The 134,123-nt window shown below is 41.5% G+C and overlaps 2 protein-coding genes and 1 pseudogene across 4 annotated transcripts; 2 read left to right on the forward strand and 1 right to left on the reverse strand.

Moving 5' to 3' along the window:
- Positions 1-1,015: 1,015 nt before the first annotated feature.
- LOC129514561 (uncharacterized protein C18orf63-like) lies at positions 1,016-40,997 on the reverse strand. Its single transcript, XM_055333242.1, is given in 15 exon segments — positions 1,016-1,042; positions 2,124-2,213; positions 2,391-3,407; positions 11,757-11,828; positions 11,830-11,941; positions 13,348-13,433; positions 13,546-13,642; positions 14,480-14,589; positions 20,965-21,041; positions 22,532-22,573; positions 23,169-23,280; positions 25,640-25,696; positions 28,124-28,202; positions 30,182-30,350; positions 40,938-40,997. Coding segments are annotated over 14 exon segments (2,091 nt in total). The 5' UTR covers positions 40,948-40,997; the 3' UTR covers positions 1,016-1,042; positions 2,124-2,162.
- A 258-nt stretch (positions 40,998-41,255) lies between these two features.
- On the forward strand, positions 41,256-78,501 carry LOC129514534 (cytochrome b5). Of its 3 annotated transcripts, none has more exons than XM_055333175.1 (5): positions 41,256-41,524; positions 69,221-69,349; positions 71,183-71,212; positions 75,227-75,261; positions 76,942-78,501. In XM_055333175.1, the coding sequence occupies exons 1-5, from the start codon at positions 41,396-41,398 to the stop codon at positions 77,021-77,023; spliced, it is 405 nt and encodes a 134-aa protein (XP_055189150.1). In that variant the 5' UTR covers positions 41,256-41,395; the 3' UTR covers positions 77,024-78,501. The 3 variants fall into 3 exon arrangements, with proteins under 3 accessions (XP_055189150.1, XP_055189153.1, XP_055189151.1); XM_055333176.1 differs by lacking the exon at positions 41,256-41,524 and adding an exon at positions 48,419-48,602; XM_055333178.1 differs by lacking the exons at positions 75,227-75,261; positions 76,942-78,501 and adding an exon at positions 74,156-74,179 and having other exon boundaries at positions 41,259-41,524.
- A 51,796-nt stretch (positions 78,502-130,297) lies between these two features.
- Positions 130,298-130,712, forward strand: LOC129514587 (60S ribosomal protein L34-like; annotated as a pseudogene).
- Positions 130,713-134,123: the final 3,411 nt, after the last annotated feature.

Raw genomic sequence — 134,123 nt, forward strand, 5'->3', positions numbered from 1 at the left:
TTACAAGAATTATATCACATTTTGCAAATTAAACATCTAAAATGTTTGAAAGCCAGAATAATACTAATTAGGTGAGAATATTTGTTTCTTTTTATAAGTTCAGTAATTTATTTGCAATATAGACCAAAACGTCATTGTTAGAATTTGCTTCATTGTACATACACAACCCCTACATCTTTGCCAGGAACCCAGAATAGGCTGGCTAGAGACTAGACTACACAGCCAATGGCAGTTTTGTCATTTCAGCAGCACAGTGCTTGGTCCACTGCCTGGCACAGAGCACATACGTATGGCAGAAGAAATAAATCTTCATGCCAGTATTTTGGTTGTATGATTGAAGGCTTTGGCTGGCTACTTTGTGAAATAGGTTTAATGTTTATCGAGGGATTCCTGTCAGGTTGCATGTTAGACTAAAGTAAAATTTAATGAGTTAGTAAAGATACTGTAGACATGCCAAAAATGGAATGTACAGACATACATTTTTTTCTTTAAATTATGTTATTCCTTGCCTGGTAGAGAGCTATACTCAAGTGTTTATAGATGACCAATCTGATACTTAATTTGCTTTAAAATAGTACAGTAAAAAAGTGGATCTGTGAGAAATAGGTGAAATAGAGTGATGTAGTAATTGTTGAAGTTGAGTATTAGTAATTGAATTGTTGATACTTAGAGGTTCTTTACACTATTATCTGTACTTTGTAAAGCTTGAAATCTTCAATAATAAAAATAAGTTCAAATAAATCTCCATAAAAATAGGGCAAAATAAAGGTATTTTCAACTAACAATACTGTATACTCAGATATTTAAAAAAATACCTATTCAAGACAGTTTATACAATATTGTCACCACAGCGAAGAGTTGGATCTAAAATGTGAATCGGTAGGGACAGTTAATATAGTAGACCCACCAGCTACGGAATAAATACTATGCACCCATGACAACAATTTTCAAGTGTTAAAGGAGGTTCCACGGCAGTGTGTGGGGCCTGATTCCATGTTCACAAGAGCGTGCAAATGTCCATCCATGTTCAGAGTGATTATCTCTGCAAAGAAGAATTACAGGTGTTGTTTTTTTTCTCTTGAAACTATTTTGTATTACTCAAATTTTTACAGGGGTATTTATTAACTTCATACTTGGCAGAAGTTATTTTCTATAATGATGTCCTGTAATTTTTCTCATTATGTTATTCTTTCTAGGAGTCTTAAATTCAAAGTGGTAAAGTGCTATACTTCTAAAAAATTATGAAATCTGAAATAGATTTTTAAAAATGAAAATGAAAAAAATTAAGGCATTCTAGCACACACATTTTTCCTCAACCACTTACTGAGTGCATTAAAATTAAGATGTCAAAAACTACATGAAACACAATATGATTGAAAAAACAGGAACAGAATTAAGCACCTTTTAGTTAAGTGAAATCAGGCTGAAATTCTACTACAGAAAGAAACAGCATTTATAAGAGAAAATAAAATGTTTTCTAGTTTGTTCACAGGGAATTCGAATTGAACATATTCCAGTAATTCTAACACAAAAAAAAATATTTGTGGATATTTTCGTAATAGGTTTGTTCTTAGAATAAAACAGATGGCAGAATGGAATAAAATGCAATTTCCAGATGCATGGTTTGTAAATTCAATGCCTTGGACTCAGCACTATCAGCTAAATCTCAAGTTTCACTTTTGCCACACTGCAATAATGTGGAGTAAATTTTAACTTAATGATTAACCTATGAAACATCACTTAAGGTTAATTATCTTGGGTAAAAGTCCCAAAGGTACACGTCCTAGTGCCTATAGAATCTCACAGTTTTAGATGGTCTGCTACTGCTATGCCGTCTTTTTGTCTGCAAAGACCACAGAGCAGTGTGGGAGACAGCCAGTAGTGTGACTCTCTTCACCTCATCCCTCTGTGGGGGCCTTTACTATATGCAACAGATTCTGTGTACAATCCTCATTCAAGGGCTGCACTATTCCCAGTATTTCCTATTTCCTTGCTGATTATAAGGCTTCAGGGAATTTAAAAGGAGCTATTTCTTACCAAGAAGCTGGGGATTCCTAAACATGGCAATTCCAATATGGATAATGTTAACAAAAAAATAAATCAAAATATATCACCTAAGTTACCTGGTGGATATTTCCTTCCTTCATATCCATGTTCTAAGCTTAAGGGATGATGAGAGATTTCTGAGCTTTTGATTTGTCCACATCATGTATCTGTAATCAGATTGAAGAATCACTTTGTTAAAATTAACTGTATATACTTGCAGCTGTGTTATGGTAGTCATTCTGTTTTTGATTATATTTCTAGATGATGTGGGGCAAATCATTTATATCTTTATTTAGGGGTTTTAAAGGCCTACCATATGATAAATACCCCAGATTTTTTTTTACCTTGTTCCTAGAAAAACTGGACCGTCCATAATGGATAGTATTGGAATGAGGTCTCTTTGAAGTTTTTGAAGATTCCTGACACAATTTTCTTTTAGACCTGTGGGATGTTTTGCTTATTATCAATTTGTGGTCATTTACACCAACTTTTATAGTTTCATTTGATTGCCGCTGTAGTACTTGGGCATCTTCTGTTTCTGTATCTGATTCAAAAATGTGTGGTTGTTTTTTTATTTTCACTGACTCATGGCCTTTCCCTAAAATTTGTGTTATATGTTTGCTTGTTAAATGTTCTTTTCCATTCACCTGGAAGTCAACAGCACTGTTCATTACACCTATCCTGTTCTTTGACATCTGAAATACTAAACTATTAGACAGATGTTTACTTTCATTTAAACTCATAGTTGATGATTCTCCATTAGAAGGGGGATGTTTTATATTTTCACAGGATCCAGTGTTTTTTTCTTGTAGAAGTCTAGAAATCTTCTGATTTAAATTTCTAGTATTCATCTGAATGTTATGATTAGATATTTTTTTAATAGCTGGATCTAAATTGAGTTTGTCATTTTGCATCACGCTAGTTTTAAGTGAAAAAAATTTAGATTCTGTAACAAGCTGTTTTCTTTTTAGATTGCCAGGTTCTAAGATATTTTTGTTCATCTGTAATGATCGATTTTTGAAAAATGGTATAAATTTAGGGACAATATTATTCTGGGAGGTGAAATTTGTGCCTTGAACTTGAATCTTTCCTCTGTTGGGCTTTGGTACTTCCATATGTACTTGGAGTGCCTTGTCAGGTAGGGCTTTCTTTCTGTTCTGAACAGCTTCTTGTTGGAGCTGCAGAGTTGAGGGTACCCAAGGCGTCTTCAGATGGCTGCCTGAAAGCTCCACCTTGTGGTCCACAGCTACTGAACACCATCGAAGATGCTCAGCCAGAGCAGGTCTTGTGGAAGGGGCCTGAGTCAGAGAGGACCTGAACATTTGTTTAGTGGTCACATTAAACGTCTTGGCTTTGTTTTCCTGAAAAGACAGAGATTAGAAAATTTTTTAAATGTAAAAAACGTTCTTAACGGAACAGAAATAACATACAAAATTTCAAAGTAAGAACATAAACACTATAATACATAAAACAGGAAAGAAAAACAAAAAACCAATGAGTCTTCTTGAGGAAACATGAATGCTTCTAATGGTTTGCATCCTTTTTAAGATACCAACCTTTCAAGATATTTTAAAATGAAGATATGTTCTATATAAATCAACTATTAAAACTACAATTTAAATTAAAACTATTAATTAAAACTACAATTAGCTACCTACTGTCCTCCAAACAGGTCCATGCTGCTCTCGCTCAGAAAAGTCTTTCCCTCTTCTTTACATTCTTTCCCTTTCAACTTCCTAAGGATGTGCTATCAGTGTTTGTCTCTCTCACACACACAAAAGTAAAGGGTGACATTCTTATCTTTCAGCATCCATGTTCCATCCCCCTATGTATATACTAGATTCTTTGAAGGTAGGAACCATGATATATTTATTCTTATATACTTCATAATTTTTAAAGATTTTATTTATTTATTTTAGAGAGAGTGTATGAGTACATAAGCAGAGGAGGGGCAGAGGGGCAGAAGGAGGGAGAGACTCCCAAGTGACTCCTCACTGCCCAAAGTGGGGCACTATGTCATGATCCTGAGATCATGACGTAAGCTGAAACCAAGAGTTGGATGCTCAACTGATTGAGCCACCCAGGTGCCACTATATTTCACATTCTTAAATCATTCACACAGTACTATGAAATATTTGTTCCAAGAAACTAAATGAATGGAAGAGGTGGTTGCATCTATACCAGGCCTTTAATAAGAATAAGTAGGATATTGACTATAGGGCATTGGCTGGCTGTGTCTCCATCATTTTGTATTCTCACTGCTTAAAAGATTGCGGGTAACTGGTAAGCAATTCAACAAGAATCTACCAGACTGACTTGTCAGACAGCTCGAAGAGAGCCAAGTATTTACAGTCTTTTTTTTTTAATGTGATAATACAGATAAAACATAAAATTACCATTTTAATCATTTTTCAATATACAGTTCAGTGGCATTAAGTACATTCTTCATTGTACTCCTGCTGTATAACCATCACCACTATCATTTCCACAACATTTTCTTCATTTCAAAGAGAAACTCTGTAGTTCTCAACAATTCTGGTTTTCTCTATTTCTCTAGAAACTCTATCCTACTCTCTAGGGTCTATGAACTTTCCCCCTCTAGGTATCCTGTGTAAGTAGAAGAATACAATTATCTGTCTTTTTGTGTATGGCTTATTTCACTCAGCATGTTTTCAAGGCTCATCCATGTTGTAGCAGGGGTCAGAATTTCCTTTCTTTCTATGACTGAATAATATTTCATTGTATAGAAATCCCACATTTTGTTGATCCATTCACCTGTCAATGGGAAGTGTTTATAGTTTTTAAAAATACATATCTATCGAGTCCCAGAACCTGGAAAAAAGTGACATGTGACAATAATCTGAAACATGGGATAGGGAGTTCTTTTCTCATCTTCCGGCATCAAACACAGAGTCACAACTTGAAACAAAATTTTAAAAAATGCTAGGAATAATGTGCAAACCAGATCAAATCGTTTTCCTTTCTCTACTGCTGGTGGCCTAGTTGTTGAGTGGAGTTAAGAGAAGAGTAGTAGAGAGTTTTGGGGGATAAGAGTTGTAAATAAGCAAAGAAAAAGTGAGTGATCCAGTTATTAAGCAGAATAACTATAATTTGGTGGTTCTAAACAATAATTAGGTCTCCTGTCTCATGATTCTGGGAGCTGACTTGGCTTAATTCAGAGTCTCTCACGGATTTGTAGTGAGAGGGACTCTGGGATGGGTGTCACTTCCTCACTCATATGATGCTAGATGCTGGCTGTAAACTGGACTTCAGGCAACCCCATCATGTGGTCTGGGATCCCAGAGCAAGTGTCCTGAGGGAGACAGCTTCCACTTGACCTAGCCTTGGAAGTCATGCAGCATCACCTCTGTCACAGTCCTGCCCAGACACAGGAGGGAACACAGTCTACCCACCCCCAACCTCGTAATAGCATAAATGTTGCCACTGATCATAAGGGCATGTGGATAGACAATCTTGTGACCATCTTGAAAAATGGAGTACACATCAGAAAGCATGCTGTGTCTAGCCAGAACCCACGTCATCTCTTATCACCCTCAAGCCTCCAATGTCACAGTATGGTTGGCCTACTAAAGGGCTGAATCTACACAAAAACCTGATACAGGCTTTAGGAAAGCTTAAAGAGGACATATGGCAGGAGATGAAGGAACCATGGCCCAATGCCTACTCCACACCAACTAACAAGGTGCCACAGCATATCCCTGTGGGTCTGAGTTATCACACAGGCTTAACAAAGATCTTCCAAGTGTAAATACAATCTTGCTCCACCTTTACATTTCCAATCACATGCCACCCTAAGCCAGAACTATGTAGAGAAAGGAATTCAAAAAATGTACTTCTATCATACTTAAGTTGACATAATTCAAAGTCACCATAGAGAACAATATTCCTTCTCCCACACCGGCTATTCTCTGAGGAAGTGGGAAGACTCCAAGAAAAATCTTGGATGAGGATTGAGTTGATGCTGAAAATAGATGAGCAGGGCTCACCTCTTGTCTGTAGATTTCTCAAGTTGGAGGTTTATTCATGTCAGTAGAGCAAGGAGACACCTTTCTTTACTTCCCCATAATTTTCAGAGGGAGGGCACAGAAGACCCAGCCAGGTTTCATGACCCTGAGTAACGGGACAGAGAGGCTGACTAATGAGTAACAGCTGGCTTATAACCCCCCAGAGACTTGCTAGCCTGAATGAAAAAACATGTATCAAAAAGTGGTTTATCTTAATTTGATAGGGCTACTGTAACAAGCACTGTAACTGAGGGGCTTAAGCAACAGAAATGTATTGCCTCAAAGTTCTGGAGGCTAAAAGTCTGAAATCAAGGTGGTGTTAGGGTTGGGGTCATGAAGAAAGTATCTGTTTCAAGCCTCTCCTCTTGGCTTGTAGTTAGATGGTCATTTTCATATTCACATGATGGTCTCCCTGCACATGTATCTGTCCCCAAATTTCTCCTTTATATAACAATATCAGTCATACTGGATTAGAGGCCCACTCTATTCCAGTATAACCTGATCTTAATTATAAATGCAATGATCCTGTTTCAAGCAAGGCCAAATCCTGACATACTGGGAGTGAGGACTTCAATACATGAATATGGGGCAAGGAGGACACAATTCCATCCATAACAGGGCTTGACATGTACTTCTGAAGACAATAAAGAGGTGATGCTGTTGTTCTTCTGAAGACTTTCTGAATAAGGTAGCTAGAAGAAAACCTTATAAATCATCTTCACCAAGATACCACATGAACAGAGACCACCATTAGACCAATCCAGGTCAAGAAACAAATGCCTCCCTCTCCCCTGCATTACTCAGCTGTGAATCTCTGATGGATATTGGTGGACTGGAGAGCAACATTCATTCTACCCTCTCTGTCTAGTGTTACTTTCTAAACCAGTGTCTGGAAAATAAAATGGACATTTTCTCCTTTGCAGTTAGGGTTCAGGATGCATTTTAGAATCAAGGAATCAGAAACACTCATTCATTATTTGGAAGGAAGAAGTAAGTGAAAGCCGCACTTCTGCAGTTCCTGCTAAAAAGTTCAATTATGAATGCCTCTGGTTTTTCAGTTGCAGAGTTAGCAGAAGCCAAGTATCAAGCTCACCATCTCTATAGGTGACCAGAAACAGCTTAGGGTACTCATTCTCCTGGACCATATTAGGCAAATACACCAAATGCCCTCACCCTACATTGCCTTTTCCTGTACATATACGCTATCATGGGGAGAACAATTCATTAATTTGAATGAAATTCCACCTCAAAGAGATGCTTTATTAGAAGATGTTTTATTAGAAGGGACTAGGTCATCTCAATATATTTAGAGAGATTTTTTTTCCATTTCATGAGAAAAGCATTCAAGAATTAAGCCATTTTTGACCCCTGCATTTTATAAACTGTAGTAACTTTTAAATATACCTACTACTTGAAATTCCGGAAGAAAAACTCATTCTAGGTAGACTCATATGAGAACAGAATTACTGGCATTCTGACATAAAACTTACATAGAATGTGTCTAAATATGTTTATGTTCACACAGTTTCATCACCATCTGTTTCAGAAACATATATTCGATGAAAATAACTTCCAAAAGCCTGTTTTGCCCCATAGCCTGTTGATGTATTATTTACTCATTCTTTCAATTTCTAAAATATAGTAGATAGCCCAAAGGGTGAAACTTCCAAGTTTATTTTTTTTTTTTTAAATTTTTATTTATTTATGATAGAGAGAGAGAGAGAGAGGCAGAGACACAGGCAGAGGGAGAAGCAGGCTCCATGCACCGGGAGCCCGATGTGGGATTCGATCCCGGGTCTCCAGGATCGCGCCCTGGGCCAAAGGCAGGCGCTAAACCGCTGCGCCACCCAGGGATCCCCAACTTCCAAGTTTATATTCAAAATTTATAAAAAGACTACAGAAAGAACAGCAAGTGAGATCATAAATAATTCATAGAACTTGAAATACTTAAATGGTCAACAAACCAAAGCTTTATGAAGCCATAAATCAACAAATATCTCATATTTTACTACATTATTACCATTATCCTGCCAGGTGTCACTGACAAATGTGGCTAAGTTGACTTTTAATTTCTAGACCTTCACAAACAACTTACATAACTTGGAGTACATTAACATAAATTGTAGAGGAAAAGCAAGAGCCTTAACTGATACTTAGATATGAATGAATGTCATTTAATGGAGTCCTAGAATTAAGGTAATGATTAAAAGAAACTTGAGGATTGACCAAAATGACTGATCAAATGTGTTTTACCTATTAAAATCTGGTTCTGTGTATTACACCACCTGAATGTTTCTTGATTAAAGTTGAACCAGAATTCAGTTAAGCTTAGATCTAACCACAGATTTGTAGGAAATAGAAGGTTTAGAATATGTTAACTTCAAACGACATAAAGCCACAGTCAGATATAGAATATGGGACATTCTCTAGGGCAAATGGTCCAGTTTTTCTAGCAAATAACTAGCATAAATAAAAAGGGAAGTGGGTTTAGACTGTTATAAAAGAGACCTAAGAGGACAATCAAATTAAAATACATGGACTGGGGCAGCCCCGGTGGCGCAGCAGTTTAGTGCTGCCTTCAGCCCTGGGGTGTGATCCTGGAGACCTGGGATCGAGTCCCATATTGGGTTCCCTGCATGGAGCCTGCTTCTCCCTCTGCCTGTGTCTCTACCTCTCTCTCTGTGTCTCTATAAATAAATAAAATCTTCAAAAAAAATTTTTAAAAAAGATAATTAAAAAAAAAAGAAAATACATGGACTGTGCTTAGATTAAGATTTAAACAAAGTTCCTAAATCTTTAAGATATATAGGGAATTAGAATATGAACTGGTATTAGATATTAGGAATTGTTGCAAATAATGTTTTTAAAGGCTCCTGTCAGAGATGCATACTAAAGTCTTTACAGAAGAAATAACATCATATCTTGGGTTTCTTTTAAAATACTCCAGTATACTCCTCACCTAAAACTATGTCAAAGAAGTGCTACATGATAGGCATATGAGAGTTTGTTATACTAATTTCTTTTATGTACCTTTGAGGATTTCTATCAATTAAAAAAAGAAAAATAGTTTGGTTAAGCATTCCTGCTAATTTTTTTAAAAGTCAGTTGAGTTTTAACAAATAGTCTGATCAATCTATTTTTCACTTTTTAAACTTAATCTTTTTAGACTGCATGAATCTCATAGTTTACACATGGTATAGCAGTAGTAGGAACTAACATTTACTGAGAGTTCACTAAGTACAAGGGACTGTTATTATCTAATCCTAAAACAAAAAACAAAACACCCTGTGAAGTACTGTAAAGAAAGTGGTCACATGCTACTCAGATCCCCTTCACAAAAGGGCTATTGCACCCCCACACACACACACACACTGCTGGGAGTTGGCCCCTGCAAGAACTCCCTAGTTCTAGAAACCTACCTCACCTTAGAACATGCCCGTCGTCCCTGGGTGGCCCAAATCCAATGACAGATGAAGGAATGGGTGTAAAGGCCTGGCTATTTGGACAATGTAAGATCACTGTGATGGGCTGTTTTAGCCTTAGAGCTCCCGGAAGATTGGCCAAAGCTACCTGGTACTCACTTTGCTATTGACTTCTTTTACCCCACCTTCTTCTAGCCTCACCTTCCATAGGTGTTCCAAGTTCAGTCCTCAATAAACATCACCTGCACTAGACTCCAGAGTCAGCTTCCTAGAGAGCTCAATTTGTAACAAATGTTATTATTACCACTACTACCATGACCTGTTTTACAAGGACACTGAGGCACAAGAAAACCAAATAATTTGCTTAAGATTACACACATAGTAAGCTCTAGAGCTAGAGCTTTTAAACACAGATCTAAACTTTTTCCAATTTTGTGACTGAGAATCTTCCCCTGAGTTTCAGTTCTAATTCTGCAATGTATTTAATTCTATGGCTTTGGTTAAATTATTTGGATGCTCTCTGCTTCAGTTTCATTTACAAAAGTGGGAAAACAATTTTTTATTCTTAGAGTCTGTTTTGAGGATTATGATGAAATAATACACATAAAAGAAGCTGGCACACAGATGTAATAAAAATGAATAGGATAAATTCTTATTGTTAGGAGCAATACAAAAACCAGATTTTCCAGTTAAGCATTATTTTACATTTAAGAAGCAAATTTGCACAAGTATATTGTCCAGATTCACTCTTTATAAAACAGTCATGGACTGGAAAAAATAAATATTCAATAAATATGTCCAATAAAAATGAATTATATAATGACATATTTTCTTCTAAATTCCTCAGATTTGGACTCGGCCAATAGCTACTAAAAATGTTATATCTGGCCAAAACTTTAAGATTCATTATCATAAAGATGTCGATTGGAATTTGTCCACTCACATTTTTTTTCTTTTTATTTTAGAGATGTATTTATTCCAGAAAGAGTGAGTGAATGTGTGCATGCAAGGGGGTGGGGGTGGGGAGCAAAGAGAAAGGGAGAGAGAATCTCCATCACACTCCTTGCTGAGTGCCCAGCCTGATGTGTGGCTCAATCTCACAACTCTGGAATCATGGCCTGAGCCAAAATCAAGAGTCAGATGCTTAACCCAGTGAGCCACCCAGGTTCCCCTCACATTCTTTTAGGAAATGGCCTTGCCTATTGGCTACCATTTATACCATTTATACGAAGTGTTCTTAATTCAAGGATACCAAATCCACATGCTGGCTGGTGACAGACAAGGGGGCCTCGCCTGAAAAGATGAATGGGGCCTATCAGATACTGGCCCTGGTGAATTTTATTTGAGGATCATAGAATGACAATTAGCACAGAAGCAGAAGTTGGAAAAACTGCCATGTGCCATAGGAAGTCAATACCATGTGAAACCTGAAATCACTGGAGCAGTGGAAACTATAATAAACAGAGGACACAGTTAAGAAAAAAGATTAAGCAGACACAGAAATATTCATATAATTCACATTACATTTCAAACTGCTCAAATTGTTCAACCTTTTGCTTTTCCCTTGTATGAAAACACACAACTGTCATTTATAAGAAAAGGTCACTGTTGAAAAATTTAAATTCCTATTTGTTTCTCAAAAACTTCCCTTTCAATTTTATTGTCTATTGACAAAGAAATCTTATTCTAGTGAGTGTGAATATAGGCCAGCATATTTTCTTCATCAGTTTTGCTTAATTGCTGCTACTTCTTTTTTTCATAAGATTTCACTTAGCATATCATCTTATAATAAAAATGTTACTGAATGAATTCAATTTCTGTAAATGGAACTATACAAAGGCTTTTTTTTTATCAAGCACACTCAAATGAAGTTGCAGTTCAAAGTAAACTTGAATTTGTATGAGACAAATGTTTCCAAACTATTCTGTAAGATCATTTATTCATTGAAAAATGCTTTTAATGAACACCTATTTTATACCAGGTACTTGGCATAAGAAAATGAACATGATCTCTGCTCTCCAAGAGCTCATGATAAATTAGATCACTAAACAACTATGACTATAATGCCATGTTAAATACAAAAAAGGTAACAAATAGCAGTGACAGATGGTCAAGTACAATAACAAATAGCATTAGGGAAACACTGAACCGACAGAAAAGAATTCTAGTACAATGGGTTAGATAGCCCCTCACAGAAAGCAAAAGATCCAAGACAGGTGCATACTAGGTCTTAGAGTGCTCAGAAGGACATGAAATCTCTTACCTGTACATGAGGTTTCATTAGTTCTTGTGTGTAGTAGCATGCCTTAGTTGTCATCTTTATGGGAAAGCCACATTATCTGAGGCAATTTAGATTTTAAGTCTGAAAGGAAACTTTTCAACACACCTTCCAAATCTACTCTTGGAAAGAACTGAATGGGCTGACTTCTGATGCAGCTGAGAGGGTATCTGAACACTGTTAAAGAATAGAACTTTTTTTGTACTAAAGAGATGCAATTTTTAAAAAAGATTTATTTATTTATTTTACAGAAAAAGAGAGAGCACCTGAACCAGAGGATCAGAGGGAGGAAGAATCTCAAGCAGACTCTGCTGAGTGCAGAGCCTGACACAGGGCTTGATCTCATGACACAGATCACAATCTGAACCGAAACCAGGAGTCGGACACTTAACCGACTACTCTACCCAGAAGCCCCAAGAGATAGCAATGTCTATGGAATTAAAAAAAGTATTACAATATTAACTGTTAAAAAGACACACATAACTAAATCCTATTTCATATATTGCTTATTTCATATTTTCCAAAGCTAAAAGTATGTTTTATCACAGGGTCTTAATTCATTCTATTTTAACACTCAGTATCAATACTGCTCATTGTGTTGTTATTACAGATCTTTCTATATAGACTGGCAGACTAAGATATTATGAAAATGATTTATAAGAAAGATACTATGACCTTTAGAGGTTACAAAAATAAGTGTTTATAGAAAACAATAAAGAGGTTGCATCTCCAAAAGCTGTAAAAATTCAGTACAAAGAAACAACACACAGTGTATTCAAGCTTCAAAAGCAATTCTTTGAGAAGAGCAGTTGCTTCTTTCTGATGAAAAATACTCCTGACGACTTGGAATAATAATGTCTTTGCCTTTAATGAAAGGGAGTATTTGATCCCTGTCAACATCAATTTTATATTAAGTTTTGGGTTAGGAAGTGTAAAATGCAGAAAGAGAACATTATGGCTCTTCTTCCAATTTGAAACTCCAGCAGGTCATAATACAGAGACTGGAATGTGAAATCAATACTGATTACAACTGAAGAGTTTCACCTGAATACTTTTAATTATTATTAAATTATTTAAAATAATGTTAAGACATATATTTTCTTAAAGCATTGGGGAGCATTAAGTGCAAGTCAGATCCTCTAAATTTTGCCTGTAAAATTAAATAATCTTCCAAAGAGAAAAATCTTTGTTAAAGACTAATTTTTTTAATTTTACCCTTTCAATAATATCCAAAATACCACTGGAGGGAGCCCTAGGCTAAGGAGAATCATAGGACTATTTTACTGTCTACTAGAAATCCTGTAAACATTTTTCTATCTAAAGTTCCTTTTGTTGCCTAAATTGTTGCAATAGAACTTAAAATAAAAAATATCATCAAGTTCTTTCTCAAATAAAAATAGAAAAATTCTAAGGAAAACAAAAAATATTCAAGCAGGGGGAGGGAGGAGTAGAAGGGAACACAGTTTCATTCAGACATAGAGAAGGTTGAAAATGATGACAACACTAAAGCCAGGAGTAAGGATGGATCATGAGGCTGGCAGGGGGCTTCTGTTACAAGTAGTGTGTAAAAGGATACGTGAAGATTCTTTCTCCTATCATTTTGAAGTAGATGCTGCAGTAAATTTTAGTATTTCCACAATCTTCTGGAAGTTTATAGCCATACTAAAAATTAGGAACAAAGATAAAGTTCTTTTGAGAGAAAGCTAAACTAAGATTAAATTATATGAAGCAAAATTAAATAGTTCCTACCATAATACACATTTCTATTTCTTACCAAGTCATCCCAGTGCATCCGGAAATCTTCATATGAGTGAAAAGGACAGTCAGGGGGTGTGGTGTGAAGAATACTTATTATTTGTCCCCTTTTCATACTAAGAAAAATAGGAGTTGATACAGTATTATGAGCCAGTGTTTGGATATAATTTAACCATATAATTTAATTTAAAAAAATACTCAAAAAGATTTAGCAGCCTTCTTTACATAATAAACTAATCATTTGCTACTAGTTCCAAGTACACCATTGTATTAAATCAGAACCAGAATTGTCAGAAAAAACTAAATTGAATTAATGCAAACAATGTGCCAGTTATAAACAACAACAACAACAACAAAACGTTTATTAAGTGTTGCCACACAGAAGTATGCCTGGTAACTGTCAGACTTTAGGGGAAAATCTGTTAAGTATTAAATGAATCAGAGTCAAATCTATGTTCCCTATCTACCTCTTCCCTGCTTTGATGATTAAATTATTATGCATATTCTGTTAGTTAATTAAAGTTCTTTTTCTTAAGCAGGTTAAAATTTCATTCCAATAGTCCTATTTATATTAATAACAAGCCATTTTCCCCTAAAGACAGTGCAAACTTAAAACAGCTCCTATCAAATGATAAAGAATCATTAATTATATGTAGCATTTATAAGGTTTTACTGATATTACTATAATAGTTGTAATTTCATAATTAGATATCTGGAAATTTTACTTTTGTAAAAACTATATTTAATGAAAATATAAGGGTATAATAAAATTTTTTTAGTAATTTAATACAGGAAATTGATGACTTCTGTATGACCCTTTTTAAGTTACAAATCACGTTCAAAAATTCAGTTTCAAAAATTCCTTTATACTTTTGTACACACTGATGCTGAAGCAAAATGAGAGAACTACTACATCTTGGACCTACCTCAGATGCTACAAACTGAAATCTCACCTTGGCAAAACGTAGCACCAGTTGTTTAAAATTGAATGTCCTTCAATGACAGCATTGTTGTTAGTATCAAAATCCTTTATAATACTCTGGGAAATACCAAATTCTCTTAGCTTTAAATAGAAATAAGATTTAATGCATAACTCCTCAAAAGAATTTGTCAAACAAGAAGAAACACATACACAGTCAATTACAGAGTAGTTTTAAAGGCTTAGTTTAAGTTGGAGGTACATAATACTTTACATAATGTATTTGATGTTTCAGCTCTCCCTACTTCTCTCTATACAACATATTAAGTATTTCATGCCTTCTCTCATTTTCCAACCCCAAACCTCTATCTTCTACTTATTTCAACTGGCTTTCAATTTTTTAATTATGTTAATTTATAGGAAGTTGAATTCCTTCTAAAGCAAGGTATTTACATTTTACATTTAGTAAAATGTAAATAGTATCTTAATTTTTTTTTTTTTTTTTTAACTAGAGAATGAGTTAGGGAGTTGTCCCTCTAGTTTGTCTTCGGGAATGAGAGTAGAGAGCTGATACTCTCATGTATCCCTTTTCTATCTTCTGGAATGCTTTTCCTCTGGTCCTCAGGTGACCTATCCACAGGGTATTTAAGCTGATAGTTTACCAATCCTTTTCTACTTACAGTTTCCTCACTCTGTGGGGCATTTTAATACAGAGTCAAAGATAAGAAGGACAAGTCAAAGATAAGTCCTAAGAGGACACTGTTAGGATGAGAAAGAATGGTTCATAAATCCTCATCCCCCTTTTAACCTATCATCATACAGCTTTTGGGAAATAACATTCTAACTTCATTCTCTATTGCTTTTCAATAAATTCCAGCTAAGCTGGCCAATTTTTCTTTTTACTGCCTAGACAAATCATTAGCATTTTATTTTATTTTTTTAAAGATTTTATTTATTTATTCATGAGAGACACACACAGAGAGAGGCAGAGATACAGGCAGAGGGAGAAGCAGGCTCCATGCAGGGATCCTGACGTGGGACTCGATCCAGGGTATCCAGGATCAGGCCCTGGGCTGAAGGTGGTGTTAAACTGCTGAGCCACCCGGGCTGCCCAGCATTTTAATAATATACTTGCCTGTACTCTGATATATCTGAGTTCTACCAGTAAGAAAGAGCCTTATAGGCCTAGAGCTAGAACCATCTCCTCTACATTCAGTGACATATCTTTCTCTGAAATCTTACAGCATTTATTAAGACTAATGGAAATGAGGCAGCACAGCAGAAAAACATAAATGCAAAAATATAAAGATAAGAACTGCTGGTTATGTTGTGAGGTAAGAGAACAAAGGCAGTAAGAATGAATAAGGATTCATATTGTCCTGTACACTGGAGGATAAATCTTGCCCTGTGACATAGTGTGCTTAAAAGCTAAATGGTCTAATCTGTGACCTAAGAAAAGGATGCTCAGTGCTGGGATGGCTATGAATGTCAGGAAAGACTGACTGCAGGTGAATAAATATATTATTTGAGAGAAAACAACCAAAGATTGAATTCAGAGAGGGTAGGTTTTATGTCCAAATGTTCAAAAGTTTATGAGTTCTCTTATACACCCACTTACATAGCTTTAGTTTATATCCTTCTGGCTATTTTCAACACTATTCAGAGACTAAAGCAAATTGCTGCAGAGATCTCCATGGTACCAGCCCTTAAAGTCTATATCAGCTTTTCTCAACCTGGATATTTCTGAAGACTGGCTATCCAAGTGTTCACGATATGCCTCCAAGAGACAGTTAACCTCTTACATTTATTTAACAAATACTTAAAATGTGTCCTTTTCTGAATAGACCTGCACTAACAAGGTACTCAGGAAATATCACTTCTTCCTTATGCCAAGCTACAGGAATTTGGATTTTATTTGCTCCAGGCAATGTTGAGATACTAGAGAACAAAAATAAGACAAAACCTAGACTCTCAAAGAGATCACAAAACTTAATAGGAACAGAAACATGTATGAAACTAATTTTTGCAAGAGTCAGAACATGAAAATTGCCGTATCAAAAATTTAGGTAAAGTGAGATTTAGAGAAGCTGATATCAATTATAATTTAGGGAATCAACTACAGAACACTTCTGAAAGAAATTGAGGAAGACACAAAGAGATGGAAAAATATTCCATGCTCATGGATTGGAAGAATTAATATTGTGAAAATGTCAATGCTACCCAGGGCAATTTACACATTTAATGCAATTCCTATCAAAATACCAAAATATCAAAATGGACTTTTCTTCAGAGAGTTGGAACAAATTATCTTAAGATTTGTGTGGAATCAGAAAAGACCCTGAATAGCCAGGGGAATTTTAAAAAAGAAAACCATAGCTGGGGGCATCACGATGCCAGATTTCGGGTTGTACTACAAAGCTGTGGTCATCAAGACAGTGTGGTACTGGCACAAAAATAGATACATAGGTCAATGGAACAGAATAGAGAATACAGAAGTGTACCCTCAACTTTATGGTCAACTAATATTCAACAAAGCAGGAAAGACTATCCACCAGAAAAAAAGACAGTCTCTTCAATAAATGGTGCTGGGAAAATTGGACATCCACATGCAGAAGAATGAAACTAGACCATTATCTTACACCATACACAAAGATAAACTCAAAATGGATGAAAGATCTAAATGTGAGACAAGATTCCATCAAAATCCTAGAGAACACAGGCAACACCCTTTTTGAACTTGGCCACAGTAACTTCTTGCAAGATACATCCATGAAGGCAAGAGAAACAAAAGCCAAAATGAATTATTGGGACATCATCAAGATAAGAAGCTTTTGCACAGCAAAAGAAACAGTCAACAAAACTAAAAGACAACCTACAGAATGGGAGAAGATATTTGCAAATGACCTATCAGATAAAGGGCTAGTTTCCAAAATCTATAAAGAACTTATTAAACTCAACAGCAAAGAAACAAACAATCCAATCATGAAATGGGAAAAAGACATGAACATAAATCTCACAGAGGAAGACATAGACATGGCCAACAAGCACAGGAGAAAATGCTCACTTGCCATCAGCAAAATACAAATCAAAACCACAATGAGATACCACCTCACACCAGTGAGAATGGGGAAAATTAACGCATGAAACAACAAATATTGGAGAGGATGTGGAGAAAGGGGAACCCTCTTGCACTGCTGGTGGGAATGTGAACTGGTGCAGCCACTCTGGAAAACTGGGTGGAGGTTCCTCAAAGAGTTAAAAATAGATCTGCCCTACGACTCAGCAATTGCACTGCTGGGGATTTACCCCAAAGATACAGATGTAGTGAAACGCCGGGACCCCTGCACCCCGATGTTTCTAGCAGCAATGTCCACAATAGCCAAACTGCAGAAGGAGCCTTGGTGTCCATCGAAAGATGAATGGATAAAGAAGATGTGGTCTATGTATACAATGGAATGATAAAGAAGATGTGGTCTATGTATACAATGGAATATTACTCAGCCATCAGAAACGACAAATACCCACCATTTGCTTCGACGTGGATGGAACTGGAGGGTATTATGCTGAGTGAAATAAGTCAATCGGAGAAGTACAAACATTATATAGTCTCATTCATTTGGGGGAATATAAAAAAATACTGAAAGGGAATAAAGGGGAAAGGAGAAAAAATGAGTGGGAAAGATCTGAGAGGGAGACAGAACATGAGAGATTCGGGGATCCCTGGGTGGCGCAGTGGTTTAGCGCCTGCCTTTGGCCCAGGGCACAATCCTGGAGACCCGGGATCGAATCCCACGTCAGGCTCCTGGTGCATGGAGCCTGCTTCTCCCTCTGCCTATGTCTCTGCCTCTCTCTCTCTCTCTCTCTCTCTGTGTGTGTGTGTGTGTGGCTATCATAAATAAATAAAATTAAAAAAAAAAAACCTTAAGAGACTCCTAACTCTGGGAAACGAACAAGGGGTGGTGGAAAGGGCGTTGGGCGGGGGGTGGGGGTGACTGGATGACAGGCACTGAGGGGGGCACTTGATGGGATGAGCACTGGGTGTTATGCTATATGTTGGCAAGTTGAACTCCAATAAAAAATAAATAAAAAAACATAAAATAAATGAACAGAAAAAGTGTGTATTGAGCATATAATGTTGAGCAGAAGAGAGGGGTGCATCTTCCCCATTTCTGATGTTCACTTCCATGCTGAGAAAGTTCTAGTACATATTCCTGATGTCTCTTTGCCCTTCCATTCATTCCTCCCTAGGCAGATCAGGTGACTTATCTGGTTGGAAAAACTGGGACAGTTCCTTTCCCTTCCTCTTGGGAACTGGTCTGTTGGCATGAAGTAGTACACTGCATTGTCATACTGGGAATCGTGCCTGATCTCTTAAGAGAGCCTGGGGGTTTATTACTCCCACAGGTAGGCAGGGAATCTACCTAATTCTAGGGTTCAGATAGGCCACATTCTCTAATAACTTTTTTTCTAACAATGAACAGGATGACCATTTATCTATTAAAATAATAAAATGGGAGACTAAACTTGAACATTCATTAGGCAGACAAAACCAGACAAGCCACATAAATAAAACCTAATCTAGCTCATTCTGTAACACAAATGAAATTTAACTTCAATTATTTCTTGTAAATACGTCTAAAAATCATAAAACTTATATTGTTTTCCAAAATGGAGTAAGATAATCGCTTTTAACTAATCCCCTGTCATTTGGAAAACCCCATTACTATAACCAATCATTATAAAGATAAAATAGCTCCCACGTATTCATTACATAAGCTGTCCTGCAACAACACCCTTCTGAGTTTCATAACACTGTTGGTTTGAAGACTCTTGGTTCAAAGAGTCTTATTCTTTTATGTACAATAAACTCCAAAAATACAATTTTAATTGACCTGATTTTATTTTTAACATACCCTCCAGTTTATGTATATTGGGCCAGTATCCCAGTAAGTTAGTTTCCCTTTCACTCTCAGAAGTATCCATTTGGGATCATAACTTATATTCTCATCCTAGTAATAAAGATGGTATTCTCATCTCTATAGGCCTTATTCTTCGTCAGTCTCTAACTTATTCAAAACTATATATATAAAACACAAGTATCATCTGTAGAAAATTCAAAGGGCAGTAAGACATGATGTTAGTCCTTAAGAAGCTTATTATAAATTTGGCATATAAAAATGAGTATAATTCTAAATGTACAAATAAGTGAGCATGATGTAGAACAGAATGAAAGTTTAAAAGAGGCTAGGAGGTCACACTGGCCCCAAGCCTTGCAAAGGTTCCTCATCAGTACAAGACAGTCATGTCATCCTGCCCATTCCATTTACTGTTATGCAGGTCAGTTTCCCTACTGGCTCACACAATTCTTGAGGGCCAGAAAGTAGATTCTATTTATTTTTAACTTGCCTATTGCCTCAACACAGTAGAAATCAAAAAACTAAAGTTAAGGAGAAGTATGAATGGAGTTAGCATTGGATCTGGCCCTTAAAGGATAGGCAGGATGTATAGCTAATGGGAGGATCACTTTAGGCAAAGGAGGAATGATCTGTTTCAACATGGACACTACTGATACTTTGGGCTGGAAAATCTTGTGTTGGGGTGGAGGTAGGGTTGCTGTCCCATGCACTGCAGGATTTTTTTAGCAGCATCCCTAGCCTAAAACCACTAAATACCAGTAGCAACACACCCATTCCCCTTTGTCATAACCAAATTTTTCTGTAGACATTACCAAATGGCTCATGAGGAACAAAATAATTCATTTTCTTCTCCACCCTCCTCTACTGAGAACCACTGCCACAGAAGAAGGAAAATAATATTTGAGTTACTATTAATGTATAAGTTTCCATGCTGGATGCTATGAGAATTAGTAAAATAAAAGACCTATTCCACTAAGAAGGGAAAAAGTATTAATGTATATATATATTTTTACAAATATAAAAAATGCTACCAGAATGCTAATGAAGGGATATTATACTTAGTATGAGCTGAAACAGTCTTTTTAATATTTGGAGGTGAAAGAAGAGGCAGAAGAGGTGAATGCTGAAGCACAGTAGGGTTGTGGAGAGTCTCTACCGTCATCTAAAAAGATTTCTGAGCAAGAGAATACTACGATTAAAGCTGTGTCAGAGGTGCCTGGGTGGCTCAGTCGGATAAGCATCTGCCTTCGGCTCAGGTCATGATCTCAGGGTCCTGGGATTGAGTCCTGCATCAGGCTCCCTGCTCAGTGGGGAGTCTGCTTCTCCCTCTCCCTCTGCCCCTCACCCCTGCTTGTGTTCTCTCTCTCAAATAAATAAAATCTTCAAAATAATTTAAAAATCTGTATTAAACTAACAGAATATTTTCTTTGAGTAAACAGATTTAGAACAGTATCAATATGTCAAGCATTTAATAATATGGATTTTGGTAATAAAACCCTTCTTATCACTCTTCTTGTTAAAAATTAAAGCCTACTAGCATATTGCTAATAAAGCATACAGTAAGTATAATAAAGTTAATTACAGAAATCAAAATATATGGTACCTCAGGTGGTGGCAATCTGATTGTGTAAGCTTCTATACTTAGACAAACTTGAGTTTCAGTTACATTGATGTCTAATACTGAAAACAAAATATTTAACTGTGATTTTCTGGAATTATTACTTCATTTTATTAAAATTTAGTAACAAAAAATAGCTTTAACTTAAATTTATTCACATTAGAAGCTCAATTAAGAATATGTACTCTTTTCCATTCATGGTAAAATCCAAAAAAAATCACAATATTTGAGAGTCTGCAGATGAGCCAGAGGTTTGGAACAACACAGATATATGGACATGTATGTGTTGGTGGGAGGCATCACAGGGCAAGGCTATAGTAAGAATGAGACATCCCACAGTTGAGAGAAAAATTCAACAAGCAACTTTTAGAAGCCTGATTTCTATTACATATGAAAAATGGAGACTGTTTTCTTATATCAGGAGAGGTGCCATGCCAAGCTCCTAACTCCATAGTCTTTTCATGAAGACCCATCAATATACCCTCAGATATAATACGGATCTCATAAAGCCCCAAGGCTTCTACCTTGCATTCACATAATTAGAATCACTTACATAAGTCAGAAAGTGGTTTATCTTGGGAAAGGGTAATACTTGGAAGAAAGCACGAGGGGATCCCTGGGGTACTGGTAATATTCTGTTTCTTGATTTGAGAAATAGTTATGAGAATATGCTTAGTCTGTGAGCTATAATTCAATGAGCTATACATTTATAATTTGCAAGGTCTGCTATAGAATATTACGTTTGGCAAAACTAAAAGAAAATTTCTAACACAAGAGTGAGGAATTTTGCTCTTCTAAACCTTATCTTTAACATCTGACAGTATAGTGTCTTGACAGTTTGGGTATGAAACTGAATTTCTGTAATGAAACTATTTGTTCAGAGCTAGAGCACAATGACTGCCACTGTTGAACTTAAACATAACATTAGGGCAAAGAGTGCAAACAGGCTTCAGCCTGAAAGTCAACTCAAATCAAATAGTTGTGGAGTAAAGGTGCTAGCTCAGGATTTAAGGCTATGCCCAAATTGCGGTGAAAGCTCTACCGTCTGCTATCTGTGGACTACGTTTATGAACAGGTCTACTTGCAAAAAAGGCCATGCTTATCAATGAAAGAATCAGACCACTCTATAAACTGTGTATTTTAGATCTCTGTCTCTTTAAACAACCTTTTTTTTCTCTCTTTTAAGGAAAAGAAGAATTATGTTCTCATAAAAAATATATCTTTTACTTACAACAGTACTAAAGAATTTTCAATGATATGACTCTGTAAAGTATACAGTGCCTGAAAATTTAACTTCAGAGTGGTAATTGTAATTAAGTAGAGAAATTAAAAATATAGATTTTATTCCAATTAAGAAAAGTAAATTTTTTCTCTAGTAATTAAGAACATATACTGTGACCCAGAGAGGATGTACTGGGTCAAATCGTGATTATAATAATACCTGATTAAATTCTGATAATCATCAATATTGTAACAACCCAACATTCCATAACATTTTAATGACTATAACCATATTAACGTTTTATCTAACGACATATGCATTTTTACTTACCAACAGCACTTTGCTTTCCCATTTGAGAAAGAAATTCTCTTCCTTAAAAAATTCATAGGGTATGCCATATTATTATAACTTATAAACCATGGTTGATAAATAAAACTTTTTTATGTTTACTTATCAAAGCAAAGGAAAATACTTTAAAATGTAGTTTTACGCAAAGGAATATCTAAAGACAATTCAGAAAAAAAATATGACCACTCAAAAAGTATCTTTTCAATTAAAAAGACAGAAATACCCAATTCTTCCTTCTAATATTTATTTCCTGGCATAAAAATACTTATAAAATGGTCAGACCTCAATACAAAATCCAGAATAGCCTTTTGGTTCCAACAATTGTTGGTAATTTGTATTTATTTTATTATAATGCTCCATAGCTTATATTTATTCCTTCTTAAACATCAAGTATTACATAATTTAAAAAAAATTCTTTGAAAGAAACATCAGGAGGCCTCTGGATATTATCCTAAGTAAAAGATGACATGATGTTACGGACTTGCCTGAGAAGGCTTAATTGGGACTATGCTTTAAAAACTATTCCCTAAAAATAATATATCTTGACATTTAAAACAGATGCCTAGAATAGAAGTAATCTAGTTTAGAAACCTCCAATGACTGAAAGAGATGAAGTCACCTTGCACCAAAAGATGGCCAGTTTTATTCCAGGCTGGAGCAAGTCTAGACATGAGTGAATATGAAAGGCAGTTTTGAAGAATTACAGGAATTACTCTTTGTGGAGCCTCTACCTAAACATATTAAAGAATAAAACATAGGAAAATTTACAGCAATTGGTATATTTCTATAAACTCAAAGAAAATGTGTTTAGATCACCATCCAAAAAACTGGGTTATTTTAGATATGAGTTATAGTCATCACTACAGCTAATCCTATCTGATTCTAAAGTTAAAGAAGCATTCAAACGTATTTGCTCTGAAGCCATGAAGACTATCATGTCGCAATAGCCAAATTCTCCCTCCTTATCCTGGACCAATAAGCCTAAATACTTAGAGCTCCTGTGCTAGGTCCCTGCACTATACTTTGAATTCTGCTCTGCACAGAGGAAACCAGCCCAGAGCTGTATTAGAATTTTCATTGTTGTTTACTCTAATTCTACATCAGAAAACAAATACTTTCATGGGCACACATGAGACGAGCAGACTATCTCTACCTGTAGTGAATTTTTAAAAATCAAGACTTTTACTTCTAAGAAGAATACAATCCAGATTTATCCTCCCACCTGAGGTAACTAAAAAACTGAGCAAGTTACAGGAAACAATGGTTTCCATTCAGCAACAAAGAGGAGCAATCCTTAAGAGGAAATCTACAATTACCTCCAGCATGTTGATTAAAGAGCAGTTTCTAGGCTGTGGTGCAGTGAGGAGGAACCCTGGAAGAGCCAGTGGGCTATCTTACATGAGGAGACAGCTGAGAGCTCAGGAGGCCAAGGGAGCTAGTTTTGGGGGCAAAGTATTAGAGGGGACAGAGCTGCACAGAGAGCAAACTCTTATGACCAGCAGAGTCCCGCTTGAGTCATCAGCTGAGCATGGATTAGCACGTGCATGTAAGGAAAATATCCAGGCTAGGGGAAAAAAAAAAACAAGGTTTTCTTCTATACAAACATCCTCACAAATACAGTACAAAAGAAAATGCCACTGCCACTCCTAGTCAGACATGTAGGAAAATGAGAGGACCAAGGAGAATTGTTTCCCAATATTATTCACCCCCCATTTTTGTACCATTTTGGTTCCTGGTGAATTTTCCCAGGATACAAGTAACCAAACTGTTGGCAATGAAGACTAAATCCATTCAATTTGTTTTGTAGATATTTTAATTCAGGATATTATCGATAGGACTTCAAGCAGCAGGATGAAGCCAACCTGCGACACTAACCTCAAACATGAACACAGGGTTTCAGGGCTAAACTGAACAAATCCCAATAACTACCAGGATCTTCCTTAGAAAGCCAAATGGCATTCTCCTTGATTCTGTATTGACTTTCTTCTTGGACTGAAGCATTAACCCAGGTACAGAAGAATCTTATCAGCATATATTTAGTTTTGGCATACAAACAAGGAGAACTGTAGGGCAATTCTGTCATCCATAACCATCCTGACCTGGATGCCATTCAGGCCAAAGATGGTGCCACTGACCACTGCAGCTAAAGTCAGGGCCAAATTTTTATCACGTTTTGATATAACAGGTAGATAGAAAATAAGGATAAAGTAGCTTAACAATACCATCAACCACTGTGACCCAATTAACATTCACAGACTACTTGACACAAAAATAGAATACACATTGTTTATAAGTAGACCAGGGATATTTAACAAGGAAGACCATAAAACAAATTTCAATAAATTAAAAAAAGGTTCAAGTTATACAAAACATGTTCTCTAGCCACAATTATAATAGAAAACAGTAATAGAAGGATCCCTGGAAAATCTGAATATGTGAAAACTACATAACACACTTACACTAACCCATAGTTCAAAGGGGAATTAGAAAGCATTTTGAACTGAGGAAAATCAAAACAAAGCAAATACTTAGGAGGAAATTAATAGTAATGACCAAAATGAAAAGCAATGAGATACGAAATAGTACCTACCAAACCAAAAGCTTATTTTTTGTAATCAATAAACTTGCTAAACCTCTAGCAAGACTGATTAGGGAGAAAAAAACAAAACAGTCACAACATGATGGATATCAGGAATGACAAGTGACATGACTATAAATTCTACAGCAAAGGAAATTAAAAGGAGTATTATAAGCAACTTTATGTCAACCTATTTAACAAGTAAATGAAATGGACACATCCCTTGAAAGAGATAACTTGAATAGTTCTAGTATCTATTAAAGACATTGAAATTGTAGTCAAAAACCTTCCCATAAGGAAAATGTCAGGCCCAGATAATTTAATTAGTGAATTTTATCAAGTATTTATACAAGAAATAAAAATTCTGTACTAACTCCAGAAACTAAAAAGGTGGACTCTTTTACATGCAAAGCATTAACTTATGAGAAAGATATTTTTTGTTTGCTGACAAATGAAGTTGAATACAGTCACTATAAATAGTATTTGGAATCATTATTCTTTTAAAAACTTACTTTAGCTCCACATTTTTCAATATAGGCATTAAGTTTTCCAGCTTTATAAAATGGTATCTGTAACAACAAAATAACAAAAAGCCACAATTATAAAAATTACTTAACACAAATATATTACTAAATAATGCAATACATAAAGAATTTAAACATTATCCAGAAGCAGACTCATCATCAGGTTGTCATCCTAATGGCTTCTATGCTTTGGAGAAGCAAGTGATAATCATTCTCTCTCTAAAATAGAATCTATGGGTATGTTCTCAAAGTGAGGAAAAGCCTTTCTGAGAGTGACATGAACCTAGAAAAGGAAAAGGCTAATAAATTTCATATGATATGTAACAACTTTCTTAGTAAACAGTAACTTCCTAGGCATAAGAAAAATGGACACAAATCCAGAGAATATTCAAAAGGCCAAGGTGCTACAATTAATCAGTGACAGAAACAGAAATCAGAGAAGATATTTTTAACCCAACAGACTGGCAGATATGTAAAGGGAGCTGGTAACTGATGTTTATGAGGATGTGGAAATACAGATTATCTCAATATGCTATTAAAATGCCATCTAGTATATATAAGCTTTTCAGAGAGTGATTTAGCATTACCTAGATTATAGTTTAAAATGTACTGCAATCTCACTTCTAGGAATTTAACCCATAGAAACTATCAAATAAAAGTGATATAATTGCAATGAAGCTTTCTGAAGTGTTATAGTAGTACAACCAGAAACTCAGATGTGCACTAGAAAATATTAACTAATTATATACCCATACAATGAAATATTTCACAGCCTTAACAATGAATAAGATATATGTTTTGGCATAGAACATTCAGAAGAGGCTGTTCAAGGGGAAATTAAAGGCAAGTTTCAAAATAGTATGTAAAAAAATCCCATTTCCTACTTTAAATATTTTCAAAAAAATTTATAGTATGTAATATCTTTGTAAGAAAACAAAACATTTCTAGATGGCTACTTTCCTTTTTTTATTCTTTTTTTTTTTTAATTCTTGCTAAGATTAGGATGCTTGAATTTATAAGAACTGTGAAACAATGACCACCTTGTTCCAAAAGAGGTAGTGGTGTTTACTTGTCCATCAACAGCTTATCTTATTTATTTTTTAAAGATTTTATTTATTTATTCATGACAGACACAGAGAAAGAGAGAGAGGCAGAGACACAGGCAGACGGAGAAGCAGGCTCCATGCAGGGAGCCTGATGTGGGACTCAATCCCGGGTCTCCAGGATCACACCCCCGGGCCGAAGGTGGCGCCAAACCGCTGGGCCATCAGGGCTGCCCAGCTTATCTTATTTAATAGCAGCAATGTCCACAATAGCCAAACTGTGGAAGGAGCCTCAGTGTCCATCGAAAGATGAATGGATAAAGAAGATGTGGTTTATGTATACAATGGAATATTCCTCAGCCATTAGAAATGACAAATACCCATCATGTGCTTCAACGTGGATGGAACCTGGAGGGTATTATGCTGAGTGAAGTAAGTCAATCGGAGAAGGACAAACAGTGTATGTTCTCATTCATTTGGGGAATATGAATAATAGTGAAAGGGAATATAAGGGAAGGGAGAAGAAATGTGTGGGAAATGTCAGAAAGGGAGACAGAACATAAAGGCTCCTAACTCTGAGAAACGAACTAGGGGTGGTGGAAGGGGAGGAGGGCGGGGGGTGGGGGTGAGTGGGTGACGGGCACTGAGGGGGACACTTGACGGGATGAGCACTGGGTGTTAATCTGTATGTTGGCAAATTGAACACCAATAAAAAATAAATTTATTATTTAAAAAAAGATAACAAAAATGAGAAAATAATAGATATATACCCATATAACCTAGAAGAAAAATAAAGGAGCTAAAGATTTTTTTTGATGGCTTGTTAGTATTAATAAACGTTCATTTCACTAGATTCTGAAGAATTAAAATCTCAGAAAAAGATTTTCAGAAAGATTTTTGACAAAAATCTCAGGATAATATAATTTTTATAAAATTTTTTGGCATTTCATTATCATTCCCAGTGACATACAGCACTGGGAAATACGTTTCTCATTCTAATTTTATTATTAGTAATTTTTTTAAAGTTCTAAATTAAAAAAAATTTTCAATCTAAGTTCTTTAAAAACAATCGGAAAAACGTTGGAATGAGAAAATTCTTCCTTTATATTAAGTGGAATTCTAAAGGATAAAATAGAAAAAAATGATTAAGCCCATGCTATCTTAAAAACATGCTGTAATATTTTTTCATGAATAGTCTTATATTAGCATTTGTGACAAAAAACTAAATATTAAATTAAAACCACAAAAAATGAATTTTAAACATCAGGTATATCAAAGTTGAAGTCTATAAATGGTTCAATCAATATACAACACAGGTAATTTGGCTTCATAAACTACCTTAGAGCTATAATTAATATCCGAATTATTGCTTATCAATATTGCTCCCAATAATTAGTAATAATACTTCTTAAAATTTTAAAATACTAACCGCCATCACTACCCAAATTTGGCTTAATATTCCAGGCACAGGTGATACAAGAATATCTTGGTGCATATATAGCAATTGCCTGTGGGAAATGAAACACAGAATTTTATTTTTTTTTATTTTATTTATTTTATTTTATTTTATTTTATTTATTTTTGAAACAGAATTTTAAAGTGGACTTCTCCTTTGATTTTACTTTATCAGAACATTTTGAAAACTGCTTAGTTCTATCTAAAAGTTTACATTTTTTTCTAGGGAAGGAGTGTGTTATTGACTTCTCTCTCTCTCCCCATGCTTAACTTGGTAACTTGAACATTTAGCTTTTCAGCCAAGATTTAAGAATGTTAAAAGGTTTCAGAAATTGATATGAAAACTTGTCCCTGCCTCTGAGTTTCCCAATCTCTTTCATCCATAACTTCTTCAGCTGTAACTCCATTTCTGTCCAAATAGAGATTTGAAGATGTCTAAATATTGTTAGGAATCCAGCTTTTCTACCTTCTATTTCTTCTATTTTCCATTTTTTAAGTAGTGGTCAGGAGGCACTGGAGGCAAGAGTCCAAGGATTCATCTATCAGTGATCAACTACTTCAATGTTAGAACTATTGACTAGATGCTTTTCCTTCAAAAAGGAAATTTTTTCCAAGCCAAAATAAAATGGTGATTTTATTTTAAGCATTCAACAGCCAAATGAACAATAAAATCACAATTCAAAATATCAACAGGTTTGTTTCAAAGGTCAATGAAAAGGTGGATAAAACACATGAAAAACTTCAAAATCAACCATCAAGAAAACAAACTGCAAAAAATATGAGAGTGTGTGGCAGGGAGAAGTTCCCTTAAAAAGTAGGATGGGCCAGTTTGTTTCTGGTCAGAACCCTGGCACAGAGCTAGGCGCAGTAAGTACTTGGTTTTACAAGGGCTGCCTTTATCTGACACAGCTAAGTCTCTTCTCAACCTGTTCCAGCCTCTTTAGCAGTTACTGGGACAGTGAGTCAAGACACGTCACTCTGCGGGGATGACTACCTTCAATTTGAGGGTAAACAACAGAAAATCTCAGGTTTTCCACCTATTTGTTTCCAAAAGAAGTCAGGTAAATGTTCAGTAGGTATCAAACTACACCTTAGCACACAGCGTACAGACGCCTGGATATACTTGAGTGGGAAAATAAACCAGAAGGAAAGTTTTGTAAATAAGAGCAAAATGGGAGGACATTCCAAGAGTGTCTTATTTCTGATTCCTAGCAATCTTATGTTTGTTCCTCTCCAAGAAATCCAGTGACAGATCTAATCTTAATAGGTATTCTAAGAGTCCTTCTTTGAGTGACTCAAACAATTTAAAGGACAAATAACATGGTGGGTCTTCACCAATCATGAAGTTATACTTCAGGCTTCACCCAAGCTGTTTTTCAAAGACTATCCTGGGTCAGTCAGACATTTCAAAATAGTTCTTAGAGAAATACTCTTTAGAAATCTTATGTTGACCTGCAAATTAAACTGCATTTTTCTAAAATGTTTATAGTATCTCTTAAAGTGCCCATAAACAGTTGGTATTCAGTGAATATTCATTAATCTCTAAGTTTTTGAGAGCCTGATTTATCAATATCCATAAAAGATTTATATTAAAAAGGGTAAAAAAAAAAAAAGGGATCCCTGGGTGGCGCAGCGGTTTGGCGCCTGCCTTTGGCCCAGGGCGCGATCCTGGAGACCCGGGATCGAATCCCACGTCGGGCTCCCAGTGCATGGAGCCTGCTTCTGCCTCTCTCTCTCTCTCTCTCTCTCTCTCTCTGTGACTATCATAAATAAATAAAAAATTTAAAAAAAATAAAAATAAATAAATAAAAAGGGTCACAAACATAAAAACTCGTGATATTCAATCTCAAGTATTTTAAGTCCTCCCCTAAATGTAATCCAACATACCTGGCCAGAACAAAACTGAATTTCTTTATTTAAAATCATATACACAGATTAAATGAAAGACTATTTTGTTTTAAAGGAGATACTTCTAAAACAGCTCTTACAGGTCTCAAAAAATTTAGAAAGCCTTACTTATAAAATGTTTTACCTGCACATCTTCATTTGTGTACTCCTAATTTCAGTATCTGCCACCTGATTACTCAGTATTATCTTGACAGCACAGAGTTTGTATAAATCTGGAGGTGTGATGAAGAACAGTGATTGCTGTCTAGGATCATCCATGTTTTCCCGCTGACTGAATGTCTCAGCTCTCAGGCCTTTAAAAATAAGCAGCAATCAAATGGTCATAAACTGTCTTACCAAAAGGGTTTTACTACCAACTCACCACAGAATATTTGATATTGTGTTGGAATAAGATAATAAAAACAAATTAGCAGGCTTTAGCATTTAAATATCACTAACATTTTACCTGTAAGAATTGTTTGGGGGGCTTGGGGGGCTCAGTCAGTTGAGCAACTGACTCTTGATTTTGGCTTAGGTCATGATCTCAAAGTTGTGAGGTCAAGCCCAAGGTGGACTCTGTGCAGTGGGGAGTCTGCTTGAAATGCTCTCTCCTTCTGCTCCCCAACATACACTTGTGCTCGTTTGCTCTCAAAATTTTTATTAAAAAAAAAAAAAACAATTGTTTAACCTGTTAAAGCTTCTTGGTACAAATTTTATCAAGATGTAATATAAATAAAGGACGCCTGGGTGGTGGCTCAGTGGTTGAGTGTCTGCCCTCAGTTTAGGGCATGATCCTGGAGTCCTGGGATTAAGTCTTGAATCAGGCTTTCCGTGGGAATCCTGCTTCTCCCTCTGCCTATGTCTCTGCCTTTGCATCTCTCATGAGTTAAATGAAATCTTAAAAAAAAAAAAAAGATGCAATACAAATAACCTCCAATTCACCTTTTTATATTATAATATTCAGTGGTTTTTATTATGTTCAGATATGCAACCATCATAATACATATGAGAAAATTTCCATCAATCTCAAATTAGAAGCCTGAAGTTCTAGAAGTAAAATAATTTGAATACAATAAAATGAAAATAAGCTATTTATTAAATAACTATTCTAAACTAGATACTAGATATATTTTTATTATCTTTACTTAATAAACTTCCAAAGTTCTTGGCTATCTTGTTTCATTTGGTTTTCAGAAAAAAAAATATTTCCTATGATAATTTTTTGAATATCTAAATGTATAGCAAAGTCTATTGTTTCAGGTTAGCTGATAAAGCACCTCAAGGTTGAATACATTTTTCATCTTTTTATATGAAAAGTATTTACTAAAGTCTCTAATTTTTGTTATTTTCTTTTTCCAAAATTACTTAGCTTGAAAACATGTTTGGAACATATTTTATACTTGATAGTTCACATAATATCTCTGAAGTCTATCCTATGTATTAGAGAAAACTGGAATGTTAAAGTAGCTGAGTTAATTAAAAAAATAAAATAAAAAATAAAGTAGCTGAGTTAAGCTCAGTTTCGGTCCTGTGCACGCATAGAGCAGGGGGAAGGTAACGGAGACTCGAGTACTTCACATTTTTTAAACATCAATATATATTTTTTCCCTTTAAGAAGAAAAGTAATCTTCTATCTGCCCTGGAATCTGAGGTAAGACCAGTCTTACGCGTGATCTCAGAAACCAAGGGTGTTGTGTCATGAGGACTGCAGGCAGTGCCCTTCGGGCTGGTCGCACAGCATCCTCATTCGAGAACCAGTGTTCGAGATGTTCATCTCGAGAGGACCACTCGCTTCTTTTAAAATGGGAAATCCTTAGAAATGTCAACACAAATTCCCACCAGGTGTTGATGACCTCGTTAACAGGACTGACACCATCCAGACAATCTTCCTTCTCCTTTCCTGCTCTAGCTCCCATTTTTAACACGTACTGTTCTGAAAAGTCTATTTTTTTCATAGAGATTTTATTCATTTAAGAAAGCGCTCCGGGGAGAGGGAGCAGGAGCTCCCCACTGAGCAGGGAGCCCGATGCGGGGCTGGACCCCAGAGCCCTGCGATCATGAGCTGGGCCAACGGCAGACATGTCTCCGAGTCACCCAGGCGCCCCTTTAAGTGAAAAGTTAAGTGACAAGTTCCAAAGCAAAGAAACCTACTTCCCAATTTTGCCTAAAATCCTTTCTCTGAATCATTACCCTAAGCGGCATCAAAAGTGAAGGTGCCAGAACACACAGAGCCCATCAGGCCCTGGGCCATAATTCGTTAGTGTCACTTGCAATCCATTTCCCACTGGAATGACTGGTTTTCCCTTGAACGGCTTCCAGCAGCGGCCGGGTGAGCAGCTGCGGGCCTGCAAAGGCTGCGCAGAGAGCTCAGGGCGGCCGGAGCTCGGCCTGTCCTCCCTCGCCTGTCCTCGGCCTGCCTCGGCCTGCCTCGGCCTGCCTCGGGCGCGGTCTGGGTTCAGGACCCCAGAGGGGGGCGGCTGGCAGGGCTCGGGCCCATCTCCCGGGTAGCCAGGGCCGCAGCAGGTGCAGCGACGGAGCGGTGGGCCTCCCCTCCCCGTCCCCTCTGCCCCAGGCCAGGGAGCCTTCCCTCCCCCACTCCCCTGGGGCCTCGTGTTCTCCCCGGCGGTGACGCGGTGACGGTGACGGACGGACCGCGTGGGGAGCAGCCCCCACACGCTGCCTCCAGGAGTCAGCGGGACACATGGCCACCCGGGGCTCCGTCCCGCCCGGCTCCACCAGCACAACCGGCCCACAGAGACCCGCCGCGCTTGGCGGGACGCCGACACGGGCCCCCACGCGGACTGCCCCCTGAGGGGGACGCACAGGCCTTCTCCCTCGCCCAGAGGTCTCCCAGCCTGGCCGCTAAGGCACCTTCGCCTTCCGCTACGACGGCCCGCGCTCCTCAGCCGCCGCCTCCGCGCTCTCCTCACAGCCCTCTGGCGGCTGCTCCCAGCATGCCCCGCGTTCCTTCCCAGCATGCCCACACCCCCGACACGCCCCCGTCGCGCGGCCTCCTGGCGCGACGGCGCTCCTCGCTGTCCTCGAGGCTGCTTCCGCTCGCCGCACGAACCACGTGCTGCCGCCAGCATGCCCCATGTGCGCCACGTGACCCTCTCCCAGCATGCCTGCCGCCCGGCCGCAGCCGCTGTGCTCTGGGCTCCCGGCGTGCCCTGCGCGCCACATGCGCCCTCCTGGCCTGCCCACGCTCCTCAGCCGCCGCCTCTGCGCCGTCCTTGCTGCTCTTGGCACTGCGCCCTGCGGCGTGCGGCACGTGCACGCTCCCGCCATGCCCTGCGCGCCCCGGCTCTTCCCGCCAACGCCGCTGACGGGGCACGTGCCGACGGTAGCTGCAGTTCCCTCACAGAGGCGCTGGGCTTGGGGCCGGCCGGGCCCGCACGCGCCGCCTGGCAGCCTAGAGGGAGCGGACGCGCCGATTTTCCGGGCCCACAGAGACAAGCGCGCCCTTTGCGTCCCTGAAAGGCCCGTGGCAACCGAACCGTCCCGGACTGGAAGGTTCCGCCGTGCTTTGGCACCGCAGCCGGGTGCCAGGGCCTCTGGGCGCCTCTCCCTCCTGGGACAGGTATTTAGGAAGCGCCTGCTGTGTTACTGGAGGTTTTCCGGGGGTTGGTGATGGACCACGAAGCAAACAGTGCGCCCTGTGCTCGCGGACCTTGCGTCTTACATGGTGACTGAGGGACAGAAGACGGGATAAATGAGCAGCACCTGAGGGGGTGGCTGGCGGTGGGTGCACCGAGAACCATAAAGTGGGGCGGAAAGCCAAGGGGTGTTGGGAGAGGTCAGCAGGCCTCGAGAAGACACGAGGGCGCGGGTGGCTACACCGGGTAGGCGGGGAGGCGTCAGGGGCCGAGGCAGGACGGTGGCCGGCGGCTGTCCTGGAGCCCCGAGCGCGGAAGCAGGATGCACAGTGCTAGCCCCACGCCGTGCAGGTGCGGCGGCGGGGGGGCGGGCGGGGGGGGCACCTGGGTCGCCGTGCCGAGGATGGACGGATGGGATGATGAGGGCAGGGCTGCGCGGGGGGGCTTGGGCTGTGACACTTTAGTTACATTAACTTCATTAAATTTAGTTAATTGACCAAATTAACTTTATTAATTAAATGCAACTAGTTAGTTAAATCTAACACGTTTGGGACACGGATGGACAGGGGGTCTCAGACGAGCAAGTGTAATTCCGAGGTGTTTGCGCTGAGGACTTGGGAGGAGGGGAGGCCGTGGGAGGGGTACGTTTGGGCACGCAGGTCTGGAGGGGTGTGGTTTCAGACACGTCCATACTGGACAGTGAAGAGCATCTTGCATGTAATGGACGGTATTTAAAGCCGAGTGAGTGAGTGTAGGAAGAATAGAAGACTGCAGCATAAATTCCCGCAGATAGAAGCAACCTCGTAGTGGAGCGCCAGGATATTTTATTATTTAAATAAAATAATAAATATTTTATTATATTTGTAGTATCTTTATTATTTTTATTATGAAGAGCTGTTTTCAACCTCATTTTACCAGGTTCGAAAAGCTATATTGTGAAAGGATGAGATTTTTTATTGTGTTTAACTTAACGTTGGATCCATTAGAGTGATTACTTTGTATTTGCATGATAAACTTTGGTAAAGGGGAGTACTTTCTGGTGTCTTCCTGACTCGGTTGGAAAGTGCTAAATACTTGTTTGGTCACCTGGGAGATTATGGTGAGTGATTAATTATCACAGGATTGATGAGCAAATTGAGCCTCCTGTGACACACTTTGCAGTATTAAGTGAACAAAATACAATCTTCTGAAACAAGCATACCAACAAATAAGCTTTTTGTCTTATTTCTGTAAAGATTTATTTGTTAGAGTGGGCAGGGCTCCCACCAGCCCAAGTCCCAGAAAAGGGGAAGCCAACTTCTCACTGAATGTGGAGCCCAAGGTGGGGCTAGATTTCTTGACCCGGAGATCATGACCTGAGCCCAAATCAAGAGTTCCTTCCTAACCGACTGAGCCACCCAGGCGCCCTGTCCTAAACTTTTACAGTCTGGTTATATGTCAGCAATCACTGGAATTATGAAAACAAACCTTTTAAGATTTACAGAAAAGCTCTTTATCTTACCTGGTATATACACACATAGGGAAAAAAATTGCATGAAGACAAGGTCAAAAATGTAGATTCAGTTTGAATCTTATAAATGCATATATTCAATAGCTTATCTATTTAAATAGTGGTAGTCTAGCGTTTTGCATTCTGAAAAGCACATCTGTCAGTACTTTGTGTTCTTAATACCTCTGGTATTGAACTTTTGGTTTTTGGCTTCAACAGTTTTAACAAGGCAGAATTAAAGATATTTGAAGTTTTCAATTGTGCTCACATCATCAAATCACCCAAGTACTAAATGTCCAGTTTTATTCCATTAAAGTGAAATGTTGCCTTATGGAACAGCATAGATCTATTAAAATTAAAATGTGAATGAATTCTATGCAGTCAGTTTTGTGGTTTTTTGAAAAGGACCATCCTTGTTTACCCACCGGTCAGATCTAAAAGTAGGAAATTATGGGGATCTCCAACATTTCTCTTCATGCCCTTTCCCAACCACTTACTTCCTCCAACGGTAATCACTGTCTTGGCTGCTAACATAATATTGCTTTTTTGAAAATTTGTATCAATGGAAGCATACAACATGAATTCTTTTGTGTCTAGCTTCTATTGTGTTATGTCCATTAGATCCATATTGTGAGGGTAGTAGTATCTTACTCATTTTCATTACTGGGTAGTGTTCTATTGTGTATATATACTTCACTTTATCTTTTCTGAAGTTAAATGGACAATTAGATTGCTGCCAGTTTGGGATTATTATAAAGAATGCTGCAAAGAACATTCTTGTTCAGAAGAAAGTCCTAGAAAGCTACATACTTGTATGTTCTTTTTTATACAGCTCAATAGTTCCCCAAGAAAAGCTGAATGAATTGTTGAGCTGAAACAGTTTAATATAAAAATGATATTTTTATATGTGCAGAACTTTTTTTATAAGCAAGGATAAATTTATAAGCACGATTCAGGATAATACTGATTAATTTTGGCTGGCAGAAGGTTGGGATATAGGAGGAGCCCACACCCTAAGTCGAGTGAAAGGTTTATTGGTGCTCATTTGTTATCATTCTTCTTCAAAACATGTTTGTGCATCCACTTATATGAAGCATTACATCATTATTTTTAGTTAATAAAAAAAAAATACAAGATGTTATAGGGCCACTCAAAATTTTTACCCAGGGAAAAACTTTACCAATAGGATACATTTTGATGACAAGTTTGTGGGCAGGCTTATTCAATTTACCAGGTACAAGTTACTTCTGTTTGTTTCTCTTTATCTCATTCACAGGCATTCAAGATGGGAAAGAATCCTCTCAAAGATTCCACCCACCGGTTTGACTGTATTTCTTTCATGAAGATTAAGGTTGTTGCATTGTGTTAAATCATGTTTAAACTGTCTGGACACACAAAGATTAGGCCATATTTTGTGGTTAGGAGGTAAAGATTACCTGGGGAAGAGTCAAATCTTTATTAAGGAAGCTAGAACTATGATGATAAGCCCCAGGTGGGGGTTGGGGCTGTGTTCAGCATGCACCTTGACCTGGAATTTGAACAGTTGGATGTTTAAGATTGGATCTGTGGGTAGAGTGTAATCAACTGTTCTCAAACATGCAGAGGGAGCCTGGGACTCAGCATGATGTGTCCCTAAAAAGGGTTCTCACTGGGTTGGTGCCTCACAGTCACTTAAGAAGAATTAAGAAATCTGATGAACTGATTCAGTTGATGTTACTGCTTTATTTATTAAAGATGAATAGAGTCTGTTAGGCTCTAGGATCATTGTATGTGGAGGAAAGTCATTTTTTGCTTCCTTAGCAAAGTTCATTTGAATACTCTGGCCCTGTTGTAAGAAAGCTAAAGAGAACTGTTTCTTCATACTTCGGCCAGAGTGCCAAGGAGGAGAATAGGGTGGTGGTATTGTGGTAGGGAGTGATATCAGTAATCAGTAGGAGAATCAGAAAAGAGGGTATCAAGAGACTAATAATATTCACTACTTTCCAGCATCAACCTTAGAGGTCCTAAGTGATTATTTTTATTCAGGTAGGTAACTATTCTTGACATGGGGTTTCCAGCTTGCAAGAACTCCAATGCCCTCTTCATCATTCACATGTACACTTACATGAATGTGTGGAGCATTTGGATTGGTCCTAGGTGTGCACATTGTTCATTTTAAACTATTTTCATGTTGCTGCTGCATTTAGCCTCTCTTTCTGTTTCCTAAGCTGGGAAAGAAAGAAAACATTTTTATCTTTAGAAGATGTCTTGGGAAAAGTTAGAAAACTTGGCTAGTACTCTTACTAGTGACAGATAAATTAATCCACATTTTTTGGTACAGTTATAGGAAAATTATGATACTTCCACGTATTTACACACCATATTCTAGATCACATCTATACCCTTATTTGTTCAAAAACATTTACTGAGCACACACTGAGTGCTAGGCACTGTGCTGAGAACAGCTGTGACCAACTGTCTCCGCCCTTTAGGAGCTCTTGGCCCAGTGAGGGCAGACATACAGACTGATGACTTAGTTGGCTGTGTGATAGAGGTGATCAGAGAGTCAAGGAATACTGAGTGGGCATTTGTGGGAAGGGAAGAATGTGATCAGCACGTCCCTCCTCCAGTGATGCTAAGTTAAAAACAGTCCTGAGTCCTAAATCAAGGAAAATAAAAGGGAGAAAAGAGTGAGGAGAGAACTCTGGCAGAGAAGGGCACTTGAATAGGGCATGGAAGTGAGGAAAGGATGCTGTGCCTCCAGAGATCTAAAAATAGCTCACTGTTGCCAGGCTGCAGGTTTGAGGTAGGAATGACAAGCTGGAGAGCAGCTGATTTTGAATGATCTCAGATGCTCTGTTGAGATTGGAACTGTAGTTATTGGGAGACATTGGGAAGTCTTAGGTTCATTCTTGTATGGAAGAGGGACCCAAGGACTTGAAGACCAGAACCACCTGTTATGGGGAACAAGTAGGGAGGGAATTGTGAAAGCAGATCTAGCAGAACGGTACTAGGGATAAACGAGGACAGTGCTTGTTAGATACTTAAGAGGAAAAATCTCTGGGACTTGGTGATGGAATCAATTTTGAGGATGACTTGGATGATCTCCAAGCTTCTGACTTGGGAACTACACCAGCAGCTATTTCATAGAACTGTCTGGAATGCTTTACAAAGTTAATTAGGATATCTAGACTTTTCTTTATATATACTATTTTGATCTTGTTCTATTTACTTGTGCTGGAGACAAGAAGATTTTTTTAAAAAATAAATTAAATATTGCAGCCATGTCCTACTACCAAACATTCTCCTTATTTACCTGTTCCTAAAGATGGACATATAAGGAAAGTGTGCATCAGGATGTATTTACAAAAAGATATATAATTAATTTATCATTGTTTGAAGTTAGTGAGGAAAACTGCCCTACCTTAGCGATGAACTTTAAGACTTTGAGCTTTGTGGTCAGAGTGTACCCATTGTTCTCTACTCATTTCTGCTTCTGCAGTCCATTGACCAGAGATTCTCAACTGACGTTTGGTGTTATACATGGATAAAAATAACCTCAAGCCAAACATGCTTTATTTGAAGATGAATAAATATGTAAAACATTTAGAAAATCTTGGAAATTATTGCTAATAGGAAATTATTTAGAGATCAACCAAGTAGGCTATATAGATGATAGATTAAGATTTTTTTGAAGGAAAAAGTTGACCTATGCTAATATAGTATTTAAAAGACCTGGATACAATGCAAATTATCTGTGTAGATATTTGAATTGAGAGTCCCATCTTTGTAGAAGTGCCCATTTGTTTGAGGGAGCCAGTTCTCTGTGGTTATACCCATACTATGGCAAATATAACTATCAATGGGCAGGAAAACGCTGTCCAAATACATCTTGTGCACAAATGATAGAATTAGAAAATGAATAAAAAAATATAATTATGTTTGCTTACTTTTGCCTTATAGTGGAAAAGAAACTGAGCAGTTTTTACAATATATTTTTACCTGAGGAATTTTAGGAGTGTAGTTGGTTTTCTAAATGTTTATAAAAATGTCTTTGCTGGAGGGGAGGTCAGGAGGAGTTTGTAAATATTTGTGTTCTTTAATTTGTAGCCTTGTTTCCAAATTTGCTTAGATTTACTACAGATTGCCTTAGAGCACCTACCAGATAGGATGTTTCCTCATTTCTGTGTTTTAGAACAAGGAGGCCTTGGTGAATAATAATAACTGCACTAACTAAAATCTATTGAATGCTGTCTCTGTTCCAGACCTTGTGCTAAGCATTTTATAAGTAGTGGCCTAGAACAGGTAATTGACTAGTTCATAGTTACGCATCTGATAAGTCATTAAACCAGGGGTGAGATTCAGGTCACTAGTGCCAAAGTTTTGTTTTTAACCACATCTGGAGTTAGAACTGGGACTGAAATCTAGAATGGTATTGATGTGGTTACAGATGTATCATACCCATAACCTCGAGAGACTCATTGCTCAACTGCTAGAAGTCATGAGAAGATTCAGCAGTTGAGAACTGTTTAGGGAAGAAGTATAATCTGGTTTGCTATTTTTAAAATGTATGGGAAAATTATAACACTAAATATAAACATTTGAAAAGAGAATCAAATCAGTATTAAAGTCCTGCCTGGAGCAACTAGAAAAAAGAAAAAATAAATAAATGTAAAGCACACAGAAGGAACTTATACAAAAATTACACAGAAATTAATGAAATTGGAAAAAGAAAAAGAAAATCAAAGAGTTGGAAAGTTGGCTTTTTGAAAAGATCAGTAAAACAGAAACCTCCAGCAAGGCTGACAACAAAAAAATGAGAGAAGTCACAAATTATTAGTATCAGGAATTAAACTGAGGATATCATTATAAACCCTGCAAACATCAAAAGGATAATAAAGGAGTATTATGAATGACATCACACATAGATTTGACAATTCAGATGAAATGGATAAATTCCTCCAAAAGTATATAGCACCGTGACTCAGCTGATGTGAAACCAGTAATTTGATAGTGTCATGGAAATTAAATATCACGGTTTAAAACCTGAAAAAGAAATGTGCAAGCCCATATGGTTTCACTGGAGAAGTCTACCAGTTCTGCTTCTAGAGAATAAAACCAATTCTATACAATCTCTTCCAGAAAAATAGAAAAAAAGGGAATACTTTCCAACTCATTCTATGAAGCCAGCAAATACCATGCATGAAAGAAAACTGCACACAAGTATTCCCCGTAAAAGTCTAACAAAATATAATTTAGCAATAAACAGGTGGGCTGTACTCAGAGATGCAAGGGTGTTTCGGTTTTTGAAAAGCAGTGTATCCAATCATATGTAAGGGCTGTTGGAATGCTTGGGAAAATCTTTCCTCCCCATGGGCACGCATTCCTATGGAGGAGGTCAGGTGGGGGAACGAACCTTTACGGAGGCTCCTGATGTGGGGGAGCTGTGCTGAGTCTCTAGGAGGATGGCCTTCCCTGTACCCTGTTGTGTAGGTCCTTCTGGCATTCACTACCATTGCTGAAAAGGGCCTTAACAGGTGACTGGATAATGTGCTGGGATTTCCCCCTTTTTTCCTCAAACATTTGCAAGTCTTCCTGAGTGCTCGCTGAGCAGTTGCTGTTGGTCTTTAGGCTTTATGTCAACATCACACTGCGGAGACGAGACAGTATTCGCCGGGCAGTGTCCGCAGAGCGTCAGGAGTCCTTAGGCTTCTGCTCTGTACGGAACCAGTACCTTCCCTGGGTCTTTTCCCTGAAGGCACACTGTTTCTCTGAAGCAGGGCTGTCCCGTCACGTTAACAGTTTGATATTAACAGACTCGTGGCACAGTGACTTACGCAGTGACATCCCGGGCTGGCGAGTCTGACCTGACTGCGAAATCACCGCGAAGGAGCCGCCTCGGCCGGCCACCGCGCCGCCCCACGCCTTCTGCGCAGACGCGAGGGAAGCCCCGCCCCTGCCCCGCCCTCTGCCCCCTCCCCCGGCTCACCACGCCCTCCGCGCTCCCGCCCCGCCCCTGAAGGGCACTTCTTGCAGCCAGTCGGCACCCGCGCGCTGGGCGGGGGCGCGCTGAGATTGGCGGAGGCTGTCGGCCGAGGGCGGGCCCCCTGACTGACACGGGTTCTGTCCAGTCACCGGGGGCCGTGAGCCACCGCCCCCTCCGTGGCGCGGGCCGCCCTGCTGTCCGCTCTGGGCTGGGGCGCGGGGAATGTCCCGGGTCGAGCTCGCTGAGACGCGCTCAGCTCCGCCCGGCTCGGCTGCTGTCTGCACCGCCTGAGGCCCGCCGCTTTCCGAAATGGCCGAGCAGTCGGACCAGACCGTCAAGTACTACACCCTGGAAGAGATCCAGAAGCACAACCACAGCAGGAGCACCTGGTTGATCCTGCACCACAAGGTGTACGATCTGACCAAGTTTTTGGAGGAGGTGAGTTGGAGAGACGTGAGCTGTCTGTCGTCCACAGCGCGGTGGGGCTGACGTGCGCGCAGGGTGGGATGTGCTTCCCGGTGCGTGCGCCCCCGGCTCTGCCCCCGAGAGCCTTCCTGGGCTGTGCGCGTAGGTGCGCCTCCAGTCCGGGAGCGCCCCGGCACCCAGCTCTGTGCCCGAGAGCGTTCCTGGGCCCGGCCCCGGGGCGCCCCTGCACCCACACCGGCCGGTGCACGCACCCAGCTGCGCGCGCTGTGCTGCACGCTCGGGAGCGGGGGCTACTAGGCGAGCCTGGGAGCGGCCCGCGACGGGCCAGCACCTCCGGGCGTGCAGGACGGCGGCACCGGGCACCTGGTGGGAAGCACAGCCGCGTCTGGGGCTGCGGAAGGATTTTGAAAGATCCCTTTCGGAATCCGCACAAGGGGGCTCCCTGGAAGCCCGGGATAGGCCCACTTCCGTTACTGCGGGGGAGCCCACCTGAGAGAACCCTGAGTTCGGAGGTCGGGGTGTGGTCCACAGGCCCACGCCCAACTTCGGCGCGCGCCGGTTCGGGAAGGAGCGCGGTGATGGTGAACAGCAGCATCCCGGGAGGCCTTTACAGCGCCGACTCTGGAGGCCAGGAAATCAGCCCCCCGCGGGTGTGAAGCCCTGAGGAGGGCGGGATTTAGGTCCGGAGGCTGCCGGGGGCGCTGGACCCTGCCTCTGGGAGTTGTAAGATCACTTTGCTTCACGTAAAGGAACACGTTCCTTGATACGATTCTTTGCATTAGGATATACTTTTTGCAGCACATCCTAAGGGGCTTTTCTTCGCTACCTCTGGATTTGATTTATCACCGAGTGTGAATGAGAAATCTGAATGTAGCACTTACCCAGCTCCCAGACAAATAAGAATGTTTAGTGATGGGGATTTTTTTACATAGTTGAAGGAGAAATGAAAATAGAGGCCTGTCTTAGCTGAATAAAAATGTACATCAAGGGACTTTTGTAGAGAATTTATCGATTGATTCTTTTTAACTCTTTTATTAAAAGTTGAAGCTGATGTTAAATAAGATATTTTACTCCTAAGTTGTCATTTGGTGGTGTGCCAGAAGATAAAATAGTGTTCTGATTTAGGAATGGTTTATAGTAAGGAGGCACACCTGATCTGTCCCTTCTGAGCCACCGGCATTAGAGAGGGTGGAGTTAGCAACCCTGCCTGGTAATATCAGGGCTAGTTGATGCCAAAGGTCTACTTCCAACCAGTTCCTTCTCCCTCTCTCTCCGTATGTGTAATTCTAGAACTTTAAGACTCAGTGTGTGCTTTCTTTGTCTCTATCTGTAAAAAAGAACAGCATTTATGAAAAAAATGAAAGGATATTTTTGTGAACTATTTTTTTCTTTTTCCTTTCTTTGTGGGTTTTGTTTTGTACATTGTGTTGTACAGGCAGCTTGCCTGGCCTTTTCCCCACCAGATGTCACCACTCACTCCCCAATTGTGACAGCCAGAATGTCTCCAGATACTGCCAAGTGGCCAAAAATCACTCCTAGTAGAGAATCACTGTCCTAAAAATGTATTTTGCATGACTTTTAAGGGTAAATTTCTCAGAAGGAGATAATAAAAGAGAAGATTGCTAAATTTTAAACCGCTTTTCATTCTTATGAGGCAGGAAAGAGGGAATTGCACAGAATTTTTGTGAGTAGAATTGTAAGAGATGTGAACAAGCTGTTGGATAAATTAGCTGACAACCAATTCCTTTATTGTATTGTTTTCAGTATTCTGTATGGAAGTAGCTTCAGGAGAATCTGTTAGATAATAGGTGAAATGAGTTTGTCACTAATGTTTGATAACGTAGTGAGATGACTAAAACTATAGTGAAATAAGTAAAAAGTTTAGAGTAGTTCTGTTTCCTTTTCTAATTGGTACTTGGTGAGATGCTCCCTGTGGTAGCCTCCTGTGATTTGAGTTTGGGGCACAGAAGGCTGTGTATTCAGCCTTCTAGGAGTCATGCCCTTTCTTTTGATCAGTAAGTTCCGTATCTTATGTACTCCATTGGGTATGTCTCCCTCAGTAGACTACAACCCAAGAGGAAGACACATGATTTCTGTTCCCAAAACCTTCCATTGGAAGAAGCAGGAATAGGACAGGAGAGAGTGCGGTGCTTGGGTCTGCTGCATCTAACTCCGTTGGGAGCAGACTCTGGAGGGCAGTGTGAGGCCTCAGCTCTGTAAAGAGCACCTGAAGTCCCCAGTGGCAGGATGGAAAGGACAACCCAGGTGCACAGAGTGGGATCTTGATTAAGGTAGAAGAGCAAGGTGACTGACATTTTGAAGTTGGACCCACTGGCAGGATGCTGGGCATTTCCAGGGTGATACCCCCTCCTAGGATCCCTGCCTATGGCTTCCTGCATCTTAAACACACATCCCATCAGCTTCTGCAGGACACTCTGCCAGGTGTCATTCTTCTGGATCCCTCTTATTTGCATTACTTTGTTTGGCTGATGCTGTTTATCTCATACCTTCTTTAGAGACAGAGAAAGGAGTCCAAGAGATCTGTATCTTCCTTCCTGCCTTGCCCCTTTCTTCCATCATTTTAAAAACTGCAGGATTTCATGAAGCCTTTGTATGTTAACTAAAGAATGTTCTGCTTTCCCTAATTTACCTAAGTTTGAAATATTTTTCTTTTTTCTTTTGGAATGGAGGGCTTCCCTCTTCTAAAGTGAACTTTGAATCATTGTGGGCTCTTCTACTACATTATGGGTTTCTTTCTACTATGAATTTACCCATTCGTATGGACAAAAAGACTGTTCATGGCTGAGTATTTTCTCCTATAAGGATATCATACATTTATATGCATGTTCGTATTGATGTTGAGAAAATATACTGTGATGGAAGAGGGTATTTGTCTACTACCTACACTCTATGCCTCAGATACCTTGTTTGAAGATAAAATGAGAGGATGTTAATAGTGTTTACTTGACAGGATTGTTATAAAAATTAAAATTTTTATAACACATAACACACTACCAGACATATGGACTGTGCATGGGTAAATATAAACTTCTGTTTTCTAATCTGGGGCAGGGTAGGCTGGTGGCTTGTTTTCTGTAGTATCCTATGTAGCTGAGTGTTAATAGGAGATTTTAGGTAAAGGTGTGTAAATCAGGCAAGTGATGTTGAAATGAGAAAGGATTATAAAAATTATATCCTTCCAGTCAAGAGACAGGTGAAGTTTCTAAGTTGTGCAACAAGCTCTATCTCTTGAAATAATGGCCTTAGAAAACAGGTTTGTTGTTCAAGAGGAAGGTAGACACCTGAGAGGGCAGGCTGGCTCATTATTAATGGCAAGCTAAGTACTGCAGGTGTTTAGTTACTATCTAATGTTGACATGCAGCATTATGAGCTTTGTTGCCTGTGAATTTTGGATGAGGTTTTTGTTTTTCAGTCCTGAGTTCTAGTTTTTTAACTTATATTTGTGAAGTTGGGTTTTGTCTTAGGTGATTATTAGCAGGGCTAATGATTATAGAACTTTGAAGAACAGTTATTTGAAAGGAGAACGTAGGCATTTGGGCCTGGGAGAAAAAAACGGTTTTCTTTTCTCTCTCTGTGATTTGGGCAGAAGTGTGTATTCAGTTTTTAAGAGCTGTGGGAGGTGAGAAGAACACATCTTAGATTGGTGAAGTTATATTAACTTGCTTTCAATTCTGGTCAATAGATGTTTAATTTATGAAATTGGTATCTTCCTTAAAAAATGTGGTAGAAGAGGGATCCCTGGGTGGCGCAGCGGTTTGGCGCCTGCCTTTGGCTCAGGGCGCGATCCTGGAGACCCGGGATCAAATCCCACGTTGGGCTCCAGGTGCATGGAGCCTGCTTCTCCCTCTGCCTGTGTCTCTGCCTCTCTCTCTCTCTCTCTGTGACTATCATAAATAAATAAATTTAAAAAAATTAAAAAAAATGTGGTAGAAGAGAATGCTTTTGTGTCAGGTTGCTCCCTCCTTTGCAGGAAGAAAATGAGAACTTGTTTTTTGTAGAACATTTTATGGTCATCCTGGGATTCTGATGCTGTGTATCTGTATTGTGGATATTCTTTAATAGCGTTCTACTTTACAAATGCTCGTAAACGCTACTTTACAAACGCTAGTAGTTTTGACAGAGGGACTTACTTTTTCTTATTTTCCTTGAACATGGCTGCCTGCTTTGCAGAAAACAGTGGTTTTCTGCAGAAAACAGTGGTTCCAATTCTGGGAGACTCAGTTCCCCTGGACTCAGGAAGAGTGTGTGGGTGCTTGAAACTCATGCTCTCAATTCCGAAAGAGGACAGTATATCTTTACCCTGAAATAGGGTGACGTATTTAGGGTTAAAATCCTAAATGCCTTTGAGTTTTTTCAAGGAAGTTTGATAATACTCTGAATCTGATACTTCTAAAGAGATGTGGTTGCAAATATGTCTTTGATTAATATAAAATGGGAATGTTATTATTTCACTTATATAGTTTGGTAAATAAAACTTAGAAAATATGAAATCCATATGAGGAAGATGTAAAGGGGTCCTTGGCAACAAGTGGCAGAGCCACAAGGCTACTTGGGGAATGTGAGGCCGTGGGCAAGGCCTCTTTTATATTCCTGCAATTTTTTCCCTTGGCAACTTCTTGCTACTTTTGAGAAGAGGTTTCAGGAGTGCTTGTGAGCTACTTTGTTTTGAACAGTAAAAACAGAAAACAACACTTGAGATAAACTTTTGCTTTTTGTTTAAGATGGATGGAAATTCCAAAGAAAGCGAGAATAGATTATACAGGGCAGCATGGCTAAATTGAGGAGTAAATAATGCTCGTTTCTACTGAATGCATCTGTCATTCCAAAACCCCTCCAGATCCATAGAACACAAGTAATGGGTACCTATTATTTTTTAAGATCTTATTTATTTATTTGAGAGAGAGCATGCACATGCACATGTGTGCACAAGCTGTGAGAGAAACAGAGGGAGAGGGATAAGCAGATTCTCCTGAGCACAGAGCCCAGTGAGGGGTGGTGGTGGTGGTTTCCATCCCATGACCCTGAGATCCTGACCTGAGTGGAAATCAAAAGTTGAATGCTTTACAGAATGAGCCACCCAGGTGCCCTGCAATGGGTACCTTTTAATATAATGGAGTTTAAGCAACCCAGGTCCCCCACTAGACGTTTGAGGAGAAGTGTTGGAGGGGAGTTAAGAAAACTAGGTCTCATCTTAGACCTATTTTGAGATGACTCAGGGAAATTTTCTAAATCTTTTTCTTCATTCTTAAGTGGGGAATATTCTGTCTCCTGTATCAAGTTTGTGAACATTAGAATTTTGTGAAAACACTTGGAAAAGTGTATACAAATTTTGATTAAGATGAAGCTTTCTTATGTATTAAAATATTGTGTGGAAGGTTTCATATTTATTTAGTAGGAACACATACCAATTACAATGTTAAAAGCAAAAAAGTTTCAAAATGCAAATATTCCCTTGAAATACAGTTTTTGAGGAATATGTGCTGTGCATGATGAGTATTATCTTTTTCTGACACTTTTAATAATATAACTTTGTAGTTTTGGGGGACAAGAATACATGAGAAAAAAGGGAAAAATCAAAACTGACCAGAGTTCCACTGCCTGAAGTGACCACCGTGAATGTCTTGATGCACATTCTCCCCAGATAGCTTTATGCACATGGATTTGTTTTACATAAATGAGAAAATACTCTGCATGCTGTTTTATAATCTGTCCTTATTACCTTATATGTGGAGGGCACCAGTCTGTTTCCGGTAAATCATGGTTATTGAGGCTTAACATCTTCCTTGTTATGTAGATGTGTCATCATAAATGTAACCAAATCCTCTCTCATTGTTCAGTTTGCCACCTGTGATTGACTCCTTAGGTAAATCTTTGTAAGTGTGACTGCTAGGTGAAAAGTTACATGCCTTTCACTCCCAAAGTGTCCAAGGTGATTATACTACTGGTGGCCACAACCAGGGCTTACACGGAGGTGGACTTGACTTTCCCCAGGGTTTTGTTTTAATAACTGAGAAACTTAGTTGATTTCTCTTTTCCTGAATTATTTGGGTGTGTATTTTTCTCAGGGGCAATGTACGGAAACTTTTTTTTTCTCCTGTAGCATATACATTTTCTTAAAAATGCACCTGTACCAAGTAACACCTTGTTTATTGTAAAATTACCAGCGCTAGCCAGTTTGGAGCACTCAGGAAAGTGGCCTGAGATAGCAGAATAATAAGGATGTAAATCTCAGTGGCTCACTACTCTTCTGTGCTGCTTTTCCTTGTTACCCTTCAACTTGGTTTTCTTGGGAATGCCTGTTGGTGTGCATATTTACTAACTGACTGCTGGTGTCTTAGACTAAGTCCTATGTGGGGACCAGGAAACTGAATTGAAGATGTGGAACTCCGTTCACTCTGGGTGAGTAGAATTTGGTCTGAGCAGCCTGTTGGTAAGTGATCTGTGGTTAGTGGGAGCTGACATCTCGTGGATGACAGTGTAAGTCATGTTCTTGCATGCACAGACTTGTTTCTCTACTCAGATTCCTGAGGTCCCCATGTCCAGAAGGACTGCACTGACCCAGCATTGCTGCTGGGAAGGAGCAGGATGCTAAGTGGATGTGAGAGAAGGAGGTGGCATGAACGGCCCAGGCTCAGTCAAGGGTCTTTTGTACTGGCTTTCTAGGGGTGGCAGGCTGTTGCTCTTTGGCAGTGAAAACTAGAGTGTGTTATTTTCCACCTGTTTCTTGCAGTGTGTGCTCTTGCTTATCATGGGCAGGATGTTCCCTGAGTTTTGCACAGCTGTGTTAAAAATTAGCCAGGACCCAAAATATACCCAGCTTGCTTTCTCCTCTTTCCATCTTCAGAAAGTGTTAACTAAATGTCACGTGCACTTCCTTCCTCAGGAGAGATCCCCAGTAGGCTAATGGTAAAAGTAATAGCAGGGGACTCTCCTTGTACGTTGATTGGCATGGAGTATGTGCTAGATAGTATGCTGAATGCTTTTTGTGCACAAAGCCCTCCTTCACACTTGTACTTTTAATCTTCAGAATGATCCTCCCAGGTTGGTGGTGGTATTCTCCTTCTTACAGGTAAGAGAAATGTGGCTGGGGAAGTCAGTGACTTGTTCCAGTCCACGGCCATTAAGGACAAAACCAGGATTTAAGTCTAGGTTGCAGGACTCTACAGCCCATCTTATTCAGCTAACTCCAAACGAGGGCAAGAGACCTGAGATAACTAGGAGAGCTTTAGAAGACAGGAGCCATCCATTTAGTACCTAGTTACTATTACTTACTTTGGGATTTCCACCCCATGTCTGGAGATCATTGTAGGAACCAGAGAGAAAGCAAAGGGAAGTTGGGAATGGTAATATTTGAACAATAAGATAACTCTTGGGAGGTCAAGGGGCAAAAATGTGCCCCTCCCCCCATCTATTGTCATTTTACTATGTTGCTTTTTAGAAGGTGAAGGTACTAGCTGGTTAGTTTCTCACAGGAGGTTTCTGTAAGTAGAGGGTCTTGGTGGAGGCTTCAAGGACTCTTTTTCTAACACAAGTAGCACCTGGATGGTCTTAAGAATCAGTGTCTTTTTGTTTAAGGAAGAGGTTGTTTACATATATGTTAGGCATGCCTGAAGAGTTAAATGTTGTTTTGGAAAGGCTTCTTAAGTGTCCTGGGAGGACTTGTTCTGAATGGAAATCTGATGAGGTTACTGCTCTGATAAAATCCCTGCATGGGTTCACCTAATCCCTGCCTGCCCCTTTGCGGGTCCTTATCCTGGGGACTGTAGGTAATCCCCTGCCCTACCTTGTCTACCCGTGTCACCATTCCACTTAATGTTGCAATGTTGCAGGCTCGGGATTCTTGGTGTCCCCCGCGCCCCCCCCCCACCCCCCCCCCCCCCCGCCATAAGGTCTCTCCCTTCTTGATCCTTCCCTTCTGTTGTCGTACTATCCTTGCTTACAGAATCGGCCAGACTCTTCCTTGTCCTGTGTTCCTCAGAGCACATCCTCACCCAGTCTCCAGGATTTCACTGCTTCCACCAAATTGGTGGTTGCTTTGGGTTTTCAGTTTGGAGAGTGTATGTTATTGTATTAGAGAATGTAACTTCTAGAAGAAAACCGAAACTGAAAAACTTTGTCTTGTGGAAACAGATTGCCATCTCTCTGCTTAATTCTTTTCAATGGCTTTCTGTTGCATTGATAATAAAAATCCCATCTCTGTGTCCTGGTTTAATAAGATCTGCCTGATCTGGCCCCTACCTCAGCTAGTAATACTATATCCCCCTGCCCTCCACCCCTCGCTCAGGCCCTCTCTGTTTCTCAGACAAGTCAGGCTTGTTTCTGCCATAAACCTTTGTACTTGTTCCCCCTCTGTGTGATGTATATTCCCTTGATCACTGCGCTCGTGAGGTCACATGTCAGTATGTTTTCCCGGGACTGGGAATCTTCAGTCCCATCATACTGATTTGCTTCTCTGTTAATACTTCACTCTGTTCCTTGTTTGCTGGCTTGCAGCCGTCCCCACCAGACAGCCGGGCCCCTGTCTGTCTTACTCACTGCTCCATATCCTGGCATATAGTGCTCGTGGGTGGAGGAGGAGAGCTTCTGATGGAGGGACACAGACACATCCTCTGTTCTCTCTCTCTCTCTCTCTCTCTTTTCTTTTTCTCTTTCCACACCAGTGATACCTACTGGTTTTGTCATGACATGATCCTTTCTTGGTTCATAGATGTTTGCTTGGATTCTGTCCCAGAGATTTAACAACGTAGAAACTGGTGAGACATTACTGGGACAGCTCAGATGATGGCATAGCCCCAGAGTATGGAATGCGTAAGAGTGATACCAGCAGGGCTCCTGAGAAGTAAGGAGAAGAACGTGGAGAGTCAGAGGCTGGGGTTTCCTGTATAATCTGCCAACAGCCAGTGACCCTGCCTGCCCACAGCCCCTTCTTCAGCTCCCTGCTGCTCTTCTGCATAAACAAGCTCCTCCTCCCCTCACCCCACTGGGTGGTTCTCCTGGTGTTCAAGCATGCTCTATTGCTGCTGTCCTAAAACACACTCACACACAGCCTCTCTTTACTTCCCCTTCCTGGGGCTCCTTGTTTTCTGCCCCCTGGACAGTAAAACCCTCTGAGAAGGTTTTTGAGCCTGTTGTCTTAAATTTGTCTTCACTGTTCTCTTAAAACAATTTACCAACACTGTTCCTGCTGAGGTCTCCAGTGATGCTGCTGGTCCGTTCACAGCTCTCCTTTGCTTGACTTACCTGCACTCTGTGACCAGACGTTCCCCTCTCAGAGATGCTGTTTGCATGTCGCTGCCAGTGCTCTTCTCTCCTGGTTTTCCTCTTGCCTCCCTGGTCTGCTCTCTGTCTCCCTTCTGACCTCAGGGTGGGAGTGCCCTCCAGCCCAGCATTTTGCCCTCTCCATTGGCCATCTCATTTACTGTCATGACTTTAAATGTGCTGGCAGCTTCTGAAGTTATATCTCCAGGGCAAAAAGACTTTTTCCCTAGCCTTGGGCTTATTGTGTGCACAGTCTGCTTCATGTCTCTGCTCCAATGTCTGCTAGGCCCCTTACACCTAACATATTAAAAAATGAACTGACCTTCCCTTGTAAAACTGGCCCCATTGTGACACTTCGGTTGATGATAGTTCTGTCCATTGGCTCAGGTCAAGAACCTTGAGGTCCTATTTGACCCTTCTCTTACCTCACACCACACATGAATCCAGTAAGACATTTTGTGTTCTCTATTTTTATAATATAGTCAGATTCTGACTAATTTTTCCGACTTCTCCCTGCTGTCTCTCTAGTCTGAGCACCATTGGTCCATGCTTAGTGTCCCTTGCCTGGGACAGCATACTCTCACTATCATAGAGTGACCTTTTAAAGTGTAAGTCAGAAAATAAATAAACAAATAAAGTAAAATGTAAGTCAGCGGTGCCTGGGTGTCTCAGATGATTGAGTATCTGCCTTTGGCTCAGGTCATGATTCTGGGTCCTGGGATCAAGTCCTATATCAGGCTCCCCGCTCAGCAGGGAAGCCTGCTTTTCTGTCTCTCCCTGCCTCTCCCTCAGCTCATGCACTCTCTCTCAAATAAATAAAAATCTTTAAAATAAAATATAAGTCAGAACATGTCACTTTCTTGTACAAATCTTTTCATGACTAATTACAACACCTGATTTAAGACTTAGGCTATAGCTATAACAATCAAGAAAAGTTGGTCCTGGTAGAGAGACATATGCATAGATTGCTGGAACAGAGCAGAAAACTAAGAGATAGACCCATGCAAATACTTCTGACTGGTTTTAGACACAAGCAATTTGATGGAGGAAGGACAGACTTTTCAACAAATGGATCAGGATCAATTGGACATCAGTAGTCGAAAAATCCTGACCTAAACTTCACACTTGATGAAAAAAACCTAAATATAGGTCATAGATGTAAATATAAAATGTAAAGGATTTTAAAGAGACTTGGGCAGAGTTCTTAGGCATGGTAGTGCAAATGTGGTCTGCCTGAGAAGAAATGGATAAATTGGGCTTCATAAAAACGAAAAATATCTGTTCTTTAAAAGAATGAAATGACAAGCCACTGACTGGCAGATAATTTTTTCTAATCTCATATCTAATCAAAGACTTCTATCTAGAATATATAAAGAATTGTCTGAATTCAATAATAAGAAAACAACCCAAATAGAAAATAGGCAAAAGACTTGAATAGGCATTTCTTCCAGAAAGATATGTGGATAGCAAATAAACATGGAAAGATGCCTGGCGTCACCACTACAAACCTCCTAGAAGAGCTGTGATGGGGTGCCTGGGTGGGTCAGTCAGTTGAGCATCTAGCTCTTGATTTAGGCTCAGGTCATGATCATAGGGTCTTGGGATCAGCCATGTTGGCCCAAGTGGGGCTCTGTGTTGAACAAGGAGCAGAGATTCTTTCCTTCTCCCTCTGCCACTCCTTCTGCTTGTGTATGGGTGTGCTCTCATGCACTTGTGCACACACTCTCTCTGAATTAAATCTTAAAAAAAAAAAAAGACTGATAAAAAAAAATACTGGTAACCCAAACGTTGGTGAGGATGTGGAAATACTGACTCCAGCATGCATTGCTGGTGAGAATGCAGAATGGTACAGACACTCTGGAAATCATCCTGCTTTTAAAAAGTTAACACATGCACATAACATATGCGCCAGAAATCATACTCCTAGCCATTTATCCTAGAGAAATGAAAACTGTGTCCATGTGAAAGCCTATACACAAGTCCCAGCAATTGGGACAATGATGGTGCATAGAGAGGACTCGGTTTTTGATGACTGAATAATTAAAAGTTTATAATTGTGAACTATTAGAAAATTGATAACTGTTGGTTAGTAGCTTTATGTGTAATATCCCCAAAACTGGAAATAACTCAGATATTCATCAGTGGTTAGGCTGGTACGTGCATAGAGTAGAATATGACTCCTCACTGCAAAGGGAACAAAGCAACCCGAATGGATCTCAAGGGCATTACGCTAAGTGAAAAAAGATAATCTCAAAAGATTGCATACAGTGTGATTCCATTTATGGGACATTCTCAAAATGGCGAGATTACAGAGTGAGCACCAGATAAGAGGTCATGAGGGTGACTAAACGGGCAGCGGGAGAGCCCTTTGTGATGATAGAACCATTCTGCATTATGTGAAATACATGTGGGACAGTGCTACAGGCCAGGACACACCAGCACACCAGACCGACACGTGAGTGCCCACAGCAGCTCCCTGAGAAAGTCTGGTGAACTGTGTTATGCCAAGGTAGCCATGGTTTTGATAATGTTCTGTGCTTCTGTAAAATGTCATCCATTGAGGTAGTCTGGGTGATAGGTTCATAGAACCTCTCTGTACTATTTTTACAACTTCTTGTGAGTTTTTTCAAGATAGTTAAAACAAAATGCCTTCAGCAGCTCTCTCTCTTTCATGGTTAAAGCCAGTGTTTGATGGCTATAAGGTCGCATGTCGCTCGGAGCCAGATTCCATCTCTGATAGTTCACTCTGCTGCCGCCCTTCTGTCATGTCTCGCTTCAGGCATACTGATGCTCTGTTCTTCTGTGAACATGCCAGGACCTGACCTCCCCCACCTTAAGTACTTTGTAATGGAATATTCCCCCAAATACCTGCAGTGCTCACCTGTTTACCATCTCAGTAAAGCTTGTCCTGACCCCTGCTCCCCATTTAAAAGTGGAAGTTCCCCCAACGCCGGGCACCCCAACAGCATTGCCCTACCCAGTTATACATATTGCTTGCCCGTCTCCCTCCATGGATGCACGAGCATATGTTTTTCCAGCACATGCAGGTGTATATACTTCCTGTTTTATTCCCTGGTATTTCCTAGCAACCAGAACAATGCTGGTACATAGAAAGGACTCAACAGGTATTTATTGGATGAATGATTAAAAGTTTTTAAGTGTAGAATATTAGAAAATTGATGCAGGATGTCTGTTGGACTAAAGTGAATGATTTCCTGATAGCTTATTTTATTTGCCTTGCCCCCAGATACAGGTTTGAGCCAAATTTATTGTTCTTAACCATAGATATAAAAGGAAAAATAGGCCTAAGATTTGAGGAAGAAAGTGAGAAAAGACAGATTGGTGCAGTATCAGCCCTCCTTTCCTTACCCCTTTGTTAACGTAGACTGTCCTATCATCTCGTCATTTGGCTATTCTAACCCATGGTGGATCTCAGACTGTAGATGGAGTAACAGTGCCTCATAGATCACAGCCTGCCCGCCACTGACTGGGCCCTCGAGTTTGGTGGCTTTGCTCAACGTTGGTTGAGATGAGTCATGAGGCAAATGGTATGCTCTTCCAACTCCTCTCCTGGCCTCAGCATCCCCTGCTCTTTTCCCCTAGAAGCAGGCATGTTTCTGTCCCTTTCCTCTACCCAGGGTCCTTTCTGCAGAATCAGAGACTTATGTTCCTTTTGGAGATAGAGGAATAGTTCTGTCAGTAGATAACACACTTGCTTTATTGTACCTACTGAGAGAAGTTTAGAAATGGTGGAATTAAAAGTATACTGACTACATCAAAACTATCTTTGATATATGGCACATTTTCAGCCAAACATTTACTATCTCAACTCTAAAAATAACCAAGAAGAATTTTGCTTCTCTCTTTTCAAGGAAAGACAATCTTAAAAGCATTCTGTGGAATAATCTCCAGTTCACAGCTGCATCACTTATCTGTTCTCATCCCCGTGACCCTTAGGAATACTCCCTTGTAGGCAACGTTTGTTATCCTGGCAATCGTAGTTTCTGTTAACTCTCGTCATTTGTTTCTGTAGCTTAGTACAATCAAGCCGAGTAAATCTGAGATTTAATCCATAGAAATCTCTTGAAGATGAAGGGCAGGATAGAAAGAAGTGGGAGATCTTTTGCATTTGGTGCTGGACTTGGCCTTCAGCAGTTCATGGGCACGGGGTAATGTTCAGGTTCTGGACAAAGTTCTCTGTGGAAACATCAAATGGGGGTGTTGGAGAAAGAGAGTTAGATCGACATTACTAGAATACCTGTTACATGCCAGGTGTTCTGCTCTTTGTACTGTTTGCTCTCCTGGGGAGAAATTTGTGATGTGGAAATGGAAGCTTAGAAACATCTAGTACCTTTCTGGGTCACTTCGCTAAGATTGGAAGAGCTTGTTCAGCTTACACGGTATTGCCTGAACACAGATGCTGTGACAGCTGGGGTACAAATTACAACTTCTAGAATACTAACCATGACACAGGGACTGAGGAGTGTAAGTAGGTAGATGGTAGAGCTCACTGAGGTGGTCAGGGCGGTATCATGAAGGTTTAGAGGCTTGTGGTGACTGATGAGGGGTCTAATTTCACATTTTGGTAAGTGATATGGGGAAGGGTTAATTATAAAGCCAGTGGGAGGTGACATGTCCTTAATTCTCCTTTCTAATTGCCTCCCCTAATCCAATAATGAAAACAAGTGAAAGAATGTTCCAGCAATTCATCTTTATACATGAGAAATCAGGTGATTTATACTACCTGTGCAGTTTGTCCAGGATACCCTTGTGTTTCTGCCTCTCGTATTTCCTTTGCATAGAACCTCACTCCCTTGTTAACCCTGGGGAGCAGCTGTTGAACCTTACACACTGTCGTTCAAGCATCTCTCCTGAGTACCATTCCCTGGCCCCTCCCTCGTTGGCCTCCAGCACCTGGGAGGTTATCCTGTCACCTTCTGTGCCATAGTTCCTATACCTGGCGCTTACAGTGCTTAGCTATTATATGTCTACCGGCCTGTTTGCTCACTAGCCTAGTTCCCTGAGGATGGGGGCTGATACTTACCCATCTTGGAAACAATAGAGCTTGGCATGTCACTTAGCAGATGTGTGGTGGATGGGTCTTAAGCTAGCGGGGAAAATGCTACATAGGCTTATAGGTAAGCCTTACCTCTCCTCCCATGATCCTCAAGGGAAACAAGGAGAAGTAATTCAGATGATGCTGGTGAGCCTCTGGCCCCAGAGCTTTGATGATTCAGTGAGAGGGTGCACGTAAAGCCCTAGGCAGTGCAGAAAAAGTGTCTAGAATTATGGAAAACATTTGGTTGAGCTATCTTATTTTTTCTAAATCTTGTATAAATTGTTTATGGTCCAAATGCCTTTGAATTGTTTTCATTTTTGGCTTATCTATTGCAGATAATCTCTTTAAATAAATTTTTTTGCTTAGTCATTGTTTATGGACAGTATGTTTATTTGATCTTTTTTTTGGGCAGTGTTAAGTATTGGGATTGAAAAATCCTATTTAAAACTTTAGAACTGGTAGACTTTGGGTCCACATAACATTAAAATGGACTTTAATTTTGGGATTTTTTTGTTGTTGTTGTTATATTTTGTTTTGCTTGTTTAACCAAACCCTTGAACAGAATGACTTTGACCTGACACGTTGTGATTCTGTAGTGTAATTCTTCATACCCTTCTGAGGTTTTCATAGGGATTAACCTCACAGAATTGTGAGGTGTGTGTGTGTGTGTGTGTGTGTGTGCGCGCGCGTGTGTCTGTTTCCTTAGAATCTTGCTTAGTTGATAAGACCCAAGAAATCAGAGCAAATGACAGAAGCTCTTGGGACCTAGAAAAAGTGAAAGAGGTTTCCCCCTAAATCCTCAAATTTATGGAGAAAATTTATTTTTAGGGCATTTTATCTAAAGTCACTTTGATCAGAGACAAAAACATGGTCAGTTAATTTGCATATTCAGAAAAGGGAGGCTAAGCTATGAGTTGGACACCAGGCTTCTGGTCTTGCCTCCTCCATGGACTGTCAGTGTAATGTTGGGCTTAATTTCTCTGGGTTCCAGTTTCTCCATCTGTGAACTTGAGGATGTTGAGTCTCTGAAGGTTCTTTCAGACCCTGACATCCTGGGATTTTTAACCTTCAGCCTACTTTTTTGAGTCAAAATCTTTAGCTCAGTTTTATGCTTTTGATGCCAACCTCACAAATGAGGTGGAGGACAGCAGGACATTCAGGAAGCAGAGAGTGGTTTATTAAGGCTGGAGCCTGTGATGGATTGAGGGAAAGTAGAAGGCTGGAAAGGCTCAAGTCTGAGGGCGCAAGGTAAGATGACATGCCCCAGCCTAATCAGTGAGGCAGGAGCTGGGGGCACATTCCTTCTTCTAATTTTGGATAATCCCATTTACATTAGGGAAGGCAATCTGCTCCACTGAATCCACTGATATGAATGCTCATCTCATCTAGAAACACCCTCTCAGACACCCCCAGAAATACTGTTCCCTCTGGGCATCCCTGCACCCAGTTGGGCTGGAACATAAAATGAGCCATCAGATAGCTTTATGTATTTTGCTTTATTCAAACTTTTCTCTTTACTAACCCTAAGCATTCATGTACATTTCAGCCAGTAAGCCTTCCTTGGTACTCGTACTCTTCTTGAGCCTCTTTATCTGCTGCTTATCCAAATTTTTTTTTTTTTAAGATTTTATTCATGAGAGACAGAGAGAGAGAGAAAGAGGCAGAGACACAGGCAGAGGGAGAAGCAGGCTCCATGCAGGGAGCCCGACGTGGGACTCAATCCCAGGTCTCCAGGATCACACCCTGGGCTGAAGGCGGCGTTAAACCGCTGAGCAACCCGGGCTGCCCTGTTTATCCAAATTCTAACTCTCCTAAAGGGGCTAGATTATCTTTTAATATAGTCTGTACTTTCTAGACTCCTCAGTTCAGTCAACAGTATTTTTAATCTTTTAATATTGTTCTAGTTCTTTTTATGTATGTGAAGACCATTGTCCTAATATGGTTTTAAGTTTCTTGACACTGGGGGAATAATGTTTATTCACATCTTTTAAATGCTTTAGGACTTTAGTGCCTGATGCATGGTATTGACAAAATGATGGATGCAATGATTAGAATTAACCTCAGAACTCCAAATGACTGTGCTTAAATAAGAAGTTTTTTTTTATAAAGAAACACGCTTTGTAGTCTAGGCCTAGTGTGCTGGCTGTGTTCCATCAAGCCCTCAGGGCACTATACTTCTAGTTTACTTCTGGGCCATCGCTAGGGTCTGGTCCTCATCTTCCTTTTCAAAGGCAGCATCTCTATTCCAGAAAGCAGGATGAAGAGAAAGGGCAAAGGGGCACACTATTCTAAAGAGAAGACTTCTAGAAGGTTCTTCAGACACTTCCACTTCTATTCCATTAGCCAGAATTTAATCACATGGCATACCCAGCTGAAGGAGAAGCTGGAAAAATCTCTGTTCTAGGTAGCCATTTGTAGCTAAAAGTTTAAGTGTTGTGGACGGAGCAAAGAGTATGATGAGCCATGAGCAGCCTTTGCTGCCACTGACCTGCTTGTGCAGCTGAAGGCACCCCCTGTGCTGTGTAGATATTGAGGCTTTCTTTGTTGAAATATTCAGGAGGCATTTGATTTGCGTGCAGAAATTCACCACTATAGATATTTGAGTGGGATACATGAAACAGTCAATATATGAGGATGAACATTGTAGCAGCAATATAGAAGATGAGTAAGAATAGGAGAGGAGTTGGGGAGAAGAGGACTAGTTTGGTGGCTGGAGCCATGAACTCCCATGAGCCCTCTCTGGTTTTACTTTCAAGAATGCAAGCCTTTCCTGTCATGTTGAACAACACCTAACATTTGACTTTGAAATTTTACAATTTGTTTTTTTCAGAGTCACTAAAATGTAGGAATTCTAGGAGTTAAGGTCAAAGACTGAGCAAAAATCTTATTTTCTATCAAGCCAAAGACAGTCTCCTATATGAAATTACTTCCTTTAAAGGGGAATATAACTAGCACAAATTCTAAAAGTGTAATTTGTACCCATCTATATTTTCTAGTGGAGGAGCCAAGGAACCGTAAAAACAATCGCAGAAACAAACTGTAGGGATGCAGAGTGGATCTGAACTCCACTAATTTCACAAGTGCGAGGAATACAGTACCTTTTTAAAAAGTCTCTCTGGCTACAACTTTCGGTAGATGGTCCTCTACCTGGTGAAGATGAGTTCAAATGCGAACAAACGTTCTGATGAACTTTCCAAGACTGGTGGAGAAGTATTTTCACTCAGTAATTAGTTTTGGAATTAATAGTATTTACAGGCTGCATATTTGAAGTATTTTCACTCAGTAATTAGTTTTGGAATTAATAGTATTTACAGGCTGCATATTTGAATTGATTTTCTTTCTCATTAAGATTATTGCCTTCCTGGGGAGGTGGGTGGGAGCATGGGTTAAATAAGTGATTGGGACTAAGGAGGGCAGTTGTGATGAGCCCTGGTACTGTGCTGGAGTGTTGAATCACTGTATTGTATTCCTGAAACTAATATTACACTGTATACTAACTAATTAGAATTTAAGTAAAAACAAAAAATTTCACAAATCACATTATGGCAGAGTAAGGCTATAACAGATCTCTAGCTTAATGTTGTAACAAAAGGATGACTAATAATTAGTCATTTGAAAATATTAAGCTATTTCTAAAAATGTTTCTATTGCATGTGATAAAAGTAGAAATTCAAATTTTAAAAAAGTACTCTTAAGGAAAAAAAATTCCTTTAAAATAAAAAAAGATTATTACCTTCCTAATAAGAATTCATTACTTATTGAAAACATCTGTATCAGGAGAGGCATCTAAGTTTATCTTTTTTATTTTGCCAGTTTTTATAGATGCTTTTTTTTCTATATTATTGCCATTATTTATTATATGGTGTACTGCTAAATATTAAATAAAATTGTATTGCAGTTTTAAAAAATTCCCTAATTTTGCATTTATTCCTTTACTTAGCATTTCTCTTTGGCCTCATTCTAAAAAAGGATTTGTAGCTTCACTTTCATTATGTTGATGTTATAATTCTTGGCCTCCTTAACACACAAAAATAATCTAAGACTTTGCCTTCACCGACTGTACCTGGCCCTCTGATATGTTTGTACTTTTGGGCTCTGGTAAAGCACCTTATAGATTACCCTGATACTCATTTTTTTCCCTGTGTATGGGAAATTGGACTTATTTTCATTTGAAAAAAGTTACATGTTTATGTGGCATTGCATGTTGTATGTTGTATCTCTTGCTACTAGTTATTACTGAAGCAGAGAATATCCAGGGGTAAGGGAATGAGGTGTAAGAAGCAGCTCTCTAGGACTGACTTTCACTACTTGGATTGATGGTGCTGCTGTGACATCAGTAGACTATAGGAGTCTTGCCATTAGGTTTGGGTCACATCCCTTTTTTTTTTTTTTTTTTTTATTGACCTGGGGTATAAACCATTGAGCTACTTAGTGTTAAACAGACCACATGTTCTCTCAGTCAGATTATTTAGACTTTGGTTATGATTAGAGCTTATCATATGGTTTCTGAGTGGAGGCTGTTGAGTGTGGGGTTAACCCTGATAACATGGGTACCCCTCTTGAACAAAGCAATCCCAGGAGTACTTGAGCCCCAGTTCCACTGAGTGTTTTTCAGACAAATTCTTACCAGTAGGATATATTTGGAAAGAGAGGTGGGTGGGGTCATGACTAGGCTGGCTCTGTAGGTGAAGAGTGACAAATCAGTCATTGCTTTAAGTGTGTGAGATTTTCTTTTAAGTAAACTATTCCCACCCACATGGGGCTCAAACTCACAACCCCAAGATCAAGAGTTGTATGCTCTACAAACTGAGCCAGCCAGGCGCCACGAAGTGTATGGATTTTTCACAGCATATAACTCATCAATATTTACCTGCTAATACTAGCATGTCACTACTAATTTAAGATGAAATGAAAATCTGAGCTTGTTTCTTTTTGTTAGTATTGTGCAAAGAATTGTAAATACCGATTAATTTGTTATGGATATTTGGTGCTCAGGGAAGAAATACTGATCGAGTTTATAATATTTTCTTTCTTTTTGAGCTCTTACATTTTTTAGAAATCAGGTAATAGACCTATTAGATCGAGTGCCATTAATGAGGTATGGGTGACCTCATCCCCATCATTCATTTGGCATGTGGAAGATTCCATTGTTGCCTATCCTCTATTTGGGATGACCTATTCTTTCCTTGGATTTTGATACTCATTTAACACTTCTTATTTTCTGCCTTATTGGTATTCTTCTCATTTTTGTGTGTATTTGTGAGTTCCTTGACTTCGATAAATCCTTAAATTCACGAGTTTGTTAAATTCACAAGTAACATATTTCTCATGTTAAGTGTAACTGAAAAACTTAAAAGACCACTTTAGACCTCTAGTGATTGTAAAAGGACAACAGCCATAAGCTAGTTATTTGTTAAATTAATATGAATAAATTGCTTTGTGTCATACTAGTCTTTATTGCATTGTCATTATACAGACAAGGAACTTCAGCATCCTTATCCTGTAATACCCTAGGGTTGGTAAAACAAGTCAGGCTTGATCCTACAACCTGCCACAACCACAGAGAAGAGTCATTTAGTCCTTGGCCATCATATCTTTTATCTTGGCCTCTCCTTGAATGAGTCAGTCGACAAAAGTTTTTTCTTCCAAGGCAGTTTGGTTTATGCTTAGCCTTTATTCTATCCAGTGGCCCTTACCCATGAGCCTCCTCACTCTGGGAGACAGTGCACTACCAAAACTGTGGAGTTGCCTCTGTTGCTTGGTTTCACATATACCTGTCTAATAAATATATGAATCTTTCATTGCAAATGAAATGCTTTTTCAGTTTTTACATAGGTTGTCTGTATGTCTTAAAAAAGATTTGTGCTATCTATGGCTACAGGATCCAGTGTGGTAGCTAATGGGTGTACATGGCTTATTTACATTTAAATGTAAATTTAAATTTCTGACCCCCATTTCAAGTGTTCAGTAGCTGTGACTAGCAGCTACTATCTTGGGACACTTTAGATATAGAATATGTTCATCATTGCAAAAAATTCTATTGGGCAGTACTGGTCTGGAACAGTCACTAAAGCAGCTTTGTGAAAGCCACTTGGTTTTTGTGTGGATGGTATATTTGGTGGAACCATTTGTATTACAATTCAAAGCCATTTCTGAATTCACATCTTACTCCAAACCAAATTTCTGATGTCTGTCAACACAACCATTGTTTTATTATACTTCTTGATTTTTCTCATTTCTATTACCATTATTAACAGGTGACTTTTTTTCCAGAGTGATTTGTCACAAAGAAAGCTTTTATCACATCCCACAAGTTATAGCATTGAAATTAAGTTGAGAATCACATTTGCACTGTGCAGTGGATGCTGGGCAGTAGCTAAGTGCCTCATTTGCTCCTGACTCTTAGGGAGAGTGACTCAAATCCATGTTCAGCAGTGCTGCATATTGCTACATGTTTAGGGCCTGTTGGGTCATTATTCATGATTAGTCAGAAATGTGAGGCTGTGTCAGTGGAGGCCAAGGGATTTTTCTCTGTTGTTTCTTTAAACCTCAACTGAACTGCATGATTCTTCAGGATTGAGCCGTGTTGATTTTTCATGAACTTTTGTGTGTCCCGCACAAGGTCTTGCTCGCAGTAGATGATAAATATTTTGATTAAATAACTTAGCAGTTAAACATAAAATTATATGGTTTCTGAATGGTAAGAACCATTATCAGTTCAGGAAAAGAAGAGTGGTATGAACTAGAATAGTTGAAATGAGAATGTCATCAGCCACATAACTCTTTATATGTAATGATTCCAAAGCCAGTGCGTAACAACCTGTGCTTATCTCTGTTAATTATCCAACAATTACTTAAAATATTTCTTTGTATCTGCCATGTGCCAGGCATTGAACCTAGGTATTGAGGCAGTAGTGAGACAAAAGTCTCTGTCCTCATGACTCTTACAAATGGATATAAATATAGATTGTAATAAGTGCTGTGAAGGGGAACAAATAGGAAGTTGGTAGAGAACCTGATGTGGGGTGGGCTCTTTAGATGGGAGAATCCTTGAAGGGGTCTAAGAGGCCAACTCGAGTATGAATGAAGGATAGATGAAATCAGGTAAACATTGGGAGAGGAGCATTCTAAGCAGAGGCAGATGGGAAGGATCTGATGTGGAGAACAAGTTTAGCAAGACAGAGGGCCTGCCCCAAGACTGGCAAGAACTGAGCGAGGGAGGACTCGCTTTGCCGTCATATGAAGCTGGAAAGACTTTGGATGTTAGCAAGTTGGCCATCCTCAGTCTGTGATGCTGTCTCTTTTCCTTTTCTATTTCCCTTTTACCTCTCCTCATCTCCACTGTCACCAGCCACCCTGGACTAGGTTAACATTAGCCCTTCCCTAGAGTATCTTAATCACCTTTAAAAGTCCTCATAGTGTGACAGTGTAAGGGAGCTAATTGTAGGAGGGGCAGGAGACCAGTTAGGAGACCATTGCGGTAGTCCATGCTTTGTGTTGATGGCTTGGTCTAGGGTGGTAGTGTTGGAAATGGGAAGAGGTGGTTGGATTCTGAGTATGTTTTGAAGGTAGCCACCTGGATTTGCTGGTGGGTTGGGATGGAAAAGAAAGTGGAAGAACATTTGACTTCTAGTTTTGGACCATAGCAAACTGGACCATAGTTTCCTGAGAATGGAAATTCTGGAAAGCAGTGCATTTTTTCTTAATCCATGTATTTATTTTAGAGAGAGAGAAAGCATGAGCAGAAAGGGCAGACGGAGAAGGAGAGAGAATCTCAAGTATACTCCGTGTCGAGTACAGAGCCCAACACAGGGCTGGATCTCACAACCCTGAGATCATGACCTGAGCTGGAACCAAGAGCCAGACACTCAAGCAGCTGTACCACCCAGCTGCCTCTGGAAAGCAGTGGATTTTGAGGGAAAGTAAAACATTTGTTTTTGTTAGGTTGTGTTTGGGATATGCATCAGATGCTGATTGAACACATGAGGTAGCCTACTGTAGGTGGGAGGACTCACGCTCAAAGGAAGTTGGTATTTCTCAACTGCACTCACTAGGGAACAGTGATTTTCTGGATGAGAGACCAGGTGAAATCACTGAGAGAGCTAGTACAGGTAGATAATGAGAGAGTGCCAGGACTGGGCCTAGGGTGCTCCTATTTTGAGATTGTAGATGAACAGATTAGAAAGTAGTGGCCAGTCAGGTGAAAGGGAAACCAGAAGGGCCTGCTGTCTCAGCAGCCATGAAGAGCCAGCATTTCAAGAAGAAATCATTTCACTGTGCCAAGATTGCTGAGGATTTTTATGCCTTGAAAAGTAGAAAGTCAGATATAATTTCAGGCCCTGGTTGCCAGCATTACTGTCCATACCACAGAAATTTACTGTGCCTTCTGAAAGTGTCCTAAGGAGTGGGACGGGACTGTAGCAGTTTATGTCTTCTGGATTATGGACTCTGCCAATCTTTTATCTTTTCAAATATATTTTCCCGTACAAGACCCTTTAAGGATGTCCAGAGTGAAAGCTGTTTCCAGTTATTTCATTGGTATTCCTTGGTTTCTACCTGGGGGTTTCATACGGTGTCAGAGCAAGTATGTTTGGATAACTTGTGGAATAGAGATATTGCAGAGGTAGACAGAGGGAATTATTGGATTACCAGGTATGTGGATATAGTGAGTATGTAGAGGCACTGCTGGAACCAGTCTACCACCAAACCTGGTCTTCTGCCAGGATTCCCATTTCCAGCAGTTGGCACCATCATCCATTTGATAGTACAATCCCCAAACCTGCATCCTCATGTTGCCTCTTCTCTCTCATCCACCATCTTCATCCCACCAAGAAGTCCTTCCTCTCTTTCCTTCTGGGTCTTCCCTCATGCCATTTCATCTCCATGGCTGCCTAGATTATTGTAATGGCCTCACTGAGTTGTCTTCCTGAATCCTCTCCTGACCTTATATCTGTTGTTCACTCTGAAGACCAGGTTATATTTTTAATACTAAATCTACTTTTGTCACCTTCTCTTCCTAGATCTTCTCAATGGCTTCTCATTGCTTGCAGAAGAATGATCAACATCACTGAAGAGGCCTGGAGCCCTGTGTGGCTTGCCCTGCCTCTGCTGCTTCCCCTTTCTCCCTCCTCGGCCCTGTCATGGGACATTCATCCCCTGTCTCTGCCCCTCCTTGACCTTGACTCCTGCTTTGTATCTCAGCTCAGTGAAGCCACACCTGAGTCCTTTGTGTTGTAGCCTTCATGGCGCTGTGCTCTTTTGTTGCAGAACACTGATTTTCACTTGCAGTTAGTTGTACAGTTAAATATTATTCCTGTGGGATCCCTATTAGTTTGTAAATCCCCCAGGGCATGATCTGGGGCCTTCTCGGCTCCCTGTGTCTGGCACACCTCGGTGTCTGGCACATGGAGACGCTTGGTGTGTGTATGTTGAGTGGATTGACTTGAGCACATAATAATGCAAATGGAAAATGAAATCATCCTCTGGAAAAATGGGAGATTTTATGTTAGAAGTACAGCTCTCATGGAAATAGCTAGTTTTCATAGCTGCGCCCAGTTCTGTTCATCATGGGTCCTTCTTACCATCAAACCTGATGTTCCCTCTCGTGTCTCTCTTTGGGCCCTACAGCTGCTGACTGCCACCACATAGTGGGATGAATGGGGCCCTAGTGAGGTCTGCTTTATGAGGGCAGAATTCTACTACAACTTCACCAGGGTTTGCTCAGACTCTTGAGGAGAGTCTCACATCTTTTGTTACCTCTGATCTTGCCTGTGTGTGACTAGGCACTTGTTCTTTTCTGTACATCTTTCAGAAAATCACCAGATAATTTTCATCACCTAGTAGCAGTTTGTCTATTGCTTTCCTCTTCGAAGCTTTACCTTTTCTTTGAGTTTCTCTCAAATTCTAGAAACTGCCCAACGGATAGCAGTTAAGTTTTCTCAGAGCTTCTGGGCACAAAGTGTAGACATATGTCATCCCTGGGAGTAACCAAGATGGTACCAACACCAGTGTCCCCAGGTCTGACTCTTAAGGAAGTGAGTTTCCTTCAGGCTTAAAATGAGATGTGTGCATATTAATGCAGCAGCATGCATCTACTCACAAGAGTGAAGAGAGAGACAAGGTAAATCACCAGGTTTCAAACCATCATGATTAGACTTGATATATTTCACAAAGTGTGTATCTCTCTCTCCACACATCATAAATATATTTCAAGGAAAATACTTGGTATTACAATAAGCAAGTCCTGTATCTTTTGCTGTCTTATCAAGACGAGTTATTTTGTTCCAGGGAAAACAAAACAAAATAAAACAAAACACAAAACCATCTTTTAATTAGTTTGTGTTTTTTTACTATTTAAAAAAGTAGGGCAGGGCAGCCCAAGTGACTCAGCGGTTTAGCACCGCCTTCAGCCCAGGGTGTGATCCTGGAGACCCTAGATCGAGTCCTGCATCGGGCTCCCTGCATGGAGCCTGCTTCTCCCTCTGCCTGTGTCTCTGCCTCTCTCTCTCTTTCTCTGTGTCTCATTTTATTCATTTATTTATGAATAAATAAATAAAATCTTAAAAAAAAAAGGTAGGGCAAAGGTATTTTAGTGTCAATTCGTTCATTCTGTAATTCTTTTTAAATAGTGATCAGTGGAACCCAAGATATCTTTCTTGTTTTTCCCTGAAATAACTACGTCACAAAGATGGTTTAGGTAAAGTCTAAAGCATAGCTAGATGCACACATACGTACATGCAGAGACATACTCTTCTGTTGTCCTTGCTTGGTCAGAAATTAAGTTGAGAAGTTGCCCTTTTGTTTCAGGTTAAGATTGTCATGTTATTCTCTGTGAAATAGAATGTTTACTTTGTACATTTTAGCATTTTAAAAATCAAAATTCTCTATTTTAAAAACTTGTCTTGTTTTATGATACTTATCAAAGGCCCAATCTGTGTTTTTTAACCTCATTTGAAAATTTTCTTTGAAGATAGGCTGTAACTGGAAACTAATGATTCACTCTGGGAGATTTGTCTATGTTCACATATCCTTAATAAGAACCAAAAGTTAAGGAACTCATGAGTTCAGCCACCCACTTTGAAGGAAAACAGTCTGTGAACTTACATAATTTGTGGGTGCTGAGTAAGTTGTCATTTTATATCTCTTGTGTTTTGCTTCTGTGCTCCTCAGTCCATGTCCAACAGTAAGTAGACTGTTCCAGAATCAACAAGTCATGGTTTCCATTGCCACAGTCTTTTTTTTTTAAAGATTTATTTATTTATTTATTTATTTATGATAGACACACACACAGAGAGAGAGAGAGGCAGAGACACAGGCAGAGGGAGAAGCAGGCTCCATGCCGGGAGCCCGATGCGGGACTCGATCCCGGGACTCCAGGATCGCACCCTGGGCCAAAGGCAGGTGCCAAACCGCTGAGCCACCCAGGGATCCCCGTCCATTGCCACAGTCTTGAAGGTGCATCAGGAAACTTCAGATTGCCTTTCAGAATAGGCAGTCAACTGCCTTTACCCTTGGTGTGACCTCTTGTGTTTGTTTAAAGTGGACTTCTGACATTCTGCGCCTCCAGTAGAAGACGTTTAAATAAATCTGGAAATTCCTGCAGAATAAAGCATTACATAGCTATTTAAAAAGTCATTTTGAGGGACGCCTGAGTGGCTCAGTGGTTAAAGCATCTGCCTTTGGCTCAGGGCCTGATCCCAGGGTCCTGGGATCGAGTCCCACATCTGGCTCCCTGCATGGAGCCTGCTTCTGCCTCTGCCTCTCTATCTCTCTGTGTCACTCCTGAATAAATAAATAAAAATCTTTAAGAAAAAAAAAAGTCATTTTGAGGAAAGATGCCTGATGACGTTGAAAAATATTTTTTTGACGTTGAAAAATATTTAAGGAAAATGCTAAACAGTGTTTATTCGTTAATCTGTGTCAGACACCTATATTAAAGCATTTACTCTTTAAAAATTTTATAGGATAAAAACCATTATTTTCCTAAGTTCACATAGTAGAAGTAAGTAACCACTAGCGTTACTGTCTCTGTCATGTATTATAATCTGTTTTTAATCTAACAAAACCATATGTCTAAGGTAATGATCTCAGTTTTCCTTTAAAAATTGTTCACATATGTACGTGTGTGTATCCAGCCCTATTGAGAAGCAGGGCCATAGGTGATTTCTGCGATATTTATTCTTTCCTGGTATTTTGCAGTTTTACTATAATGTAATGGATAACTTTTATAATAGGGGGAAAAAACAAGTAGATTTCTATAGCAGTAGATATATTTAAACAAAGTAGGAGGGGAAACGGATTTCAAAACAGAATAATTGTCCACCTTTCTCTGTTTATGTACCTTTATGTTTTTCATCACTGGGAGAAATTTAAGGACAGAGTGCTGTCAGTTATGCAGAGAATTGTTCTGTTTAGTTATTGGACACGTAGTTTTAAAGGTGATTAGCTTAAGGGCAGGGTAAATTTGATCTAAGGAAATAGTGAAGCTCAATTAAGAAGGTTTTTCTCCCCCATACATATATTTAGGGTGATATAACCAACCACTTAACTTTCTTTTCACTTGCTTGAGGGCTCCATTCCTTGCCTGAGGATCTCTGGACTTCATCTGTGTCTGTGCCTGGGTCCCTCTTGTCAGTCCTCCTCCCTGCATTGTTACCATCTGTTTTTTTTTCCTGATTAAAGTAGCTAAGAGCACTAAAATATTTCCTTTCCACAAGGGCTTTCCCCCCAAGCCCCAGTGGAGTGTGCTGCTCTTTCTCCCTCGCCTCCCTTGTCCACATCAATAATTTGTCCCTATAGCAAGCAGCTTGAGCAAGTCACTGCTGCACCTGCTTGCTTTCCTTTTTCTTCCGTCTGGAAAGTGAGTTCTGTTGGAGGCAGGGGATGCTCTTGCCTGTCCAACAGGCTATATACGCTGCCTGTACTTGGCTGGCAGACAGGGTGCTTTTCAGAGGTGAGTTATCACACAGTTTCCACCAAAGGCATAGTTGTGTAAGTCCATACTTAGACCAAAGAAGTCAAAGATCAGGGTAAAGGTCAAGAAAAACAATGCTGAGTTTATGGAAAAGCAAAGAAGACATTCCCCAAAGATTAAAAATCTGTTATCTAATGCTTTACTACCATAAGAGTAATCTAGGGAGGTGAACATCTTGATTATTGGAGAAAGAGTCTAATGAACTTTCAAGAAGGAAATTGAATACAAAAGAGTATACAAAAGAGTATACTGTTTTCATCTGTATTATGGATGAGTTGTACTCACACATTGTCATCTGCCACTTCTAGAGTAGCAATTTGGTTAAAGAAACTGGCCATTTCCTTTTAGCTCATTTGCCTGGAAAAGTATTTATTTTTTGTATCTGTCCTTCAAACAGCATCCTGGTGGGGAAGAAGTATTAAGGGAACAAGCTGGAGGGGATGCTACTGAAAATTTCGAGGACGTGGGGCACTCTACAGATGCCAGAGAATTGTCCAAAACATTCATTATTGGGGAACTTCATCCGGTGAGTATCTCACTGGGGGCCTTCTCTTTCAGGCTGTGGGTTGACCTTGCTCAAAACTGTAGACTTGCATATTAACATAGTTGAAGCAGAAGTAAAGCAAAAACAATTCCTCCTGATTTTATAGCAACATTCTTGTAATAAACAAATCAACCAGAAATTTCTTTGTATTTCCCTGGTTGCAGTTTTCACTGACACTCAGAGTAAGGACTCTGTAACCCAAGGCCATGGTAGGGGGACAGAGCCTCTCAGACTGTGAAGTGTCACCAAGCAACAGATTTTAGAAGAGGGGGTTCTTTAACCCAGGATAGTTTGGTTTTTTTTTTAATTTTTTGACTAAAATATTTTACTTAAAATCCCTTCTACTGTCATTAGTTTGAGGATATTTTAATTAAAAAAAACTGATTTAAAAAAAATTTTAAATCACTTCTGTTAAATGAACAGATAAATAAACTCTGCCTTCTGTAAAACCTACACATTCTCCTCACTCTTCTCATTTTACCCCAGATCGTTGAGAACATCACTTTTGGTGCCAGTCTCTAGACTAACTTTGGGAAAATGCTGGCCTAATTTAGCTTTTATATAAACCTGGGGCTGTAATGTGATTTAGGCCCTTCTGTGGCAATTCTGACTGACCATATAAACCTTTGCTAATCTGTCAATGGGAAGTTATCAGGAATGTAGCTGAACACTTGGGAAGAGGTAGTGGAGTGCTCCTCCACACAGTGAATCCTATGCCATGCATTCAGCTTTTCTCACCTCTAGAGAGCACCTGGGCCTCTCAGCAGGGTTGCACCATTTCAGTCTTCTGTCTGCCTCGCAGCTCCTGTTGCTTCACTGGGAGCAAGCCAGAGTGGGTAGCAATCCTGTTAGAAGTGGCCTAACAAGAATTAGCATAGGCATGTGGCCTCAGCTCAAGTAGGCACTCTGAGAAACCACTGAAAAACAAAAACTGTATGAAAAGTTTTGTTGGTTAATGGTTTTTACAATGACCATGAATGAAGGAAAGCTTAAAGTACACTTTTTATTGAAGGCCTGAAAATAGGAAACCTGTTTCAGAGCAATTTCCATTGAATGGTAGTGGGGTAGGTTGTTTGGTGGTAGGGAGGTGATACTCTGAAAGAATAAGCTTCACTTACCTGGAGAGTTTATTCACCCACCTATTTTCATCTTCCTCTTCATACTTAACTGAAGTGAAGTAGTTTTATGGTAACCAGGGAGGTAACCCTTAAAATGTTTGATTGTATCCTTATTCTTTCCTTTCCAAACCTGTGGGTGTAGAACATGTGGGTTTTCAGGCTGTGACTACAGCATTCTGCATCATCTCCCTACTGGGATCCCCTGTGGTCACCTTCAGGTGACCCTTAATTTGGACTACTTCAACCAGAGGTTTTAAGAAAATTACAACCCTGCAGTTGGGAGATTGCAGGAATTCACTCAGGATATCACACCCAAGTACACACATACAGCTATACACATATACATACACTCATTTTAGAGGATAGGAGGATCAGGATTTCAGCTGATCCCTGAATTAAAGTTCAAAATCCAAGTCTAATAAATGTGTATGCACATCAACATATACATATGATTATCGTGGATGATATTCTAAACTTTGGGACTCTAGATTGAAAATTAATCACTTAATCAGCTATTAATTTTTACAGTCAAGTCAGATGGATCAAACTTTGTGATTAACAACCTAGATAGATGAACCCAAAATATTAATTACTGAATATAATTAAAAAAAACTCAATGAAAGCAAGTGCTTTGGACATTGTACTTTTGGAAATGTTCTTTCATTATGTAATGTGCTTTTTTTTTTTTTAATTGCAGGATGACAGAGCAAAGATAAACAAGCCTTCGGTAAGTGTGTCATCTCAAGTGTCTCAGTGGCTGTGTCTGTCTTCACTGTATTTCATACCTGTCAAACTGGAGAACAGAAATCTTTTACCTATTTGAGGCCAGCAAGGTCCCTCTAGGTAAGATGAATATGTAACCTGTTGGCTCAGCAAAATACTTTGTAGATAGACCACCCATTGTGTTTCATTCAGACAGCTTGTGTGTTCTCTTTGTAAGACTCTCAATACATAATTTTTTCATCATAATTATTAGTAGATACCTTGTGAAGAGCTACTTGTATAAGTAGTACTGTGCTGCTAATCTCAAAGATTTGACACAGGCCTTATTTTCAGAGAACTTAAAATCTGATTGAACAGGGGTCTGAATACTTGAACCTTGGAGGACACTACCCATGTCGTCTTCATCCACTTGGGACATAATAGGTATTAAATAAGTATTTGTTGGATGAATGTAATGTTAATCAAACTAAATAATAATTTTTTGATGCATTTTTCATTAGGAAAGGAAAATATATTCTAGTAATGCTTATTTTATGCCCTGGCTCACTAGCCCTTCCCTCTGAGTTGGTCATCACTTATGTTTGAAGATAAATCCCTAGTAAGAATTGAGGACAACCAGTGCCCCTGAAAGTACAAGCAGACAGAATAGTTACTGGCCTATAATTAAAGGAGGAAAGTTTTGCTTAAGCCACAGAAAGGAAGGATAATTTTTCCATTTTGGTTTCTGCTCTTTTATTAGAGCCCAAAAGTGAGACTACATAGGGCTTGTAGGAAGAACTGGTGAACTCATTTACTAGCTGCTGTTGACAAGACATTGTCTTTAATCCACAGCAAAATCAAAGCAGTAAATCCAATAGCGCATAAAGGCCATGCTTACCTTCATACCTCAGTGCAATAAGTCTTGCGTAATACTATTTCCTACAAAGCAATTTCATTTCTATCTTCTCTTCTCCCTATTCAGAAAGTTCAGTGTTGGTGATTGGAGTACTTTGGGAAGATAAAAAATGGACTTCCAGAATTTGAATTGCCTCTGTAATAGTTGCTCAGTCTTTGATGTTGGTTCATAAGACATTAGCACCTTTTTTGAGGGTACTTTTGGGATAACTGAAATCCTGTGATGCATATAGTTTTTGCTTTTTCTCCACAGTCAGGGAAAAAGTATATATTTTTTCCTATTAGGTGTTTAGAATGTTAATAGTTTTGGTGCAAATCATTTAGTTATAAAATAAAGATTTTGTTAGGTTCATTACATTAACTATAGATTTAATAATGTAGGTCCAACCATATTTCGAATTTTGATACCTACAAACAGAAATTAGGGCTGAGATGGTAAGCAGGTCTCCTACCATACTGTTACGTTTCTGAAAGACAGACCCTTTCCTCTTTTAGAACATATATGACTTTGCTTATGTGAGCAGAAGTGGAAAAAGGCAGGACAAGAACTCAAACTTTCTTTCTTAGAGGCCGTAAGCAAATACAGTGAAAGAAAATACATGACCACTTTTTTGAATTTATCTTTCTTATGCTTCTTTGCCAGAAGATAGTGTCCTTAGATAATTTATTTTGTTGTATCTCTGTATAACCATCTGTCTATCTCCAGGCTGGTAAGTGTACTCTGTGGTCTGAATTTTTTAAATATTGCCACATAAAATATCTAGTTGAATTGTGAAATATGAAGCAACAAAGATTATTATGCCCAAAGGAAAACATGGTGTTTAATTGCCAAAGTAAGGTATTTGTAGACCAAGAAATGATGCATTTTTAAATAAATTTGTATCAGATTTGCTTACATGGAGGGTATCAGTATTATCAGTACTTTTTCTTGGTTGTGGTTTTCAAATCATTGCTGTTTAAGTGACTTTATTTGGTTCTTACGAAAACCCTGTGGGATCCATTGACCTTCCAGGGAAGGTGTAAAAACAGTGAAGTTCAGACCTTGTTACAGGTCACACTGCAGAGCCATGGCAGAGGACCCGTCTCATGTTTGGCAGATGTAGTCTCTTAAGCTTCTCCTGAAGGCTCTATACCCCAAAGGCATCAGTGTCCCTAGTATTTTTAGGAAAGCCTTCTAATTAGGGAATATGCTAAAGTAGATGAATGTATAAATGAGATTATTTTGATTTGCAGAAACTTGATGTACTTTGCATGATTTTATGTACAGCTTCTCATGTCCTGATGGAATTAGTAATCATTCCTCTGTGAAATTGAACCCTTCAAGGTCATGAAGTGAACAGGTGGCAGAGCCTGTAATAAAAACCATAGTCTTTTCTCTGCCAGTTGGTTTTTCACATATTTGTTAGTTAAACACAGAAACCCAACTTAGGCCCCTTAGACCACTGGACAGGCGAGACAGTTTCATTTTCCTTTTTCATCAGTGTGGTAAGTGGTTATTTAAACTTGCTTAACTCTCAGGCACTTTTAGGTTAAGAGCCTAACGTAATAAACACTCAGAAATGTATATAATTTTTTAAAGTACAACTCTTTAGAAGATCATGATTGCTGGTGGCAATGGTGCCCTAAGAGTTGTAGCATTAACACACAGGACAGTGCTGGAGGAGGAGGGACAGGCCAGCCTAGTTTCCCTAGAGTTGTCAGTATGTTTGTAAAATGCACGTGCTTGGTATAACAAAATAACAGATATGTGTTTGTGTTGTTTACTATTCCGGGCTTAACTTTCTATTGTAACAGTAATATTTTACCTTCAATGAACTGTTGTGCTCCAGTTGCTGAACTTATGTCTTCTATTAGCTGAATAATCATTTTGCATAGTCCAGTGACTTCTGGTAATCTTTGTTAATTTTATTCATATATACAAAATTAGAAAAATAATCTTGCAGTAGTTATGAATACTTTTTGTAGTCGCTAAGATTTAACATTGCTTGAAAAGATAATAAATGTGTGTTTTCTTTTTAAATGATTTATTCCCCCCCCTCCCCCACTGTGTCAGGAATCTTAAAGGCCATGTTTCCAGGTTTGTGGGTCTCCTAACTGATTTGCTTGCTCTTCCCTAACAGTTTTCTGCTTTTTCATGGGGTTTCTCTAATGTGCTGCCTCACTGTGTGTGTAGCTTTGCCTCATCGAGAGTGGATTGTTTTGCTAACGGCTTATCCTGTGCTTTGGGAAACTGCAGAGATAAGCTCTCTGATGGAGCTACCTTACTTACTGCTATCTCTGAGGCACTAATACTTTTGCGGGTGTGAAATTTCAAAGAATGCTTAAGTTTTCAATCCCAGAAAAGTTTATTTTTCCTTAGGCCTTCATCATTCAGCTGTTTGGGGAACTATGTATTTTTCTAGAGCCAAAATTAGTTCATTTTCATGGTACTGGCAGAACTTCTCTCAAAGTTCTGGAAGGCATAATAGGCCAACTGTGAAAGACCCCAGCACAGGCACAGGGCATCTTTATTTGGAGGTTTCTTGGCTGGTGACTGTGTGAGGTCAGTCCCTGAAGCCTCCACGTTTTAGAACTTCTTGTCAGAGTTAGAAAAGGCCAGGAAAGGTGTTGAACCAGAGTGTGATAATTTTCATGAGTTCTTATTTTTCTTTTTTTGATTGTCATGTCTTTTTAACACAATTTGGATACACTTTTACTTCATATAAAATTTAAATGAAATAACTGATTTTATTGAATGTTTCATTCATCCTTTTAGAGAATCAGACTTTTCTTCCGAAAGGTAGTGTTGGGGTTATGAGTCTATGTACATGATCTTTGTCTTCAGTTTCTACATTATTCAGATGTGTACTGTGTTGAGGATATTTTATGTAGCCTGTTTTTAACTTTTTTCAAATTATCTAGGTTATGTTTGTAAGTGATTTAAATACAGAATTCTTAAATTTTTTTTCTGAAAAAATGGTGAAATTAGACATTTTAGTGAAAAGTTTATGATGTAATTTTCCCTTTCAATGTGTTTTGAAGAATAGTGAAAAAAAATATTGTGGTCTTATTTTAAAATGCTCTTAGTCAATTGAATAAATGTGCAGATGTTCCCTTTAAATTTACTTTTTTTCTTGTATTTCAGGAAACTCTCATTACTACTGTTGATTCTAATTCCAGGTATGTGGTAGTTTTCACTTAAAGTAACTATGATCAGAAAGCCCGCTGAATCAGGGAGGGATTAGGGCCCCTCCCCCATCTGACCCATCTGAGGCTCAGGCTTCCACTGCCCCCCTCAGTGGACATCCCAGGGACATCTCCACTTGGTGCCCAGGTGACTCAGGACGCCCCCTCCTCAACTGTCAGCTCAGACTCTGGACACTCTTCAGAACAACCCCAAATCTCGCCCTCCAGCTGCATCCACCCTATAGAATATACAGAATAAATTGGGTCTCCCTTTCTCCAGGGTAGTCCTGTGGCCTGCACAATCTTTGATTGTCTAGGCAAACATCCTTTCTATTCAGTATATGATCCATTTCTTATATTGTAGTGATCGTCTCTTCCTAAGCATGGCTCAGTGTTCCTCTAGGTGTAACATGAATCTTTCATTCTGAGACTGGATTTCTGCGTTACAGTCCAAGATCTATTACATTTGTGTCAGCTCTACCATATTGACTTGTATAATTGGCATTTATCTGTCTAGTAGATAAAGATACTTGGCCCCAAGCTCAAAACCACACGTTTATGCCTGTTTTATTTTACCCTGTCAAATATAACTGCCCAGTCTCTTGGTGTTCTGGTACATTCCCTGCCTTCAGGCAGTAGTACTTTGCCGTATGTTTCATTGACAGGTCAGTTTTCTGACCTGTCAGAACCTCACCAAGATGAAAGTTACATTTGCAGTTTAAATCTTTTTATTGAACTTAATTTTTGTATGAGTTGATATGTGAAGAGTATTAAAAGATAGAAAGTTTATGACAGAACATAATTGTCTTTATAGGTATTACCTGGTCTAATTCATATTCTATAACCTGTATATTTTGTTTTCTAAGAAATTATAGATTCATAGCTAAATTGAAGATATTCTAGCTTTGTCCCTGGTTTGATCTGTGATCTGTCATTTACAGTGAATTAAAAAACTATGCCCCAGGCCTGAAACAGTGTCCAAATTAGGCATTTTTCTGAGTTTATACCTTTGAGCCACAGATTAAGTAGTTTGGGCATGCTCTTGATTTGTTAAATCTACTGTGCATGTGTAACAATTAGAGTTTCAAAACAGAATCATGGAACATAGAGCTGTGGTGCTCATAGCAACCTTAATAATCCTGTGGCTCAAATTCCTTAACTTCATAGTCTCTGAGATGTGCTTTTCTCTTGGTTATAGAGCCTGCTGATGGCTGTCCCAAAATAAGAACCTTGATTTCCTTGTTCTCAGTTTAGTGCTATTTTAAATTCTTAATGTCTGTAAATAGAATAGAAACTGTAAGGAATATTTGCTTTTGTGAACTTATGATACGTTGTAACCCAGAGTTTATGTCCTTAGATAAGTCACTATTCATAGGTAGCATCTGTTGGGGGAGTGATTCATAGCTCTTTGTATAAGTCTATTTATAGAAATAGATTTACGTGGCTTGAGGTTGGGGGTCATTAATTTTCTTATAAAGCTAGAACAGTTGCTGGTATAGTAGAGCATGTGTTGCACTCACGTCGCTTTCAACAACTCAGAGTTGACTTTTCATCTAGGTAGATTACAAAGATAATAAAAACCTGCCATGTTGATTTTCGGTAATTAGAAGTAGCCAAGGTTTTGAGTCCTGTGTGTCAAACAGCCGTACAAACATCATTGCTGTTTCTTTCCAGCTGGTGGACCAACTGGGTGATCCCAGCCATCTCAGCACTGGTGGTAGCCCTGATGTATCACTTCTACACAGCGGAAGATTAAACACATTCTCAGAAGCCAATGAAAGAAAAGACTGCTTTGGACCGGGGAGAAAGAAGCCAGTGTTAACTGCTTCAACTGACAGAAACTTTCCCCCCCAAAATAATTTTAATACACCAGTTTCCCTTTCTCCTACTTTGAATCAAACCAAAAGAGAACTCTTCTGTTCTTTCTACTCCTGAACTCTTAGAATGTGCCTTTTGTTCATCAACTTTTTTTGATGTTCCATCACTACGTAATTTACTTATTATAGGCGTGATATTTTAAAAATATATCCGGCTTTTAAAATACACCACCCTGTTTGCCCGTCTATTTAGCATATAATTGTCCTAAACATTTAGAATCTGATTATTTAGCAGAGTCATTTAGTTTGCTAATCATTCAGACCCAGGTAGTCTATATGACGTGAGGAGGGGAATGTCCTTAGATCCCTCCTTCATATCTCCCTGAGCAATTCAGTACCTGCCTGCCCCAGCATAGTTTCCTTTCCCAGAGAATTAAGAAAAGCTCAGAAATGAAAGATTTCTAATTGTTCTACGTGAAATAGATGACAAAAAGAGAAGGTGGCCTGTAGTACCTATGAAAAAGATCTCATCTCTTTTTTGATTAAAAAAATATAGTCAAAAGAAAACCTCACAACTGTGAGAGGACATTTTAGCTGTCCCTTCTCACAGACTAAAGATTAACCGAAGAGATGCTTAAAGTCTAAAAAAATTCCTCATTCAGAGGCAAAAACTGTTTATATACTCATTAAGGAAATGTTGATTTCCTATTTTGCAAAAACAAAATTTGAGAGAGATAACGGGACATTTGGAATCTGATTTTTGAAGAAATTTAGCTGGTAATGAACCATGAGGAATTCTAGTATGACTCTGCTCATTTTTTCTTTGGAGTTCCAGTAGGCTAATTCTGTCATTTTTGTTTGTTATTCTCTGCCCCATGCTTTTTTTTCTTCTAAATGTGGAAACTTAAAGGATGAATTAGATTCTAAGTACTTTGCAGTTAATGTATGACTATGCAAGTTTCCATTGGCCTTCTAACCACCTGATAAGCAATAGAGTTCTTCAGAAATAACTAAAACACATTGGAAAGGAATTTTTAAATTACAGAGTATTGTTTAAAAAGAGGCAACAAACTCAAAATTGAGTCACTTGTGCTAAGCCCATGTCACCAAACCAAGACTGATTGCAGTTTCAGTCTCTCCCAAGAGTGGAATCTTAAGTCAGTCAGTCTCGGATGATCTGGTCAGCACTAGTGGAATAATCCCCAGGAGACACCCTCCCCAACCCATGACCCCTCAAAGGAAGGTGATTTTGCCTGTAACAATCAGCTCTGCTAAAATAATTTCCTTGTCCCGCCTCTTTCTGCCCATAGAAGTTTTCCATTTTGTACAGCTCTTTGGAACTTCTTTCTCTTTGCCGGATAGGATATTGCCCGATCTATGAATTGTTGAATAAAACTGATAAGATCTTTAAATTTTATTCAGATGAATTTTGGACTTTAACAGATTGGGTGGCAGTGATGAGATCTGAAGGAAGCTTCTGACGGCCTTGGGGGGTAACGAGAAACACAGGCATGGTACCCCACGAACTGCATTCTCTGTGTTTCTCATCATTTCCAAGGGCCATGGGCAAGTTCCTCTCAGCTCTGAGCTCTGCCTTCTTTGTGTCAAGCTCCTGACCTAATTGGCTTTACAAGGGCTCATTTGATTTCAGTCCCTGAACTGTTGGCAGTCCAGTCTGCAGTTTTCCATCTGATCAGAATCCTTAGTTGTTGGTTAAGTCTCCAATTCCATGTTGCCCCTGGTTTAGTCCACGGTTCTCCATTTGTTTGGTTTAGTCCTGTCCCCAGTCCCATGCTGGGAATTGCTGGTGGTTGCCAACTGGGGTCAAACTGGGTGTGACTTAAGCTGGCCTGGATCCAGCGTGTTTTGTGTAGTTAAAGGCTATTGTTACTGGGAGTCTTGGAAGCCAAAAGCTGCTTGATTGTTGAGTATAGGTTGAACATTTAAAAGCTGTTAGAATGCTTGCCACCCAACTTTATCCATAAGTTGGTCACACAACAGGTCAGATTGACATTAGGTCACCCGCCAACCACAAGAAAGTCTCCATGCAGTAAGGTACACTGTAAAACCCACACAATCTGCAATCCACGGACACATCCCCTTAGGTATTAGTTTGGCTCCAAAAGACACAAAGCCTTAGCTCAGAGTTGAGCACGCCACCTTTTGATACAACTGCTTATTTGATGTCTAAGAACTGCGGTCCCGGAAGCTGTAGATATTTACAACAAAGTTTTACTAAATAGGATCTGGAATTATAATGGCCATTATGAAGAACATTCCCAGTAGACAAGATCTGAAAACAAGGGCTCACAAACCAAACAGAATGGGTTACTTCAGGTTATGGGATATCCTCCTCAGATGTCTTAAACTTCTTGGTCAAAGGGTGAACTAAGAGGCCATAGTCGAAGAATTTCCTATACCCAGGAAGGATCCCCAAAAGTTTCCTGAAGAATTTAGAGTCATTATCAGGGCCAGTGAGCACAGGCTTCCAGATCTCTGTGAGCTTAGGCACATGCTGGTCAGCGCTGAGGAAGCCCAAAAATGGATGCAGGAAGCAGATTGGCATAAACCCGAAGATATTTAGGAAGCAGATTGGTGTAAACCTGAAGATATTAAGGATCCTCGCTCTTAAACACACTTACCTCATGGACCAGAAAAAGTTTATAAAATGGTGATTGACCTTTTAAAAGCCATTCTCAGAAGGAATTTTCCCTGCCTGCCTTGTTTGGTTTATTATTCAAAGAAAAAAGATGAATCTGTGGCAGACTTTAAAGCCTGTCTGGAAGCACTCTTCCTATGGCATTCCCATTACATACTATAAACAAGGTCACCCAACATGCTCTGTTGCCCTATTTGTAAATGGATCTGTTCTTGAGACTAGGAAACTGATTAAAAATAATAATAAACAGGGTGGAACTGAGCTCCCATCAGTCTGACAGAACTTATGACTGCAGCTGAGTATTTTGAATGGGACTTGGAAACAAGACCGTCAGCAAAGTTGGTCAAGTTAGTGGCCTTATGGATCCCTCATCTACTCTCAAAAGAGAGTTCCCATATGGGTCCCCCCAGAGTTGACAGGACTCTGGGAGATTTTTTTGGTAAATGGCTGTTATTCCCTTAAACAGCCAAGGAAAACTGAAAATGAACGGAAAACCTTGCCAGATTCTGGTGGATAACTGAAGCTACACTCTAAGACCACTTGGATCCTGTGGATGAGGTCTTGGGAAAACTGGCAGAGGCTGGCTAAGGGTGAGGGTCCTTACCAGAGTCAGCTGTCCTGGATCTCTGTCTGCAGTACCTAGTTGAGAGGGGAAAATAAAGTCCTTGAGTTGTCTTTCCAAGTCCAACCCACTGGTTATTGACTCCCTCTCCTTCTCTCTCTCTCCCCCAGTGATAGGTCTTCCCTTCTCCCTTGCCTCATTTTGCGTCCTAAGAACCTACCTGGCTTTGCTTTCAACCTGCCTTGGACACAACAGTTGTCATTTCTTCCTTTGGGCTGTCTTTGGGAGTGACTCTCTGGATCTAGGGAAGATAGTCATCTTTTCATGCTTTTTGGGGGGACCCCTCTTACATCTGAGAGGGGATGTTCAATACTGCCAAAAATACTTATTGTTTGTCCTAGCTGAAAACTAATAAAATTTAAAGGATTTTTGTAAAGTACCTCTGTGGTCAAAAGATGGCCAAACTGGAAGCTGATACTCAGTGTCTGATAGAATTTTATTTTAGGCCTTCTCCCCTAAGCTAAAATAAAACTATGCATCCAGAAAGAAAGAAAAACCTTCTGAAGGCTTTGTAAAAGATTTACTAAAACATCCCAAAGACAAACAGGTCTAAATACAGAACATAAACATCTTTGATTTTCATCTTAGTTGGAAATCCTCTTCCTGATATGAAACAAATTGAAGATAGTGTGGTTAGATGGACACATCAACCCTTCAGTAGAATTAGGCAGTAATCCAATTCTTAGAGGAATTAAGTCAACTGTCCTTATCTTACAAATCTTAGTAAAACTAGAAATGCAGCTCTGGGAACAATTCAAAGTTCATCTATTGTTACCAGTCCTGAAACTGCTTTGATTGCTCTCAAAAGGCTTGTAAGTATTGTAAAAATTTCTGACCTTAAGAAACAAAGTTTCTTCTGGGAGGAACCTGCTTTTTTTTTTCCCCCTGTGCCTTTGGGATGTAAATGTTCTAACGGGTCTTCTGACAATCCTAATTAGGCCATGTCTTTGAAATACAAACTTCAGGGAGGTAATTCTTACCGGAAGAAAAGCAAAAGGGGGGGAGGGAAGGTGATTGGAAACGTAGGCAAATGAATAAGTGTCTTCTCTATAAAGAGCTTTAGTCTCCTGAACACATAACCTTTACTTTTTCATCTTCCAGACACGCGATTTGGATCCATCTAGTGAGTTCTGCATTATTCTACCTATCTCATGGCTAAAGTCTTAAAACAAAAGCTATTAGGTCTCTGTTTTCTTCTGTCTATATGTATACATATGTTTATATATACACGTATTGTACATGTGTGGTATTTTCCACCTCCAGATGATCTTGCCAAAATTAATTTGTAAAAGAGCTCTATTCAATTGACATAAAGAAAATTAGATGGTTAGATGAATAAAGTATTTATAAAATTCTCAAAAATAGACCTAAATGCTTTTTGAGATCATGTGATCTAGGAAAACACTCAGTATTAAAGCTGATTAAAATTAATTAGTTTAATTGAAATAGACATGTCTGTAGAATTATCAATGTTAAAATAACACACACGTTTTTTCTTCTATCTGGATTTATTAATCAAGTAAGTTCATGTTATCTCAGTTTATAAAAATCTGGCATCAGGAAAAATGACTGGGTATGATATTTAAATTTTCATAAGTAAACATAATTGTTGAGAGAACAAGTGAACCAAATAGAACTAAATAGAATAAGTGTTAAGTGGGTCAGAAGTTTTTAGTTGAACTTTTTAAATAGTTTCCCCAAATCTTTTTGGTAACCTGAAACCTTGAAGTTTTGTTAAGTTAAATTAGTCATTGAATGCCTAGATCATTACTTAAATAAAATATTGAAATTAATTTACTGAATATGGATACCCTTTTCTACTTTTTGGCTTCTAAAGACAACTAAAGCTATTTGAATCTATGAGTAAATATGTTTTGTGCCACAGTGAAAAAGCATGTGTTTCTAGAAAATATAAAATGTATTTATGAATTTGCCAAGCCAGAGCAGGCTAAAGTAAAAGCTCACAATTGTTAACTTCCTGGTTTTCATCAGAAATTAAGGTTTTTTTAAGCATTAAAAATTGTAATGTATGTAAGGTACTAGAAATAATAAGGGACGATGTATTTCTGTATGCAAGGAAAGGAAGATGTGTGCTTTTGGTAAGAGATGATGTGAGGAATGAAGATCCACTTTTGTTGAGGGAAAAGAGTGATTTTGCACTTAAGTGAGTGGTTATTTTCAGAATGGGAAACAGGAAAAATAAGACAAAATTTGAGGGGATATTTAAAAAGTCGAAATTTGTGGAAAAGAAACCTTTACAAAAGGTATGCGTGGTCAAGCTGGCTAAGATTGGAACAAAGTTAAGATTTTTTTTTAAATGAATGAATTTAATGTCAAAAGTAATCTGCTAGGGCACCTGGGTGATTCAGTCAGTTGAGCATCCAATGGCTCAGGTTATGGTCTCAGGGTTGTGAAATCCACTCCTGCATTGGGATCCATGCTTAGCATGGAGTCTATTTGAGATTCTCCCTCCATCTCTCAAAATAAATAGATAAATCTTTTAAAAAAAGATTTTCTTCCTCTGCCTCTCCTCCTGCCATGCATGCATGATCTCTGAAAACAAAACAAAAAAACATAATCTGCAAAATTGGAATTGGGTGTTCTGTTAAAAGGGCAAAGTGTTCTTGAACTTTTGGTCTGCTTTTGATAGGTTGTAAAAGGATTTTACTTTTTAAGTAATCTAGAAAACAAAGATTATATGGTTTATCAAAATAATTTACTGTGTTCCATGATAGGTTTATCAGGTCTTTGATTACTAAAGAAAACGGAGTCTTCTCTGTTGAAAAAACTAAGGTTTTTTACATAACTATTTAACTTTTTGTATTTGCCTGAAGTCTTTGTCATTATGATTGAATGGATAACTAAGTATTGTTTCACAGTGGCCCATAATCCTATTTGACCAAGTGTTTTATTTATTTATTTTAAAAGATTTTATTTATTTATGAGAGATAAAGAGAGGCAGAGACATAGGCAGAGGGAGAAGCAGACTCCCCACAGGACTCAATACCAGGACTCTGGGATCATGCCCTGAGCTGAAGGCAGGTCTCCACTGCTGAGCCACCCAGGTGTCCCTTGACCAAGTGTTTTAAAACCTTTTGATAATTTTGATAAACTTTCCCCAAACCAGATTCTAATTGATGTCTTTCTGAGCTGGAGATAACTTTGGGATTTTCCAAAAAGTCCTTGTCGCATCCCAGAAGATTTGTTATCTCTCCTTATCTTTTTAGAAAGATGTTAAAGTAATTAGTCTTATCAATAGGTTACATGAGTATTGTCAAATAAGTCATACCAAGCCTTTTTTGTGTTGTATAGGTATAATAAGTATTCCAGAAATTGTAGAAAATCCTAGAAATTTGATATGTCCTGCTATAATGTTATTAGTCATAATTTCAGTTATCTTAAAATGTGTATCACAGAAATAACTATATTTTCTTTTTAAATGAACTCTCATCAGATTTAACGCTGGACATTGTACAATCTTTTGTCATTTACAGTTACTGTTTTACACTGATGCTTTTACAAAAGTGAGACTGATGGAAAGGACCCTACTAAGAACTCTTGATCACTGACACTGCTGCCAAATTACAGAGTGTCAATACGTGGTTGCATATGTCACAACTGAAGAAGGCCCCACCAGACATCTGGTTCTGTGCAAACTCCAGAGACCTCAAAATCAAATTGACAAAAGAAATAGTCAACATCAAAGTAGACTGCTTCCACACAAGATGCCAGATCAAGACTTCATACTTTACCTAAATGAAACCCTGTCCTCTCTCTTCCCCTCACTCCAGCATTGGCCTGGAAAGATGACACCACTGTGTATCTCTCAGGCCATTGCCAAGACAGAGTGCAGGAGACTCTGGATTTGTCATCAAAAACTCTGATCTCTCCATGATACTGGAGCCCCCTGGTCTTCCCTGGATCAATTTCTCTTCTATTCCCAATGTCACCATAAACTACAGTTGATTCCCCCCCTCCCCCCGCTCCTTCGAAGCCACAGACTCTGACTTTTATGGCCAGAACATCCAGTGCTTTGTGTTTGCCTTTGGATTGCTTTAGAGAAAGTACTGCTTTAAGATAGAATAAGGTATTTTGTATGTGAAATTTGAGCAAAACAAATTATTTACAGTGAACAGCGACATCAGGTCCATGTACAGAATCTGTGAGGCTGGACTGATCCAGTGTAAACTCTTTCTGCTCCTCTCTGACTGTATTTGTGTTCACCTCATCTGGAGGTACATTTTGATTTGGCCCCAGAGTGGGGAACACTCATACTCAGAATAGTACAGAGGCCCCCTTGAGAGATCAGGGTCCACTCCTGTGCCATCAGCATTTGCAACATGGGCTTGCCTATGAGGTGAAGGGGAATGAGATGGTCCATGCTCTCTGGGCAAACGGAGAGGGGCAACAATAGGTGAGGATGTTCCCTGCAGGAAACCTGGATGTCCATCTCAGAAACAATAGGAAAGGATAGGAGGTGTAGGGTGTTTCCATCATGATGGATGAGGAGGGGGATGGTTCTGTCAGGAGGCATATTCTGCAATACACACACGTTTGAGAATTTGAGAGTGGTGAAATCATTACATAAAATCTGAAACCTAAGTCATTATCACTTGTTTTTTGATTGTCATGTGAACATTTCCATCAAGATCGAAAACAAATCCCAAATTGTAGGTGGTGGGAACAATGCATCTGTCAGGGAAAGTCCTAAAAATGAGGAAATGAGCAGTGTTTGTTTTCCTGCTTCTCTCTACTCTTGCCTCAGCCTGGTCACAACCCTTTTCCTACTGAGGCTAGTTAGTAACTGCAAAGAATCCAGTGAGTCATGAAATTCACTATGAACCAAAGCCTACACTGTGAAAGTAGAATTTCTGACATATCAAGGGGAGTTGCTTTAAGGAGGGTAAGTGGGCAGCAGGTCTTCTCAATCCCACACGTGGTCTCTGCATCTGATGATATTTGGAGTCTCTCTAGGGCCAGGCTGAGTTTACTAGAAGCACCCGAAGCACCCGTAGCTCCTGGCATGAGGCCGTTATGTACTCCATCATCATATTGCCTTTAAAGAAGAAAGAAGCAAGTGAAACAAATTTTCTTGTGTCGACAGCTTAGGTCCCTCAGGGAAAAAAAATGCAGAATATGCAATTTCAAACATTTCATATCCAGTCCATGTAATGTAAGGAATCATTGAAATGGTATGTTGTCACTTTAGATGAGAAATTTGATTTAATATTCTTGGAGCCATGGGGAATTCTGGAAATAACTGAACAATTAGAAGTTCTAGTAGAAAGAATTTGAAATTCCCGTAATTTTAAGTGATGTGTATCCTGTGGTGAACACTCCATAATTTTGAAAACTCTTGTTTTATTATCCTAATATTTTTCTGAACTGAATTTCCACTTCATGATTATACTTGTCATGTCAATAGCTCTTTAGGAAGGAATCAGTTGAGAATGGTCATGGAAAAAATTAATATTGTCACAAAGAGGAGTGGCATTACCTTCACATTCACTTCTTAGTTTACCAGTTCAAGAACATGGTAAAAGATCTATAATTATCTTGGAAGAAAACAGGTCTAAATCTTTATGATTTGGATTTAAGCAATGGTTTCTTGATAATACCAGAAGCCCAAGCTACAAAAGAATAAATAAATTGAACTTCACCAAAATTAACAACTTTTGTACTTCAAAAGACACCAGCAGGGTCGCCTGCTGGGTGGCTCAGCGGTTTGGCACCTGCCTTTGGCCCTGGGCGTGATCCTGATGACCCAGGATCGAGTCCCGCATCAGGATCCCTGCATGGAGCCTGCTTTTCCCTCTGCCTGTGTCTCTGCCTCTCTCTGTGTCTCTCATGAATAAGTAAATAAACTCTTAAAAAAAAAAAAAAAGACACCAGCAAGTAAGTGCAAAGACAACACACAGAATGGGAGAAAACATTTGCAAATCTGGTATTTAATAAGGGACCTGTAAAGAACTCTTACGACTCAATCTAACATAACTCAATTAAAAAATGGGCAAAATATCTGATTATACACTTCTCCAAAGAAGATATACAAATGGCCAATGAGCAGGTGAATTGAAGTTTACTATCATTAGGGAAATATAAGTTAAAATAACAAGATACCACTTCATACCCACTTGGAAGGCTGTAATCAAAAATTCAGATGATAAGTGTTGACAAAGAGGTGGAGAAATTGGAACTCCTATGTACTCTTGGTGGGAAAGTAAAATGGTGTAGCCACCATTTTACAGAAAACAGTATCACAGGTCCTTCAAAAGTTAAACATAGAAATACATGTGACCCAATGATTCCACTGACAGATATGCTTAAGAAAATTGAAAACAGATGTTCAAAAACGTGTGCATGGATGTTCATGGCATTATAATTGCCAAAAAGTAGAAACAACCCAAATATCCATCAACAAATGAATGGATTAACAAGAAGTATTGATTGATTGATTTTTGTAGTGGAATAGTATTTAACAGCAAAAAGTGCTATATGATAGGGTTACAGCATGGCTGAACCCTGAAAATGGGATGGTAAGTGAGAGAAACGAGCCACGAAAGGCCAGATATTGTTATGATTCCATTTATATGAAGTATTCAGAATCTACAGAGACAGGAAGTGGTTGGTTAGATCTGGGGAAATGGAGAGTGGTGGCTAATGTGTGCTGGGTTTCTTTACGGAGTAATGAAACTGTCCTAAAGTTGGCTTGTGGTGATGGTTGCATGTATCTGTGAGTGTACTAAAAAGCCATGGTATTGTACAGTTTAAGTGGGTGAGCTGTATAGAGTGGGAATTACGTTTCAGTACAGCTGTTAAGAAATTCGACATGATCCAAGTAAACTCATCCTCTAAGAAATTGTTCTCCTCTGGTTGCCTATCTCAGAAACATCTACCCAGGTCATGCCAGGAATAGGGGGTGACGTCCTGCCGCCCCTCAGCATCGCCTCCTAAAATCAGCCATCTGCTAAATGTGGTGTCCCGTAAGGTGTGGGATGCAAAACTGGAGGAGGGGCTCTTTATTTTTTGCCCTGTTATATAGTTTGAATGAAAATGTTTGACTTCTGCAATTGATAGTAAGAAATAGCTGGAATGATTGATGACTCTAATGCCATTGTCTTTCTGCACCTCCCATGCCACCACTGAGTTTACACTTTCAGGTCTTCTCTCCTGAATTGTTGCTGCAAGTGCTCCCTGACTCCTCCCACCTGGATCTGGTCATGCTATTATTTTGTTTCATGCTGTGTCCTCAGAGTCTTTTCCAATTCCTGGAACAGAGGTATTTGTTGACTGAAGAACTAAACTAAGAGGTGAAGTCCCTTAGCTGCTCCCCCACTCACCATCTCTACTTCTAACCTCCAATCCCCATCACCATCAGATGATTCGTCCAAAGATACCACTTTGATGTCACCCTTGCCCAAAAGCCTTGGCAATGTCACCAAGTCTGGTAGTGCTGAAGGCACTTGACAAGCTCCTCCTCAGCCTTTAAAGATAGTGATTTTCAAGAACTGCGGCCAGAAGGCTGAGTGTTGTAGGTTAGAGCACAGGCACATTTAGACTCCAGCACTCCTTCAGCATAGCATGAGGTGCAGAAAGATGTTAGTTGACAGAGCTCTGATGTTCTTAACTCGCTGGATCCTGTTGCCTGATGAAACCCTAGGAAAGGCCACGTTAGTGCCTCGATCTTGGAGCCTGTCCAAAAGATGAAGGATGAGGGAGGGTAGAAGGTTATCAGTAGCAAACACAAGGGAGGGCCAGGCTGGCCGCGTATCCGAGGGTCAGGGAAGTTCTGTGCTCTTGATTAGCTTATGCTAAAGTCCCCTTTATCTCTGCCAAGCTGCGGTATCTCATGACTTCAGCAAAACCTGCCCCCAACCTGAGTCTGCAGACTAACAGGCTAGTAAAGTTTGCTTGACAGCAAGCCCAGGACCCAAAAGCCTTCCTTTTAACTAAAACCTACTGGTTTGGGGGGCCCCAAGTGACGATCTCCTCAGAAAACTGATTATTTCAGCATTCAAGACCTACTACTGAGGCTTAGCAGTAACTAGAGAAAACATTTTTTCTCTTTCCTCTTGGTGTGATCTTGGTCACTGATTTGCCCCCAGACACTGAATATGACTTAAAGCAACTCTGTGTTTTTGGTTGAAGTTTTCATATATTAGAGAAAATCCTTTCAGGGAAATCATGGAGTAGGTCTTTGCTCTAGTCTCCAGAACTCTTGACTGTTGATTATCTTTCAGGATCATCTGTGCTGAGCATTATGCCTATTCTTGGCTGGTTCCCTGTGTTTTTCAGGTCCAAACCGGATTCCATAGCCCTTTCAATTCTCTTCTCACCAATTCTCTTGTGCTGTGCCCGGCTTACTCTCCTCAAGGATTCCAGATCAGCTTAATTAAGGCTGGGAGAAGAACAACTGTTCTAGTGCATTCTGTCTGTGTAGAAATTGATTCCATAATGCTTACAGGATTGGTTTAGATTTCAGGTTGGCTGCCTCCTTATCTTCAGATTGTGGTTGAAGCCCCTTTAACTATGTGTGGACGGTTGATTCCTCAAAGTCAGGTAAACTGGGAAATCATTTTAACTTATTTTAAGTTTACTCAAGTGTTCATTTATTTTGTTCAGAGCTTTTAAGTGTGGGTCCACCGATTGCATCAGTAACGCATCATTTAGATCTCCCTTGCTCTTATGGCCACAGTATTTCTGGAGTTTTAGAATTTCCTACCTGGTCTTTACAGTATCTTGTCTGCTTCTAACCAGCCTTTTGAAAACAACCCCTTGACCAAAGCTTTCAAGCGCATTCAGCTTAGTCTCTGCAGTCTTTATAGGAACCTCTCTTCTTTTGCACAGTGTTTTTTTCCAGATTACTTCATATTCACTTAAACAGTGTAATTGCACCTACAGATACAGCTAATATAAATAAGCCGAGTAGGAACAGATAGAGCTGATAAACACCCCACTAGATAGAGTGGGGTGTGTAGGCACTCAGGAAGGCAGGCTCTTAATGGAGTGTATCAGTGTGTTGCGGGCATTGGGTGTCACGTATTTCAGAGGCCCTGGAGAGAGACAGCTAATCCCATGATGAGATTAAATAGAGATGGACGATTGAGCTCCTACTGTAATTTAATTTATACTGCTGACTTATTTGTTCTCACCCATCTCAAGCTCATGTCGTAAATGGAAACTTATGCTTTGTGTTAATGTTCGTGCGTTCTCTCATAAACAACTGCCTCTCTGACAGCAGTGCTTATGCTTACCTCTCAGAGAAACCCGGAGGAAAGATCTTTCTAGTAACTTCTGGTGCAGCTGAATAACAAATTAGGCTTAAAAGAGTGGCATCTATAGTTAGGGAGGCAGATTTAAGCTTCATGAAGCAGCCCCAGGAGGTCATTAGAGCCCCACAAAATACATGAAACATTTTGTTCGTATGCATGGTTTTCCGAGACAGGTATTAGTAACTTTCCTTAAATTCTTAGGGGGCCTGTTATTCCCCAAAGATCAAGAACCACTAGTTGTTAAGTGTAAAAATGAAGGAAAAATCATCTCTCTTCAGGTCATGACTGTCCCTAAAATTTACCCCTCAACTATGCGTGGCGTCTGGAACCATCTTGGCCTGAGACACAGGTCTGAACAGGATATCATAGTCCCTACCCCCAGGATCCTGCATCCACGGGACCTGCAACCCATGGGAAAATAAAATATACATGCATGGAACACTAGTGAACAGTGTTATGAAGTGGGGGAGGCAGCAGAAAGGGAATGGGGTGTGATTCTAGGGGAATTAGGAAATCTGAATTGAGGACCTCAGAGTGCAGGTCAGCATGAGGTGGGGGAATGAGTCATGCAGGTGTGTTGGAAAGCATTCCCTGAGTGGGTACAGCAAGTGCAAAGGACCTGTGGCAGTGGTGCACCTGCATATTTGAAGAGGAACAAGGAGGTCAGTCTGCCTTCAACAGCCATCATCCAGTTTGCATTTTGAGGGAGCTACCTGCAGATTATAGACTATGGATGGTCAAGAGCAAGTACCCAAACCTAGGAATAAATATATGTATTTGTAAATATGTTTTTCTGTATTTAGATTTTTCAAAGTGGGAATTTTTAAATTACTGTTATTACTTTTGTACAGATTTATAGAAAGAAAACCAAGGGATATAAATCATAAATACATGAAAATAAAATTTAAATTGGTGGCCACATAAAAATAACTTACAATTAGCATTTATATATATACACACAAATAAATAAATAAATAAATAAATAAATAAATAAATAAATAAATAAATATATTCTTCCAGAATTACTTCCCGTATTCCTTTAGAAAAGTGTAATCATGTTGGCAAGATTGTTTTTCACTCTACAATAAATAGAAATCTGTCCAGATTGAAAAGCAAAAGGCTGTGTCATGGCTGAATGTAGTCCATTATGCACTGTTACTGTTTTCATCGTAGTAAAATAGTCATGCCACCGCTTTTAAAGGAAATTAGCAAGGCTTCCACCCTGGCTCCTCCACGAACATTCTGCACACCAGCTGCCTCAGTGAGTTTGTTCAGTGAAGCATCTGGGGCCCCACCAGAAAGATGGAGAAGCAGTGAGCTCAGCGGTGTTAATCAGGAGGCCTTTGGAGCAACAGCCCTCCAGCCCGGAATGGGTTGTTACCTAGGGCTGCCCTCTATCATACCACCTGCAGGAAGGACCTCAGGTGTGACCCTGTGACTCCCTACTCTCCTTCCGAATCCCCCAATGGGACACCTTCCAGCCACCATTCAACACAGGGAGAGGTTTTCATACGTCTGTGTTTACAGAAAGCCCTTGACCTACAGTCAGGAAGCTGAGCAAGTTGGAGAAGGTTTTGGGGGGCCGGCGTGGGTATCTGGGAGTTGGCGTGCCCTTTAGTCCAGGTTGGAGACCAGGCTCAGAGGCGTGAGCTCTAGATCGAGGGGCCTGGGTGGCCTGGGAGGAGGCCGAGCACCGAGGCAGGGGGAGGCCAGGGGCGTGCAGGCTCAGAGCCAGAGGGAGAAGACGCTGCCCCAGAGGTGTCCCTGCGGCGGGTCACAGCAGGCTCGCCCCGGCAGCCTCCTGGAAGGGTGGCACGGCCGCCTCCTCCCCACCACATGCTGAGGCAGGAAGCTGCTCTAATCACGGTGTGGAGGGAGAGGCAGCGGAGGCACAGAGGGGCACAAACAACTCACCCGAGGTCACCCATGAGTGTCAGCTGGGCCCCAGCTCCTGTAGGGCTGGCTCGGCACCCCTGTGCTAGCCTCGAGCCTGAAAACTTGCCCTGGGCTGGTGGCAGAGCAGTCCTGGTGGCCTTCCCAGGGGAGGCTGCCTTGTCAGAATACTGGCTGGCATGGGGGCAGCGGGTGGGGTGGCCGCCAGGGGCTGTGGGACAAGGGGGCTGCCTGCGGGCTGCAGGGTCCTGGGCTGGAAGGGCCAAAGAGGCCAGAATGTTCCAGAGGAATTGGAGAGAAGAGGTGAAAGGGAAACGAATCCATGCCTCTCGTCAGCCACGAGGGGAGGTGGTGGAGATAATGTGGCATGTGTGGAGAAAGGAAGGGGAGGTGTCCGGCACCCCAGGGACGCCGGCTGGGTTTGGTGTTCCCAGCGAGGCACATAGGCCACTATCCAGGTCCTCTCAAAGACCCCGGAGGCCCCACATGGCCCCACATGGCCTCCTCCCCTCAGGTGGCTGTGAACACTCAGGGCGCTTACTGAGAGCACAGGCTTGTTCTGGTCACAAGCACTGAAGTGCCAGCCCCCCCGCCCCCCCGCAAATGTCCATTCCCATCTGGTTGCAGTACCCAGATTTGACTGCAGGAGCCCAGCCTTCCTTACTCAGCTATGTGATGGGTGGGATTGACCCGAATCCTGACTCCAGCACGAGCCCTTATTAGCTTGAGCTAAAAAAAAAAAAAAAAATGCCACCTTGCCACCTCCTGACCATAGCGAGAAAATATTTCACTCAGTCAGAACCGAGGAGGCCGAGCTGTTGGCCAGTGTTTGTGGGGAGGTGGAGCTCCTTCCCTCTGTGCCTCTGAAGAGACTGATTCTGCTTTCCTGGAGGATAGGGCGTATAGATGTATGTTTTGGCGTGTTGCAGCCATGTTGACATCATGAGATACCTTGGGATGAGGACTCATGTCTGAGATGAGCCTGTCCCCATGGAAGGCAGACTGGGAAGATGGGGAAATCTGAGTCCTTGGAGACACTTGCTAAATTGCTGGATCACGCCTCTCCTGAAGCTAGCTTGATCTATCATGGGGCTTTTTATAAAGTTGGAAGCATAGACCACTGCCGACAATTTGCTGACCTACAAGAATGGCAGTTTCTTTCAGTTCCACCTGAGAGCTGAAATTCATAAATCCCCTTGATTATCTGAGTTTTAGGTGAGTTTTCTATCACTTGCTACTCAAAAGACACGCTCCTGTGGCCAGTCCACGGGAGACAGGTATGGGCACCCTTGGCTTCACTGACCACTGTGTCCATCAGTCCCAGCCTGAAAGACTTAGGACTCAGAGCAAATCCCAGCTCAGGTAAGCAAAAGGGAGCAGGTTAGTGTTTGGGAGCCCCCCTCAGGTGAGAACCATCAGCAGTCAAGGGGGTACCCACCATCTCTGTCATGCATATTCCTGCAAACATTAGCATGGACCCAAACAGGAGCCTTCTCCTAAATCCTGAGAATGCACCCAGGATCCCTCATGGTGCACACAAATGTTTGAGTTTTTTTTTTTTTTTTTTTAAACTTTGAGTGAATATTTGGGACGAACAGAGGGATTTGTGTGTGGTGGGGTACATCAGCCCCCCACTGGTTTGCAGGCTATGAGAGGTTTTCTAGCTTAGGACATGTACTCTGTGGACCACTGAGCCCTCCTGCGAATGCTAACATTGCTCTAACGAACTGCAGGCTAAAGCAGGAGCCATGAGTCATTAGTCCTGAGTCATCGTGTTTCATCAAGTGATAGACGTTTGCTCATGTGGGGGAAGAGAAATCTTAAGTCGGGTTGCATGTGTGCTCGCCCTCTAGAAAATGTGTGTGTTTGCTCATGTATCACATTCAGCCTCCTCTGAGCCACAGGAGCTGCTGGGCAGGTGGAGGCTGTGCTTGGGGTGGGGTCATGTGCCCTCCCAGCCCCTTGGCCGGCCCCTGCTGGGGTAGGAGCTAGTCCCCAGGGGGGACAACACCTGCTTCATCCACCAAAGAAGGCCAGGCTGATGCAACACAACCTGCCTGGGTCAGTTTCAAACCCTGTCCCCAGAGAGAAGGGGACGTACGTGCTCCTTCCTGAGCCTCAGTGTGTGCAGGGTGGCCCAACTGATCCAGCCAGCAAGGTCATCACGTCCACAGCCAGGGCTTTTAAAATCCCTACACCTGGGATCCCTGGGTGGCGCAGCGGTTTGGCGCCTGCCTTTGGCCCAGGGCGCGATCCTGGAGACCCGGGATCGAATCCCACGTTGGGCTCCCGGTGCATGGAGCCTGCTTCTCCCTCTGCCTGTGTCTCTGCCTCTCTCTCTCTCTGTGTGTGACTATCATAAATAAGTAAAAATTAAAAAAAAAATCCCTACACCTTCTTTCTAAGGGGCATAAAATGAGGGCCAGATTCCAAACACCGCTTGGCATTTGCCTTTATGATGTGGGGATTTGACTTCATAACGGTGCAGGGCTTGCTATTTGGGTGAGGAAGGTATATTCTCATTGTAACTGCTTCTTCAACCACCTTTAACTCTTGTGTGGGCAGGAGAAAAGGAATAAGGTAAATTTAATACCTCTGCCTGCCTTTGAGTATCGGTCTTAAGTTCAGCCAAACAATGAAATGACAAGATTTATCTTCTAATTTTGCATGTGATACCATCGAATTATTATTATAATTTCACGTGACTTAAACCTCTCAGCTTTTACTTTCAGGAAATAACTGAGCTCTCTTCTGAGGAAGCCTGCCAAGGAGCCCTTCCGCAAACCCTTTCTGAGATCACGCAGGCTAGAATAGCCAACTGGAAACTAATTTCCTAAACACCATGAGTCACTAATAATAAAACATACAGTAATAAAACAACTAATAGATAACAAAATTATTTTAGATAATAGTTCAGAGGTAGGTTATTTGGGGGCAGATTCGAGGCCAACTCACCTTACAGTCAACTTTCCTGGAAAGTCCAGGAACAGAGGATAAGTAGGAGGGAAGCATCTCACATTGTACTAATTGATTTGGATGCAACTGGGTAGTTGGCAATTACTCGGTTGCATTGGTTCCCTGGGTCATACCTGAAGGTGGATATTTCTTATAATACAACTTTTTTAAAGGATTCACTTATTTATTTGAGAGAGTGGGAGGACGGGCAGAGAGAGAGAGAGTGAGAGAGAGGATCCTCAAGCAGACTCTGTGCTGAGCTCAAAGCCCGACACCAGGGCTCCATCTCACGACCCCAAGATCATGCCCTGAGCCAAAGGCAGATGCTCAACCACTGAGCCACTCAGGTGTCCCTTGATAAACTTTTATTTTATTTTTAATTTTTTAAAAAGATTTTATTTATACATCATAGACACAGAGAGAGAGAGAGAGAGAGAGAGAGAGAGAGGCAGAGACACAGGCAGAGGGAGAAGCAGGCTCCATGCAGGGAGCCCGACGTGGGACTCGATCCCGGGGCTCCAGGATCGTGCCCTGGGCTGAAGGAGGTGCTAAACCACTGAGCCACCCAGGGATCCTCCCTTGATAAACTTTTAAAGGAGTGCATGAGCAGCTCAGTCAGGTGAGCATCTGACTCTCGATTTCTGTTCAGGTCATGATCTCAGGGTCATGAGATCAAGCCTTGTGTTGGTCTCCGGGCTCAGCAGGGAGTCTGCTTGAGATCCTCTCCCTCAGTCACTCCCCCCCACTCGCATTTTCTCTCTGTCTCTCAAATAAATAAATAAATAAATAAATAATAAAATAAATCTTTAAGTTGAGGGGACGTTGATCATCTGTACTTTATTTGGAGCTACATATGTATGGCTCAGTTATACGGAGCTTGTATAGGGAAGAGAAATGTCAAGGGTTGAAGTACATCTCCCCCAAAAGATACGTAGAAGTCCAAATCCCTGGTTCCTGAGGATGTGATTGTTCAGAAATAGGGTTGTTGCTGATGTAATTAATTATCATGAGGTCAAGGGGTGTGGGGCGGACTCCTGATTCAATACGTCCTCATGAGAAGATGGTTGTGTGAAGACAGGGACACCCATGGAGAACGCTGTGTGCTGACAAAGGGCAAGATATGAGGGATCCAGCTGGAAGTCAAAGAAGGGCAAGGACTGGCCACAGCCACCAGAAGCTGGAAGAGGCAGGAAGGCACCCCTGCAGGTGTCAGAGGGAGCACAGCCCTGTTCACACCTTGATTTTGGATATCTGGCCTCCAGAACTATGAGAGAATACATTTCTGTTGTCTGAAGCCGCCAGGTGTGTGGTCTCTCGTTACTAATCCAGGAAGAAGCAGGGTTGTGTCCCATTCGAGACAGTGGGTCAGGGAGCATCTGAGCGGCCAGCACTTTTCTCTGTCCCCTGGCATCTTGACGTCCTAACATACCCAGATATTTAAGCAAACAAGAAGGTTAAGGTAAAGATGTCAATTAAGTAAAAAGAAACATAAAAAGGCAAGCGATTTTGAGGAAGTATTTTGTCTGGAAAGCTGTGAGAACTGAGATGTGTTTTTGGTTTTCCTTAAGAACGATGCTAACAGGATGCTTCCTGGTGATAGGACCGCTGCAGAGAGAGCGGTTCACCAGAAATGAATGCTGACAGCAGAAGTCTTGGATACATTTGGCGACTTCCCTCCACAACTGAAAAAGAGTTTGCTTTGCCTACGATCACCACGCACAGCTTGTTGGTGCTGGAGCACCAACCACCTGCGAGCGCCAGCTTCTCTGGGCTGCCCTGTGTCATGACTCCTGGAGGGGTTCCCTGCCTTGTTTCTTTGTGTCTCTTTTTGTCACCCACAGACACCCAGGCATGTGCTCTTTGTCTCTTCTTATCAACACATCATCCACTGGGTCTGCCTCTCCCTGGGTCCCTGGATAACTTCTCTTCATATATTAAAGGGCTGACTTGACCATCAGCCACATCCAGGTCATGGAAAATTCTCTCAGAACTCAATGTCTTCAACAACTAGGTGGCATGCAGATGATACTGGATAATCAGGTTCTTGCTTTATGTTTTGCTGGAGATGATAATGGTATCATTCTGGACTGTGAGAGATGTGTACTGAAGTGTGTTTACAATGTGTTTTAGTATTTTCTTGCAGAAAAGTATGGGGGAGCACAAAGTAGGGGGGTGAAATAAGAATCATGAGCCCCAGGCAGTGCAGTGTGGGTGGGGCTGTGCTCACCGTGTCTGCTGCCTGTGTTTCTAGGAGCTGCCCCTCAGGAAATAGCCCCCCCCCCCCGCCCTGTACAGGTCTGCCCATGATGCTCGTTGCTCTTGACCTCACCTCCTGTCTCTCTTCTTTCTCACCCAGGCACAGGCCAGGCCTTCTCCTTCTAGGATTTCCTGAAGTGCCCGAGGGTGCAAACTGTTCCTTCTTACTTTGTAGGTGGCCTGACAATTGGTGATCTAAAAGATATTTTTGACATTATTTTTTTAGCAAGTGGTTAATGAATAGCTTCCTTTTTTTTTCTTTCTTTCTTTTTCTTTTTTTTTCCCCTTTAAGAGTGAGCTGCTTCTTATGCGGAGAGGGGAACCTCTTACACCGTTGGTGGGAATGCAAGCTGGTGCAGTCACTCTGGAAAAGTGTGGACGTTCTTCAAAAAGTTTAAAATAGAGCTACCCTACAACCCAGCAATTGCACTACTAGGTATTTACCCAAAGGATACAAACATAGGGATTCGAAGGGGCACCCGCACCCCAATGTTTATAGCCACCCTGCGGCTGGGTGATGATATTTAACTGTCAGAAGCCTTGACGGTACCTAAGTCTGTGTAGACGGGCCTGGGGTTCCTAACCTTACTCTGGCAGAGTAGACATTGTCAGGGCCCCATGCGTGTCCTTCCAACCTGCCCAGGAAGTCATTCTGGGGCAGTTCCCATCAGAGTCATTGGCTTCTTGTGTCTCTGTGTGAGGCATTCTCTGGCTTGGCCTGGGACCGTGACTGGCCTGCTAGTGGGCAGGCGTGATGTGCCTGAGAGGTAATGTCCCAGGAGTGACTCAATCAATGGGGACAGGAGTGAGTGGGTAAATACTTGGTTTCCTCTCCTCTCTGGGGATAATGTTGAGACGGACTCTTTGCCCTCTCTGGAGTCACCTGCTAGGACCAAGCCCCAGTTACCTGTGACTATATCCCTGCCTCATTATCACCACCATCATGGTGTCTCTTCCCTTCCCTGTCTCACTTCCCCACTCTGGGGTCACCTGTCACATAAACTATTTGTACTTGTAGCCTCGTCGGAGGGTCGACTTTCAGGGGACACCTGTCTGGGACCTACAGACTTCTCATCTTTATAGCTGTAAGAATTGTCTATTTCTAGAAAGTATAATGATTGATCATTGCCTTTTACTCATCTGTGCACTCATTTATTGAGCAAGTATTTATCGAATGCTGCTGTGTGCTAGAACCATGACTTAGAGATACAGAGCTGCAAGGACCTAGTGGGTGGTCAGCAATTGCTTGGAGGAAGCGATGGAGTGGGAAGGGTGGGGGACACCTCTGTCACAGCACATTCAGGGAGCCCAGAATGACAGGCAGACAAAATATAAAGTAAATGTACTTGGAAGGTAGTATTAAAATTAGAATGAGGTTTCTTTCCAAATAAGCACCGGAGTTGTACAAAGTCTGGCTTTCCCTCAAACAAAATTTTCACTTGCAGTACAATCTGTTGCAATTATAATTGATATTTTGAGCCATGTCGCAACACAGGTTGGATTGGTACAATCATGGCAGGACTGATTGACCTCAGCGGGCATTTAGAAGGCAGCACACTATTGCCTCATCTCAATTCCCTGCACCACAAATGTGAGTACACCCTTTGTTCTTGGTGGCCGCCACCAGTTGATTCAGAAGGAGCACTGAGTTTGGAGTTGGAAATGGGCCTTAAGTTTGTGAGTGGCCTTTAACTGACCTTGACCTTGGGCAGTAAGTCCTGCAACTTTTCTCAGTCCAGATTTCTTGTAAATTATAAATTATAAAACCGTAAGATAATGGGCCAGGGATGAGCAGCATTGTGCTGCACAGAAGCCAATTTGAGACGAACGTGGTTTCACCTTCAAGAGAAAAGTGGTAACTTGTAAAATCAGGATTTACAAACCTGTGTCTGCAGTATTTGTGATTTCTTTCTCCTGAAATCAGATAGTGTGTTGGGTGCGGTGGCATCGAAGACCTCTTGCAGATTTAGAGGCTTGGCTATCATTATTCTAGCCTCAGATAATAACTAGAGTTTAATCTGACATCTTTTGAGATACTTGATATGTCTTGAAAATGATATATACAGGGTTACAAAAGAGATGTTTGTTTTTTTTAAAGATTTTTTTTCTATTTGAGAGCTAGGGAGTGAGTGAACAAGAAAGAGCAAGCATGAGTCAGGGTGAGGGGCAGAGAGGGAGAAGCAGACTTCCCACTGAGCTGGGAGCCCGACACAGGGCTCAATCCCAGGACCCTGGGATCATGACCTGAGCTGGAGGCAGACACTTAATTGGATGAGCCACCTGGGTGCCCCAAAAGTGATATTTTTAATCTGTGACCTATATGTACCTTCAAATAGTTCTGAATATATCTGTGAACTTGGAGATGTCTCAGGTGGGTGCCAGGGCAAGTGAGCGATTCTTCTAGACACTGTCCCAGCTACACAGAGCAAGGGGTGCTCATCTCCATATGTATCACAGGGATCCACTGTGCCCACAACATCACACTGGGAGTGATGAACTCCTTATCAGGCAGAAATATTTGCTTGTTTGATTTTCCCTACATCATACTTACTTTCCTCTGGTTGTTGATTCACACTCAGTCTTATTTATAAGTCACGAGAGTTCATTCAAATGCATCACCTCAAGTCCCTAGGACCCATGCACACCAGAGCTCACTTTTTTTTTTTTTTTAGATTTATTTACTTATTTTAAGAGAGACAGACACAACAAGCGGGAGGGGCAGAGAGAGGGGAAGAGAATCTCAAGTAGACTCCCCACTGAGCACAGAGCCCACCTTGGGGCTTGATCTCACCACCCTGAGATCAAGACCTGAGCCAAAACCAAGAGTGAGGGATTTAACCAACTATGCTACCCACACGCCCCCAGAGCTCACTGTTTTTGAACACCACCTGCTTTAGGAATGTGTATTCTAGTCATTCCAAGTCAGCCACGAAGGGTGCATGAACTCGGCAGTTTTACATTCAAATCTATTCCTCACGTGTCCCCTGCCCTCCCTGTGCCCTGTTGCACAAGAGCACCCATACTGCGTGTCCTTCCCTAACTCCTGAGGCACCGGCCCTGGCCGAGTTCTGTGAGCAGGGGCACCAGGCAGGAGAGCAGGGGAGGAGCAGGTGGCTTTGCAGTGGCCCGAGCTCTGCTGGTGAAGCCCACGACGATCCCAGTTAGGCCTGTAGCTTCCCCACCCTTCCATGCATCCATCTGTTCCTCCCTCTGTCGGCTTGCATGCCCTGTCTGGCCTCCTTGACCCCTGCTCTGCTTCTCGGTCCTTTGATCAACAGCTTAGCAAATCCACCAGCACTGATTTGATCTCAGATACTTTGCATGGTTTCTGTTCTCCTGATTGGACCCTGACTGATGTGGGGGTGGTGGTGGTGGGGTGAATTAGGGCTTCATTCTACACCTGAAGAAACAAAGGCAGAGATCACATATTTAAGGTGCAAGAAAGGTCAGACCTAGGGCTTCCGACCCCAATGCCAGAGATATCCTGCAGCCCAGACCAGCTCAAGTCCAATTGGACTGAAAGTTGGACAGGAACCACACAATGTCACATGTCCTGTAATATTAGAATTCCAATGTATTGGTTTAGACACTTAGAATGATCTTTTTAAAAGTCAAAGTGAGAGAAATGTAGAAAGTACCTTGCTTTAGTTACGTATTTGATACATATCCCTCATTATCAGCAAAAGTGGGCTTTGAAGTCATATTTTTGAAAAGGTCATGGGACGATGAAATGCGTATAGGCTGTGAGATATAATCACTTCTTGAAGTAGCTTTTGAGCATTTCATCTCATGCTATCCTCCATTCTGGGAACAAGGCCGTGGTCACCACCCCCACCCCCTACGCTGGCAGCGTCCTGTCCAGGGCTGGACTGTCCCACACCTGGTGGCCCAGTGTTCTTAAAAATGATCATTTCCTCACTAACTAGGACTTTCAGCAATACCACCATGATGCAAGAACCATGATGCTCCTTTTACTTTTTTTTTTTTTTAATTCTTTTTGCTCACTGTTTGGTTAAGATACTGGAGACCAGGGCAGCTGGCTGTTTTAGTTGGAGAGTCATGCAACTCCTGATCTTGGGGTCATAAGTTTGAGTCCCATGTGGGGCACAGCAATTACTTAAATAGAGAACTTAAAAAAAGAAAAAGAAAAGGAAAAGATACTAGAAATAATTTAATGCCCAAAAAGTATTTATAAGTTAAGTATTAATAATTTTCTATCCCTCTCTATACAAAAAAAAAGAGCTTTACTAAATTAAAGTTTCAGAGCAAGAGATCAAGACAAGATCCAGAAGAAAAGAGAGGGTTTCCTTCTGGCAGGTGTGTGTGTGTGTGTGTGTGTGTGTGTCTACGTGTGTGTGCATGTATGTGTGTATTTTAAATGCAGTCTGTAAAGGTAGCAAAAAGACCTGTGTCTTATTAAATTCTGCTGATAAGAAAGTTGATTTTTGCTCTGTCTTTGTAATATTTGCAGGCTTGTGAATTGGCAATGAAATAGTTTCTGTGTGGATGGATAAGATTACAGAGGCATTCAACGTGTCCCAAAATTCAAGTCTTAGAAATTCATTCCATTGTTGTCTTAGAAACCTTTTATTTTATAAGACGGTATTTCAAATTTTCGTTTTTGGCAACCAAGGTTTGAAGCTGGGGTAATGCTACATTTTGATCACTTAGGGGGAAAGATTGAAATTAGGTAAACTATTAATAAATCTTAGCATGAAAAGATTTGAGATTTTATTTATCCATGGGAGACACACACACAGAGGCAGAGACACAGGCAGAGGGAAAAGCAGGCTCCCTGGTGGGGAGCCTGATGTAGGGCTCACTCCTGGGACTGGATCCTGGGGGCCTGAGCCAAAGGCAGATGCTCCACCACTGAGCCACCCACATGTCCCACATGAAATGATTTGAATATTAAAAGAGAAAACAGTAGTTCAGTGCAGCAGCAGGACATTTAGGGCAGAAAGGGGGAAGAAGGTGGGGGTCTTAAAAATTGATCTGTGTTGCTTTACATTATGATTTTGAAAGAGGCTCAGGACTAGTTAGGGATTTCTCTACTTGCTAAACTGGGGCCCAGCCCAAAACCTCTCTAGAAAAAGTTTTCACCCAACCCAGAGACACACAGCAGGACCATGTGAATACTCAGTCTTTAGGGAGGAGTGTCAACAGAGAAGAATACATAGAGTAACATCTTGAATCACTCTCTGGGGTCCAGGAAAGGAAGGGAGCAGGCCCTGCTTCCACCCTCCGGGCCCCGGGAGAGTGTTTGGAGGGGACAGGAGGACAGCTGGAGGCCCTCTCATTCAGGCAGCCTGTGGTAGGGCCACTGTAGCACCCGCCGTCAGGCAGTCCTGCCTTGCTCCGTGTGGCCTCCAGAGTCCTTAGTCTGAATTCACCTCTTCAGGGGGATCTGACTCACATCAACCCCGGAAGGAAGGAAGTCCATGGAGTTCCCAGGGCTCTCTGATGTTAGTGAAGGCAGTGCTGGGATGTGTCCTAGTGGTCCTGTGGGACAACCCCAGTATTTTACAGCTGCTCTGTTCTAGGGCCTCTTATTCTAACTTCTGGTTCAGTGTCCTTCCATGGCATTTTTATGATGGTATAGGGATGTGGCCAGAGGTCCACTGAGGGGCATCTGCATGGGCTCTGACTGGGTGATGGAGCAAGCTTAGGCATTGGCATCTGGTTCTGTGCTAACCTGGACTGGCACCAGATGTCTGCTCTTGGAGCCATACTGCCAGAGTGGGGGCGCTGGCTGGGTCCCTCACTCACCCTGAGTGAACTTAGGCAATTTGTACAAACTCTTCATGTCTTAGTTTCCTCTTTCATGTAATAAAATAATGGCACCTACATTTTAAGGTAATTGTGAAAAATCAGTGAGTTTATGAAAAGGGTTTGGAGCATTTCATGGTATTTAGTAAGCGTTCAACGAATGCTAGCTAGTCTCAGAGATTTGATAGTAAGGTAATGTTTGTCTAGGCACATGTTCTGTGCTAGAATTTTGATGTATTTACGCTGGTAAAGCCTAAATAATTATTATTTTTTTAATTTTTATTTATTTATGATAGGCACACACACAGAGAGAGAGAGGCAGGCAGGGGGAGAAGCAGGCTCCACGCACCGGGAGCCCGACGTGGGACTCGATCCCGGGTCTCCAGGATCGCGCCCTGGGCCAAAGGCAGGCGCTAAACCGCTGCGCCACTCAGGGATCCCAAGCCTAAATAATTAGCCACGGTTTCTGGAATACTCCCTGAAGCTATCCATGCTGTATCCGCAATTGTACATGTCTTATGTTGTTGTTGAACAGCTTCATTGAGATACAGTTCACATACCAATACATGCTCTATTCTGAGAGTGGAAAATATTCTAAATCTGGAATTCTGGCCAAGACTGAAATAATATGACTATTATTGGACATGCAAATCTAAAAATAAGATTTCTTTTATATATTATTTCCCACAGTTAGAACCATGTCTGGTTACCTTGATACAGAATTGTATACTCAAAAAGGAATATGAATTATATTCCCCAAATGAATGAGCACATACACTGTTTGTCATTCATTTGGGGAATATGAATAATAGTGAAAGGGAATAGAAGGGAAGGGAGAAGAAATGTGTGGGAAATATCAGAAAGGGAGACAGAGCATAAAGACTCCTAACTCTGGGAAATGAACTAGGGGTGGTGGAGGGGGAGGAGGGCGGGGGGTGGGGGTGAATGGGTGACGGGCACTGAGGGGGACACTTGACGGGATGAGCACTGGGTGTTATTCTGTATGTTGGTAAACTGAACACCAATAAAAATTAATTTATTAAAAAAAGGAATATGAATTATGAAGCAGGCATTAGCTCGAATTAAACTTTTTTTAAAATTTTTATTTATTTATTCATGAGAGACACAGAGAGAGAGAGGGAGAGAGCAAAGACACAGGCAGAGGGAGAAGCAGGCTCCATGCAGGGAGCCCGACGTGGGACTCAATCCCAGGTCTCCAGGATCAAGCCCTGGGCTGAAGGCATCGCTAAACCGCTGAGCCACCCGGGCTGCCCCACGAATTAAACATTTTGTAATAATTCTGTTACTGTGACTTAAGTCTCTCTGCGGATCTTGAATTCTGAGTATATGCAGCATAAGGCAATTATATCACCTTACTGATGAATGTTTACAAGGAACTAAATAAAATTATTGGGAAGCACCCAGCATTGTTTTTATCGAATGCTTAGTCTTGTAAGCTGCTTTGGGGTCTAGCACTGACTTGAGCAGGTGTGAGCAGGAGCAATTCTAGTATCCCTGTTGACCAAATGGAACAGGCGGGCCTCGTCTTTCCCAGGCTTTTTCACTTCTACTGTTGGAATGACATGGTATTCTCTTTTGGTTATGTGTCATGGACTCATAAATAATATTTCCATATCACACAAATCATGGGGATTTTCTGGTAGAATGCCATTTCTCATTCTTCCATACTGGTTTGTTTTTGGTTGACAACACTCAAGATCTTCAAACATTTGCTCTTTGGAAAAGAAAAACTAAATGACTCACCACTGGACATCTGCTGGTATCGCCCTGGTGTAAATGTCTGCATGAAACACGGCTGTCCACTGCATTCTACTCCCACCACCCCCATCATTGCTGCCATATATGCAGTAGGATTTTCCAGAAGAGATTCCTGAGTGCTCACAGTCAATGAAAGACACAATTCCAACTAATTTCATGTCTGAGAGAAAGTGAGTTAGTCACTCCCAGGTCATGTAAGTATGTCAGCTCTTCATCTCTGAGAAGTTAAAAAATGCTCCTAAAATCTGACAGCCATGACCAAGTTCTTCTTATTAAGTTTTGACTAAAAAATTAACATATTTCAGTAAGGCCAAAGTCTACCTCATTGTACCTCATATGGAGTTTCTTATACATGAATAACATTATTCACATTAAAAAACTTGACAATATTTAAAACCTTACTTAAAACTGTCATTTCTTTAACTTCATTTCCAAAAGGCTTAATTTTTCTTGTCCTGCTATTTTCACAGGAACTCTCTAATTATGTAAAATAACTGAGGCATGGTATTTTTGATTAACTATTAGCTGTTTTAATTAGAACTGAGACTGTCCCAAACTGTCAAACACATTTCAAACGTTGTTTGAATTTATAGCAACTCTCATTATTATAAACTTAATATTGTGGAAAACGGACAGTAAACAATATTTCCCACAATTGGATTTCTGAAATGCAAATAAATCAGAGCAATGCATGTTTAACATCAGAAAGTGAATAGAACATAATGAAATCTTGGACGTTCTAGAGAGTGCTGGGTGCTATCCCGTATGTTTCTCTTATTACCGTGGGGATGGTAGGTACTAATTATCTCAATTATTCTGATGATAAGACTGAGCTTCTAGGGGGCTCAGTAATTCACTGGGTGACAGTTGAAGAAGGCTCCCTAGGAAGGAACAAGTCTTTCTGATCCCTGGGTCCTCAGCACTTGTCACAACACCTGAAGCCATGCTGTCAGAAGCTGTTGAGGGAAAGGTGTTTCTGCATAGCTGGTCTCAAGGGGCAGTATTCTCAAACAAATTGCAAGAAAGACTGAGTTATGTATGTTCTGACCCCAGGGTGTTGTCTTTAAAAAGAAAAAACAAAACAAAAGCCCAAAAACAAATCTCTCAAATCAGCCTATCTGTCATTTGGATACGAAATAAACACCGAGTTTCTCATATTGTTGGTACTGAAGTGAAATTGGGAGAACATAACCCTATTTTGGTTATGTGATAGGCAAGACTCAAAGCCAGAGTTTGGTGTTGGCAGAGTTGGTGTTAAATTCCTTGACAGTCGTATCCTTATCCAGGGTCTAAAGTCTTAGTACTTGAGGCCTGTGGCTTCACTAACTGCCTCCAGGGAGCTGGTTGTGCCTTGGGGAAATGACTCCTGATACCTACCGTGGGTGTGATGGAGGTCTGTGTGCTCCGTGAGAACCGCCCCCCTCCTCCTTGCCCCCCACCTGCTAACTTGCCCCTTATCTAGCAGATGACTCCCCTTCCCCCTGTCGATCCTGACTCCATCTTCATGGCCCTGGTGAATCAATGGATTCCTAAGACCGTGGTGAATGGTCTGGGGGTGGTTATCTCCAAGGACTTTGCATAGCAGAGCTGAGGAGGAGCCCTCCCCTGAGCTCCAAGGCCATGTGGGCTGAGGGGCCAGAGCCTTGCAGCTGTTCTTGAGAAAGGAAGGGAGCCAGCTGCATTGAGAGAGAACAGAGCCAACTCACAGACGATTCCTGGAAGTGTCAAGGACTGTCTCCACATCTCCTTGAGGCCCACCTCCGTCTATGGCCTTCCTAACATTTAGATTCCAGGGGCCGTTATTATTTTCTTTAATGTCTAAACTTGCTTGCACTGATTTCTGATGCTGGATGCTCAATAAAAGACCTGACCCACACAAGATGAATTTCTCAGTCACAATGTCAGCTTATTCCTAGATAGCATCCACATACCCGAGAAACTGAATTAGCAACTAGAAGGTGAGTGGGTGCCGGTGAGAAGGGATCTGGGTGCTGGGGGGGCGGGTCCCCTGGTAACTATGGTTCTCATGCCTGCGGGACATAGACGACAGAGCCTCACCTTCGGGTCCCCCTTCCTCCCTCCGTGTGCCTCATCACCACCCCTGCCCTGACACATTTCTTAGTGTAGCAACATCCTTCTTTGTGTAGACATCTTTTGAAAACACATTTTTTAAATTTCAGCTTTATTGAGGTAAAATCGACATATAAAATTGTAAGCTATTTGAAGTGTCCGTCAAGGTGATTTGACATACACACACATTGTGAAAAGGAAAGGGGTCCCCCTCGAACTAGCCATCACCTCCCATGTTTCTCTTTAGTATTTTTGTGTTTTTTTTTTCTCTTTAGTATTTTTGGAGAGAACATTTAAGTTCTACTCTCTTAACAAATTTCAATCATACAATACAGCGTCACCAACCATGTTTTACATTAGATCCTCAGGCCTTCTTCATCTTATAGTGGAAAGTTATGTCTCCTCATTTCTCCTGGCCACCACTTTCCTGCCCTCTGTTCCCTTAAGTCTAACTCTTTTGTAGAGTCCACAGGTAAGTGACACCATGCAGTATTTGTCTTTCTCCATCTGACTTATCCCACTCAGCATAATACACTCAATGTCCATCGATGTTATTGCCAACACAATATGTGAAAGATGCTCCACGTCACTCCTCATCAGGAAAATGCAAATCAAAACCATGATGAGATAGTACCTCACACCTGTCAGAATGGCTAAAATCCAAAACACAAGAAATATCGAATGTTGGCAAGGATATGGAGAAAAGAGAAGCCTTGTGCACCATTGTGGGAATGGAAATTGGTGTAGCCACTGTGGGAAACAGTAGGGAATTTACTCAAAAAATTAAAAATAGAAATATGATATGATCCAGCAACCAACTTCTGGTGTATACCCAAAGGAAGTGAAATCAGGATATGGAAGGATCATCTGCACTCCCATGTTCACTGCAGCATTATCCCACAATAACCAAGACATGGAAACAGCCTAATGTCCGTCAACAGACGAGTGGATGAGGAAAATGTGATATATATACTGGAATATTATTTAGCCATGAGAAAGAAGGAAATAGTGCCATTGGCAAAAACACTTATTTTTATACTCATCAACTGTTCAATTACATTTTAAGATGCACTGTTTTCTGAAGATCCATAAGAAGTTTAAACTTCTCTTTCTCAAATAGCTCACTTTTTTTTCCTTTGGCCAAACAAAATTTTTATTAATAGTACTACACAAGGAATATGTAAACTCTTCTGGGAAAAATTAAAACATTGCATTTGAGTCAAGTTCCATTTTTCTATACTCTAGCCCATCTTCTTTTCCCTTTTGAGAATTAATCAAATAATTCACTTTTAGAAATATTCTCAGAATGTACTTGATCTTTTTTCCTGGTATGTAGATTCATGCTAACCTTCTTATCAGACTGATATTTGATTAAACCATTTCAAAGCTTAGAGGGATCTGGGGCATGTGGCTGGCTCAGTTGGAAGAGCATGCAACTCTTGATCTCAGGGTTGTGAGTTCACGTCCCATGATCTGTATAGAGCCTATACATACGTATATATATACACACACACATATATACACACACACATATATATGTATATATATGTATATATTTCTCAAAGCTTTGAGAGACATAAACTCCAACTTATTTGGGTATATTCTTTATTTTTTAATGAAAACTCAATATAAGAACTCTTTCCCCTCAGCAATGCATGGAATCCATAAAGTGAAGGCACCCTATTTGGGAACATGTCTGTTGCCAGAATTTCATTGACTGAATGGTGCATTAACTCTCACGACTCTTGTTCATGAGAGAAACTCTTTTTGGGAGCCTTTCACCATTATAAATGCTTTAATGGTTCGAATATAACCAACTACAATTATTTCTTGGTACATTAACTTGCTTTCACTAGTACCTTCTATATCTGGGTATGTTTGCATTTTTAAATAAGTTGGATACTTTTCTCTCAGAACTTAGGGGTCAATGCAGATGGCTCTTGAGCATCCTGTGAGCGAATGACTGAAGTGCATGCAATAATATTGATTTCAAGTAGAAGCTACACTTGAGTTCTTGAAGCAAAGCTTTCAATGGGGAACGCTCCCTCTTTTGCAGGTGTGGTGCCCCCTACATTTGCTCAGCCATGCCAGCTGTGGTGGTCAGCTCTTCTCTGGGCTCTGCCTCTTGTATCCTGGAGCTCTCTGCTGTCTTGGCTTTCCCCAGTGTTGACTGATTGTATTAGGTGCTTAGGCACAACACACTTGCAGCAACCCTGTTTGAGAGTGATGGTGGAAATGCACAGTAGTCACCTGGTTTTGCTTTCTCGGCCTTGATTTTCCCAAGGATTCCCTCCATGGCTGCTAAAACCCCCAACCTTGGCTTTGCTACTAGGACCACAATGGTGTGGCTCTCGCTGGAACTTGCCAGAGAAGTCAAGGCCTCCTCCAGTCCCACGGCTGTGAGTGTGCACAGAGCCTGTGGGGCGCCGACCCCCAAGCTCCGCACTCTCATATCTCCCGGGCCCAGCCTGACCATATCTCCTGCTTTTGCACCGTCATGATTGGAATGATACTGCATGGGCTCCCTGGGGCTGCTGGGACACAGAATCTCAGCCTGGGGGGCTCAAACTACAGGAATCTCCTCTCCCAGGAGGCTAGAAATGTGAGAGAAAGGTGTCAGCAGGCCTGGTTCCTTCAAGGGCTAGGAGGGAGAATCTGTGCCAGGGCTCTCTCAGCCTCTGGGCTTTGCCGACAGTCTCTGCGGTTCCCTGGTCTCAGCATCAATCTAATTTCTGCCCTCATGATAACCTGGTGTTCTCCCTGAGTGTGTGTTTGTGTACAAATGTCTCCTCTGTAAGGACAGTCGTGTTGAATTACGAGCCCACCCCACTGCAGGATGACCTAGTCTTAGTTCATTAAGTCTGTAACAACCCTATAAATATTGTCACATTCTGCATCCCCCCAGATGAATTTGGGGGACATACAATTCAAGACTGAACAGGTTTCCTAGTCCTGGGACTCCACCTGAGGTCAGAGGCTTCTCTCCACGGTGACCTGTCGACTTTGAACTGATTTCACTGGCCCTAATCTTCCCTCTCTGAGGATGGACTTCTGTGTTCGGGAGGCTTCTCCTTTCCGCTACGGCAGGTCCACATCAGAGTCCAGGGCTGGGCTCCAGCTGGGCTATCAGCTGGAGTGACAGGGACAGGTCACTGCCGCTCATCTTGAAGGGTCCACAGGAAGGGAGGTAGAGGCTCTGTAAGGGCCTTCTCCTTCAGTCTGTTCAAACCTTGACTTCATTTCTGGTGGACTGGAGCTTCAGTGGATCTTTGACAAATAGAGTAAATAATTTTCAGCAGATGAGGAGCTCTCCAGGTACAGGGGGTTTAGTAGAATTGGGTGGCAAATATAAACACGGTTTTGAGATGTTCTTGTGGGAACAGCACCACCTTTAATGTGGCACCACCTTGGGGTTGGTCTTCAGGTGTTCTTGGATCCCACGTCATGGAATTTAGGATGCTAGAGCTCAGGGGGGTCTTGGGGATTGTCTGGCCCGTGAGAGTCACCAGAGGGCTGGGAGGAGGCTGGTGGCACATCCTTCTGCCATCTCTGATCAGGATGCTTGGTGGGCCATTGCCTTCTGCTCATCACCAGACTTCAGGGCCAAAGTGAGGTACGGGACGGGCCAGCAGAGGTATCCAGTCCCCAGTTCAGACCTAGATGTAGAGGAGAAGCGGACTACAGCCTGTGGAATTGGGCTGTGCTTCTAAAATCAGTTTGGTCAACACCCAGCAGCGCTCACCTTTGGGTTTCAGATGACAGCGTGGCTATCAAACCCTTTCCTGAACTCACTTATGTTCCCACTCCCTGGGGGCAGAGGAAGGAAGGGGATGATATCTAATACTTAATAAGCATTTACTTATATAATCTCATTTAATCCCCACAGCCAGCTCATGAACCAGAATTTATTACTGCCTGAGTTTCTCAGGGCTGCCCTTACAAAACGTCCCAGATGGGTGTTGAAAACAGCAGAGACTCATCCTCTCACCATTCCGGAAGACAAAATTCCCAAATTGAGGTGTTGGCAGGGCCTGGCTCCTCCCAAGGCTCTGGGGGGAGGATCCTTCCTTGTTTCTTCGAGCTCATGGTGTTGCTGGAGTCCCTGTGAGTTTCTTGGCTCCCTCCAACCCCTGCCTTTTCTTTTCTATGCATCGTCTCCTCACAGGGAGGCGAGCCCTACCTAATCCAGCGTGCCTACCTTAATTTACTTATTAATTACATCTGTAAAGACTCTAAGTCCAAATAAGACCACACTCACATATCTTTGAGTGGGGACAGAACTAACCCCCGGCAATGATCATCATTTTACAAATATACACTTAAGCTCAAGTTTGGAGCCGTGAGGTCGGTTTTCAGGTTTTAGTTTGCAAGACGGCAGAACCAGGACCCAAAGCCCACTCCGTCCTGGTTAGAGCCGCCCACCTGCACCACCGTGGTCTGCCTCTGTTCATGCAGCACACACCTATGCGTTCCTCCACGGCCAGCTCAGGACAGCATCCACCGCGGTCTGTTGCAAGGGGAGGTGCCAACACACCCTCCGTGGGAAGGCCAAGCCCAGGGGGCACCTTGTGAATACAGGATGGTGAGGGCAGCTTGCCCTGTGGTGCCCAGCCCAAGATGGGCAAAGCCCGTTCACAGAGGGGCGACGGAGCCTCAGGACCGGGCACGCGCGTAGAGCAGAGAGTAAACAGGGCCCAGGGCCTGGGCATCTATCGCTCACCTGGGCTTGCCACTTAACACTCAGGCTGATTTTAAATTCTTGGAATGGAAAGAGAAATTCTGCTTTGTGTGTGAGGGATAGAAGAACAAAAGGAGACTCACATCCAAGAGGCTTTTACTTCGTGTGTGTGCTGTTCAGCAAAGCAGGGAAGGAACATGAAGACATGCAATGGATTAGACTCATTTAGCAAATGTCTCAGCAAATGCCTGAGCAGCTGTTCTGACCTGCGTGGCACCTGTGGCCTCTAGAATAGATTCCATCCTAAGGTGACAGGAAGTGGAGACGTTCTGATTAGCTTCCCATTCCCCTTCTCTGTTTCTTGCATCAGACATTTGGGCAATGCACACACCCCAAATTTCAATTGTTGTTTTCCCACAGATTTTTTTTAAATAATATTTTTTATTTCTTCCCCATGGATGTTGGCTAAATTGAGCACTCCGTAACACCAGGCACTTAAGGAGAAAATAAGGAGATCTGTGCAATTGAATTCTATGGACAAAGATAGAAGTGGCACTTTCTGCCCCTGCCCTAACCACCCCACACCCCAGGGAAGACCACGCAAGCATCATGCTTCCCTTGGGGAGAATGTGGCTGGTGGCCCATGCACGGCAAGCCTGGCCGCTGGACCAAGCGCGGAAGGTGGCAGCGGGCAGGGCTCCACCCCAACAGCTGAGTGTCCACTGCGTCTATAGAGCCCCCTCCTTGCTCCTGTCCTACAGACCTGCTTCTCTCGTATCTTCTCACAACATCAGGGGCTTGTGCCCTTAGCCCAAGTACCAATGGCACAAAACGTGATGGTGGTGAAATAAGATTATTATACCGAAACATGTTTTTCTTACCTGGCTATGCTGACTGTTGCAAAGTCATTTATTAATTGCATGTTTGATTTGACTTCTCTTCCCAGGGCGCAGATAATAATCACAGTGGTAAACATTTGTTGAGCCGCCCCCATGGACCAGGCACCAGCCGAGTGCTGTAGGTCTTGCTACCTCATCTTTATCCTTCCCATAAGATCTTGAAGAAGGGACTGTAAATATCCCTGTTTATAGACAGGCACCAGGGCTAGCCAGAGATTAAGGAACGTCTTCCAAGTGTCACAGTTAAGGACTCTGGGCTTCGTGCTTTCAAATGCCATGAAGCTGCTTATACAGAGAGCTTTTTGGAGTACAAGGCGGCATCTCTTTCCTTCTAGCTAACATAATCACAACTGAATCTTTGGAAAGTTTCTATGACTCTCTGCGTTGTCTGCTGGCCTCCAGACTAGCGTGTCAGTCTGGCCGGTCACCCTCAGCCTTCCTCCTCTTCTTGTGTCTCCGGATCTCCTTTCCAGACAATAAGGACCTGCAGTCACAGACTCTGGAAGGGGTGATCTGCCCTCCTCCCTTGTCCCTTATGGTAGAGAGGCCCATCGTCAACGGGTCATTCGCTCTGACATCGGTGGCCTGAGTAACTGTGTCTGGTGTGGGGAGTGTGCAGAACAGACACGTAGAAGGTGGGAGCTCAGGGCCCTTTTGCCACTTCTGGACGCTCTTTGCCTCATGACAGACCGAAAATCTTCACACTTGACCCTGTAAGGCTGCTCCAACTGTACTCTGTGCTTTCTAATATTTGAAATATTTGGGGGATGTGAGCCTCTTCTTGGGACTTGACTACACCAAAATAGATGAAATTCAAAATCAGAGAGGAAAAGTACCACAGGAATAAGGATCCCATCTTCACAGAAGAATAAGGAGGCTGTCTCTAACCGTGGGGTGCAAGCTCCAACCATCTCCGTCTTTGCCTCCTGGGCGATGCACTAACTTCTTCTCTGGCAGCCCTTTGCGTCTCCTTTATTATGATCCCCGTTGGATATTAGCAAAGTCTCAGCCTTTGTGGACTTGTTCAGACCGGGCAAGCTACACTGAGCTTTCTGCAGCCAAATTTCCCTGTGTTGACGGAACAGGGTAGAGGTGTCAACACAATTTCAAAGATGTTTCTAAACACGGAGGTGACACTGTTTCCAGGGCCTGAAGAATGATTCTTAGCTGGTGTGTGGCTCACTGGTCATGCTTGTGTGCTCATCAGCTCCAGCCCCACTCTCCCGGGCTGCAGGGCCTAATCGCGGTCACACTGGGCCGGTGGTAGTCACATGCCATGTGTGCTGGACATGCATTATCTTCAGGCCTTTTACTGGGTCATATCGGCTTCCACCTTAACCCTCCTGGTCCTCTGAAGACACAGCCTATTGATTTTACTCCCTGAATGCATCTTCTCTCGATGGCAGATCCCCAGCCCGTGGCCCCCACTCAGCCCCGCTGCCTCAGCAAGCAGCCTGCCTCGGACCCCCCGAAGAATAGCATCCCCTTCCCTTTGGCGCCAGGCGCTGCGCTGACCATGGAGGGTCAGAGGGACACTCTGTGAACATGAGGGGCCTGCCTTTAAGGGACTTACAGGGTCAACTTATCCTTTCCACTGTGGCCACAGAACTCTCCCTATGACACGGCAACTGGGCCTTGCTGGCCCCCTTCCTGTCCCCTGCCCCCATCAGTGTGGGGGCTCCAGTTCCCCATCTGTCAGTCCCCTGCAGTGGCGGGCAGGGTCTCAGAGGCAGTCTGGGGTATCGCGTGGGAGCCCTTCCTTGCCAGCGGCCTCCCCTCCTGACGGGCTCTGTGGGCAGCAAGCCACCTACCTCTCCAGCACCTGCTCGGGTGCCACTGTCTGCCAGGCCGTGTGACCCCACTGTGGCCGGGGCAGCTCTCTCTGCTGCACCCCCAGGGCTGCAGCCTGTCCTCCGAGGCCCTGGGCCGTGCAGCTGGGCTGGGTTCCGAGGGGCTGGGAAGCCCCTGTGTCTGTGTCACTGCCATCATCTGAGCAACCATGCCACCCCAGGCTCGGCTCCCGGAGACCCTGGGTTTTTGGCCTTACAAGTGGGTCTGGAGGGGGCTCACCCAACAGGTGTGCCCTTCAGGTCCGCCTTCCCTCTGGGGGCCCTCATCCTGTCTCATCCTCATTATCCTCTTCTGCTTACACTTCCACGGGTACCTCTTACCCTGACCATGGGCCCTTCCGGCCTAAGCGCCGAGCCCCGCACTCCCCGAGAAGCGTCTGCTTGGTCCCTCACTCTCACGGGTGATAGTGACCATCAGTTGGTGTCAGACATTTGTTTTCAGGTGGATGCCTACATCCAGTTGACTTGTGCCACTGGTTTACAATCCTGGGAGCTCCTGGGGACGGAGGGGCTGGCCCAAGGCCTTGGGCCTCAGATGTCCGGGTGGGCGGGCCGCTTGCTCTCTGATCTGAGCTGGCCCAGGGCCCAGGGCCTAGGTAAATGGGATAAAAGGGAGTGTTCTGACCTTTGAATTGGCAGGAACTTTCCAGGCAGGCTCTGGTCTTGTTTTGTAATTCTTTCAGCTCTCTGTTGTGCAAAACAGCAGACTTACCTGGTGGCACTAAGTAGGAAGAGCCCCACTGGCCACCCAGGCTTGCAGGGGCTCCTCAAAGGCAAGGAGTGTTCCCAGACCCAGATACACAGCGGGGCTTTTGGGGAAGATAGATGTTTCTTTTACCCTTTTTAAAATAAAAAAATATCTTTTAAAGGGGCGCCTGGGTGGCTCAGTTGGTTAAGCATCTGCCTTGGCTCGGGTCATGGGCCCGGGGTCCTGGTGATATAGTTTTGGAATGTAGGTGGGATTCGGTGGGGTGATGACCAAAAAAGAATTCTTGAGACATCTCTGGTGCAAAAGGGTGGTTTTATGAAAGCCCTCGGACAGGACCTGTGAGCTTGTGAGGGGAGGCTGATTCTACACTGGGGAGCTGGGGGAGGCAAGGAAGAGGGAGGTCTCCAAAGGATTTTCATATCTAAAGAAGACACCCAGGATACCCGAGGCCTTGCCATTATCAAGTTAAGGTTGTTTTTCCCTCTAGCCAGGCATTCACTGAAGACAGTTGGGAGCTTCCTGAGGAACAGGACACCGTGCCCACTTCAAGTCTCTGTCAGTGGGCTGCAGGTTATGAGGACATTTCATTGTATCTACATTTCCTTCCAGAAGCTAGGTTATTGATAAAAATGCTTTGTTCTCAGAAACTCCTAAGACATTTGTAAACTGAGGGAGACTCTTGTCTTGCAGGATTGTGATCTCCATAAGTTAACTATTTGTTTTTCCTTTCCTTAGCTTTGGGTGCAGGGGGTACCTGGGGAATGTCCCACATGTCCCCCTGGGAGTGGGGGGCTGGGGGACTGTGGGGGTGTTAGCTTCTGCTTCGTCCTCAGCTAGCCTGCTCCCTCATAGCTGGGATGGAGCCTCCCCTCATGCCCTGCTCAGCGGGGAGCCTGCTGCTCCCTCTCTCTGCCCCTCCCCCAGCTCATGCTCTCTCTCTCTCTCTCTCTCTCTCTCTCTTTCTCAAATAAATAAAATCTTTAAAAAAATCTTTTAAAGGGATTTTAAAAGTTAAGGTCCTTATAGGGGAAAAACATCACAGTGGCATTTGGTAGGAAACTTTAGGTATCTTGGGTAGTCAGGTTTGGGGCATTTGCCCTGTGTTTTTGTTTTTTCGATGAATCCAATGAAAAACAAAAAAACAAAAAACAAAAATCTTCTGTTTAGGAGAGGATGGGAGCGACTTGGGACTTCCTAAAGCTCAAGCAATCAACGCTTGAAGGGTAGACACTTTCCTACACACCCCACTTGCTCTTTCCTACACACTCACTTTCCTACACACCCGGCGTGCTCCGTGGCTTCAGCTGACCCCTCAGCCCGAAATGCTGAGCAGTCTTACCAGCAGCGCCTGTCCTCACGCCTGTTCCCTGTTCCCACACTTACCACCCTGTTCGCCACGAACTATTCATGCTTCTAATTTGTCCATTCTTAAAGACAAGGATTGAGTCTTTCTCGATGTGGTGGCCTCACCATCTAGCACACACTCTTCTGGAGCAGAATGCTCCAGTTAGAAACAGTTAGATATTGTTCCATTCATGTAAATAGCTTTTTACTTTAAATTTCACTGGAATTACTAGGTGATCTTAAAATTTAAATAAACCCTATACAAATGAATGCTAAAGAAATGAATATCCTAGGAGGCCTGGGTGGCCTAGTGGTTGAACATCTGCCTTCGGCTCAGGGCGTGATCCCAGGGTCCCCCGATGGAGTCCCACTTCTGGCTCCCTGCAGGGAGCCTGCTTCTCCCTCTGCCTGTGTCTCTGCCTCTCTCTGTGTCTCTCATGAATAAATAAATAAATAAATTATTTTTAAAAATGAGTATCTTTAAAAGCCTATCCTAAAGAAACTGTCTTAAAAGGTCTTGGTAAATAATTACCAACTTATCCAACTTCTGGAGTCTAAAATTCGTTATAGTGGATGTCCATGGCCCCCTAGTGGCCCCAAAGAGTTAAAGCATTAATTTTAAAGCTCCGGAAACACTGAACTTTTGCGGAGGTGACCACCACCCACCCGCTCAGCAGAGGGTTAGAAACCTACTCTGTGCGGCCGAGCGAAGCCACTTGGGGACCCGGACAGAACAAAGGCCGAAGACAAGGGCTTCGCGCAGCAGTGGTGTAAGCAACTCAGACAGTCACTTGGCCTGTTGTACAGTGTCCTTAATACTATTCCTCTGTTTACAAAACAAAGAAACGAAGCCCCGGAAGCCTGAGTGCTGGGGAGACAAAACTAAAACCAAGAGCTCCCCCTTCTGACCCAATGAGGTTCTGAACATGTTTGGTGACAGTTCCCGAGAAGTCAGACACTTAGGAACAGAGTGAGTCCTGTCTTCATCTTCATTGCTCATCTCTCCTTGGGATCAATGGAAAAGACAAGGATAAGAGTCATTGCCCTGCATGTTTCAGAATATTAGGAGCTGTTTTGGTTCCCTTTCCTCACCTTCTTTCAGATGGAATCGTTTTATTATTTTAGGCAGCTTATTCATCTGGATCTGGGAAAGGTGTTTGTGTATGTAGGTTCCCATAAATGGCAACTAGCACTGTGCTCTTTTCTCTCTGGGCCCTGGGGGGAGAGTGATACTATTTCCCTGAAATAGTTTTAGAAATCAAAATTAATTGAAAATATCCATAATAATCAAAATATCACCATTTTCAGGGAAGGCAATGTCAGAAGACTGATTTTTCTTTTTGCTCTGCTTTCCAATTGGCTCAACGTGGCACCTGTTTTCTCTTCACCCCAAATGAGTTTTGTTGGGGAAGCATTATCTTGGAGCAGCTAAGGGCCCAGCCGAGGTAGCTGAAACACCTGAGTTTCAAACCAGTTGCTCCTACTTACTAGCCACCTGACGCTGGGCACAGCTCATCACGTGAGTCCTTGAAAATAGACTCCTTACCCGCTGGGTCGGACGGAGCATTTGGAAGAAGGAGTCGAGATTCAAAGGGGGGAAAGGGTTCTGACCCACCCCCTCTTGCTGGCTTTGAGGATGGAGGCTGGGATCCAAGGAATGGGAGGGACTCCAGGAAGCTGGGAGTGGCCCCCGAGTGATAACGAGCAAGGGAACAGTGACCTTGGTCCTGTAACCTCAAGGAACTGAATTTGCCCATATCCCAAATGAGCAGGGCCTCAGCAATCAAACAACAACAACAAACAACAACAACAAATGAAAGGCATCCAAATCGGCAAGGGAGAAGTCAAATTTTCAGTATTCACAGAAGACATGATACTCTGTAGAAAAGCCAAAAGACTCCCCCTCTACAAAAACGGCTACAGCTGATGCATGGACACAGTAAAGCCACCGGATACAAAAATCAAGGTACAGAAATCTGTTGCATTTCTATACACCAAAAATGAAGCAGCAGGAAGAGAAATCAAGGAATCCATCCCATTTACAATGGCACTGAAAACCGTAAAATTCCTTGGAATAGACCTCACCAAAGAGGTAAAAAGATCTATACTCTGAAAACTATGGAACACTGATGAAAGAAATTACAGATGACACAAGGAAATGGAAAAACATTCCATGCTCATGGTGGGCAGAACAAATATTGTCAAAATGTCTAGCATTGCTGACACCTTGATTTTAACCAGATGAGACACATGTTGGGCTAATGATGAATACAGAACCGTAAGATAAAAGATTTGGGTTCTTTTAAACCATTATGCTTGTGGTAATTTGTTAGAATTACCAGGTGTAGAATTACCAGGTGTAGAAATCAGTTTCCTAATGCTGGAAGCAAGGGTGCTGCTCAGAAACCATCACCCATGGCTTGCCAACACCCACAGGTGCTGGCAGGGAATACTGGGAAGCGGCACAAGTGGGAGTGAGGGGATATGGGTGGGCACCAATATTGTCTGCCAGTGTTCTTGTGAAAATGGGAACATACACACATGTGCACACCACACACAAGGTAGGGAGGGACATGACAGCAGCAATCAGACATAGTCTTCATTTTTGGAGACCAACTAGGTTTGATTCCAGGATCCACTAGGGAATAACATAAACTGGACTTACTGTCCAAACTGTAGGATGTGTGTTGAGGGCTGTTTCAGTAGCAGATGGAAAATGGGTTGTCTCACGGACATGGTCTTACACTTTCGTTTGGACCGAATTTCAAATTGTCACTGATAAAGGACATGTGTAGTGATGCTGCCTAATTTCATAATGGCTTCTCTCTTTCTGTCTTTAGTTGGGGAGTTGGATCTTTTGCAAAGAGTTAAATGAAACTGATGAAAAATGCAAGAGCAAAAAGTTCTAACAAACGTGAGACAGGTGGCGCCAGACTGTCTGCTTGGAAAGAAAACTTGAAGTAGCGCCGCAACGCAAGCAGCTGCTTCCTGAATCCAGAAAGAAGCTTCAAGTAATCAAGTACCTCATGCTCCTTATTTACAGCACCTCTTCCTCCTTCTCTTTTTGATCTTTTTTCTCTTTTCATTCTGTCATTTCCCTGGATAGTCTCAGCCACTCCCATGACTTTAATATTTATTTGCCTTTTTCAAATCTTTATATTATTTTTTATTCAATATCCCATAGTTATCTTAAAATGTTGTACATCCCAAATAGACTTAATTATCTCCCACCCCCAAATCCTGCTAGACTTAGCTCTCATCCTCTCTCACACGATCTCAGTCTCTCTTTTATCCTGTGATGGAGGACTTGAGTCAGTTCATAAAAGTCTGTGGCAATATCAAAGAGCAAAATGAACACTCGAATGTGGTCTGGCCAGAGGAGAAATATGAAAAGCCAGCACATAAGATGAGCCCAGAAACAGATGTTAAGTAGTCCTTTAAAATGGTAAGTGGGTCTCAGATTTAACTCTAAGCTTCCTAGTGCCCAAAGGGAATCTGGAACCACATTCAGCTAGGTGACTGATAGGTGCACCAGACTGCAACTAACTCAATTTCCAACACAGTTTCCTGTTGCAACCTGGGTGAAGTTTTCCCTGACCAAAGGGAGCCTTCTATACTGTGGCCCCTGCTGTCCTTGACCCTCATTTATTGAAACATTCAATTTCCTAGACCCTTTTTCAATCAGAGTGATGGTCTGATGCTGGATGATGTTTTACAGGTAGATGGAGCTTAATGAGATACAGGCAGAAGGGCCTGTCGAAGGCTTCTCTTTCCAAATAACAAGACGATGTTTTTAAGGAGAAGGCACCCCTGCATCCCCTCTGCTTGGGGCCATGTTGTGCCTCACGGTTACAACGACAGAGCAGGAAGATAGAAGGATCCTAGGTCAGCAAGGCAACTAGAAATTTTGTGATTGTCCCTGATTGTTGACTTTAAACCTCTTTATTATGTGTGAGAATCACCTTGTTTAAGCCACATTTCCCCCCCAGGTTTTTCTTTATTTTTTTTTTAAGATTTATTTATTTATTTATGAGAGATACAGAGAGAGAAGCAGAGACACAGGCAGAGGGAGAAGCAGGCTCCATGCTGGGAGCCCAACATGGGACTTGATCCTGGGTCTCCAGGATCAGGCCCTGGGCTTAAGGCAGTGCTAAGCCACTGAGCCACCGGGGCTGCCCCAGGTTTTCCTTAAAATCAAGTTAATTAACATATAGTGTAGTATTGGTTTCGGGAGTAGAGTTTAGTGATTCATCACTTACATATGACACCCGGTGCTCATCACAACAAGTGCCCTCCTTAATGTCCATCACCCATCAAGTCTATCCCCCTGCCTACTTCCCCTCCCGCTACCCTCGATTTTTTTCTCTCTAGTTAAGAGTCTCTTATGGTTTGCCTCTCTCTGTTTTTATTTTATTTTATATTTCCTTCCTTTCCTGTACTTTCATCTGTTCTGTTTCTTAAATTCCACATATGAGTGAAATCATACGGTATTTTCTTTCTCTGACTTTTCCCCTTAGTGTAATACACTTTAGCTCCATCCTCGTTGTTGGAAATGGCAAGATTTCATTATTTTTGATGGCTGAGTAATATTCCATTGTATATATAGACCTCATCTTAATTAATTATATCTGCAAAATTCTTATTTCTGAATAAGATCACTGGCTGAGGTTCTGGCTGGACATGAATATTTGGAAGACACCAACCCACTGCAAATACCACATCAAACTTTGTGTGGATCCCAGACTTTTTGACTGCTGCCCATATAGGCAGGATAAAAGACTGTGGATCCTGCACACCATTCAATTTCCAATACTCATTGGAAAAAATAACTAGAGGAGAAAATTGGCAAACTGCAGTTGCCTCACTGAGGTCCATTTCACCCTCTGCATGACTTGGGGACCGTGCTGTTTGAGTTGATACAGACTCAAGCCCAGTTGTAGTTGTGAGCACTAACCACACAGTGATTGTTCAGGAAGCAGTAAGAATCTCTCCCTAAGCCATTCAGTGTGATGCCTTCCCCGGGGCTGCAAGGATTCAGGAGGGTGAATGGTCTGAATGGGGCTGTGGAAGTGCAGCTTGGAGGGCAGGGGCAAGAGATGTTCTTTGTCCGTCTGTCTGTAAATAGGGAGGCAGGTGTCTCTGATACTGTTGACAGACATCTTCCAGGCTGGAGAAGGTCAGCCGTGGGATCAGGTGACCACCTTGGGGGCCGAGGGAAGAGACTGGAAAATGCTGGGTCGCTGTTGACGTTGGACTCTTGGATTCCACCCCACCTGCTGCCTGATATACCCCTGGGCCTTTCTGTTGGGTGAGCCAAGAATTTCCCCTTATTAAGCCAGTTTAATTCAGATTTTAAATTACTCACAATGAAAAGCATCCAAGCAGACATACTGCCCCAGCAAGTTTGGGGGGGATTTAAGGTCTCGGAGCCGGGACCCAGTGGCCCATGACACACTAGATTTCCCGCTTCAAGGACTAATGACCTCCCTAAAATAAATCTAATCATGCATTTCCTCTGTGAACGAGTCCCCCATTTCCCAGAAAACAAAATCCAACATTATCCTGGTAGGTAAGGACACTCGCCAACTATCTTCAACGCCTGTCCTGCCAAGCTCCAGCCCCCCTGTCTCTAGATCCTGCCTCACTGAATTTCTCCCTATTCTCAGAACTTCTGGGGACTGTCCCTGGAATAGGTCTTTCATTCCAGTCACACAGGACTTTGTCTCTCCCTCTTCTGTTCCTAATCTGCTACTGTGCTGATCCCTGCACCATTGAATTGTGAGCCATTTCTCAGAAATACAATATTCTTGAGAATGGTCTCCTTCTTCTTCTCTTACTTTCATTCTTTGTCTGCTCTCTGTGTCTCTGTGTCTGGTTTGTGCCCTACTTTAGCTTGGGTTGGGATAGGGGTCACAGACTTCACTCTAGTTGTCTGATAGGAAATAGCTTCCAGGTCACACACCAGCCCACAACCTCCCACCACTGGGCAGGAGCTTCAGAGCTCAGACCACTCTCCCTTCCCATAGAGGAGATGCAGATACTGCAAGAGCCCCAGAAGGATCTACTTAAGGAATTATTCCTTCATATTTTGAAGAACATTATTATTTCTTCTTATATTTAAAAAATTCTCTTCAAAATAATTGTTTTTGGATTGGGGCTTTCAACTGTGGGAGGAGGCAAAGAGTGTAGATTGTCTTAAAACCCCCCCAGAGATTCTCAGTCAAATTTGTTGGCAGAAGAGAGGGCAGCTCTGTCCCTTCTCAGCAACTCCTTGTTTGGAAAGAGTACATATGCACTTGTATTTGCAAAGAACACCTCCTGGAGGATAGAGAGAAAATGCTGGATGGGGCTGTTGGAGGGGCAGGATGAGGGGCTGAAGCCTTTCCTGATTCTGAGAGTCCTCTGGCAACCTGTTCCCACTCCCATCCCCAAGCCCAATTTGGGGTCCTTGCCCTCAACCCCTATATATCCTTTTACATTTTACCAAGGCAGCAGGAGATTCAAAGTTGCTGAAAAATTAAAAGCTTTTTAAATGCCACTTCCTGCTTTTTTCATTTTTATTGCATACGCATTTGGCATAAAATGCCATGCCCGATATGAATACGTAATATTCATTTAATGAACAGCTGTTGCTTTTTCTTTTACTATCCCCATGTGTTAAGGTATTTTTTCTTTTTGTGAAGAGCTAAAGCAAATAAAGCCTTCAATTTATTTTATATGCCTGTTAAAAGCTAAATTAACAGTTGTTTGCACACTTGCAACTCTGTGATGGCCCCGTGTGTCAGCCCTTGGGCTGCCCCCAGGCCATAGAGCATGGCTGTGAGAGTTAGGGGAAAAAAAAGACCATTCTCCAATTTAAAAAGTTTAATTTGGGATACTACATTTTCTCAACAGTAACAATTGAAAACACAAAATCATTCCATGCCAGTGATATAAATCAGATTGTTGAACCTAATTAAAAGTAGAAAAAATGAATCAAAATAATTAGGAACGCAGAGTCACTAGGATATAATAATCTGATATATTTTTGTCTGTTTTTTTCTTTTTCTGACATTTCATGAAATTTGTACATCACAGTGGACAAGGAAGTAACTGATAGTAAATTCAACCTCATGCTTTGCTGTTGTGATGATGATATGACATGCATTTTCTTGATACTTCCTTTATTATCCCCCAAATATATTTGATAGCATTTTTTTTTCATTTTCTTCTCTAATAGCTTTCAGTTTTTCATTTTCTGATCATGAGTTTTGTCTTCTGACACCTGGCAAGTATTTTATCTTAGAAATTGTGACAATATAAGAATAGGCAATATGCTTCTAAATTTTAGCAGCACTTAATTATCATCTTGATGAAATTTCCATAACAATAAATAATTGCCATATTTAATACATTATTATATATCTAATTTATATATAATACTTGCCTTATGGGCAATCATAGCGAACAGGGATGCTACTATGTAGTAATGAGCATCACAAGGAAAATGATAGGAGATTGATGTTGGCATCTCAGTGATGCCATTCTGGTAAGTATTCATAAGAAGTATGATATGCAGGGATGCCTGGGTGGCTCAGTGGTTGAGGGTCTGCCTTCTACTCAGGGCGTGATCCTTGGGTCCCGGAATCGAGTCCCACATCAGGCTTCCTGCATGGAGCCTGCTTCTCCCTCTGCCTGTGTCTCTGCCTCTCTCTCTCTGTGTCTCTCATGAATAAATAAAATCTTAAAAGAAAGGAAGTATGATATGCAGACTTATATCTGTCCATCCATCTCATAGCAACAGGAGGTGCTTTTTAATCTTAAAATGTTTACTAATCAGTGTATCAGCTAGAATAGCAGCTCTTGTTTATCAATAAAATCTTTTTTTTTGTTTTTTGTTTTTTATTTATTTATGATAGGCACACAGTGAGAGAGAGAGAGGCAGAGACACAGGCAGAGGGAGAAGCAGGCTCCATACACCGGGAGCCCGACGTGGGATTCGATCCCGGGTCTCCAGGATCGCGCCCTGGGCCAAAGGCAGGCGCCAAACCGCTGCACCACCCAGGGATCCCTCAATAAAATCTTTTGATCAATGTATTCTCTTCTGTAAAATGAAATATATATATATATATATATATATATATATATATATATAAACTGTAGGGTGCCTGGGTGGCTGAGTTGGTTAAGTGTCTACCCTTGGCTTGGGTCATGATCTCAGAATTCTGGGATCATGTCCCACATTGGGCTCCTTGCTCAGTGAGGAGTCTGCTTCTCCCCCTGCTCATGCTCTTTCTCACTCTCTCAAATAAATAAATAAAATCTGTTAAAAAACCTGTAGATATATATAGTGTTAAAATAATGTACTTTATTTCTATTAAGATAGCTGCTATAATGCATTAATTTTTGTTAGAACAAGACATTTTACTGCTATCACCAGAAAATAGTTAGAAATAGAAAACATGCCCATTTCAGATTAGCAAAATTATAATAAAGATGTAAGAAATTTCAAATAATCAAAATGTCCACAATGGGAATGGTAGCCCTTGGTATGGCGGGCTTGTGGAGCTCACGGTGGACTCCTGTGACCTGCAGCCTGCCCGCAGCCACCCTGAGCTGCTTGCACCAAGCTCCCCTCCACCAGGACCTTTGCAGGAGCTGCACCTGTCCCTCCCATTTCAAATGCCCTCTTCCCACCCACCCCATATGGTCCCATCATTCTTTTGTCCTTGGCTTAAGGACAAAAAAACCCTTTAGGCTGAAATCTCCCTGCCCCAATGGGAAAAGTTTTTATACTCTGGTGATGGTCATTTTCTGGAATGTCTTCCCCTCCTGGAATGTGCAGTTTCCTCCTGGACAGACATGGGTTTCTTCTCATCTCTCTATTCCCAGGCGTTTTCCCAAAACATGGCGTGAAGTAGCAACCCAATGCGGAATGAATGAAAGAAGACTTTAGTCTACAACTTCCCTAGAAAAGTCTTCACTTTCATATTGATAATGACTTTTACTACTGGCTATTTTCAGCATTGATTTTGGATATTGCTGTTGAGCCTCTGAGTTTTCTCTGATTTTGAGGTATTTTCCATAGTTTTGACTGTAAGAATGGAAACTATAGTTTTTTATTAAAAAGTCACTTAAGCAAGATGAATCAAACAATGAGATGCTTTTGCTAAATGCTCTGTGGATATACTTTTTTTTAAATTTTTATTTATTTATGATAGTCACACACACACAGAGAGAGAGAGAGAGGCAGAGACACAGGCAGAGGGAGAAGCAGGCTCCATGCACCGGGAGCCCGACATGGGACTCGATCGCAGGTCTCCAGGATCGTGCCCTGGGCCAAAGGCAGGCGCCAAACCGCTGCGCCACCCAGGGATCCCTGGATATACTTTTTTTAAAAAATGTAAAGCTGTACACAGTGTATGAGAGAGCATGGGATGTGGGGAGCCAGTACCTGTGCTACCAGCTGAGACCTGGAGCCTCCTCTATAAGATGGAGACATGGTGTCAGGGGCCACTGTGATGATAAAGATGCTCTAAAGTAATGTGGAAATGCTAGTCGTTAGGATTTCTGTGACTCCTCCTCCTATCATTGTGATGAGTTAAATAGCACTGAATGATTACTTAGTAATTGTTACCACATTAAACATTCAGTGATCTTGGAAGAAGTGTTGTTTCCCTCAGCTTCAGATGATTAATGATTCACTTTTGTGGTAGTGTGTGTATTTGTTTCAGATCTTGGAGATTTGTGTGTGTGTGTGTGTGTGTGTGTGTGTGTGTGTGTGAGAGAGAGAGAGAGAGAGAGAGAGAGGGAGGGAGAGAGAGAGAGAGGGAGAGAGAGGAAATTCTTGCAAGTGTGTATGCTGAAATTCTTGCTGGATTCCTAGCAGTAAGGATCAACCAGGGAAGGCACTTTTTAAAAAAAAAGACCTGAAACTTGGACAATGATTTTTATTTTTAAAATACTAAGAAAGTGGTCAGCGTAGTTTGCATTGTGGGTACAGTGCCTGAGAAGACAGCATTCTGGGAAGGGAGAGAGATGTGCGTGGATGGAGTGATTTGAGTGTGGCTGACTCTGGGACTGGGCAATGTGGGACATGGGCATGAAAGGAAAAGTTAAAGTGTCTTAGAAGTATGAGCTAAAGTTCTGACATTTGACTTTGAAAGGCAATTTGGAACTACGGCTTATTTCTGAGCACAGTAATGACATTTCCTGAGGGATAATAATCAAGTTTTTAAATATTTTATGAACTACTGGAAAATATTTACGTAATTTTATAGATTCAAGTCCAACCAGGCTGAAAGTTTTCAGCTCCTTAGACTCAATTAAAAAAAAAAAAAGGCTGAATCTAAGAGTATCTTTTCAAGGTAAATCTCTATTTACAGGAAAGACTTTGTTTTATCAGATACAAACACAAACTCAGGAGTTGGTCTATCCCTGGGAAATAAAATATTACGGAGAATTTATAGAATCTGCCATTGAGTGTTTGACTTGCCAGTGGCTGCAGTGGGAATCAGGGTTGCACCAACTTAATTTTTACCCAAGGAAAAACCTATTAGGGGCTCCTCACAAAAATAAGGAGACACACTGTACATTTTACAGGAGACTCTTGGCTGTACTGACAATTAGGACACAGGGCTGTTACTGAGTCATCACCCAAGGGCTTCTGTCTAGGGATTTAAAATTCTTGCCAGAGGCTTACCAGAGGGGCATACACACCGTGACTGCTTTAGTTTCTTCTTATTTCAGAGTTTTAAGGGGAGAGGATGATCTGATTTGCACTTTAAATGCTCCCACTCCATATTGAGTGGGGAACAGATGGGAGAGAGAGGAGAGACAGGAGCTGGTGGTTGAGCTGCAGGCAAAGAGGATGAGTGGTGTTTATCAAAGAGGACACAGTGGAGATGGAGAGAAGGAAAGATACTTGGGGTATTCCGAAGGGACAGCTGGTAGCAATTACTGAAAAGTTAGATGGAGGTACAAACAAGGAAGGTGATGATGCCTTTTACCAAGATGGGGAAGGCTGGAGAAGATTTTTTGAGTGGTAGCAATTCAGTGCATTGCTTTGGACATACTACATTCAAGGTTCCTATTAGATACCCAAGAGGAGATGTCATAGAATCAGTTGCTGAAAGCATCCTCAGTGCAGAAGATAAACAAGATTCAGATATCAATGTTATTAAAAGCCATGGGACCAGAGACAATCAACTAAGGAGAGAGCGTGCAGACGAGGAAGAGATGAGGGCTGCAGGCCAAGGCATGAGATTTTTTTTACCTTTAAAGGTTGAAGAGAAGAGAACAAACCAGCAGAGGGGATGATGAGGGATAGCAGAGAGGTTGAAGGAAGACGCCCAAGAACAGCTTTGTGGAGGATGAGAGGAACTGTCACTGGCCACTGTGGCTGCTGGCAGGTCATGTATATTAGCAGGCCAACAGAGGATGACTGGATTAGCCACAGGGAGGCGTTGGTGACCTTCACAAGAGCAGTTTTGGGAATTACAAGGAAAGAAAACTGGATGGAGTAGGTCAAGGTGAGGAGCTGAGGAATCACTTTATTGCTTGTGCTAGATGATGAGCTCATCGGTGTCTTTATAACATTTTCCTATATGCCTGAAGAATTTCATAATGAAATCATTTGACAATGAACAGTGTGTTATTTATTCTAAATTTTCTTCTTGAATTGCAAAATTCTAAGAGCTAAAATTAATTTAAAGGTATGCTGTAGGTTTTTGCCAATGAGACAAGGTAAGTTGAAGAGGGAAAGAGGTGGGAGGAGCAATGTGGAGAGGGAGAGAGCAGAACAGGTGAGGATTGTCAAAGGTTATCATTGCGTACTATATGGTAATATTCTGTAAGAGTATTGCTATAGTAGCAGCAGGTATTGTCAACTCTGGAAGCAGAAAAATAAGCCTGAGGCCTAGACTTATAAACCCATATATATATATATATTTTTATTTTCTATGAATGCAAATGCTTTTTTTTTTTAAAAAGATTTTATTTATTTATTCATAGAGACATACACAAAGAGAGAGAGAGGCAGAGACACAGACAGAGGGAGAAGCAGACTCCATGCAGGGAGCCCGACATGGGACTCGATCCCGGGTCTCCAGGATCACACCCCGGGCTGCAGGTGGTGCTAAACCGCTGCACCACCAGGGCTGCCCCCATAATTTTTTTTTTACATAAATATGTGGGCATATAGGTGGCTCTGTTGGACAAGCATCTGTCTTTGGCTCAGTTCATGTTTCCTGTGGTCCTGGGATCAAGTCCCACATTGGGCTCCCTGCTCCTCCCTCTCCCTCTCCCTCTCCCTCTCCCCCTCTCCTTGCTTGTGATCTCTCTCAAATAAGTAAAGAAAATCTTTAATAAAAATTTTAAAATAAGCAGAAACATTCAGAGGTAGAATAGGCTAAAGAACAGGATATCTTATTAAGGATTTTATATATTTTATCTGTATAACCAGATTCTCTTTCTTGAAGGGTGTCAGTTGTGATTCTCACCTGCAGAGAATTGGTGTATTTGTCATACACCTTTGACAGCCTTCGGCAAATTCTTTAAAAAAAAGTCCAAATAATCCCAGAGAGGCAGAAAAGAAGAAGCATAGGAATGAAAAAGAGACGAGACAAAGAAGGTCAGAGTGGATGTACTAACATGAAAAAGTAAATATCAAAGCAAAATGTATTCCTAGAGATAAATAAGGGTACTTCATGGTGATAAAAGGGTCAATTCAACGGGAAGACACGCCAGTTATAAATGTGTATATGCTCAATAATCAGTGAGGGTAAAATTGACAGAGGTCACGGAAGAAGTAGATAATTCCATAATATACTCTAAGATTTTAACATTTCTCTGTCAAACAGTTAATGGAGCAACTAGGCAAAAGCCCAGGGAAGACATATGTAGAAGATCTGAGCAACACTATCAGCACGTGGGCTTCTTCGGTATCTCCATCAGTCGTTAGAGCTACAAGGATGGGTCCTAGCCTTCATGCTATAGGCTTCCTAAGATCCTGGGCACTAACCTACAATTGCTGTCCCTGTGACTTTCTGCAAGGTACTTCATCGCCCTGGGTCTTGCTTTCCTTGTTTGTAAGGGAAGGATAATAACAGTACTTACAGCACTTACACTGTATGTATTTAATGAGCTAATGAATAAGAAGCAAGGTAGCAGAATGCTTGGCGTATATAAAGTGTTTGATATATGCCAGTTATTAGTGTAAAATCAAACAGACTGCGTTTGGCTGCCTGGCCAAATCTTAGGGGGTTTGTTCTGTTTTATTGTTGTTTTGTTATCATTCCCTGGAAATCAATCTGCCATGGAAACTGTCCTGGTCAATGCCTCACTCAGAGTTGCTCCTATATTGTTCCTGTGCCTTCTCGTTTCAGCTTCCCTCAGCAAGTCAAGGTGAGCTACAGGTGTTTAAATATTTTCAGAGGCCCTGGGTGCCCCATGCAAACCTCGAAACTTCCAAATTGCCTACATTTAATGTGCCACATAGGAAGGCACACGTTTTTACCTTTCCCGCATCACCCTGTTCTCACAGGCCTGGATGATGATGACATCAACTAATGGAAGAAGTCAAACTTGCATTCTTCACATTTTTGTGCTATTAGGCCTTTTAAAATGAACGTTGCTCCTCTAAATGGCTATTAATAGTATTCCATGGTTTAGAGATCATCTCTAAGCTTAGTCCAAGGTCTTGCTTTTTAAAAGGAACTAAGTTGAAATGCTTGTAAACAGAAGAGTCCTTCTGTGTTGCACATCATCCCTCCTTAATTAGCAATTTGTATTTCTTCAGAGAAGAACAGCCAATAAAAGAAGTAAATAAAATAAAGCAAATTATCCCTTTCAAGTCTGCCAGCTGTCACACTTTGAGAAGAACAATTTCCTCTTATTCTTCTAAGAATCAAGGCTCATTTATTTATAGGTATGCGTTAAAGAGTAATGAGGCAAGTTGAAAAGGATCTTCCCAAATACTCTGAGTGAAATGTAATGCATCATTGTTACCAAGGACTTGTAAAAATGTAAAGCCATTTCCTTTCATATGAGCAGTGAGACCAGCTACACTAGCTTCGCAGAAACCAGAGGAAAGAGCCTTGCTCTACATTCGTGCGAAATAGGAAATACCTGGTGGATGAGCCTCATGGTGTTGGGGGTGGGGGTGGGCCCAAGGTATTTCCAAAATGGCAGCTGTAGAGGGATAATCCTTAAGTCTCTTGTGGTGGAGGGTCTTTGGAAATTGGGAAGGGCCAATTCTCCTACAAAAAGCTCCCCCCATCTGGCTTGTGTTCTACAGTATGTCTCCCATACTTGGTTTCAGATTTTAATTCCATAAATATAAGTACAACGGGCTTCTTGAATGGAACTGCCAATATGTGACTACAGCATGGTGGTTAACAAGTAGTGTGGAGCTTATTAAAGGGAAGGATGTTTACATGAATATAGTACTGGAGAGGTTTAAAAATTACAATAGTCCTCTTCCGGGGACGGCATCTGTAGGCGTTCAGAATGGTTCAGCGTTTGACATACCGTCGTAGGCTGTCCTACAATACAGCCTCTAACAAAACTAGGCTGTCCCGAACTCCTGGCAATAGAGTCGTTTACCTTTATACCAAGAAGGTTGGGAAAGCGCCAAAGTCTTTGTCCTGGCCGACTTCGAGGAGTTTGTGTGGTGAGACCTAAAGTCCTTATGAGATTGTCTAAAATGAAAAAACACGTCAGCAGGGCCTATGGTGGTTCCATGTGTGCTAAGTGTGTTCGTGACAGGATCAAGCGTGCTTTCCTTATTGAGGAGCAGAAAATCGTTGTGAAAGTGTTGAAGGCACAAGCACAGAGTCAGAAAGCTAAATAAAAAAATGAGGATTTTTTTGAGTAATAAAAATCAAAAAGCTTGATCTGTTAAAAAAATAATAAAAAATAAAAATTACAATAGATGTGTTTTAGAAGAAATAAAATAGAAACCGACATTTTAAAAATTTAATTAAATTAATTTATTTTTAATTGCTTTGATTAAAATTGAATGAAATTTAAATTAATTTAAAATTATGACTTAAGGGGCACCTGGGTGGCCCAGTCGGTGAAGTGTCCGACTCTTGGTTTCAGCTTAGGTCATGATCTCAGGGTTGTGGGATCGAGCCCCATGTCAGGCTCCGAGGTGTGTGGAGCCTTCTTGAGATTCTCTCTCTCCCTCTCCCTCTGCCCCTCCCCATCTCTCTCGTTCCCTTAAAAAAAATAAAGATAAAAATAAATAAAATTAAATAACAACTTGAAAGAAATATTTTCTCCAGTTTCATCATAAAAAGTGGCCCAGCAAGGGCAACACGACCATCACTTCTGTCCCAAAGTGATGGGACACCCAAATGTCATGTGTGTACCCAGTGCCCAGATTATGGTCTCTAATATTATTCCCCCACAACCAATGTTTCCAGAAAGTAATGTATTCCATTGCGGGGGTCTCAGTGGTATCAAGACAAAAGTAGCACAAAGGGCTTTCTGCTAATCTAACTACAACAATGTGAGTGTCAAAAAGAAATGACATTCTGAAATTTAGATGAAATAAAATTTGAAGTTCTGTGAATTTATAATGATGCTCAGAAAAGGAAAGTCAATATGAAATGCACCCAAAACTACTGCGGCTCTGATAGGGCATGTTTGGTTTGTATTGGTCTTAAAAAGTAGGGACACGTTTGTGTATATATGCACATGTGTGGTTATTGTCTTAGGGCTGGATGTACTTATGACGTGCAGAGGCATGTTCTTGTTTGGGAGCGTGGCCTAGGTGAGTGAACCAGTGAAGCTCTAAACATAGCTTATTGTGTGATAGGCGGGATCCCTTGACAGCACATTTCAACTAGGATTATAGTATTGTCACTGGGTCAGAGGGACTTGAAGAAAGCAGGGAGTAGGATTTAGTGTGAGGGCTGCCAGCAATCCCTAGAAGGACGAAGGTGAGTGAAGCAGGTGGTGGTGTTTGGGATGGCCTGGTCTTCCTTCACATCCTGTCCTGTGAGGCGAGGGACTCCTGCTTGGTGGCCCTGTGGGACATTAATCCTAGCGTGCAGTCAGGCATCACCCTGTGTAGAAACGCATCTTTGGGATGCAGAGGGGAGATTTATATAGAATTAAGAGGAGTAGCTGGCGGAATCTGACGGACACTGAAACAGCAATGCTGTTTCAAGTTCTTTTTTTTTAATTTTTATTTATTTATGATAGTCAGAGAGAGAGAGAGAGAGAGAGAGAGAGAGAGAGAGAGAGAGAGGCAGAGACATAGGCAGAGGGAGAAGCAGGCTCCATGCACCAGGAGCCCGACGTGGGATTCGATCCCGGGTCTCCAGGATCATGCCCCGGGCCAAAGGCAGGCGCTAAACTGTTGCGCCACCCAGGGATCCCTCAAGTTCTTTTTTTTTTTTTTTTTTTTTGTTTCAAGTTCTTTATCTGGAGAACATAGAGACACTTGCTCCCCATGGGGACTGGTCTCCCTCTGCTGGGTTTCGTGCTCCAATTCCTGCCTTCTAGTGTTTAAGTCTTTATTACTCTGCACCATCTGTTCCCAGAAGCCGAAGAGTGTTTGTGTACAGATGAGTGTGTTCCTCAAGTGAGGAGAACAGACAGCGGGCTGTAAATATTTTATACTTTCCAGGATCATTTTCTTTCAGAATATTAAGAATTCATGCCAGCATTTGATAACGGGTTATCTGAAGGATGCTCTGCTTAGTCAAACATTTATCTTGGTAAAGGATAGGGAGAAAGCTTGAATAAATGCAGAGCTGAGAATTCAAAGTGCTGTAGCCTCATGTCATTCTCGTAGAATTGCGACCTAGTAACAGAACTTTAAATGCCCCTTGTGGCTGCTTTCCTTTACTATTTTTCAGAAATAATCTCCAACTTACAGAAAAGTTGCAAGTAAGTGCAATCGCAAATAACTTTTTTTTTTACACTTTCTGAGAATAAGTTGCTGCCCAGATGTCACCTTATTTCCAAGTTCTTCCGTGTGTATTTCCTACAAACAAGGATTTTCCCTCATTTGGGGGCTGAATTGTGTCCCCTTCAAATTCACGTATTGAAGTCCCAACACCTAGAACCTCGGAAGGTGACCTTATTTGAAGACACGGTCCTTGGAGGTAATTGAGTTAAATGGGCCTTAATCCAAAGCACTGGCGTCCCCAGGAGAAGAGAAGATCAGAAAGGACACACACAGAGGGACGACCACGTGAAGACGGGGGAAGAAGGCCATCAGCCAGCCTTGGAGAGAGGCCCTGGGAGGAACCGATGCCCCAACAGCCTGGTCTTGGGGTCCTGGCATCAGGACTGTGAAGACACAGAGGTCTGCGGTGTAAGCTGCAGCCAGGGCCATGTCTCCCACCTCCAGCCACAGTGCCCAAGGCCAGGAGAGCCGCCAGAGGCAGAGCACTGGCACCCAGGCCTTGCCACCATGTGGCCCTCAGGTCCCTTCCGAGTCCCAGCACATCCCACTGTCCCTGGAGGGGGGTGGGCAGCACCAGTTCGGGGGCTCGGGCCACACTCAGCTGTCTCCTCTCTTCGCCAGGTGTCGGGCTGGAACTGTTTCTCAGACCTCCATCTCCCTGACTCTCACGACCTTGGACATCACAGGCCAGCTGTGTGGCTGGAGGTCTCCCAGTCCTGGTGTGGCTAACGTCACAGAAGCAGAGCCGTGTTCTCCTGCCTCTTCTCAGGGACGCGAATCCGCCTGTTCCTGGTGCTGTTCCCTGCAGCCGTGGGGTGAAGGTGGCACCTGCCAGGCTTCTCCCCGGAAAGTCACCCCTTCCCACTGCCAATGAACAGCACAGAGTTGTGTGCGTGGGGGGTACCTCGGGCTGGGTAACTGTTTCCTTCCTCGTGAAACATTTCTTCACTTATTTATTGGTGTCACTATGGACCCAGAGGCCCATTTGCTCAGTGGCTTGTCCTCCACTGTAATTCACTTTGATGTGCAGATGGTCCCAGGTGTGTCCCCAGCAGTCAGGCCATGTGGCACGAGGTGCTTTAGGTGTATTCAAGGCTCGCCTGGCCTGTCCTGGAGCCGCCCATTTCTCCAGAGCCCCCTGCTGCCTCTTAGTGGGAACCGGACACCTGCGGTGGCAGTTGGGGCGTACACATATAGACACGGGGGCACACGCACGGGCTCACGTCTATATTTCTTTCTGTATCTTCCGTGTGAATGGGCAGCCCAGGTTCTCATCGCTACCTCCACCCGGGGTCACCAGCACGGGCTCATTCCTGGCCTCCTCCTTTCCATACCTGCCGCTTGCTCTCTCCTGTGCTCAGAACCTGGCTCCCTTCCATTG

The sequence above is a fragment of the Nyctereutes procyonoides genome, unplaced genomic scaffold (genome assembly GCF_905146905.1).
Source record: "Nyctereutes procyonoides isolate TBG_1078 unplaced genomic scaffold, NYPRO_anot_genome, whole genome shotgun sequence".
Taxonomy (NCBI): Eukaryota; Metazoa; Chordata; class Mammalia; order Carnivora; family Canidae; genus Nyctereutes; species Nyctereutes procyonoides.

Bases quoted from the DNA above. Each gene is read 5' to 3' on its own strand.
- LOC129514534 (XM_055333175.1), top strand. From the start codon at position 41,396: ATGGCCGAGCAGTCGGACCAGACCGTCAAGTACTACACCCTGGAAGAG. The intron at 41,525-69,220 runs GTGAGTTGGAGA...TCCTTCAAACAG, and splicing joins TGACCAAGTTTTTGGAGGAG to CATCCTGGTGGGGAAGAAGT. The intron at 71,213-75,226 runs GTAAGTGTGTCA...CTTGTATTTCAG, and splicing joins CAAAGATAAACAAGCCTTCG to GAAACTCTCATTACTACTGT.